A 144,179-nucleotide genomic window follows, 5' to 3' on the forward strand; every position below is an offset into this window, starting at 1 on the left:
AAAATTCTTCAAGGCATATATGTAGTACAGTCAAACCCCGTTATAATGAACCTTGAAGGGACCGAAATTTTGGTTCACTATAACCGGGAGTTCGCTATATCCGTACTGCGAACAATTGTATCTCATTTTTCCGAACTGCTCCCTTTTATTACACGTTAAAATACATGATCAATTAAAAGAAATACAAAAATGATTAAAAAAACAATACGTAGTAACAAAAAATGTTTTAACTTTTATTTTTTATTACTCTTCGTCTTGCCAACAAAAAATTAAGGTATGGCCTTTAGGGATTTAGGGATGGGAAATTGGGATAACAGAAGCAAACAATAAAAATTGCTTATGGCTTCATTCCACTGAATAGATGGTTTTAAAAAACGGTATATGCATTTCTTGAAGAAATTTCAAAATTACCAAAAAATAAAGAAAAAAAAGCAGTCGAAGACAGAAGAAAGATCATAATAACCAATTTCCTCTCTTATTTTGGTTCACTATATCCACAAAAAATATTATATGTGTATAGCAAGGCACGGGAGCGAACATTCCGTTCACTATATCCGGGAGTTCACTATAAACCATGTTCACTATAGCGGGGTTTGACTGTATATATAGTTTAAAGTCATTGCTTTGCTTTAAGTGTAAGGCAAACTGTGGCTTTTTTATTTTCCTCGGCGACAAAGCTTCGAAAAACCTTAAGTTCTTATTAGCTGTTGTAATCATAGATATATCAGTTTTTTAGCAAGTGGGAAAAAACGTGAATCAACTTTGTTTATTGTAACTTTGAAACTTAAATTTTAAAAAGCATTTTCACAACATTTTGGGACAAAGCCGACTTCTACTTTGTTCTCAAAAGTTGCCAAAAACAAAAGCTTTGAGGAAACGAAAGTTAAAAATTTCACCTAGAATCCAAGATGGAGCTCTTAAAGACAATCAATAAGAATAGAAAACAATAGAAAACATGTATCGAAACTATAATCCCATAATTACTATCATGTAAACATTTGTTTTAACAATGAATGATGATGAAATAGTATTTAAACATAAATTCAATAAAGTGAATTTTATGTCATTTCATCTTTTTCAACAGAAGTTGTTGACAACCAATCACAAAGCAGAATTATTTAAATACTTCAGGTATTTGCCAAAAGTAAGGCTAATGTGACCCAATTACAGTTTCAAGGTTTCAAATTTATGTGCATAATTATTAAAAGGAAGCTGATACTTACAAATAATGGCTCTAAATAGAGATATGATTATGGCTTACAAATTATTAATTGTTTTCTTCGTTAACGATAGGATTATACTAATTAATGGCTAGGGGGGTCATGTAAGAATTTAAATTAGTAAATTTTTATGCGATATATACAGGAGAAAATTGTGTAAGGATTAAATGCATTTTGACTAAAAAGTTGCATTGTTTTTCTAATTACTTTAAAACATAATTCTTAATAAATGCGGTACAAATATTGCAACTCAATGGAAGTTAAACAATGGAAGTTTACAATGAAAGTTAAAAACTATTTTGAATTTTGGTTAAAAATTTTGGATTGGAGTTATATTTTCTTGCCATCTTGATTTTCAGGCTACATGTTTGTTTTTCAACTTTTCTGCTTTTTTTTCTGTTTTTAACACGTTTTTAATGATGAGTTTTGATAACTTTTAAAAAGATAAAAAATAAAGGTGTCGCCTTATTAGAATAGGAAAAATAGTGCTTGGCAAGTTTTAGAATTTATACGGATTATTTTTAAAAAATTTAAAGTAGTGAAATAATATAGTTGACGAATTTCGATAGGTTTAACGTCAATTCCAAGAGGGAGATAAAATTTGTTATCGTTAAAAGTAATTCATGTTGTAATTAGTTTGAAATGTTTTTTGATGAATATCGTACAATAGATAGACATTTTTTACTATCTATATGTGCTATCTGTGACATTAAGTCACAGCCTAATTTCTAAATATCCCGTTTTATTAATCAAAATACTTATTTTTCGGCTTAATTTATAATTTTTGATACAGTTTTTATTGTCTTCATCTTTTTTCTTCTCGCCCCTTAACGCGTTAGCGCAATGAGGACATTTTCCCCAGGAAGCTCCTTGCACATTCCTCAGACACTCCTTTTCTTGGAAAAAAAAGCTGTCGGCGACCTTTGATGTCAACACATGTTTTTAGTTACGGTACGGTCGCCGTTAGTATTTAATTCTGCTAAAATTTAAGGGGTTAGTTAACTCAGTTCAGTTCGCTCCTTAAGCTCGATTTTTTTGGCTTTTTAGGAAGTTTAACTTCCACTTCTAGCTATTTCTTTAAATACCGCCCATTTTCTGGGAGCGGACACATTCGAAATTTAGTTGTCAAAACAAACACTCGAACCCTTAACAGGGATTTTTTAATTTTTACCCCCTCCTCTCCTTGAGAGACGGAGATGTTTTCATGGTTTCTTACACCCCCCCATGGGTGCTCTTGGCGGTCCGGCTCAGCAGTGATTTTTTCCTTCGAAATGGCCTTGTTTTGTTTTCTTCCTTGGTTCTAAAAATAATGGGAACTTTCAGTTCAAAAAAAAATGGGAATCTCGAATCCCATGCATCCTGATGGTTTGGCTAATAATTTGGCTGTCTCCAGTTCCACTCGCCTAATGTGATCAACAACTAACGGAATGCTCCCAAAAATACCTGTAGAAAATGGAATGTTCTTCTGATGCTCGACAACAAAAAAAATAAAGACCATGTTTTTAGTGTAACTCAAGTGTGATTTTTTGTCTACTTGCCTTAATACAGAAGTTCTGTGCAAACGTTGGATTTACGGATAGGTAATATGGTGATGGTGCTCATCCACAGGTATGTTTTTTTCCTTCGTTCCATAGCAAATAATAGAACAATTGACGGGACATCATAAATTAGAACATTCAAAATATTAGTACATCCATAGCGAAAGAATTTGCCTTTTTCATTTTGTAATTTTTTCATCTTAATAGTGTATATGTAATGTAATACTATCTATTTACTTTTCTAATCTGAAATTTCTACTATAAATATTTAAATTAATATGTATATATTTTATTTCATTAAATGTTTTTATTTTGCGCTTTATATTGAATTGATAATCTTCATTTATCACCTAATAAATGCAACTAATTACTTTAAAAAATAAAATATTAAGCAAAAAGGGAAAATTATAATTCAGACTAAAGTTAAAAAGTGGACTTGCTTTTGGTGCTCTTTTTTTTCTTTCTTTAAATTCTGTTGAAGAAAATTAAAATTAACTAATAGAAGTAAACTGATTTAAAGCAGAATTAGAGAGGATTACCAACAAAATAATTCTGTCGAAGAAAATCAAAATTAACTAATAGAAGTAAACTGATTTAAAGCAGAATTAGAGAGGATTACCAATTAAATTAGAGAGGATTACCAACAAAATAATTCTGTCGAAGAAAATTAAAATTAACTAATAGAAGTAAACTGATTTAAAGCAGAATTAGAGAAGATTACCAACAAAATAATTCTGTCGAAGAAAATTAAAATTAACTAATAGAAGTAAACTGATTTAAAGCAGAATTAGAGAGGATTACCAATTAAATTAGAGAGGATTACCAGCAAAATAATTCTGTCGAAGAAAATTAAAATTAACTAATAGAAGTAAACTGATTTAAAGCAGAATTAGAGAGGATTACCAACAAACTAATTCTGTTGAAGAAAATTAAAATTAACTAATAGAAGTAAACTGATTTAAAGCAGAATTTGAGAGGATTACCAACAAAATAATTCTGTCGAAGAAAATTAAAATTAACTAATAGAAGTAAACTGATTTAAAGCAGAATTAGAGAGGATTACCAACAAAATAATTCTATTGAAGAAAATTAAAATTAACTAATAGAAGTAAACTGATTTAAAGCAGAATTAGAGAGGATTACCAACAAAATAATTCTGTCGAAGAAAATTAAAATTAACTAATAGAAGTAAACTGATTTAAAGCAGAATTAGAGAGGATTACCAACAAAATAATTCTGTCGAAGAAAATTAAAATTAACTAATAGAAGTAAACTGATTTAAAGCAGAATTAGAGAGGATTACCAACAAAATAATTCTGTTGAAGAAAATTAAAATTAACTAATGGAAGTAAACTGATTTAAAGCAGAATTAGAGAGGATTACCAACAAAATAATTCTGTCGAAGAAAATTAAAATTAACTAATAGAAGTAAACTGATTTAAAGCAGAATTAGAGAGGATTACCAACAAAATAATTCTGTTGAAGAAAATTAAAATTAACTAATAGAAGTGAACTGATTTAAAGCAGAATTAGAGAGGATTACCAACAAAATAATTCTGTCGAAGAAAATTAAAATTAACTAATAGAAGTAAACTGATTTAAAGCAGAATTAGAGAGGATTACCAACAAAATAATTCTGTCGAAGAAAATTAAAATTAACTAATAGAAGTAAACTGATTTAAAGCAGAATTAGAGAGGATTACCAACAAAATAATTCTGTCGAAGAAAATTGAAATTAACTAATAGAAGTAAACTGATTTAAAGCAGAATTAGAGAGGATTACCAATTAAATTAGAGAGGATTATCATCAAAATAATTAATAATTAATACCATCAAAATAATTAGCAATAATTTGATTTCTTATTCATACATGCTTTCCAAAAGTCATCTAACTTTTCAATCGTATCCGAACAACGATTCGATTTTTTTTTCTTTTTGCACTATAAAATGATTGATTGCTTACGTTTCCATCAAGAGGAAGAATAAACCAAAGGTTTTGCTAGTGAAGTTTAAGAAAAAGTTTAGCTTCACACGATTTCATCAGAAAAAATGCAATTCAGCCCTATCAATTTCTTGGAACAACTTGTGAGGGTGTGGGAGAAATCACTATCCATATTGAAAGGAAATCAAACAGGGTGGTCATTTCTCAAGAAAACATGCATCATTACATCCACACCTCTGAGACATTCCCATGAGAAAACTCAATTCACATTCGCGTACAAGAGGGCTTATGTTGTTTCCTGTAATACTCCCCTTCCTCTCAAAGGTTTTAATTCATTCAACTCATTCTTTTGATTGCTGTAATTTTGCATTTATAGACACTATATAAAAGCATTAAAAAATCTACACTTTCAGATATAGAACTATTAATGATCAGTTTTCTTATCTGCCAGAGGGGAATTAAATTTTCTGTTCCCCTTGAAAGTAAAATTTTTTTGCGTGAATAATGAAATTCGAGTTCACCTTAAAAGGTATTTTACATTAGGCGTGTTCATCTTAAAAGTGGTTTTTAAGTTTTATATCCGTATACAATAAGACGAGGTATCGAAAATTAGTTCACGAGGGTCGACTATATATATAAATATATATATGTATACATATATAAATATATATAAATATATATATATATATATATATATATATATATATATATATATATATATATATATATATATATATATATATATATGTATATATATATATATATATATATATATATATATATATATATAAAGACAGAAAAGACAAAATGGATAAAAGAAAAAGAGAGATCACCAAAGAAAATTAAGCTAAAGAAAATAAGCTTTAAGCACACATAGAACTCATAAAATAAGTTAAAAATATAGAGAAAACAAGAAAAGAAGATATAAAGATTTTTTAAAGGAGAAAAAAAATTATTAAAAAATATTCACAAATTTAAAAACTTAAAATTTTCTTTTAACAATTATTGTATTAATATGTTTTGCTTTGGCTTTATATTTATTTATATTATTTATTAATACAATATTAAAAAGCACAATTTTTTTCCGGATATAATCGTTTGAGCTGGTGACGAGATTATTTTTTTATCTTACAATTTTTTTTTTTTTTTTTGATTTTTGAAAAAAGTTTTTACATTTGTGAATGTCTTTTAAAAACAATTTTAAATTACTTTTTTCTCCTTTCTTTATACCTTTTTTCCTTGTTTTCTCTACATTTTTTACATTATATATATATATATATATATATATATATTAGTTTTCAGCCCTATACTCCTAGAAGTGTATGGACTATTTTATTTTATAGCCGCAGTTGAAGAGCCGACTAAAGAAGTAAATAAATATCGCAATAAGCTTTTTTAAATTTTCGATCCGATTCCAGCTGAGGTTAATTTTTATTTAGATTTGAAAAAGGAGGGATGAGTACTAATATAGTTTTATTCTCACCAAGAGACACAGAATTTTATGCAATATTCAGGCTATTATGTCCAGAAAAATAATCGACCCATTTAAAATTTACTTTTTAACTCAGAAAACTTTCCAAATAAAAATTTTATTTGCAGTGAAGAATTTAAGTTCATTTGTTCTATCTGCGTTATTACGTTGTTTTGAAAATTTGACTGTGTTTTGTTATTTGCTATTTACAAGTAAAAATGAAATAAATTTTTAGCCCTAATTGAACATGCAAAAATCAATTCAATGCAATTACTTTTTGTTCCACTGGTCAACGGACAAAAGAAATGGGTTTTCAGAATATAATATGATTTTTTCTAATAAATATATATAGTGATTGTTAGATTGATTAATATAAGTCCTTAGCGTTTAATGTTGAATTACTTTTGTAACTTTTATTATTACTTTTGTATTTTACTACATTTTTTAGCAAAGGGTGTTCAAAAACACTATTTTCCGTTTGTAATTCATTGTTGGTCCCTAATTCAATATGTCGGTGGTTATATAATATGTTTTAATGTATTGAATATGTTTTAGTGTATTGAATATGTTTTAATATTTTTTAACGTATTGAATATGTTTTAATATGTTTTAATGTATTGAATATGTTTTAATATGTTTTAATGTATTATAGGTTGCTCAATGTTGCTCAAACAGCGCAAAAAAGACTGATAGAACAGAGAGATAGCTCACACAAATGCCCGAAACAGGATTCGAACCCAGGATCTTCTTGGCACAAGGCCAATTCCAGTTAATAATCTCCCACAATACACTACGATGAGGTTCCGCAATTTGAGGAAACCTTTTTGTCATATATTTGAGAGTTCGCGTTTCGTTACAAACTAAGTGATTTCATGTCGAAATGATTTTCAAAATTAACTAAATATTGTTCAAAGATTGCTGAATCGTCAAATGTGAGAATTTTAATGTGGAGAAAACACTCCAGAAAAAAAAAAGATGTAATCTAGCTGATTTAATAAGAATATGAAAATATATCATTCTTGATAAAATAGGTCTAATATTGTTGTCAAAATGATTCATTCAAGTAATCGAAATCTTGATTAAATTCATAGCACGTGCTAATTAACAGTCTGTCAATGCCAGGGAAGGTAAAAAAAATTACTCTCAATATCTTTCCTTAATATTGTTATTAATACTCAATAAATTTTATCTGACGTAGAAAAATAACTGAATCATTCTTTCGTTAACTCGCATTAATATCAATTATGTATATCCAACTACACAAAGTTATTACTTTCTTTGTCGTGCAGAAATGAAGGAATAGTTCTAGATCAAGATAATTGGTGCCAACTATTTCCTCGACAACAAAACTTTTTAAAATAAATAAAACAAAATAAATAAATAAATAAATAAAAATTAAAAAAACTATGGATTACTAAGGATGTCTCTGTAAGTTTGTAAGATGCAAGTATGAATTAGATTTAATTTTCTCTATGTCAACTTATGGAGAATTACATGAACGTTAATTATTGTGTTACGAAAATATAATTTTTCTTCGTGTGAGAAAACCAAAATATTTAGTCCCGTCTGTTCACCATGCAAAAAAATTAATAAATATATAAAAAGTAAAAATAAAAATAAATAAATAAAAAATAAAAATAATAAAATAAAAATAAATAAATAAAAAATAAAAAAAAAAATAAAATAAAAATAAATAAATAAAAAATAAAAAAAATAAAAATTAATAAAAATAAATGAATAAAAAATAAAGAAATAAAAATAAAGAAAGAAATAAAAACTAAGAAGTTTTAAGGATGTCTTGGAGTTAAGAGTCCTAACTTTTCTTTTCCCTTCGCAACAATCATAAGGAAAAACTAATTGTTAGCGCAGAATTATTAAACATATTTTTCATACTTTTTTCATTATTTTGTATTAATTTAGATCAAATTAAGTGGTAATTATTATATTTAGCATTTTAATATTTTATAGTTATGAAATACAGCATTAAGCACCAGTGTCTTTTTCTGCTTAAAATACGACTTCCTAACACGGCTCACTTCTTAACAATAATTTTTCAAATTTGCACTTAGTTGCAGTTATTTAGATATAAAAGAAATAGTTATGTATCATTGAAATTTCTTTAATTTACAAAATCAATTATTGATAAATTTTTGAATATGAATGAAAAAAAAATTCAAACTACATTTTTTGGATTTTTTATTTTAGTACAAGTATAATTCCGATAATCTAACAGATTTTTTCGTAACTATTAAATTGTTTTTTATAATTAAAAATACCAATATATATTTTTGCTGGTAATTAGAGTGTCCGAAAAATACTTGTAAAGGACACATGAAAAAAAAACATGAAAAATAAAATACATGAAAAGGACACAGATGTCCTATCTGCGTCAAAGGGTTAAGGATGTCTTGGAGTTTGTTTTCTCAAAGATCTATGTCCATTTTAGTCAGTCTTAGCTTTGTCTAGTCTTAGTCAGCTGAATATCATATGGAGAAAGTCTTGTCTTGGATGTCTGGACTTATAAATTCTATGTATGGAGAATTATATGAAAGTTCATTTCTCTATCGTACGAAAATAATAGAATTTTTTTTATAAGGGCAGAACTCCGATAATTGGTCCCAATCTCAGCACGAAAAATAAGAAAAAATTAAATTGTTGAGGATGTTAAATTTAGTTAAATTTTGAAGTAATTAATCAAGAGAAAGTCTGGTCTTGGATGTCAGGACTTATTGATTCTACGTATGGAGAATTATATGAAAGTCCAATTCTCTGTCCTACAAAAATAATAGCACTTTTATTGTAAGGGCAAAACTACGATAATTAGTCCCAACCTCTGTACGAAACATAAGAAAAAATTAAATTGTTGAGGTTGCCTTAGAGTTAAATTCTACTTTCTTCATTTTCATATAAACATACATAAGCTTTAATTACTCTAAATTTTAGTCAACCTTAGTCTTGTCTAGTTTTAGTCAGCTTAGATATCATATGGAGAATGTCTTGTCTTCGATGTCTAGACTTTTATATTCTACCTAAGGAGTATTATATGAATGTAAATTTTTTGTCGTTCCAAAATAATTGAATTTTCCTTATAAGAGCAAAACCATGATAGTTGGTCCCCGACTGTTACCTCTGAAACAAAATATTAGAAAAAAAACTTTACATTTGATGCCTCAGAATTAAAATTTACTTTCATCTATTTCGTTTTAAAATATGAAAAATTATATGAGCGTGAATTTCATTGTGGTACAAAAATAATAGAATTTCTCTGGTAATGGCAAGACCATGATAGCTGCTCACGACTTTTCTTTCTGCTATAAAATATTGGGAGAAAAATTATACTATCTTTATGATGTCTTGAAGTCTGTTTCCCATTAGATTTAAGTCAGTTTTTGTCAGCCTCAGTCTTGTCTAGTCTTGATCAGCTAGATACCATATGGAGAAAGTCTTGTCTAGGATGTCTCAACTTTTAGATCCTACCTATGGAGAATTAAATGAAAGTTCATTATTTTGTCGTACAGAAATAATAGAATTTTTTTTGTAAGGGCAAAACCACGATAATAAGTCCCAACCTCTGCACGAAACATAAGAAAAAATTAAATTGCTGAGGATGCCTTGAAGTTAAATTCTACTTTCCACATTTTCATATTAACGTATAGACAATTATACGAACGTTATCTTCTTTGTTGCAGAAAAATAATGGAATTTCTCTTGTATGTACCAAGTGTTTAGAACTGTTCTCTCTGGGACAAAACAGTTGGAACAAAAACGTAAAATTATTTAGGATGTCTTGGAGTTAGATTCTACTTTTCCTATATTAACGTATGGAAAATTATCTGAAAGTTTGCTTACAATTTATTATGGCACTAATTTATCGAATGAAATATTTTTTGTTTTATATATTGAAATTTATTTTATGGAACTTAAATTACAAATTTAAATTTTTCAGGGTTGCTTTTTTAAAGCTAGTACATTGGCTTCTTCTTCCATCAGCAAGACAGCCTAGTACAGACTAGAGCAGTCCCAACTAGTCTCCATCTAGTTCGATCAGACACTAGGTTTCTCTATTCATTAATTCCCATGGTTTTGAGATCTTTTTCCACAAAATCAATCCATCTGGTGTTTAGTCCTTCCTTCTTTCGGTTGCTTCTAAACTTCCCAAAATAAAAGTTCGTTTGCTTGTAAACTTCCCTAAAGTAAATATTCGGTTGCTTGAAAACTTCCCACAAGTAAAAGTTCGGCTGCTTGTAAACTTTCCAAAAGTAAAAGTTCGCATGCTTGTAAACTTTTCTTCTTAAAAGGATCACCATCAAAGTTCTTGACCCAGCCATCTTATTCTATAGGATTTATCAACTGAAATTATGCTTGGTTGATTAAATTTTCTGTATAATTCATAATTGTACTGAGTCTGACAAACACCATTTTCTTTAACAGCTTTTTCTTTCAAATATTGGTAGTTACTTTTCCTCAGTTTTATTTAAAAACCAGCATTCGCTGCCATGAAGTAATACAGATAAAATTAGAGTATTATATAAATTAATTTTAGTTTTAATGGAAATGAGCTTTGATTTCAGTTGGTTTCTCAGTCCAAAATAATACTGATAAAACTCTTTGGGATTTCTGAACTGGTACATTGGTATCGGGAAGGTTTTTAACAACACTTAAACACTTACAAATTAAAATTAAATAGTTAAGTTCCATAAAATACATTTCAGAGAATAAAATGAAACGTTTTCAAAATTATTTACTAGTGTCTTAAAGAATTGACGTTTCTATTAGTTTCTATTCATTAACATAGGTTTTAAGAAAAATAGAATCAGACTCCAATAGAATCTTTTAATATAGACCGGGAAATATAAATTTTCAGTTAGTAGCCAGGGGCCAGTAGACTCTAATGACTTGGTAGCCACTTTTCCCTCAAACTCGGTGACCAATACCGATAGCTCCGATTTATTTAATAGCCAATTTTTATTTCTTACTTATTAAATTTTATTTAACAAAAATGTCCACTAAAAGTATTTTAAAGCAATAAAAAAATAATTCAACAATAAAAATAATATAAAAATATGAGAAAAATTTAGTTAAACATACTGACTTGACTTCACAGTGCTCAATGAGTAATAAAAAAAATTCGAAAAAAATTATTAGAAAAAGTGACAGGTTGTTTACATAATTTAAGTCGCCACTTTTTCTGCTAACTCGGCACGTGGCGAGTAGTTATTTTTAGGTCTATTTTAATTCGTCTTGCAGTTTCCTTACATCTGTCGACTTACATTGGTCTTTCTTACATTGACTTAAATTATAGCTTACAATGGTCGACAGCAACAGAATTAAGTTTTCCTTATCTTTAGAAAATTTCTAAGCTAATGTTCAATTTAATAAGATACTCATTTCCTCTTTTTTTCTGATAGCACCTTTTGAATTTAAAAATAGAGAGCAAATAAACGGAAGTTTTTTTTATTATTTTATCTCAAGTGACTGATTAAATGGCATGATTTTAATAAAAATAAAAACAAATTAAAATCAACAGATAAAGTTTATGTATTTCTGTAATTTATCATATTTTGTATCTTATCGTACAAAAAGTTATTTTAGATACAGACTAAGGGCACAATAAAGTTATACACGTGTGTATGACTAAAACCACTTCTTTTTTGATAAACATTCTCTTATCTTGGTTTTGCTTTATTAAGATAAATAATATAATCTTATCTGTAATTTAAGGCGGAAAAATTGTGGAGTGCTCACAATAGGTCGTTTTCGAAGGAAAATAACGAATTAAGACAAGAGTTTATTTCTTATTGATTAAAGTTTACAACTAAGAAAATCACTGTTCACAAAAAAAAAAAAAAATATTAAAAAAAAAAAAAATTAAAAAAAAAAAAAAAGAAAACTGAAACTCTTAGTAAAACGTTTTCAAACGGAAAAAGACTAAAGACAAGAGTTAATTCATTATTGATTAAATTTTAAAATTTTAATCGAAAACAAAAGAAAAACACAAAAAGGAGACTTTAATTTCAATTCACACAAAAATTTTACCCCCCCCCCCCAAAAAAAAGGAAAAAAATCAGAGAAAAAATTGGAATTCTCACTACAAAGTGTTTTTAAACGAAAAACGACGAATTAAGACAAGTGTTTATTCATCATTGATTAAATTTTACAATTTAAAAACAAAAACAAAAGAAAAACATAAGAATAAAACTTGAATTTTGTATCAAGCGAAAATTCCATCAATAAAGGAAAAAAAGGAAAAAAAGAAAGAACTGGAATTCATACTATAAAGTATTTTCAAACAAAAAAAAGACTAAGAAGAAGAGTTTATTTATTTTAGCTAAATTTTACAAAAGAAAAGCAGGAAAAGAAAACTTAAACTTCAATTTAAAGACCAAAAAAAGGAGAAAAGAATAGGACAACTGTCAGAGAGGTACATTGATTTAATTTTAGAATTTAAAAAGAAAACAGAAGAAAAACATAAAAAGGAAACTTTAACTTCAATTTAAACAAAAATTCAATCACAAAAAAAAAAAAAAAAAAAAAAAAAAAAACTGAAATTACCACAATAAAGTGTTTTTAAACGAAAAACGACTAATTAAGGCAAGATTGATTCATTATTAATTAAATTTTACAATTTAAAAAGAAAACAAAAGAAAAACATGAAATTTTTCTTTAACTTCGATTCAAACAAAAATTCAATCACTGAAGGTAAAAAAAAAAAAAAAAAAAAAAACTCGAAATTATACTATGAAGTTTTTTAAACGAAAAAAGACTAAAGACAAGAGTTTATTTATTCTTTGTCAAATTTTACAATTTAAAAAGAAAATAATAAAAAAATATAAAAAGGAAACTTTAACTCCACTTTAATCACTTAAAAAAAGAAAGAAAAACTGGAATTTTCACTATAAAGTTCTTAGCACTTCGCTGTAGAACAGTTTAATGAGAACCGATACCGTGCACTCTCGGTCCCTACGCAGGCTGATCAAAGTGGTCCACCACCAGCTTACTGACCGTAGCCAGTGATGCTTGACTTCGGTGTTCTACTGGCAACCGTGTCTTTATGATCAGTCCTCTGTGGGACAATTATAAAGGAGTTTTACGAAATAGTGTATACTTTTTCATTGCATTTTCCACTTTTTGTTTTATGGGGTTAATCCATGTGAACAGTTAACGGCTAAATTTTCATATCGAATTTGGATTAGCAAATTATTTTTGAAAATATCTAGAAAATTACTTGGCATATAATTTTGGCCTATTATTTTTAAAATCATAACAAATATTTCGTATCTTCCTACTTTCATTTTAAAAGCAATTATTATATAATATTTCGTATTTAAACTCTATTTCTCAGTGATATAAAATCCCTTATTTACGTTAGTGTTTATTTTCCGAATTTATTCTGCGACATTCACAATCTATCGACTATCTTCTTTCACTATAGCTTCCTAAAATAGAAAGTTTTCGCTTTTCAATCAATAGCTTTTCCACCGCAAAGCTCAATTCAGGAATTTAAAATAAGTGTAAGTATTCATTATTGAAAAGCTTTTAAAGGAAGCATTTCATGTAAGAAGGATTCTTGAAAGTATTTGCTACGTTTATTTTATTTAAAGAAGAATTCCGTGTAAGGATTCTTAAAATAATTTGCTGTGTTTACTCAAGAAGAATTTCATATAAGGATTCTTGAAATTATTTGCTGTTTACTTTATTAAAAGAAGAATTTCATGTGCGGATTTTTGAAATAATTTGTTGTCTTTACTTTATTAAAAGAAGATTTTCATGTGCGGATTTTTGAAATAATTTGTTGTCTTTACTTTATTAAAAGAAGAATTTCGTGTAAGGATTCTTGAAATAATTTGTTATCTTTACTTCATTAAAAGACGAATTCCGTGTAAGGATTCTTGAAATAATTTGCCTTGTTTACCTTATTAAACAAAAAATTTCTTGTAAGGGTTCGTGACATAATTTTCTGTATTTACTTTACAAAAGAAGAATTTCATTTAAGGATTCTTTGAAATAATTTACTATGTTTACTTTATTGAAAGAAGAATTTCATGTAAGGATTCTTGAAATAATTTGCTGTGTTTACTTTATAAAAGAATAATTTAATGTAAGGATTTTGAAATAATTTGCTACGCTTACTTTATTTAAAAGAAGAATTTCGGGTAAGGATTCTTGAAATAATTTGCTATGTTTGCTTTATTAAATTCATTTGCAAAAAGAAGGAACTCCGCTGCCATTGTGTCAGAGAATTTCGTGTAAGGATTCTTGAAATAATTTGCCGTGTTTACCTTATTAAACAAAAAATTTCATATAAGGATTCTTGAAATAATTTTCTGTATTTACTTTACAAAAGAAGAATTTCATGTAAGGATTTTTTGAAATAATTTATTATGTTTACTTTATTGAAAGAAGAATTTCATGTAAGGATTCTTGAAATAATTTGCTGTGTTTACTTTATAAAAGAATAATTTCATGTAAGGATTTTTGAAATAATTTGCTATGTTTACTTTATTAAAAGAAGAATTTCAGGTAAGGATTCTTGAAATAATTTGCTATGTTTGCTTCATTAAATTCATTTGCAAAAGAAAGAACTCCGCTGCTATTGTGTCAAAAAAAGACTGCATTATCTAGTCACATCACGAGATAAAGTCTGAACTATCCCCTTTATTCTCGAATGACTGAAGCTATAGCATGACCTCAAGTTTAGAATGGTATATAAGTATAGTAAAGTGGCTATTCGTTACTTGATAATATCCTTTTTATGCCACCTGGTGTAGTATTCCTGTCTCGAAAATGGTGCGAAACAAGAAGAAAGATGATGAAAATCATTGATTCAATAGGGAACTCATGGAATAGGCAATAACAAGATTCTAAAACTCGAACGATTTCTCAACTTAAGTTACGTTTATGAGATAATATGTGAAAAGACTTGGTATTCTCGGAATTTTTATTATTAGATTTCTACTTAAATTTGCAAGTAATATTTTATATTTGGATTAATAAGATTTTTACGAATTTCATAAATTCTAAGAATTCCTGTGCCATAAATCGATTCAAGAAAATTAGTATCATGGCAAAAATGAAGTGAAAACAGGTCACCCACTGTGAGGAGGTAAGCGGTAAGTTATAAACATACGAGAGTCAGATTCCCATACTTTTGCATTAGCATGCGCACATCACCTCTGCGCATCCTAACGCAAAAGTATGGTCATCCGTATGCCTCTTTCTCTCCGCTTGCCTGCTCAGTGTGTAGCCTGCCTAAGGATTGCCATGTTTTGAGCTCTAACTTAGTTTTTTATAACTTCAATCAAAATTAAATGGATTATCAAATTGAATGGTGAAAAGCACAAGTCCTATTGCAAACAGCACAAGTACAATGACAATATAGGATGACGTGCTTTCAAGCTTAGACGTAACATACAGAAGAGTCCTGGGCTTAAAAATAAACAAAAATTCTTACTACGAATTCATAAAAGTCGGGAAAAACAATTCGAATTGCAAGATATTCATTTTTTTTAACATCATTTTAAAGAATGTAATTTTAAATTGTGAAATACAAAATTTGAACAAAATCGGTCGAATTGTTCATATACGACATTTTTAAAAATTGATAACTTAGAAACTATTTGACCGATTGCACTCAAATTTTGCATTTAGTCATTTAAAATTACGTAATTTAAAATTTTGCATTTAGTCAAAATGAAGAAAAATTTTATATATCTTACAACTATCAAGTAAAATAAAAAATTGAATTATCCTTGTATAAACGAATTTTATAATTGTGAGCAAACATTTTTCAATTCGCTTAAAAAATTCACGAGATATGGTGACATTCGCGTACGGCTGCCTCCCACTTTTTGAGGGTCAAAAAATATATGTTATTTAGAGAAAACAAATTTTTGTGACTGATTTTGTAACTTAAAATATTGTCTGCGCTAATTAATTAGCGTATATGAGGCCAGGCTCTCGAACCATTAAGATTAAGACCTAGTGCGGGAAAATCCGATTATTGGATCAAAAGTAATTCAGGCTGTTACAATTCTTATTTTGCGCACTGTATAACAAATATACGAATTATTTAAAATTTGATTTCTCAGGAACTCTTCGATCCTCAAACTTGTCCTGTATTTTGGCATATAAAACTACATTCTTTAAAATGATCTAAAAATTTTTATATCTTACATTTATTAATTCAAAACAACAAAGAGTTATTAAAAATTATTTATTGTATGGAATTATCTTTGGATAAACGAATTTTATAATTGCGTGCAAACATTTTTGCATTCCCTTAAAATTTAAAGAGATATATTCGCAAAACGAATAATTAGCCTTAAGGAGTCCTAACTTTGGACAGCTCTACTGACCAAATTATTAAGACCAGATTGCTATTCACTATATTTTCTAGGTTCGCCGATAAGATAGGTATGTTCATCCAGAGAACGTAGGGTTTTGTGTCTCATTTCGGAACTTAAAGACGCCCGGTGGCTGAGCGGTAACGCTTTGCACTGTCGTGCCACAGGTCCCTGGTTCGATCCTCGGGCCGGGCAAGGTTGACTCAGCCTTTCATCCCTTCAGTGGGTCGATAAATGAGTACCAAGCAGGCTTGGGAACTAAACACTGGAGGTTCCGCGTTCGGCTGACCACCTGACCGGAACATCTGCTCCTGCACCCCAGAGCCCAAGGTCAAGAAAACTGAGATGGGCACAGTAGGCCTTGGCCCTTAAGCGCTGTCGCGCCGCTGAGTTTAGTTCGTAACTTAAAATCCTTTAAGATTGAGCCCTAATACGGGAAGATCAGATCAGTAGATCAAAAGTTATTCATGGTTGTCGTCCCCCCCCCTCTTTTTTGCTCACTTTTCTGTTAACATTGCCCCCACAATCTCTTTGTATGGGCAATGTTAACAGAAAATAATTTTAAAATACTATTTTTATGGTATAAAGTTGTACCAAAAGTTGAGAAGAATTAATTATTAGAATCTGGGTTTCATTAGGGTTAATATGCATTAATTGTAAAAAAAAAAAAAAAAAAAACCGCTTACATTAACTGTTATAAGCTAATATTTCAGTGAGAGAAGAACAGAAATCTTTCTGATCTGTATATTCCATAATTCTTTTAGAAATTCTATCTCCTTCTGATTTTTTTTCAAAATCACGGGCTTTGGGAGAACAAAAAACCCAAACTTGGATCCAGATATCCAAAAATGAGCCTGAGCTTATTTTTAGAGGAAACTCATTCATTTGTAAAGCATTCGACAAATATTATACAGTGGAACAGAATTCATTCATTACTTAAACATACAGTAATTTATTCATTATTTATATGAAATTTCATATATGTTTCTGCTCTTTTATAGATTTATCTAAAATCTACGGATGCGTAATACTTTTTCACAATAGCAATATAAATCTTATGTGAACAGCCCTCGCAATAATTTTGAAAAGTTTTACAAACATTAATGAAAGGTTTTATATAGTAGAGCAGACATATCTATGTTTATAGGGATTATTAAAACGTTTATTGAAATATTTTCGTTCATTTCTATTGTTGCAATTTTAATATGGTTAATTTTTACTTTAAAAAACATTTTTCTTTCAATTATAAATTATAAAACTTGTTTGATTATTAAATACTTTAATAAAATCAAGAAACATATAAGTAAAAATAATAAGGTAACACAAAATTTCATGGTAAAAAAAGTTCGTTTTTAACGCTAACAAAATCCATAATTCGTAATCTTAACATTACGGATTTAATTAACGTATAAATAAAAATTTTCCTCAAAATTTTATTTAAGTTCATCAATTTTTCAAATTTTACTTAATAACCTTTTAATACTTTTAATTAATTTACAAGAAATTTCTTTTAAAAGTAATTAACAAAAATAAATTAGCTTAAATTTCCTTTTACCAAAATATTTGCTTGTTTTCTTCCTTTTTAAGAGTATATAACTTTTAACTAGCACTTTAATGGAAGAATACTATTAGTTTGTTGCTCTAACTATTTTACGTCTACTTATAAATCATGCATGAAACAACTATAAAGCCTGTCTGGCCTATTGTAAACTTGACATTATAGCTTGTAGACACGAAACATTTACTTTCAACTTTAAGTTCACGTGTTTTTTTTCCTTTTTAATAAATTATTTTATTCTTTTACCTTAAAATATCTTATTTCTGTTGAAACTTTATTTATTTTTGCATTTTTCACTTTACTATAAAAGATATGAGTGACAACTAATTTGATTTTTTGTTCATAATTAAAATTTTGTCGGTGAACTTTTAAATCTTGACAAAATTCGAAATGCGTGTTTACGAAAATCGACGTAGCAATGAACTCTGTTTTTCAATCGCGTATTTTTTTAAACGTGTATTTTTTAAAACGTGTAAACGTGCATAACTAATAAATCCAAATATAAATTCGTATTATGATAACGTCCATTTGCATAAATCACTTTGTAAATTTTATAATATTAGTCTTTTTTAAAAAGACTTTAAAAGCTAAGAGTTGTTTTTACTAGGTTGCTACAGGCATTGTAAATTTAGTTGTAAATTCACATTATAGGAATTTAGAGTTTTAAAGCTCACTTTATTGCTTAAAGTTCTGAATGCGAAGACATTGCCTGAAAAGTTACATCTTTAATATATCTAGCCGCCCCCAGTGGAGAGGCTAACTGGGGGGGGGGGCATTTGTTCCCTGGTGTAGCCGTAGAGCGGAATCAAATACATGAAAAATGATTAAAAATAAATTCCGCTTTTCTCTTTCAAATAGCCCCAATTTAGTATAGGGGAGCCTCGATGACTCAGAGGATAGAGGGTTCGCCTTCCGATGAGTTAAACCGGGTTCGAATCCCAGCGATGGCTGTTCGATATGAATCCTCTTCCGTCTTGCACCGACCACAGCGCTGACGTGAAATATACTCTGTTACTGTTAGGGTTGTTACCAAAGATAATCGTTTTTAAAATTACTCAGTAGATGATACTACCTTCTTTTAATATTGCTTTCATGATTCGGTAAGTGGGAATAATCATTTTAAGAAACAACGATATGTGGGAATAATCATTTTGAAAAACAATCTTGAAATGAAAGATTACTTTTGAGGATTTTTGGATTTTTAAAAGGTGAGTACTTCTTTTTATGTTGTTCAGTCTGCTATCGACTTTGATTAATGAAGTTAATTAGTAAATAAAATGATTTAGTGAAGCTTTCCAAGTCCTTTTTTTCAAGGTGAGAATTATTTGAAAAGTGTTTCCAGATTTCACCACGTGGAGGTAGTTAGCATTAAAATCCTTCTTCATTTATTTATTTGTTTACGAATCCTAACAAATCATTATACATTATGACATAATTAGCATAATTACAATAATAATTCAATGCAAAAAAGGGTATTGCGAATCCTAACAAATCATAAACATAATTACATAATTATAATTACAAAAATAATGGCATACAAGAAGGATATTGCAAATCCTTACAAATCATAATACATTATTACATAATTAGCATAGTTACATAAATAAGGGAATACAAAAAAAAAAAAAAAGGATAGTTTTCATTGAAACTTAGAAAAGTTGTTCACTAAGTCATAAGAAAATTTTTGACAATCCCAGTGGACTGATCGTTAAGACACGGTTCCCAGAACATCACCGTAGTCAAGCATCACTGGCTGCGGTCAGTGTGCGGGAGGGAGACCACTTGGATCAGTCTGCGTAGGGACCGAGGGTGTGCGGTGTGGGTCCTCGTTAAACTGTTCTACCGTAAAGTGCTCGACTTCGCGTGCAGGTCGTTGGGCTACCGAAGCAGGGGTGCCATCCCCTTGACTGAGGATCAAAATTGTGATGGCTTGTCTTCGGATCATCCTCAGGGATGTTTTCTAGACCGTCACCAATAGCCCATTGTGCAGCTCTAGTGCGACGTAAATTAACTACAACAACAACAAAATCTTAATAATTTGGACGTTTAATTTGACACTTTATAATTTTTAAATATTTGATAATCCTTTAAAATTCTTGTTTTTCTGTCACTGGAAATAATAAATAAATTATTTAATAAACTAAGGAAACATTATAATTAAGGCAATTGTAACATGACCTTTGTAATAATAAAAAAAGGATGGAATGTGTATATTAAAATAGACGAACCGATTAGTTACAGAATCGGGAAGGGGCCGAAATGGAGGGTCAGAAATGTTATGAACCAAAATAGTATATATAGTATAAAATTATAGCTTTGCATTAAGTGCAAGACATTTAAACTATGGCTTTCTTATTTTTCCTTTCAATGGAGCTTCTAAAAACTCCCTAATGTAAAATAAAGTTTTCTTTTCAAAAAAAAAAATTTTTTTTTTTTCCTTCTTCTTGTGTTCATCAAAAAAAAAAAAAAAAAAGAAAGAAAAAAAATTTATAATAATAGTTCCAACCAGTATGACAACTATGTATAAGATTAATGCACCGACAATGGTGCAACGTATTTTCAGAACAGCTGATAAAGAAAACATTTAATGCAATATGACATTACAAACTAGAGACTATGACATCTAAAAATGATTTTTTACTTGACATTTTTTTAGTAAAATAAAAAAAATAATAACAATTTGTGTCGAAAGGGCGGTTTAGGACCGGCTTGATGAGTGAGCAAACGATTCTTTTTTCATATAACCTCTTTAATGCGTTTTAAGGGTTCATCCCCATTAAATGTTAGAAAAAGCAAACATTTCGGATCTTTTTATAAGATTTACGATCAGTAAATTTACTCGACCTTTCAGAGGAACGGTGTTGCGTAAATATCACAAGTTCTGGTTATTGTTTTAATGGGATGTACTTACAGATGTCACATGTCGAGGAATTTGTATCTTGTTTGGGTGGTTCAAAAATTTGACCTAAGATGTGTAAAATTTTTAAAAAAATATCATTTATATAATTTTCTTGGAAAACACGTAAGGTCAAAATATTGGACTTAAAACCTACCCAATTTGTATAAAAAAATAAATTAATTAAAAAACTATGAAATAAATTAAAAAAAATATTTATTTATGGAGGAAAAACCCTGTAGGAAACACCTACCACCACTTATTTTATTTATTTTTTTTATTTTATTTTATTTATTTACTAATTTTATTTCAATCTATTTCATATATTATTGTATTCTTTTTAATGACATTTTGTTATGCTCTTAATTATATTGGTTCTTATATCTATGAATTTTTGTTCAGAAATAATCAAGTTTCGTTGTTATATGCTTAATTATTTGCCCCAAAAAATATAAAACGAGTTTAATGAAGCTCGCCAACTTTACTCATGATATGATTTTTTAATGTTTTCAAAATGACCCAAAAATTGAATTTTTTTTCTTGTTTTCTGTTACATAAGATTTTTTTGGGCAGATCTTAGAGACTTTTGTATCTCTGATATCAAGCCTAAAATCAGTTTTTCCCCCCAAGCACCAGTCTCTCTCTCTTTTTTTTTTTTTTTTTGGATTGACATTTTTAGTCTATTTTTTTGTCGAAATATACAAGTCCAAAAGCATTATATTAACAGTTTCCAGAAATTAACAAAAGTAGTTTCTAAGAAATCGAAAAAGAAAAGAAAAGAAAGAAGCAGCAAAAAATTGACCGTGAAAGTTTAATGCATTTCAAATATTTCAGCGTAAAAAAAAAAAAAAAAAAAAAAAAAAAATTGCCCTGCGCTCAGTTACAATTTAAATTCTGAAGTCTGAAACAATTCAACAAGTTTAAAAATTAGAGCAAAATTTTTATTCTGGTCTTGATTTATTTGGTCATTGATTTTAGTCTCTTTAATTCCTGCTTTCTCTAGTAAAGTTGGTAAAGGTTTAAATGCATTTATGCCTAATGCACTAATGTATTTATTGTCACAAAAACGATGAAATTTCTTTTCTCTCGTTGGCAACGAAAAGCTGAGCAAACTGAGCTATAAGTTGGATAAAAATGAAGTTTCTAATAAGCACACGTTTCATATAGACAAACTGTTCCATTTTTATTTTTAATTATGTTTATTAATTTACGCAGATGAATTCTGCTGATCAAATAGACTTTCATTTTTAACAGATTTCATCTACGATCTACGAAAATGGCTAAAATAATTAATAAAGGTGCAATTTGATTAACACTTTATTGTTGTTGTTGCTAAGAGTCATCTTTCATCGCCATTTTGGATTTAGATAAAAAAATTTATTTTTGTTTTCTCTTTGTTTTTTGTTCTTAGCAAACTTTTGATGTTAGTCTATTATTACACTATATATTTAAAAAAAGGTGGAAAAAAGGGCTTTTCTTTTTTGTTAGGAAAAATCCCGTTGGATAGCGTTTAGAACTTTTATGAATGCTTCTCAAAAAATTAAATAAATCGATAAACTAATCGTTTTGTAGTTTTGGGATTGATAATTTAATACTTAACATTTGGATGTGTTTAGTTTTTTCGAAATTTATTTTTATTTTTAAGTGTCAAAAGCCGATTTGGATGATGAAGCGAATGATTCTTTTAACAGTATTTTTCGAAGCACTTTCGTCAAGGAAAATAAAAAAGTCAAGCTTCTGCTTGACTTTTTTATTTTCCCTTAAAAGGTCACTTTACATTTGAGGAGAATCTTTAATTCAAAACACTCTATATATACCATGTAGTAGTGAAGAATTATTTGTGCATTAGAACAATTTACTTAAACACTTTAAAAGTCATAAAACTTTTTTAAAAATTGCCTATTTGGCGAGATTTTTCCACATGAAAATTATCAAAATCGAAGAATAATTCTCAATTTCTGCAAATTTTTATGAGCCCAGATATCGAGAACTACAGCAACTACGGATTCTCCTCAGTTTCAGAAAATATTTTCTCTGTGGTATGAAGGATAATGAATAATTATTTTAATAAATTAAAATTAATTGAATTTAGTCTACCACAAAACGCAAGTAGTTTAAACAGAAACATTTGGGGTCATAGAGACGAATGCTTAAATTCTAAAGGTCTAATAATTTTTTTTTTTTGAATTTAAAGAAATTTTGTATTAGTTCACTACTACTGAAAATTATATATATATATCACAAACGATTTCATTTTCATTGGACTGTGGTTTCTTTTCATATTGACGTTTTGCGCCATTTTAGCGTAGATAAGATAAATTTAACCTAACAGTCATGAATTACTTAACCTAACAGTCATGAATAACTTGTCCTATGAGTCATGAACAACTCTCTCTGGCTCAGGTGACAGAACGTTTGCATTCCAATGAGATGAACCGGGTTCGAATCCCAGTGATGGTTGATCTATGCGAATTCCGCACCCGGCTCTCACCAAGCACTGTGCTGACGTAAAATATCCTCAGTGGTATTTTACAGATCATGGGCTAGAGTCCCCTTGTCGTTAGGCTAACCAGGGGGAGGATTTCATGGGTTTCCTCTCCGTGTAACGCAAATGAGAGTTAGTTCCATCAAAGTACACCGCGAAGATATATTTTTCCCAATATTTGATCCAGGAGTTCCCTTGTCTTCTGAATTAGGTTCAAAATTACAAGACTACTGAGTTGAACATTAGTAGTAGTAAACCCGAAATTGGGTCCGTTGTTCAACGGCGGTTATAAAATAAAATAAAATAACTTAAGCTAACTGTTATGAATAAGATTTAATGTAAATTTCTCAAAAATATAGATATTTTTCAAAAATCAGAAACGACAAATGTATAGTATTACGTTACCATTTTGATTTCTGATTTGTATTAGTACAATTTTTTCTGAAATACCGAGTGCTATTTTCTCGGCGACGACTTGGTATTGTGCTTGTTTCGAAAGAAACTGCCGTGTAGAATAAATAATTCTATTTTCATTTATGAAAATTAATTATTAATAATTAGGAGGGTATTGAACTTTTCTCTCTCTCCCCCTCCCCCCCACATCCTTTTGACTGTCGAGTTCAAAATCAAAGGAAAGACCTCATGACCCTGGTAGTAGAAACCCTCTAGCACATAAAGAGTATAACATCACCAGCAAAAAAAAAAGAAGAGAAAAAGGCCAAAAAAAAAAAAAAAAAAGAAAAAAAAAAAAGAGCTTCCATCAAGTGAAGAAAAAATTGCTAGCAGAAAAAACCGAAAACAAGTAAAAATTGAGGATTTAAAAAAAAACAAAAAAAAAAAACTTTTTCACTTTTTTTATGAAAAATAAAGAATTGTCTCCCATTCGTTTAAATTTGATACCATAAAAAGACAATTACTTAGTGTTCATTTTTCTGGGTTATTGTTTAATTTGTCTTTGAAGTATCTAAGATGGTATGGTAACGAAATTACATTTTAAAGAAACTGTAAATGGCACAAATCAGAACATTAATTACAATTCCGTTAATTTTGTTTTCCTTCACATAAAAATATTTTATTTTAATTTTATCGTCTGCAAGTTAAATCTTTCTTTCTGATTTTTTTAAATTGGATTTTGTATGAGCTTCTGTTTTTTCTCCTTTCGGGTAAAGCTAAAAAATAATTGGATAAAATTAAAATTAAATTTAAACAGTATAAAGTTTTTATATACAACTTTATTAAAAATTGTACAAAGATATGTTAAATTTTTGTACAATGTACAATAAATTTGTACAATGCATGTTAAATTTTTAATCTTGGCATCTTGATTTACACGTGAAAATGATTTTGATTGATGGATATCTTGAAAAATGATTCAATAACTCGATTGATTGATCAATCGTTTTTGTGACTGAATGAATTTGTTATTAAATGATAGAAAATATATTATTTAGGAGTATGGGTTTGTTCCGAAGTTACTTCACAGCTGCAAGATTTAGAATATTTGTTTTTGGTGCTGCCATCATGTGGCTAATATTAAAGGCTTGAAATGAAAGATTTTTTCTATCGAATTATTGAAGAAATGAATTTTTAATTCACCTTGATACAAAAATCAAATAAAGCTTGCAATAGAGTAGTTAAAAAAATACAATTCAACACAGATATTGTGTTTTTGTTTTTAGAATAGAAAAAAAAGCTGCACTGGATAAAAACTTTTTCTAATTGTTGTTTAGTTAAGAAAATATTTGCGATCTTAATACCTTAAACATGGAGATGATCTTTATGCATCATTATTCACTATAACGACTTGAGGATTTCATTTTCAAATAAATCAAACTATATTATTTTAAAGTATGTGTCTGTTCCGAATTTACAGCGCTGACCTACTAGCCTCAGTTTATTTATTTTCTTTATTTTTTTTTCTTGGGGGGGGGGGGGGTTCTATGCTGTAGCTAATACCACAGGTTTAAAATGAGCTTTATTTTATCTCTAATTACTATGGAAATTTTTTTTGATTCCCATTAATAAGGAAATTTAAAGACAATGGTCAAAAAGTACAATTAAACTGATTTAATGTGTTTGGTTGTTTCCTAAACAAAATATGTGGTAGATCAGAAGATCAATAACTTTAATTGGCCAATTGTTACTTCATTTATAAAGTAAGTGTGATAATTTTAATGCATCAACCATGAAATGATGATTTCAATGTGGTTATGATGATTGAATGACTTCGTTTTCCCGAAGGAATCAAAATATTTCATTTTGGACTCAGTGTATCAGTTTCTGGTGCTGCCATCATGTGGCTAATATCAAAGGCTTAAACTGAGCAATATTTTTTAATCTAATGCTGTTTTTCTTTTTCTTTTTTTCCTTTTTTGTAGAAATATCTAAATTTTAATTTAGATCTAGAAAGTTTAAAAACAACTTTTTTCTGCCCTTTCATGATAAGGGTTTAAAACTTATTTTTAAAATTATAGAGATGAAAGCATTTTTAAACAAAAATGACAGGTAATAGGAGCACCATCTAGTTTCCATATTTAAAACTAATATTAAGCTTCATTTGTATTTCTCTGCTCCGTTTCTCAGTGATTAGAATGATGTAACCCATACCTGCCAACTCTTCCGGATTTTCCGGAAGATTTTGTTTTCATATTTAAAGTGGTAGTAAATATATACTATTTTTTCTCTTACAAACTTAATTTTTAAATGATTTTGATCACCACTATTCTTACAAAAATTAAGCACATATATTAATATGCGTTACTATCATGGTTGTCAACTTAAGTTTGCTTATATAAAACGTATTTGTTTGCTTAAAATTGAAGTTTCAATTCCATTTTAATACCACTGGGAAGAATGATAATGGAAGGGATTAAAAGTTGGCAGGTATGATGTAACCGAAATAAAATGTTAGTTGTAGTTTCTCTGCATTGTATTCATTATCATGCAACAATAATTAAATAGTTCCAGGCATACAGAAAATATGATTTTTATTTTTATTATTTTAATTTTGTGATTTTATTTTATGATTTTAGAAAAAGTAGGCAAAATTTTGAAAATTAAAAATTATTGACAATAAATTTTTTAAAAAATTTTTTTAAATAATTTTTTTGCTTTAAGATTTGAGGAAAGTCAATACAAGTTCTAAAAATAATCAAACGCTGTTTCTCCTACACTAATATTCTAATAAAGTGATCCCTTTACTTTCTAATTTTTCAAAAAGGTTTTGTTCTATCAAATACTAATCATCAATATATCATACTATATATTTGTTACGTGCAAATATATATATATATATATATATATATATATATATATATAATATATATATATATATATATATATATATATATATATATATATATATATATATATATATATATATATATATATATATATATATATATATATATATATATATATATATATATATATATATATATATATATATATATATATATATATATATATATATATATATATATATATATATATATATATATATATATATATATATATATATATACATATATATATATATATATATATATATATATATATATATATATATATATATATATATATATATATATATATATATATATATATATATATATATATATATATATATATATATATATATATATATATACATATATATATGTATGGTAGAGGCCTCTCAAGCGTTTATATTTTTGTCTAAAACTGATGATGTATGTACCTCTTGAATAATATAAATGTAAGAAATATAAAAATATCTAAATCTTAGAATCTTTGTAAATTTGAGAGCTTTGCTAATGCAAGTATTTTTAGAAACCAGGTATTTTTGTGACATGTCAAAATGACATGGTGCCATAAGCTCTGAATTTTAGCCATAAATTTTTTTCTCAAATGGCAATAGTATGTTTAATTTTACCGAGATTAATGTAGCTAAATTTATTTAATGTTACGTGGTACACTTTAACAATTATTTTCATTATCTGTTACCGCGAAACTTATTTATTTAGGACCTATGTATTTTATTAGAGTATCAATTCTTTAATTGCAGATAAACATTCAGCATTTAAGCCGTAACTTGAAAGAAAAAAATGTTAGTTGTACGTCGAATTTTATAGAGAAAAATATGAATAAATTGTTACCTTAACAAACACAATGAAATTAATTATAAATTCATATTTTATGCAAGTATCAATATTTGAAATTATGCCATACATTTTGCATTTGAGCGGTTATTTTTTTTCCTCCTAAAATTGCAGTAGAATTTACGGGTATTAGAAGAATCTTATAGGTCGTTTTAATGAGGGAAATATTAATAAATTTTTAAGGAATTAAGAAAAAATTTCAAAATTAATTTTACACATTTTCCCCTTGATTCCTACATTTTCAATTCTTAGAAATTTTATACGAGCTTCAAACTTTATAATAGGTCTATAAGCTTTGTATTTAAGCTGCAATTTATTTCCATACTAATAGTAGATTGTTGAGTTTTTTTGAGGGAGAAGTCTTAATATTTGTAATGCAAAGGGCACTTGAAAACTTAACTTTGAAAATTTGAATCGTTAAATTTTCTCGAACATGTATTTTTTTTTCAATTACAAATTATTTATTTTTTTTACAAGAATAGCAATCTTTATAATGAAATACTCTTTTGCCATTTAACTTATTTTTTTCTTCAAAATTTGTAGCATAATGTCTAGTTTTTAGAAAAATGTATATTTCAGACAGATTTATGTGACATGACGAAATGTCACGGTACTATAATCTCTGAATTTTAGCAATTTTTTTTTCTCACTATTGGCAATAGTATGTAGCTAAATTTTTTAATGTTATGAGGTACATTTTAAAAATCATTTTCTCAAATTGGTATCACAAAACTTATGTGTTTAGGATCTACATATTTTTGAAGTGTCAATCTTTAGATATTTCACACGAGTTCACACTTTAAAATGAAGCTTATACTTTTGCCATATAGGGTAAACTAACTAGTGAAGGAACACTTAAGCTTCACTTGCCTTTTAAAAAATCATATTAATTTCAAAATTCGTAATTTTAGTGAAATGGCAGTGTCAACATATTTGTTACTAATTGCAAATTATGTAAAAAAAATTGTAGAGAACTTACATAATATTGTTTTAAAGTTTTGGAGGTTCAAATAACAAGTAGTAAGAAGATCAAGTGAAGGAACAGCTCTTACCAATGAATGAACACCCAGTAAAGGAACACTTAACTTTGGTTATTTTTTAATGCTCTTTATGAATTTATAAGTCATACAAATATTTAAAAACAAACCTATTCGTGAAATTATAACATATAAATACTTGGAAAATGTTAACTTTTTTTTGTAATCATGAATTGAAAATTAAAGTGTCAACATATTAACACATACTGTTCATTCACTGGGAAATCTATGCCCAGTAAAGGAACATGCCTGCTCCCTCACTGGTTAGAAGTTGTTTTTCGTATTTTTAACATACTTTTGATGCGGAACATCACTAAAGGTACAAGAAAATTAAAGTTTATCTTTTGTTTTCATTAACTTAGAAAAAAACCTAGTGAATGAACACTTGTTCCTTCACTGGTTTTTCATCGTTTGGTGATCCAGTGAATAAACACCCCCTTATCTCTGTACTTTATTATGCTATGATGCTTTAAAAAATAAAACGTAACTTCAATAACTACATTTTGAATTCTCTTTTTCACAGTTTGAAAAATAAAACTATTGCATGCAATTAATTCCACTTCAAACATATAAATACAAACACTCACCTTATAATTTTTTCAAAGAAACAAGGTGTTGCAGAGATAATAACAAATTCAAAAAATTTTCCAGAGAAGTCTACCAGGTAATCCGATAACGAGTCTACCAGTCTTGACCAGGTAATCCAAAACATTGGTAGATGACTTCCTATTGTTTGGTAGTAACCTATTGTTACCAATCAATCTAAAGAAAATCTTTCAAATTCTTATTTTTAATCAATATATATTAAATGTTCCTTCACTGGGTAGTGTTCCTTCACTGGTTGGTTTACCCTAACTGCTATTTTTTTTAAAAAAAATTGCAGTATGTCTAGCAGTATTTAGAAGAATGATTATGTAGTGAGTAGTTTAAGCTTTATTGAGGAAAATATAGCTAAATTTTTAACGTTTTCAAGACACTTTAAAAATTGATTTCTCAAATTAGTGCACTGAGAAGTATAATCTTAGATCATAAATATATTTTGTAAGCGTCAATCCAAAATCTAAATGAAAAGGAGCAAAAAGTTTACCTTTATATTTAAATTTTTAGAATTGTAATTACTGAAAAATTTCGAACTATTAAAGAGCATTGATCTAATATAATTATTTAAAGTTTAAAGTTGAATAAATTTAATTAAATAATTGGAAGTTGAGAATTTTTTTTATTGGGGTTAATTGAGAAGAAATGTATTAAAAAAGCTTGAATGAAATGAATGAAAATCTAATGAAAGTCGAATGTCTAATAATCTAATGAAAGTCTAATGTCTAATGAAAAATCTAATGAAAGTCTAATGTCTAATGAAAATATAATGAAAGTCTATTGTCTAATGAAAATCTTATGAAAGTTTAATGCAATTAATAAGAAGGCAAGAACAACACGTTCTATTGGTTTTATTTTTATGTTTATTAATAAGCATCATGCCTAATAAACATAAAAAAATTTATCGATTACATTTCATACAGATAATTAGCAGAAGACATCAAGACAATTAAAAGTCATTTGTCACACAATCTAAATCATCTCAAAGGATATTGTCGAAAAATATTTAAATATTGTTTTTAACATAAATAAAGACTTATTTAAATACAACTTTGTTTAAACAATTGTATTAATTGTTCAGAGGCTTAAATTTGGCACAAATTTGAGCCCATAAGAGATAAAACTTTAGAGAAGGGGAACACAGTTCCAATAATAAATGAATACAATTATCACAATACGAAAAAAATATGCATTTATTAGAAAGCATCAAGGAATTAAAATGAATTAAGTTAAGTAACCCAAATATGGGCAGTGCATCTAATATGATCACTACTGTAAAGTATGTTTAATTGCTTGTTTTGAATGTAGATGGCAGTAAATACGCTTTAAGCAATGCAAATAAGCTGAAGTAGTAACATGAGTCTTCCGTTTTTGCAATTAAATACTACGTAGCAAAGCAACAAAAATATTTTGTTGGTAGTAAACTTTGTTCTTCGAAATTTAAAATATAAGTATGTCTTTTTTACTAAAAAAGCTCTTGTCTTGACCATTAAACATTATTGGGAGAACTAAGGTGAATTCTTTATCTTCTAAATAGTCTTGTCACGAATTTTGAATTTGTAACCATGTACAACTATTTTCAATAAAGTAAAAATGGTCATCGGACCTGTTATGGGCACTAAAAGGATTCCTAATTTGGTTACTGTGAGAAACCTGTTGCCTTATTGAAACCAGCTGCCATATTGAAATTAGCTGCCATATTGAAACTAGCTGACTGATTTGAAACCACTACCCGTTTAAACCACTTCCCAAGTTGAAAATAGCTGCCATATCGAAATCAGCTGCCATGTTCAAACTAGTTGCCGTGTCGAAACCAGCTGCCAAGTCTAAGCCTATGACATAAGTAATAACTGTTGAAGAATAAACTGTTCAAACTAGCTTCCGTGTCGAAACCAGCTGCTAAATCTAAACCCAATGACATATGTAATAGCTGTTGAAGTACAAACTGTTCAAACTAGCTGCCGTGTCGAAACCAGCTGCCAAGTGTAAACTCAATGACATAAGTAATAACTGTTGAAGTACAAACTGTTCAAACTAGCTGCCGTGTCGAAACCAGCTGCCAAGTCTAAACCCATGACATAAGTAATAGCTGTTAAAGTTCAAAAATGTTCAAACTAGCTGCCGTGTCGAAACCAGCTGCCAAGTCTAAACCTAATGACATAAGTAATAACTGTTGAAGTACACACTGCTCAAACTAGCTGCCGTGTCGAAACCAGCTGCCAAGTCTAAACCCAATGACATAAGTAATAACTGTTGCAGTTCTAAAGAGTCTTGTTTTTGTGCTATTGTGTTCAGTTTTTTCTAGAAAAACACTAAGACATGGTTGTGTGCAATGTGTGCTGCGTTTGGGTGAAGGAAGAGTGTTTTGGCCTTAGAAGAAAAAAAAAATTCTATATTTTGTAGGTCAATGATGTCAAGATTCAGAATAAGGACTAAAGATTTTCTTTGGCAAGAAAAATACATTAAACAATTTTCAACTTTTTGTCTTCTACAAAAAATAGAATAATGAAAAAAAAAATACATAGGGGCCCATATTTGGGTCGCTTTCCTTTTATTAAGTTTTCTAATACTCAGATTTAAAATTAAAATTTTTTTTTTATTACATCAACTTTTGTTAAAAAGTAATAAAAACAGCACTAGTTCAAAAAAGTAATAAATAAAACTAAAAAGCCTTTTAATAAAGAATAAAAAGTTATCTGTACACAAGTTACTTTCTATTCTATTTCACCAATAATAGATTCTATCAAAGTTATTTTAGCAAATTCATCACAGACATTTAAGTACATTTCAAAGTTTAAAGAAAAATTCACTTTAGTCGAAATTAAAATTGGGCATTCTGAACCAAAAATATGCAAAATATATTATATAAGATGCTTTATAATCATCACTTTTAATATATTTCTATAGAATTCTTGTTAAAAACGGAGTTATTAGAACTTATACCTTACTGCATCGATGAGCCACTTGTAGATGCGTGCCACGGTGTGCCATGGCACAGTGGCACGTGAAATTGGAAGCAAAAGAAGCAATAATTTCACCTCCAAGATTTTAGTCGAAACTGGTAGCAACACTGCGACTCAATTTTATAAATAATTTTTTACCAAGCCTGCAAAATTTGTCTCTGTTTTACACGATTGGGCTGTACGAATTTGGCTTATACGATTTCGCTGTAGAATATTATTGTAGGTCTGGATCGACCAATAATCGTGACCTATTTTTTCTATCATGGACATAATAAAATCAAACTATTTCTTAAAGAATTTGCCGAAAAAATAACCAAATTCAAAATTTATATATTAATTTTAAATGATTAATTATTATTTAGATTAAATAATTCCTAACTGGAGCATCTGCTCCTGATCCCCAGAGCCCAAGGTCAAGAAAACTGAGACAGGCACAGTAGGCCTTTTCCCTCTATGGGCTGTCGCTCCACTGAATTTAGTAGTAGTAGTTCAGTTTAGTTGATTAAATAATTCAAGTTTTACTATTCTTATTTATATTCACGCTGACTGAGCATTTAAAAATGTTTATTGAAAATATTTCTGAAGTTTACATTTTTATTTAATTTATATTACTTTTTTTAAATTTCTACTATTCAGACTTACATAAATAAAATGTGCTATAAGCGTATAAAAGTTGTAAAGGGCATGTATATATTTTCTTCCGACAATAGCTCTCTTCCAAAAAATGTTGGTTACCCGTAACTTACGGCAAACCAGCAGTTAATTTGCAATATCAGAAAGCACCGTTAGTGGATATAACCGTGTGGGTTGAGAAAGATGTTATATATTTTCGTTGTTAATTAATTTTGAATATAAATAATTTTAAATTAGATTTTAAAAGAAATTCTTTTACCATTTTTTTCACTAACTTCTTCGAGCTTTCTATTTAAAATTTGCTGCCATTCAAATGCCAGTCTTTTAGTTTCATCCTATTAATAAGTGGTTTTGATGATTATTATCTTAAGTTTACTGAGATTGAAATGGTTGATAATTCCTCAGATACTGATAGCTTTTTTATTCTTTTGATATTTAAATGTAGATTTGCGACCCCTAAAGTGTAGATTTGAATGACTTCATTTTTGACAAGAATTGAAAAAAAAAAAAAACTTTTTTAAGGGGGGTGAATATGGAACATCTTTTATATTACACTTTACTTTTTTGAGACTAAAATCTTAAAATGAGACGGTTTTACAAAATATTAGCAAAAGTTATTAATGGGTGATACACAAAATTAATTTACAATTAATCTGTTGAATTCACAATAAAAATTTCGTATATCGCTGTTGCTGATTACTAAATATTCATTTTGCTGATTATGATATAAAAATTTTATATATTTAAAATTTATTAAATAAATTAATAATAAATTATTTTCATTTCAAATAATTTGATACGATTTGATAATTAAGCTTCATTAAATTGTTTTAAAATGAAGCATATAGACGCTCAATAACTAATTTTGCACACTTTAAAAGTTTGCGAATCACTGCTGCATCTTAATTTTTTAATCTGAGACTAATATTTTATTTATTGAAGTATATATCTCAATTTCTAAATTTATGAAAAGTATATTATGCACTGTTAGAAATTTCTTGGAAAAAACCAAGTTACTTATTTGCTATTTTACCATATTCAATCACTACAGTCAAATAACCATAAAAAGATGTTATTGAAACTATTATGAGTAAGAAAAATTGTTTACTGACCGTTTTCCCCTTATACAGTTAAACAACGAGAATTTTAATAGTGCTCACTAAGTCCACAATGTGAAGCCACTTGCTTCTTTGCAGTTGGGTGCTCACTGTAGCCGAGAGGGCTAATCTGTCACTTTCATGACGAACTGTACAGCGTTCGCATCACAGCTTTGACATTTCTTCAACAAATGAAGAGTTTCCAGTGTCCTGCTCTCCCCAATTGGTGACCCTGAACTATTAGAAAAGTAAACTCGCATTCACGCATAGATGCTTGGCACAAAAGAATATAATATTTCCTAATTCTTACGATAGATGGCACCATCACAAACACTTCTTAAGCCACATTCATTTGGCAAAACACAACTCAACCACATTTGAACTCCATGCTCATTACCTAACGAAAAGCCTAACATAACCTCACTCTTAAGCCTAACATAACCTCACTCCTAAGCCTAGTTACATTTCATTTTTATGGTTTTTTAACTATACCAGTTGTTAAAAGTTTCAAAACCTAAAAGAAATGTTCCTAACTGTAAACTTTAAGGTTAATTGGATGGTCAGACTGTTGTCTGTAATTTCACCATAATTTCAGAATGAAAATTCTAACAGTGTACCAATTTAGATGATTAATTTTAACGTACTAGGTATTATACCAATTAACTGCATTATTTACTGATTAATTTTAATATACAGATTACACCATTAAATGTAAACTTATATAAATTAGTTTTGATTTGTTTTAGCAAGTGAAGCATTAAATATTTTTCTTAACTTAATAAGTCTCGAGTTTTCAGACAACAATATATATATTTTTATGAAACACCAAGACATATTTCAGGGAATCTAAACAAAATTTAAATACATTGTAAACTTTAGGAAAATGTGTTAAATTGAGCTATAATTAACTAATCAACACATTCAATATCACAAGATCAATTTTAAAAATATTTAGGTAAAAGTATTAATAACAACAATGGGGCATACATAACATGCTTGTCAATTACATCAAATTAATAAAAAGATATCAAAACAAAAAATCAAAATCGAATACACTATATATGCCAAGCTTAAGTAATATCAGGAATATGAATGATAAAAATACAAATGTTTCTTTGATTGGATCAAGTTCTTGTTCTGTAGCAGGAGGGGGGTTTCGATTTGGAGTAATTGGAGCACATTCCGGAATTTCAAATTCACTTCTTGGATATTCTTCCAAACTGTCATTTAACTGAAATAAATTAAAAAGTAACTATTGTAATATATTTTAATGATGTGATAAATATATTTTAGTGCTTTTAATATTAAAAACAAATAAATTAATAGCAAGTATTATAAAAAAAGGAAATCGTTTGACTCTAACAAATTTGTTTTGTATATTTTAAGTAAGTATAACGCATCATTAAATATTTATTTTTTAAATTAAGTAATATTTCTTTCGATGAAATATTATTTAATTTATAAAATAAATATATAATGATGAAATATTAACAAGTCGAAGTAATCACAAATGATTATTTATAGTGAGCTAAATAAAAAAATTTTTGGTATAATAAAAATACAATTCTGAATTGTTAGAAAAAATTCCGAAAATTTTAAATTCACTCCATGGACATTTTTCCATACTGTCATTTAACAAAAATAAATTAAAAAGAAACTATTGTAATGTATTTCAAAGAGGTAATAAATATTTATTTTATAATAGTTATAATATTAAAAACAAATAAATTTATTGTTCTTGAAAATATGAAACTGATAACTAACAAAGTAATTGTGCACATTTTAAAAATGTATAAAGTATCATTATATTTTATTTTTTCTAAATTTAAGAAACATTTAGTTGTTGAAACGTTAACAAGATCAAAACAATCACAAATGATTATTTATATTCTGCCAATTTAAATAATTTTTGGTATAACAAGAATACAATTTTAAGTTGTAGGAGAAAATTCCGAAATTTTTAAATTCCCTCCTTAGATATTGTCCACTGTCATTTAACTAAAATAAATTAAAAAGTACCTATCGTAATGTATTTTAAAGAGGTGATAATAATTTATTCTGTAATACATAGTTTTAATATTAAAAAAATGAATTAATAGTAAGTTCTTAAAACAATGAAACGGATAATTAACAAAGTAATTTTGTACATTTTAAAAAAATATAAAGCATCATTGTATTTTATCTTTTCAAAATTTACGTAATATTTCATTTGTTGAAACGTTAAAAAGATTGAAACAATCAAAAATGATTATTTACATTATACCAATTAAGATGATTTTTGGTATAATCAAAATACGATTCTGAGTTGTTGGAGAAAATTCCGGGATTTTCAAATTCACTCCTTAGATATTCTTCCACACTGTCATTTAACTAAAATGAATTAAAACATTACCTTTAAAACAAATATTAAAGAGGTGAATATATATTTTGTAATAATTTTATGATACTGAAAATAAATGAATTTAAACTAAAAATATTTGCATGGCTACTTCATAAAAACTGGAGCTAATAGAATCAAATAAAATAAACTTGTTAAAAAGATAGAAATAATCATTACGTTTTATTTTATAAATTTAAGTAGTATTTAAATTTTTGAAGAATTAAAAAGTTCGAAAAACATAACAATCATAAAAGATCAAGCGCATTATCCAAATTAATCTGATTAATAGTATTATACTAATTTAGATGATTAGTTGTATTATAAGAATTAAGATGATTAGTTGTATTATAAGAATTAAGATGATTATTTACATTATGCTGATGAAGATTATTTGTCATAAAAAAGTGCAATTTTGAGTAGTTGGAACCCATTCCGGAATTTTAAATTCACTCCATGTTTAAAAAATAAATAAAAAATAAAAAAGTTCGAAACAATAACAAACAATCATGAAAGATCATGTGCACTTTACAAATTAAGATGAGTAACAGTATTATACCAATTTAAATGATAAGTTGTATCATAAGAATAAAGATGATTATATATCATGCTATTGATGATAATTAGTAGTATTATACCACTAGTATTATACCATATATGTAATAGGCTAGTTGAAAACTTTTGGCATTCTCCAAGTGTTGCTGTGATTTTGCTGTTCGACAAGTTAAATGGAAAAGTCTACAGTATTCCCTTATTTTACAGTATTCCCTTATTACAATCAGCCCATATGCTTTTAGACTAATTAGAAAACTCTCGAAGATTTACTCAATTTGCATAGACTTAATGCAATGAGCTTAATATTATGCCAGTGTTTTGAACACAGAAGTATAGTGCATTGGAATAATTGAGCAAAAACTAATTAGACAAGTAAATATAGTTAGAAAATTAGGCTGATTATGCATATTTTTAATTAGCCTAAAAGCCTTTCTTTAATTAGCCTATTAGCCTCTGTGTAATTGCAAATTTCCAAATAAAGCTAACTGTGTAAGAAATGACATGCCTTATTATTGCTCTAAAGTATCTGGATTTATTACGAGACTAAAATGTGTAAGGCTGATTGGTTAGAAAATATTAGAATAATGAATAATGCCAATGCTTTGAATATAAAAGTATAGGGAATCAGAATAATTGAGTAAAGCTAATTATAGAAAATTAAATAGTTAGAAAATTAGAGTGATTACATCTATTTTCTAATTAGCCTAAAAGTATTGAAATTTTGAAATTGAATTTACTTATATTGTATTATACAATTGAAATTTATCAAAAATAAATCGATCTAACTGAGCAAGAAATGGCATACTTTATTATTGGCTTAAAGTATCTGGGCTCATTACGAGCCTAAACTGTGCTAGGTTGACTGGTTAGAAAATACTGGAAACTTTTCCAATTAGTTTATCTTATTGAAATGAGGTGTTAATTTGACATAAATAAAATAATAAATTTGTACCTGAAGGTGAGGATGTTTATCAAGTTTCCTTGGAGAAGGGGTTCTGGAACTTCTTCTTCTCTTCACCATTTTTGATGATTTATCTAGTACCGAAAATGTAGTTCCAATTTAAAAAGGTAAAAAAAAAAAGCTTTATAACTAATTATATTGAAAAAGTATCGATACTATCAATTCTATTGAAACTATCTATTTTCGACCTTTTTTAAAAATTTTAATTATTATGTTTCAAATTTTAAAAATTTTGATCACTTTTTCATATATATATATATATATATATATATATATATATATATATATATATATATATATATATTATGTATATGTATATACATATATATATAAATATATATATATATATATATATATATATATATATATATATATATATATATATATGTATATATATATAATGTATATATATAGATATATATCAAAAATATAGAGGAGAAAACAAGGGAGAAGTTATAAAGATTTTTTTAAAGGACAAGAGAAAATTATTAAAAAATGAAAATGTTCTTAAAAATATTTACAAATTCAATTATGATTAAATATTTTTAAATATTTAAATTATATTATTTCTTTAAATATTTTAAAAAACATATTTAAAACTTTTTAAAAAAAATCTTAAAATTCCGGAAAACAAACAAATGAAAAGATATAATCCCTTCATTAACTCACACGATCCTCACATATATTATAAGTACTCCTTTTGCAGATATAATCGTGTGAGCTGATGAAGAAATTTTATCTTTTCATTTTTTTTGTTCTCATTTGTTTGTTTTTCGGCTTTTTAATCTATATTTTTTAATTTTCTTAGAAAATATTTAATAAAGATAATTTATTTTTACAATTTTTCTTTTTCCTTTATATATATATATATATATATATATATATATATATATATATATATATATATATATATATATATATATATATATATATATATATATATATATATATATATATATATATATATATATATATATATATATATATATATATATATATATATATATATATATATATATATATATATATATATATATATATATAGCACAATCGTGTATATATATCGTACAAGTATGATCGTGTGAGCTGATGAAGAGATTATATCTTTTCTTAATTTTTTTTTTTTTTTTTTTTTTTTAAGGTATTAAGAATTATGTTTTTTTTAAATACTTTTAAAAAATTATTGTTAATAATTTTCTTCTCTTGTCATTATTTTTTATTTTTTTCCATATTCTCTGAATTTTTAGAATATATTTCAGAATATATTTCTGAATTTCTCTGAATATATATATATATATATATATATATATATATATATATATATATATATATATATATGAGCAATTCTACAAATAAACGCCAGTTAGGCGGCCAAAAAATAATAAAAAAATTTTTGGGAGGCACACTATTTCTACATGAATTTTCTTCTTCCTTACACCCTAAAAAGGCGAGAAAAAATCGTGAACATGAAATTTTTTCTTTGTGACATACTTTAAATGTGACATACTCTTTCTGACATACTCAGATAAATCTGAGCCGTTTATTCAGATAAAACGATTTTTACATAAATATAATATTATTATAATGTCTCTCTAATATGTATTTATAGAGATTTCATACTATAAGATTATATTTTAGTATAAAAAACAAAACTAAAAAAATTTAATCAAAGTTCGTAAATTGAAAAAATCGGGAAAAATTCAAAATTGGTATTTTGTCATTTAAAGTATGTCACAAAGAAAAAATTTCATTTTTAATATTTTTTCTTGCTTTTTCAGGGTGTAAAAAAGAAGAAAATTCATGTAGAAATAGAGTGCCCCCCCCCCAAAAAAAAAAAATTATTTTTGTTGTTTGCCTAATTTGCGTTGATTTCTAGAATTGCTCATATCGTCGCTTTTATCGCCGTAAAACTCAAAAAAATCGAAAAATGAGATATTTGAGTCATTTTGTGTAAAAAAAATCACCCTTTTAGAGAAAAAAAGTATTATCTTCATAGTTCAATAAAATTAATTTAGAGAGCAGATAAATCGTTATCGCATTGGCGTGATTAGCATTAGATAGAAATTGCTCTCCTGAAAAATTTGCTTTTTTGAGTTACCACGGTTTAGTTTCAAAGCGACGATATGAGAAATTCTACAAATAAACGCCAATTTTTATACTAAAATATAATCTTATACTATGAAATCTCTATAAATACATTTTAGAAAAACATTATAATAATATTATATTTATGTAAAAATCGTTTTATCTGAATAAACGGCTCAGATTTATCTGAGTATGTCAGAAAGAGTATGTCACATTTAAAGTATGTCACAAAGAAAAAATTTCATGTTCACGATTTTTTCTCGCCTTTTTAGGGTGTAAGGAAGAAGAAAATTCATGTAGAAATAGTGTGCCCTCCAAATTTTTTTTAATTTTTTTTTGGCCGCCTAACTGGCGTTTATTTGTAGAATTGCTCATATATGTATATATATATATATGTAATATAGTATTAATTTAAAACAAAAATGTCAGAAAGATGTTTGCTCTGAATAAAGTACGTTAAAAATTATTTAGCAAATATGAACCAGAATAAATGGAATATTTGAAAGTTTTCATAAAAGAATCGTACCTGATTTCAAAATTTTTATTTTCCCAGCAATATTTCCCCCCAAAATTTTTATTTTCCCAGCAAACTATATTTTTTTCAAAAGCCTTAATTTTACTCCTCAAATTTTTAAATTCAACTATAGTCTGAAAAAATATTGTCTACTTGAGATTTTCACAAAAAAAAAGTCATTATTTTTTAAGAAAATATCGGCAAAATATTCATTTGATTATCAAAATAAATATTTAAGTCATTAATTTCTAGCACAAAATTGTGCAAAAACATTTTAATCTTATCATACTAGATATTTTAGAATATCCCCTCACGAATTTTGAGCCATATGTTGCGCTCAGAAAATACTTTACAAATCCTGTAGAGAACTACAGTAAAAATTCTAAAAGTTTTATTTTGCAAAAGAACAATCGTGTTAAAAAGTAAACAATTACAAAAGAACAATAGTGAAAAAAAGTAATCAAGTACAAAAAAACAATAGTGGAAAAAGTAAACAATTACAATAGCATTTAGTACTTAATTTTAAAATACTTTTTACAAAAATAGCATTTTTTCAGATTTTCAGAAAAAGTATTAATAAATAAGAACGAAATAATATATATAAAATAATAAACGTGGTAAGAAAGCTGAATTTCAGTAATTTTTCACAACCCGGAAGTGAAACCAGTAACTATAAAATAATAAATATTAATGAACGAAGTATTTATTTGTTAAAAATTATAAATTTGATTTATATTTAATTAATTAAACGTATTTTAATTAATATCAATACAACTTATAATAATTTTATATACCAGGATCTCAAACCAAGATTTAGTTTTTAAAGTTACCATAAATTTCCAATTAAATAAAATTATTATTATTATAAGTACTATTTAGAGAGAGATTATTATAAAATAGCGACTAAGACGCATTCATATAGCCAAAAATGTAATTGCTATTTCCTGTTACTAAAAATATTATACTTTTTCCCGAATCTTCCGCATCGGGAAATTTGAAAGAAGGAGAAAAATTCAATCGATCAGGATACGGGGAGATTGAATCTTTTCTTACAAATTTGAAATACACTAAATAAATCTTAACAAAACGTATAAAGATTAAAGATTATTAAATAACATTACCTTGAAATTGAATAGAAAATCAAATTTCCGTTTTAAAAAGCAGGATCAATTCACATTAAAGGATGCTGTATTTCTCTTTACACAGCCAACATCAGAAATGGCTTACTGAGTGGATGTTGTGCGCATGGGGTTGCATTGGATAAAACCTAATTTCAAAAAGGGGAGTTTGTTCTATCATACCTCTTTTATTAATTTAAACGGTCGCAGAATATATATTAAACAAATTTTTCATGCTCTTTTTATTATTTTACGTTAATTTAGGACAAAGTAAGATTAAAAAAAAATATTTAGCATTTCCATAATTTATGATTATGAAATACAACGAGAAATACCGGTGAGCGGCGTTAAAGGTAAAATCTTTCAAACGCGGCTCACTTACAAACAATAATTTCTCAAATTGAGCTCATTTGCAATTATTTAAATCTAAGAAACATTTATTCAACATTGATTTTTTTTTAAATGTACAAAATCAATTATAGATGAACTTTTGAATATGAATGAAAAAAAAAATTCAAAATTCTTTTTCAATGTTTTTTATAATTAAAAAATACTAAAATACCATTACGAAATTACTGAAAAAATTTAACTTAAAATTATTTGTTTGTTGAAATATTATTATTTTTTCTAGATTTTCGAAATGTCTTCTTGTATCATTAATTAATATTGATCATTAATTAATATTGAGATTCCATCTATTTACTAAAACTGTATTTCACTAACTCATTGACATCCAATGTTAATAATATTTCTCACAGAATCTTTGTTCAGCGTAGTGATGTATCATTAATTAATATTGAGATTCCATCTATTTACTAAAACTGTATTTCACTAACTCATTGACATCCAATGCTAATAATATTTCTCACAGACTTTTTGCTTAGCGTAGTGATGTATCATTAATTAATATTGAGATTCCATCTATTTACTAAAACTATATTTCACTAACTCATTGACATCCAATGTTAATAATATTTCTCACAGAATCTTTGTTCAGCGTAGTGATGTATCATTAATTAATATTGAGATTCCATCTATTTACTAAAACTGTATTTCACTAACTCATTGACATCGAATGTTAATAATATTTCGCACAGACTTTTTGCTTAGCGTAGTGATGTATCATTGATTAATATTGAGATTCCATCTATTTACTAAAACTGTATTTCACTAACTCATTGACATCCAACGTTAATAATATTTCTCACAGACTTTTTGCTTAGCGTAGTGACGTATCATTAATTAATATTGAGATTCTATCTATTTACTAAATCTGTATTTCACTAACTCATTGACATCCAATGCTAATAATATTTCTTACAAATTTTTGCTTAGCGCAGTGATGTATCATTAATTAATATTGAGATTCCATCTATTTACTAAAACTGTATTTCATTAACTCATTGACATCCAATGTTAATAATATTTCTTACAGACTTTTAGCTTAGCGCAGTGATGTATCATTAATTAATATTGAGATTCCATCTATTTACTAAAACTGTATTTCACTAACTCATTGACATCGAATGTTAATAATATTTCGCACAGACTTTTTGCTTTGCGTAGTGATGTATTATTAATTAATATTGAGATTCCATCTATTTACTAAAACTGTATTTCACTAACTCATTGACATCGAATGTTAATAATATTTCTTACAGACTTTTAGCTTAGCGCAGTGATGTATCATTAATTAACATTGAGATTCCATCTATTTACTAAAAATGTATTTCACTAACTCATTGACATCCAATGTTAATAATATTTCTCACAGACTTTTAGCTTAGCGCAGTGATGTATCATTAATTAATATTGAGGTTCCATCTATTTACTAAAAATGTATTCCACTAACTCATTGACATCCAATGTTAATAATATTTCTCACAGACTTTTTGCTCAGCGTAGTGATGTATCATTAACTAATATTGAGATTCCATTCAAACACTATAACGTTAACATAATTCTTCATTATTGTTATAAAATATAATTTTCTGCTTTGAACCAGAGATTATCGTACTTCACATCCAAGTTGCATTTTTTTCAAAAAACATAACTAATATTAATGCTAATTATACCATATTTATCTGGATAATTAATAAAAAAGTCTTAAGAAGCTTTTTGTTTTATTTGAGAAAATTGAAATAGTTCTTAAGATTTATTTCGGAATGCCTTCTTTCACTTACCAAAACGATATATAGTTAATACATTAACTTCCATTCGCATTTTTTTGTAACTATACAAATACTTTTACTAATACTAAATATAATGGGTGTTGAACTGGGCAATTACGAAAACAATCTTATATGAAGCTTTTTAATTCAATTGAAAAATGTGAAATTATCTAAGATTCATGAATGTAACGTAAAATGTCTTTTCAGTAACTGAAATGATATTTAATTACTTAATTTACATCAAAATAGTACTTTTTTTTTAATGATTATACCCATAAAATATGCAGAACTATTTTTTTACTGTAAAATATGCAGAAAAAGTGTTTGTTCAAATGATTTGCTTTGTTCAGAAAATGTTAAAATGCTTCTAAATCTCGGAATTTCAAATGTAACGTTCGATTAATCACAACAACTGTATTTGATGAACTCCAAATTTTTCAAAACTATATAAATACTAATATTTGGTACTAAAGGGTTGAATTTTTTTTTAGAAGCATATTGGAACAACAAAATGTTGTTTTTGCAATATGACGGATTTTTGATTTTTAATTCATTTTTGCAAACTCTCATTATGGCTGTTTTAAATGCAATGATTTTTGTAAAAAAAACTTTTGTCTTAATTTTTTAAAATTTAAATTTGTTCTGTATTCGCTTAGCTCGTTAAGCTCTTCGCTATACAGAATTATTAACTTAAGAAAAATTTATAAATTTAAGTTTGAAAGACATATCTAAAAGAAAAGCTGAAGACTTTTATATCCTTTTTTCGTGAATTTCAAGGTATTGTTGTTGAATTAAATTTGTGTATTAAATATCTGACTTTATTCTACATATTAACTCATTTGTGTAGTCCAACATATTTGTGAATTAAATTATATGCTTACTCTTACTTATTTTTGTGTTAAATTAAATGCGTTGAATTAAATGTGTATTCTGATCTTTTTTCTATTAAATTGTAGAAGGGTAATTTTACTTATTAGTTTTTTTTTAAATATCTGCTCTTGTTTGTATATTAAATTTTCGCACTTCGAGTATTAAATAATTTCTCTTATTTGGATGCTATAATATTTGTTATATTAAATAATTTCTCTCATTTGTGTGCTAAATATCTGCTCTTATTTGTGTACTGTAACCTCTTTGAGTATTAAACATCTGCTTTTAATTATGTATTAAATAATTTGTTTACTGTAATTCATTTGTATTTTAAATTTCTACTTTTAATTGTGAGTTAAACTATTTGCATACTTATTTGTGTATAAAATGTCGTTTCTGATTGTTACTACTTTTTTAAAAGGTAGTAGTTGAACACCGATGGGCACCTGTGAATTTAAGAAAGGAAGTTTGTCACAAATATCCGTGCTTGAGCCTCATTTACACGTCACACTGCAGAGAGCAATAACCAACGGGATTCGAACCTGCAAGCATTGGCTTCACAGGCAGGCACGCTGACCGCTCGGCCACCTGACCGGCAAGCTGCTGTTCTTATTTGTTCATTAAACTATTTGAATACTCATTTGTGTATTATATATCTGCTCTTATTTGTACATTAAACTACTTGAATACTTATAGTGTACTACATATCTGTTCTTAACTTATTTGTGTACTATATATCTGCTCTTAACTTATTTGTGTACTATATATCTGCTCTTAACTTATTTGTGTACTATATATCTGCTCTTAACTTATTTGTGTACTATACATCTGCTCTTGTTTGTGCATTAAACTATTTGAATACTTATTTGTGTACTAATTATTTTCTCTGCATTGAAAGAATGATATTTAATTAAACTAATTTTAAAAAATAACCACTGACCATTCATCACATAAATTATTCATCTATCTAGCCTTTGTTATTTTGTATAAAATTAATGTTTGCAGGAAAAAAAAATATGTGAAAAAAAAACTGGTTATGATAAAATATTCATTTTACATATTTTGCATTAAACTATTTGAATACTTATTTGTGTATTAAGTATTTTTTTCTGGATTGAAATAATGATATTTAATTAAACTAATTTAGAAAAATAACAACTGACCATTCATCACATAAATTATTCATCTATCTAGCCTTTGTTATTTTGTGTAAAATTAATGTTTGCAGGAAAATAAAATATGTGAAAAAAAAACTGGTTATGATAAAATATTTATTTTATATATTTTGCATTAAACTATTTGAATACTTATTTGTGTATTAAGTATTTTTTCTGGATTGAAAGAATGATATTTAATTAAACTAATTTAGAAAAATAACCACTGACCATTCATTACATAAATTATTCATCTATCTAGCCTTTGTTATTTTGTGTAAAATTAATGCTTGCAGGAAGAAAAAAAATGTGTAAAAAAACAAACAAATTGGTTATGATAAATTATTTATTTTACATATTTTACAGCTTGTCTTTACAGTTTTTGTACTGAATCATAGTTTCAAACAGTATTTTACTTTCTATCTACATTCGACAATTTACAGATGACAAATTTGATTGTAGAAATAAAAATGGCACCAAATTTGATTTGGATTGTTTCATCGACGATTATTCTTCAAAATAAGGATAAAAACGATGAAATAATACCTATATAGAAATAAATGTTCCATGATTACAAAACATAAATAGAAAATACATTTATATAATTGGCACCTATGTAATAAAAACAATGGAATATAATTGAAAATAGAACGTAATTAAGGTTATAGTGAAAGTTAAATACGCATAATTAGCATTAACACGTAATTAAATACCCGTTAAAAATAATTATACGGCAATTATGCAGTTTGCTGATTAATGAAGGTTTTGAGAGAAACCAATACCGAATTTTTTAATAAATCCCATTATAGTTGCGAAGCCTAATTAAATAATGTACTTACCAACAATATAATTTCGATTATGGATCAATTATTTAAAATACATCTTACCTTTTGATTTCATATTAACTCAGCTATATAATATGTATAAGAAATAATACTTACTTGATATCCTTAACAAAACTGATTCTTTGACTGATTTATGTATGATCAGACCTCGACTAATCATAATGTTTATATGCGTGATTAGAGTTTGACTATTTATACATATGATGAAACTTCGAGTGATACTGTTGATTATACGCATGATTAGACTTCGATTAATATTACCGTTAATAAATATGATTGCGGTTTATATGCGGGATTTGACTTAATTGATTTGACTTTGATTAAATAATATTAAACTTCGAGCATATAATAATATTATTTGATTTGTGTTATTTGTGCTGATAAGTGTTATTTTTCAAGGAACAGACAAGTGTATATGGATGTATGTAAAACTATACGCTCTTCATCAACTTGAACAATCAGACAGAAAAAAAATTAATTAAAAATAACATTTTGAAAAAAAAACCTATGGCTTTCGGAAGAAAAAAACTATTTGAAATCCCTACATCTGAATTAGGTAAGATCTAGTACTTGTACAGTCTCTGTCAAAATTACTAAACGCACTATAAGATTCTACGTAAAATCTTAATTATCAGGTGATACTGTAGCGACTAGTATCAACCACCATCAACAGATGGCGATACCAAGGAATGACGTCAAACCCCTTGGTATCGCCATCTGTTGATGGTGGCTGATACTAGTCGCTACAATACTATACAACTTTATTGTTTTTACGCGACTGAAACCGGTTTGCACTTGTTTACGTTCGCGTATCAATTGGTTAATATTGGTTCACATACGTTAAAAATAAATACAAATATGAAGTATATAAAAAATCTCCCGAATAAAAACCCATTACATGTATGTTTAAATATAAAAGTATTGCATATAAACTCGTGCAAAACATGTAATTATTAAAAAACTACAGTGCTTTTAATAATTTGGTCTAATTATTATAATACACTAATATAATACCTGATATAATAAATATTCTATATTTATATAATATGTCGTCTAATTTATACAATCGTCGAATTTATATCATATATCGTCTAATTTAACCAATGGGATACACAAACGTAAGCAAGTGCAAACCTGTTTTAGTCGCGTAAAAACAATAAAGCTGTATAGTATCTCCTGATAGTTAGGATTTTACATAGAAGCTTATAGTGCGCCTAATAATTTAGCCATGTATAGATGCAACAAAAAATTTCTTCCTAGAGACATTGTTACTAGAATTTATTATTACTCTTACCTTTATTATTATTTTTTTAAATTTTAAAACATAACGGAATTATGGTTTATTTAATCTAAAGAGTAATAAGTTAAACAATCAAAGCTCATAATTTCAGAGAAATATTTGATAAATTTTGTACATTACTTACATGTGTTTCATTTTCTCTATTCTTTACCAGCCATGATAGCCACCATGATATCCATGATGGTGACTTATTGGATGCCCTACGTGAGTGCTGTGATAAAGCTTGATGTATTTAATGACAGGTACAGGGGGTGGTATATGCTTTACAACTTTAACAACGTGGACGGGTTTTATAATCTTGATAATTTTTGGCTCTTCATAATGTCCTCCATAATAACCACTTGCGGCCACAGAAGCAATCAACAGCAGAGAAATTAATCCAAAAGCCTAAAAAAAATTTTTACAAAAATAAAATTAAAGTGATAAATCAAAAACTAAAAAGTGAATAATTTTGATTACTTTTCCTTTTGTTTTTATATCTTATTTGTATTTATGGCCCAGTAATATAAATTCATTAATGCTTGACCGCAAATATTGCAATAAGTAAAATGCGCAAAGTGGTAGTACTTGAAAATTTTAGCCTAGTGGATATTTTTTCTGTTGCCATTCATACCATTTTAAAATTGAAATGACATTATAATCAGATACAAAATAAATATTTCTATAGTTAAACCCCGTTATAGTGCACTGTCTGCGGATCTAGCAATAAGTTCACTATAAATGGGGCTTTACTATATCCGAATTCGTTAAAAACTATTACTTAGCATACGATAACAGTATTGATCGAAAAAGTGATTATGATAGTACGCATTTGTTTTTATATTATTAACCAATTAAATAAATAATACATCAAATATTACAATAAAAAAAATTATAAATTAAATTTTACATTCTATAGAGGAAATTAGTATTTCTTGATTGACTACAATTTGATTTTAGGAAGAGTTTACCAATTTTTTTTATCAATAATTAGTTACGAATCATATTTTCTAGACATAATTTCTCTCAATGAAAATGCCAATTAAATATTTTTTAATGTCAATTTCACTTCCGAGGTAAGAGATGTTTTAACTTTTCTTTTATTTCTTTAACATAGATGGATGAATGGGTTACTTAACAACTTGTCCACCCTAGTTTAAAAGCGAAGATCGTGCATGAGTAAGATTTGTCACAATGTTACGAAATGCCATCATTTGCAATCGCAACTCCTGCAAATTTAAAATTGGAGAATTGAAAAAGAACTGTAGAAATGAAATAAAATTTCACTATAAGCGAACTTATAATTTTTAATCTGTCCTCAATAAGCATACAAATAACATTAGTTAAATGGAAATTTGGAAAGGGCCACTAAAAAAGTTCGTTACAACCAAGTGTTCCCTATATCCCAGGTTCATTATAGTGGGGTTCGGCTGTATTAATAGTATATTGAGATGGACAGAAGTGTAGTAAAAAATTTTCGTGTAACGGAACACCAAAAATGGTAGCAACTACTTTCATGCAACGTTTTCCACTAAGTGTTCCACTGCACCAAAGCCCAAGTATAGTTCCTGGTGCTGTAAAACACTTAGAATGTTCTTTTACACCATCGTAAAGTCACCATGTTTGTTACTTGGTAAGCTCAAAATTTCTAATTACAATAATATACGATACACATAAGAATCGGTAAAATTATTTTTACGAGACAATATTAAATAAGAACCAGTAATTTACGATACATACATGCACTAATTCTTAAAATAAAATTAGTTTGTAAATCAAACATACGAGAGGCCGAGAGAATATTATGAAGAATTCAAACTAGCCTTAAAAGAGCGGGAGCGGATTTAAAGAATACATTATACAATTATTTGATACATTTTACAGATAAGTTAAAATATAAATATCCTTATTACGCAACTGGAAACATACAAGCATATTTTTAACAGCAAACTTTAGTTTCTGCAGGACAAGCAAACACTCGCCAACTCGTTATCGATTGTAAGCACCGGCGAAATCAAAACCCGCCAACCCTGGAGTTTTCCGAAGCTATAATATTTAACGTTTGGTGCGAATGCGAGTGATCTTGGTGTAAACATTTTGTATTTTCGGTGTTTAGGACTTATATTCACCCTTTAAATAGTATATGAAAGCTTGATTTGGTGTTAACTTGAATAAAATTTTAGGGTTGTTCATTATAAAATTTGTAGAGAAAAATTTTATTACACCATGGTTTTTACACTGTGAAGAATTAATTCTAAATTTCTGCAACTTCTTATTTCAAAAAAAATCTCTAATCTTAAATGGGTTAAGGAGATAGAATTTTCTCTTTCTTCAAGAAAAAAATTTAGTTATTAGAATCAGATGAGAAAAAACTTAATATGTTTCAAGAAATTATACTTATTTAATCAAATTTATTGTACACAAGCTATTTAAAACAGGCACCGACGGAAATATAGCAGTTTCAAGTTAAAAGCTAATTATTTTGAATAAACAAATATACTAAATTTAGAAAGCCTATCAAGCCTATCACTTTCAAGTTTTTATCGATTTGGAGGGGTCTGGCAGAGTGCTATAGCCCACCAAACGCTGTGCAAAGTGTGGAGGTAGTGGGTTCAAATTCCGCTGCTGTCCTGACACAAGCCTTCAAATGTATGTAATTCCAATAAATAAAAAAGAAATCGATTAGGATTTTTAAATTTGGAATATTCCACAAAATAGTGACTTTTGTAGGGTAAAAACCTTCCAAAAATGTACTTCTAAATTAAGATTTTGTCCCTGAAATTATAATATTTCATATTTTTTTAGTAAAGAAAAAATATCCAGTTAAAATCTATAGGTATATGGAAAATATTATGATACTTAAATAGAAAGGAATAAAAATTTACTTGACTGATTTGATAATCGTACCGGCACCGATTTTTAAAACGTAGTTTCGAACTTAATTAATTTTAAATTTTGGTATAAAGTTGTAGATTCTAATAAGAATTTGTTTGATTTAAATAATTCTCTTTGATCTTTAAATAATTAATACGGTTTGAGGTTCTCTATTTTAGATGTGAAACTTTTAAAAAATGAAATAAAAACTGATTTTATTACACCCCGAAAAATAACAATGCTTCCCTAAATTAAAAAAAATGATAAAATAAACCGAAAATTACATGAATGTATGTATATAAAATAATAATCTAGTTGAACTAACAATACAACTGCTTTTCAGATCACAGATTCAGATTTAAAAGTGAAAAAACAATAAAATCAGTCAACAGGAATATTTTGGTGTGATTTAGAACCATTCAAGCATTTCTCAAATTCTTCTTTTGAAAACAGTCGAAGTAAAACTCTTATTTGTTTTTACTTTTTGTTTTTGGGAGTAAAATTTCAGCAAACGAAAGAGACATTTGTTTTGAATGATTTGAAGGTACAAAGTGCATTCATACAAAACTTTTATCAGTATGTGCTATTTTTTAAATTAGTATTGAAATATATTCAAGAACTTTCCAATGTAATAAATTCATTTTCTGGTAAGTATATATATTCAAAACATATATACATATATTCAAATATTTTTACCCATTTAATTTTAGATTAATGCTAAATAAAATTATTTACATATTAATTTTGAAGTTTTTATTAAAAAAAATGAAAATTCCAGTTTTCATGGGATTTAGAAAATTAATTCTCCGATAGTAAAGAGTACCTACATCTCTAATGACGCAGGAAAATATTTTGTAATTTTTTATAATTTTTATAAGTTAATAAGAAAACTTTTATTTTCTTTGATATATGAATTAAAAATCGCAGTTTCTGCCATTATTTAAAACACGAGTCTTAGGAAGTTAAAATATAAAAATATTGTGTTGGAGAAATTGAAGCTTTAACACAATATAAATCTTTATCAATTTAGAAATAAAATAATAAAAATTGCATTTTCTGCCATTATTTAAAGCTCGAGTCTCGGGAAGTGAAGGAAAAAAATATTTGTATCGATCGGAGAAATTAAAGCCAAAACACTTTATCAGCTCAGAAATAAAATATTTAAAATTAAAAATCAGATTTTCTGCCATTAATTAAAGCTTGAGTCTCGGGAAGTGAAAGAAAGAAAAATATTTGTGTCGGAGAAATTGAAGCCGAAACACTTTATCAATCTTTATCAGCTCAGAAATAAAATATTTAAAATTAAAAATCGAATTTTCTGCCATTAATTAAAGCTCGAGTCTCGGGAAGTGAAAGAAAAAATATTTGCATGATCGGAAAACTAAAGCCGAAACACTTTATCAATCTTTATCAGCTTAAAAAAAAATTCAAAATTAAAATCAGATTTTCTGCCATTATTTAAAGCTCGAGTCTCGGGAAGTGAAGGAAAAAAATATTTGTATTTGAGAAATTAAAGCCGAAACACTTTATCAGTCCTTATCAGCTTAGAAGTAAGATATTCAAAATTAAAATCAAATTTTCTGTCATTATTTAAAGCTCGAGTCTCGGGAAGTGAAGGAAAAAAAAATATTTGTATCAGAGAAATTAAAGCCGAAACACTTTATCAGTCTTTATCAGCTTAGAAATAAAATATTCAAAATTAAAAATCGGATATTCTGCCATTATTTAAAGCTCGAGTCTCGGGAAGTGAAGGAAAAAAATATTACATCGGAGAAATAGAAGCTGTAACACAATATTTCACTTAACATAGACAAAATTAAGAATCACAGTTTCTGCCATTATTTAAAGCTCGAGTCTCGAGAAGTTAAAATGAAGAAATATTGTATCGGAGAAATAGAAGCCATAACACAATATTTCATTTAACATAGTCAAAATTAAAAACCACAATTTCTGCCATTATTTAAATCTCGATTCTCGAGAAGTTAAAAGAAGAAAAAAAATTTATTGTGCCGGAGAAATTGTAGCCGAAACACAATATCAATTTTCAACTACTCACAAAGGTAAAAAATGTACTCACCAAAACTTTCATGGTGGCAATAAATGAATGACTGGTTAGTTTGAGAAGAACAGCTAAGATTTTTTGATTTGAATGACAAGTAATGACCAAGCGGGTTTTATATAGGAAAAAATGACCTCGCTCTCCAAAAGAAGACGAAATCGAAAGTGGGTGTTACCAGTTTTCTCCCTCCCTAAATCACCATATTGTTGAGAAAGGTATACTACACGGAAGTCCAATTCTTCCGGTGCATGCCGACGCGTTGACGAAATACCAGCTCTACCTTCGGGGAACCATTTTGTTATTAGAGATCTTAAAATTTTTTTCTTATTTGCCCTACTTTTATCATTTACACCGCCATTTAGATTGTAAGAATATGGTCCGGGGTTTAGAAAATGAAATTTCAGGTCAAACACACACACAACAAAGAAGCCTGCTGGCTGATCATATTAAATCACGTAGAAAAATAAAAAAAACAAATTTAATTGACGACATCATCAAAAATGTTTTGATCGATATCTACATTAATGAGAATTTTCTCAGGGGTTCAGCGTTGCTTGTTGAAACATGGACCTATTGTAAATTGTATCATTTAGCTGAAGGGTTTGTTGGGAAATAGGTTTGTTAAAAAACGCTCACGTGCTTGTAACATTAACAATGAAAACTGCTGAGAGTTAAACACGTGGATATTACTTTCTGAACGCATTGATTAAAACGAATGTTTTAATTAAAATATTTATTGGGTGTTTGTAGATTAGTTCAAAAAGTTAATAACAAAATACATAATCTCTTCTTAACACGTTCACGCCGGGGTGACCCACCGGTGGGTCATGCTAGATTGTCTCATCGGACGGAGCACAGGAATAAAAATTGGCAACAAATAAATTTCATTTTTTAGTTTTCTTCCGGGAATAATAAAAATCCATAACTACCAAATGTTTTTAACGGATGCAATTTTTATATTGAATTGCTTCTTCGCCGTGATAAATTTCCTTACAGTGAATTGTTATTGTTGAGAATAGATTAACTCCTTCCGAATATTATCTAATATTGAAATAGTTCTTCTACCAGTATTTTCTCTTTTCCGTCCATCTTTCAGGCGCAACACCCGGCGTGAACGTGTTAAATAATGTGTTTTAGGTCGATGAATGGAACCAAAATTTGTATTTTTAAATGAATTTTTATACTATATTACATTTTATGCTTATGAACTTTTAAATTATGTTATACAGTATAAATTTATTTAATACAAAATTATACATTATTTATTTGCATATTTTAAAATACATTATTTATTTATGCATTTTATATCATACTATACATTATTTACATATACATTTTCATGCTATATTATAGATTGTGCATTTATGTAATTTCAAATTACATTAATTAAAGATAAAATTATTTTTATGCTACATTACATTATCTACTTATGAATTTTTAAATTATGTTATACAGTATCAATCTATTTGATATTAAATTATGCGTTATCTATTTATGCATTTTAAACTAGATTATACTATACATTATGTACAGATTCATTTTTTACGCTACATTATACATCATGCATTTATGCAATTTTAAATAATATTAATTGAAGATTAAATTAATATTTATTCTCTACATTGCATTATTTACTTATCAATTTTTAAATTATGTTATACAGTACGAATTTATTTGACATTAAATTATACATTATCAATTTACGCATTTTAAAAAATATAGTCAATTTTTTCATTTTAAATTATACTATACATTATCTACATATACTTATTTTATGCTATATTATACAATGTGCATTTATGTATTTTTGAATTACATTAGTTAAACATTAAATTAATTTTTATGCTACATTACATTATCCATTTAAAGATTTTTTAATTGCATTACACATTATCTATTTATTTGATTTTAAATTATATAATACGCATTTTAAAATACTTTGTTAATAAAGTTACTTGATGCATTGTGCTTATACGCATTTTTAAGTTACCTTAACTTTATTTATTTGAGAATTTTTAAAATAAATTATAAGACATACATTCAGACATTTATTCAATTTTAAAATAAATTAGGCATGATGAATTTTTTAAATTGATTAAAAAATTACACATTTAAAAAAGCATAACAATTCTAGGCGTTTTATTTCATCATAGTTTTCCGAAATCAGTGTTTGAACAAATATCCTAAATAACTTTCGGTCTAAAGATCGGATTTCTTGCAGACTTAATGATTCTAGGGCTTAACCTTAAATGTGCAATTCAATAGTGCAGACAGTATTTCAAGTTGCGAAATATGGCGTATAACCATACTATCTCTGAATAAACATAAATTCTTTGACGCTTTTGATTTATTGACTATCAAAACATGGGATGCACCCGCAATCTCGAATATATGGTCACAGTAGTATGGCCTGAAGCTTCGAATCCTTAATATTTAGTTCACTTTTCAAGTTTTATACCTCATCTATCCTTGCTGATTTCGCACAATGGAGCAACATTGCTTTTGAGTTGTCAATAATGTAATCTATGCTTTATTAATTTTTGAACTACAGACAGTGAGCATATAGAATAAGAATCGTGTCACCCTATAATAATATTTTTAAATAAATCTATGACATAAAAAAACAAATATATGACATATTCACTACAATTTTCATATAGTTAATTTATTTTTTATAACATCAAATCATATTTATTAAAACGTAAAATTGTGGCGGCTGAACTTTTTTTTAATGTATCTTAAATTTGTCAGGGAAAATTCCGATATTTTCCAAAACTCTTGTTTCTATCACTGTTATTTGTGTATATCTGAAATTATTCACCTGCTTTTTTATTTGTTTCCTAATTAATTTTAACATATATTTTGCTATATATTTATCCTTTCATGCTATGCTTCATTAATTTCCTAACTTATCCATTTTGTAACTTTTTATTCATAATTTTGTAACAAGTTTAGCTTATTCGATTCTGTAACTCAACAATTGGTATATTTATTTTAAAATTTTTTAATTAAATTTTTGCACTTCTAAATAGGATATGGAAAAAATACTATGAAAATTATTAAATTTATTGTCACTCTAAAATGAGGCCTTTTTTTTCCTTAGTACAAAAACACATTCACTAACTTAAAGTAACGTAATTTAACACGATTCATCTATTTTAATAAGAACGATTCATAGAAAAGCAGGATAAAAAAAAAATGAGATGTGTATTTTAATTTATATTCTGCCTCAAAAATGAGACACAGAAAACGTTTTTGTTGTTATTTTTGAAGTATTCATTGGTCTTTAAAATTTCAAAAGAATTTTTAAGTTGTTCGAATCATATAATAGTCTCATTTGTGATAACTTAATTTTTTGTTTTTGTTTATTTATTGTTGTTTACACAATAGCTTTTATTGTTTGTAATTTGCTTTATAAGTTCAAACATTTATTATTAGATTGTTATGCATTCTTTGTGTCTGAAAACTGTTTGACCTACTTTATTTTATCTGTCCCTTGCAGAATGGTAATAATTGTTTCTTATTTGGTAATAAAAATCTTACTTTTGCTGTGATAACTGATCGTAAAAGTTTTGTTTTATTATTATAACATTGATGAATTGTTTTAGATAAAAGTGTAAGTTCTCAGCCTTTCAACCTAACTACTTTAAAACTACTTTCTTTATTTAAAGTAAATTGTTAAATATAAAAATTGTTAAGATTCTTTTATTTGACTCAATATCTTGTCATATATAAAATCTTTGCTGAATTAGGAATAAATAAACAAATGGACTTTAAATTGTTATATAGTTATGATATGAGAATGTCAAAGTTGATGCTTACTGTTTAAATTATACAAACATTATATTTTTATTTTACAAATCATAAAAAATTTTCTTCAATCAAAATTTTATTTACCTCATAAATTTGCTTTAACTGCTACACAATTGTAACCCTTGGCGGCCAAAGCTGTGGAATTGGCTAATACGTATAAAGGAATTTATCGTTTGGGACATATAAAAAAATGTCAAAGCTAAGTACGGTTGCTTGGACGTAAATATTATTAGCACGAAAACTGCAAATGGGAATCATTACACAAATTTAATCATAGATATCAGTGTCAAAAAAGTAAAAAAGAATAAATTCAGGCATAAAACTGACACCAACAAACTCCACATCATTATACACATACAAAAAGAAAATGCTTAAAACTCATAAATTGTGCAGTTATTTAAATTTAAGGATTTAAAACTAAACAATAAGGTACAACGTCCTGTTGCAATATTAAAAATTGCGTCCACATGCTTGGTAAAGACACCATAAATTATATGAAATAAATTTATAAAAATAATTCGAAAGCTATATCCTACTCACAGAAGAGAAAAAAAAATCAGATATAAAACAAACTAAATCTTTTCTGAAACATGATAAGAATTATAAAACAAGTTTAAGACTGAAAAGGAAGCAAAAAACTAAGAAATAAATATGTGTTTCAGAAAGTCTGATAATAAGGAGACTGATAATACACAAACACTTACACCGAAGAGCCATTACATTATGACCACCCTCCATCTATAACAATGGGCTCGCCCAGGTTTTCATGGTTTCTCGACCAGGAACAATGTTTTCATGGGGCACATTAGGACCCATAATCCTCATAGAACAATCCCTGACGTCTGTAAGCTACTTGAACATAGTTGCAGACCAGGTTCACCCATTCATGGCAACAATTTTTCCTGCGGGGGATGGTGTTTACCAACTGGATAATGCACCATGTCATAAGGGTCAAATCGTCGAAGAAAATTCCAGTGACTTTCAAGTCATGTCTAGGCCCAAATTCACCTGACCTTAATCCAATAGAGCATTTGTGGTCCTACTTGGAAAACCAAATTCGTACTGCCACGCTACTCCCTCGCAATGTGAGGGAATTGCAGGACCAGTTGGTGAGCGCTAGGTACCAGATACCTCAGACTACCTATCAGCACCTTGTGGAATCAATGCCACGGCGGGTGCTAGCAGTTTTGAGGGCTAAAGGTGGTCCTACATGTTATTAGCAGGGTGGTCATAATGTAATGGCTCTTCGGTTTATAAAAGAGTTAAATTTATTCGCATCTCATGTGTTCACTCATGCGTTTTTTAAATCGTATGTTGCAAGTTAAACATGTGCGAATTAGTATTCGAAGATTTTCACGAGAAAATGTGAGACCAGACTTTGCGAATGCAACATTGGTGAATTTTAAAATACGGTGCCAAAGAGGTGCCCGGGAGTCGACAATGCGGAAAATCGCGGGTCGTGTCTAAGAGGGGGGGGGGGTGGAGGGCGTCCGAGCTATACCTACTAGTGCCATCTTCTACCCTGGAAGTTTTTGTTTTTTTTTTAAAAAAAAAAAATTGTTTTGCTAGTTATATGATGATTTTAAGATATTTGGGTTTAAAATTACATGGCTACTGAGTTGAGCATTAGTAGTCGTAAACCCAAAAAAATTGGATCGGCTGTTCAACGACGTACTCCGTTCATAACACTGTATCGATTAAGGTAGTTCATTTTCTATTTTGCTCATTGCCACTTTTTTCATAATAACATTTTAAAATTAAAGCGAACATTAAAATACATGAGGTAAAAGTGGAGTAATTTATTTCTACTATAAGTTGGAGAAAAACGTCCAACATTCGTGGGGAGTCTATTTTAAAGATAAACTGAAAAAACGTCCAGCTAGGTCAAAGACTTCGTTCATGTGTATTAACAAAGTTCTCGTTTTATTCCTTCATCTTTCTTTCGAAAGAAGAACTCGAAACCTTGACTAACTACTGATGCGTGGTTTTTCCTCAGAACAATTTGTTATTATTTCATGGAGAGCACCCCACTACTAGAGGAAAACAATTTTAAAAAAGAGAAACTTTTTCACGATCAACTTCCGCTACTATGATCTGGATGTTTCCCTTGCGAAAGTGAAAGGGAAAGCAATAACCTAAAAACCTTTTGCGTACGACAACTGAATAAAGTAGTTGCCGTAAATCAAGATTACGAATCAAGCAAGGTTAACGGTCAGAAAACGTATTAGAAGTTGATTTCGTTTTGTAAAGTTGTGTTTTTAATGACAGTTCTTTATCGCAGAGCGAAGTGTGATTTACAGGAATTGAAGTATGATTTACTTAGTGGTTCTTAAATGATGTGCCGTGGTACCCTATAGGGCTCCGTAGAAGACTTATAAGGGTTAGAATTCTTCAGTTAGAATTTTCGAAAGTTAGAATTTTTTTCACCAAGAATAATATTCAAAACCAGTAATTAAATTTATATTCAATTAGTAGTCCACTATTTATTTAATATTTAAGTTATTTTGATGAAATTATTTAATTGAAACTCTCTTAAAAATAAGAAATTTCAAAACAATGTTTTCTGCAAAAATAATATAATAAATGAGTTATGAGTTGATATTCATTTATAAACAATTCCATTAGTATTTCAAATCGAATAAAAATAACCAAATTCAACAATGAAGTAGTACGTTGTTAGAAAAATCTGTGAACCATTCTCAACGTAATTTGCACTAATTTGCGACGAATTAATCTAAATTAATTTGCGACAAACTTTTCGACCTTAAATGTACCAACTAATTTGGGATGGAGGGAGTATTATTTATAAAATTAATCATAAAACTCCACTGCTCCGTCTTACACAGAAAAACTGTTCTAAATACATTTTGGACCATTAAAATTTTTTATTAACAATGAAACTTAAGTTTATACTTTGTATTATTTACTAACCCTCATACACTCGAGATTTTTTCTACGGCTAAAACCACGAACGCAACCAAGCAGTTTAAAGTTTACAAGTTAAAACTCATAACCATAATCTTATCATTGTTCCAGGTCTATTTCCTCTTCATCTTGAGTTACTAAGTCATGATGCATTTTTATCATGAGTTAGAGAGAAAAAAAAACGAAAAATTAAACTTATAAAATCGTTTAGAGGATGCAATATATTCTTTGGTTAATGTGCTGCTATTGCAGAACCTACAAATTTAATTAACGATTGCAGCGTCATGATGCATTTTTATCATGAGTTAGAGAGAAAAAGAAACGAAAAATTAAACTTATTAAATCCCTTAGAGGATGCAATATATTCTTTGGTTAATGTGCTGCTATTGCAGAACCTACAAATTTAATTAACGATTGCAGCGTCATGATTCATTTTTATCATGAGTTAGAGAAAAAAACAAAAAATTAAACTTATAAAATCGTTTAGAGGATGCAGGATATTCTTTGGTTAATGTTGCAGAGCCTACAAATTTAATTAACGATTGCAGCGTCATGATGGATTTTTATCATGAGTTAGAGAGAAAAAGAAACGAAAAATTAAATTTATAAAATCGTTTAGAGGATGCAGCATATTCTTTGGTTAATGTGCTGCTATTGCAGAGCCTACAAGGCACCAATTGTTTGTTTAATGCAAAAGAATTAGTATGTAGATAATTTAAAATTCATTAGATAAAATTCCATCACTTGTAAAAAAGTGAGCAAGGGGTCTGATTTTAGCATCTACTTTGAGCATTTCTGCTTCAAAAATTTTGTCATAATTTGCTGCATCACATTTGAGTGTATTCTTATAGAATTGGGTATTTTGGATCATAAGCGTCTCAGTTAAAGTTTTTAATTTGAAATCATTGTGTATGACTTTGTTTTTTTTTTATATGAAATATTGTAGTCAACTCATTCTTCTGAGTAATTTATTTTGAAATATACTTAGTTTTTTAGTTTGTGTCTTATTCAAGGATGGGGAAGCATAAGTAATTATTGATCTAATGTATGTTAAGTATATGTATCGTTTATATTTTCAGGTAACATTTTTGAGCAGGGACCCAGTAAGTATTTTAGTTTGTTTTAGATCCCAGAGGCTTTTGCAATACTTTTTTCAATATGATCATTCCAATTTAAGTTTTATTGATAGAGAGTCTAAGATATGTGGCTTTTTAGACTAAAGGATTTCGTTATTGAAAAGACTTACGTGCTATTAATATTAAGGCCTCTGGTTTTTTTGATAATAAGTAAGTCTGATTTTTGAGCATTAATTTTAACCTTCCAGTTCAAACGCCAAGTTTCATAGTTATTAATTTTAGTTTGTGATTTATAAATGGCATTAAATATTCATCTTGATTTGACTATAACACCCGTATCATCAGTGAAGAATGGTGTCAGGCTGTTACAGTCATCTTTGCCTTTGGGAAAGTCATGTGTATTGAAAAAGTGAAGTACTGGGCCTAGAATACTGCCTATGGGCAGTCAAACTCATTGCTTACATACTTACCATATAATACCAGGCGACCACTGACATAGTGGTCTTCTAGAAAATAACGCAAGACGTAAGGAGACGTTAAGACGTAAACATTTTAGCATTTAGAGTGGAAGGTTACTTATAAATGACAGTGGTGAAAGATGGGCACCGTTCATGTGCAAAGGGTTAAATTATTTTTTAAACTCCACAGATTAGATTTGGAAAGCAAAATTGTTCTATGAGCATAAAGATCTTATGATCTACATATAACTAATAAAACAAAATTTTTTTTCTTCTTTTTTGTGTAAATGACAGGCAAAATGTTTTTCTTCCGAATAGGGGCACTCTTTCCAAAAAAAGTTGATTTAATGTATTAATCCTAAAACGCTGTTAATAAAATCTTACCAATTACCATCTTATTATAACACCAAAGTAGGTAATATTTATGGAACAAATCATAAATATATGGAACGGAATTCATTAGTTCTGGCTCTGATGTATGATGCAACGAATATTCCAATTTATTTTATAGGTAGTTAATAACTTATTACTTTTCCAGAAAGTTCAAGCTTTTTTTTATGCTTACAGTTTTCCATAAAAGCGATGAAGCTGCTTTAAATTGTAGAGTTTACAACCAATTATATATTATTTGACACCAAATAAGTTGATTCATTATTAAATTTATCGATGTTAACTCTTTTCGCGAAATACAATTTATATGGATCAAAGTTAAATTGACTCGAATTGAATATCAAATGTTTTTATTAAACTTGTTAACTGTCATTCAAGTTTTATTTTACAGTGATTTCCTTTCAAAAAAAGCGTTTCAATTTCATATAAAGGATTTGACATGTAAGGTTGAAACTACTAATAAATTTTAGTTAATTTAGGACACGTTTTTAATACCTCCTAGCATAGTAATAAGACAAATTGCAAAACTCAAAATTATATTTTATTTAGTAAAAATCCTGACCAAGTCATAATTGTTAACCTTTCTTTCTTTTCATACCTACTTAAAATGACTTTAAAAGGATATTAAAGGAAGGTTGAAACACTTAATTTTATCAATTTAATAGCTCTGTATATAGGGCAAAAATTAGGAAATTTTGCCATTGACCAGAGGGCAGTTTTAGCATTTTTATCCCTTTATCACAGAACTACTATAAAAATTATTTTTTCAAACTTTTTTCGTTATTTTGCATTAGTTTAGGTCAAAATAAAGGGGAAAAAATATTATATTTAGCATTTTAATAATTTATGGTTATAAAATACAGCATGGAACACTGGTGTGTTTTTCTACGTAAAAATCTTCCAAACACGAATCACTTTCGTGCAATAATATTTCAAATTTGCACTTATTTACAGTTATTTAGATCCAGGAGAATCAGTGAATCTAAGAGAAACATCATTGGAATTTCTTTAACTTACGAAATGAATTATTGATAAATTTCCAAATATGAATAAAAAAAAAATTCGAACTTCTTTTTTCGGATTTTATATTTTAGTACAAATGTAATTCCCATAACTTAACATATTTCTTTAGTAATTATTACACACTTACACTGTTTTTAATAATTAAAAAATACCAAAATATATTTTTGCTTGTAATTAGAGCGTCGGAAGAAAATGTATATAAAAGAGACCGGTGTCCCATGTGCATTAAAGGGTTAACAGTGATCACTTTTTCAAGAATTGAAATATTTGAAAAATTCAAAAAAAAAAAAAAAAGAAAAAAAACAGTTCCAAAAGGGATCCAAACTTTCAACTACTCTCTTGACTAAACTATTGGGACCATATTTTCCAGATTGCGACTTTTCTCTTAATTTTGAGGGTTAAGAATCCGAATCCATCGTAAAAACGGTATGCTAAGTCAAAGATTGTTGTTGCTGTTAATTTACGTCGCACTAGAGCTGTACAATGGGCTATTGGCGACGGTCTGGGAACCATCCCGGAGGATGATCCGAAGACACGCCATCGCAATTTTGATCCTCCGCGGAGGGAATGGCACCCCCGCTTCGGTAGCCCGACGACCAGCACGAAGTCGAACACTTTACGGTAGCACAGTTTAACGAGGACCAATACCGCACACCCTCGGTTCCTACGCAAACTGATCCAAGTGGTCACCCACCCGCACACTGACCGCAGCCAGTGATGCTTGACTTCGGTGATCTGCTGGGAACCGTGTCTTAACGACCAGTCCACTGCGGGACGCTAAGTCAAAGAAAGTACGCTTTTGTGTCTGATTTTGTAACTTAAAATATTGTCTCTATTAATTAAGTAGCATATTATTAACACTTGTAAGATTGAGTCTTAGTATGTGAAAATCCGATCATTAGATCAACAGTTATTCAGAGTATTCCATTTTTCTCGCGTGTTGTGCATTGTTTATATAGAAGAAATAAAGTAGTTATTTATCTCATTTCAAATTTAACTATTCTTGATTACTAAAATTACATCCATCGATGAATTATAAATCATTCTTCCGATGTTTCGTGTTTTTTTGAAGGCTTTTTTTTTGGTGGAAATGAATTACTTAAAACATCTATACTTTTTTTAATTTTGCTGCCATGTGAAAAAAATTCCAATTTCGGGCAACATTGTTTAAAAATGTGTTTAGATATAATAAATGAATATTCGTCTTATTTTATATTTAACTATTCTTGATTACTAAAATTACTTCCATCGATGAATTATAAATCATTCTTCCGATGTTTTATGTTTTTTGAAATTTTTTTTTTTTGTGAAAATGAATTGCTTAAAACATCCATACTTTTTTTAATTTTGCTGCCATGTGAAAAAAATTCCAATTTCGGGCAACATTGTTTAAAAATTTGTTTAGATATAATAAATGAATATTCATCTAATTTTATATTTAACTATTCTTGATTGCTAAAATTACTTCCATCGATGAATTATAAATCATTCTTCCGATGTTTGATGTTTTTTGAAAATTTTTTGTTGTTGGTGGAAATGAATTGCTTAAAACATCTATACTTTTTTTAATTTTGCTGCCATGTGAAAAAAAATTCCAATTTCGGGCAACATTGTTTAAAAATTTGTTTAGATATAATAAATGAATATTCATCTAATTTTATATTTAACTATTCTTGATTACTAAATTACTTCCATCGATGAATTATAAATCATTCTTCCGATGTTTTATGTTTTTTGAAAATTTTTTTGTTGTTGGTGGAAATGAATTAATTAAAACATCTATACTTTTCTTAATTTTGCTGCCATCAAAAAAAATTTCAGTTTAGGACAACCTTGTTTAAAAAGGTTTTTAGATATAATAAATGTATATCCATCCAATTTTATATTTAATTATTCTTGATTACTAAAATTACTTCTATCGATGAATTCTAGATCATTCATCCGAAGCTTTGTGTTTTTGAAAGTTTTTTTTTTGTGGAAATGAATAACATAAAACATCTATACTTTTCTTAATTTTGCTGCCATGTAAAAAAAATTTCAGTTTAGGACATCCTTGTTCAAAAAGGTTTTTAGATATAATAAATGAATATTCATCTAATTTTATATTTAACTATTCTTGATTACTAAATTACTTCCATCGATGAATTATAAATCATTCTTCCGATGTTTTATGTTTTTTGAAAATTTTTTTGTTGTTGGTGGAAATGAATTAATTAAAACATCTATACTTTTCTTAATTTTGCTGCCATCAAAAAAAATTTCAGTTTAGGACAACCTTGTTTAAAAAGGTTTTTAGATATAATAAATGTATATCCATCCAATTTTATATTTAATTATTCTTGATTACTAAAATTACTTCTATCGATGAATTCTAGATCATTCATCCGAAGCTTTGTGTTTTTGAAAGTTTTTTTTTTGTGGAAATGAATAACATAAAACATCTATACTTTTCTTAATTTTGCTGCCATGTGAAAAAAATTCCAGTTTAGGACAACATTGTTTAAAAATGTGTTTAGATATAATAAATGAATATTCATCTACTTTTATATTTAACTATTCTTGATTACTAAATTACTTCCATCGATGAATTATAAATCATTCCTCCGATGTTTTATGTTTTTTGAAATATTTTTTGTTGGTGGAAATGAATTAATTAAAACATCTATACTTTTCTTAATTTTGCTGCCATGTAAAAAAAAATTCCAGTTTAGCACAACCTTGTTTAAAAATATTTTTTTAATAATAAATTATCTCAAAGCATTAATATTTTATCGACTTCTCACGAGTAAGGAACAAAAAATTCAAAATTAAGATTTTTGTATTTTCGGAATTTTTGTATGATAATATATATGCATATTGTAATTTTTTTTCATAAACCTATTTTTTTACCAGTTTCCTGAAATTTCATTTTACTACTAATAAAGGAATGGATAGTACAAATGAGGGAGGCCCCTCCCTGGCCAAGTAGTATCACCCGCCAAACGCTGTGCAAAGCGTGAAGGTAACGGGTTCGAATCCCGCTGTTACCCTTGATGTATCTTCATGCTATCCTTCTCTGCATTGTGCTATCTATAATTCTATTATAAGCATAAAAGTTTATGAGCTTAAATTTACCACACTACCCTGCAAATATACGTAATTCTAATAAATCAATAAGGGAAAGAAAATATTTATCAAGTCACTCTTACTGAATTCTATCATAAAACACATACGTTGTTTTTTAATTTGCACGTCAGTGCTATCCCATATTGCCCTAATTTAAATTAAATTAAATAACTTCATTACAATAAAAACTGGACTATTTTGTAAATAAGCTAATCTTTATTTCTTAATTGACATGCCTAACAGAATTCTAATGAAGGTAAGGCACTTATCAATAAGGTACTTAACCCCGTATAAGCAGGTGAGTCAAGAGAATATATAATAGAATCTCCCAAACTCGAGGCAAAATGCATGTAATTATTTATTGTATTAAGAAGAATGATTAATTAGATGACTGGAGTGTCAATGATTGAATCTAGTTTACACTTCTACTGACGTGTTCGGCTGTTGGGAACGATTTTACGAAGTGGTAATTAAAAAGTAATTAATGTAAAAAAAATTTTAAAAATTAAGTTATTTCACCGTGGGTGTCACAGGGGCCTAATTTTTGAGGGGGACGAAGTTAAATTATGCATTCACAATAGTTTTCTAAACTTCTCATGTACGAAGTAAAAAAAAAAATCCTTAATGAGCTATATACCTGCAAAAAGATTGCTTATTTTTTATTTCTTTCTTGGTTCTAACTTTAAGGAGTTTAAATCGATGATAATTCTCGAAAATTTTCGTCATCTGAAATATTGAAGGGGACTTCTAGAGGGTTCTAATTATTGAGGGGTGCATATATCCACCGTAATGTACCCCTCAATCAAAACCTCCTTCAACAATGTCCTTACTTCGTCCTAATCCTCAAAATCAAAACTGTCTTACTTCAAGTTTTTATGCATGTAACATACAGGCAATAAAAGAAATTCTGCAACGTTTAACATAGCCTCGAACAACCATATGACTATGATTTATAATGCATCTCAGTTGACTCAAACATCTTATATATTTCAAAATAAATGCTAAGAATGAAACAATTGCAGGGCTCCCATCTACAACGTCGCTTTTTGCAAGATGTATATAAAGGTAGCGAATTCAAAACTACAGCTTTCAGAGTTTTTGATAATTTTGCCAATATTTTAAAAATCTCACAACAAGTAAGATGGAACAAAATTGCATATGAACTTTTGAATCACATTAAAAAGACTAAGAATCAGACTGTAAAATATAAACTTAGCTTCCCTTTGTGAGCAATATTTTTCTAATGGTTGCAAAATTTGTTTTAAAGTAAGATCATGGGTTCATTCATCACCTCATACATTAGAAAGCCTCCACACCGTTTTGTAGAAGTAGTCTGCGCAGACTATTTGAAAACTGAACCAGTTGCGCGTAGGAACCCAATTTCTATTTTAATAGTAATTAAGAGAAATTTATCACATATATTTGAGAATTGTATCTGTAGTGGTTGACAAGTAAATAAGACTAATCAATTAAATTCATAAATTAAACAAATTTTTAGACATATATTTGCTACCACTTTCTTATTTTTACTAGATTTTCTATTAAATGGCTCTTTCATAAATTGATTTACCTTCATAGTGGTCTCATCGGACTACCCATAAGAAACCGTGTGGAAGCTTTCAGTTATAGGAGGCGTTGTTTCATTACATTTGATTTTAAATTATTTTGCCTACAATTAAGTATAAATACTTCAAAAGATAACATTAAATGCCCCTTTATTCCAAATACATAGAAGGGACATTTTATAATTGTTTGCTGAAATATTATTCCTAACACGCTCCTTCTCTTAGCTTTCGAAGTATAAATTTATTTCACAAAATTCAAAATTGAAACTTTTAAATTTACCGATTACATACAATTTATGCATCATAAAAGAACAATGTTTTTCTAATTGTTCAGTCCTTGTATCATTTATAGCGAAAATAGACGACTGGGTTAAGTCTAAAGTTTGTACAAAAAGTTCATGAGAAAAAAAAGACTTTTTATTAATTTCTTCCGCAATTTAAAAAAAAACACTTCTGGATGAATACGGACCTATTTGATTAATTTTGTGATATGCAAATATAAAACTTATTTGTTCAAAACAAGTTCGAAAAGATCCCTTTAATCGTGACTAGTCTCATTCTTAACAAGTTTTAACAAAAAGAGTTATCTAAAATCAGATAATAAAAGTTAACTTCCGACTGGCCATTAATTCTTTTTTGATATAACATTTATTAAACCTGAAAAAAAAAACAGAATTTAGAAATTCTGAAAGTATTTTTTTTAAATTTTAAAACTGAACTATTTTTTTAAGTTCAAATCTCATTTATTAATTATGACGTAATAAATGTAACATTTAATCACCTGAATTATTACACAAATATGAATCATTTGTTAATTTAAAACAGAGCTGCAAAACCGGACTAAATACACAATACCTAACTCTCCCCAATATTCATAGTGATAGTAAAATAAACAAGTAGACTATGTTATTTTTATTATATTTTGTCTCCATATAAAACCTTCATAACATGTTAATAAAGTCTATTATGCATATCTTTGAATACACTTTAAACAATTGGAATAAGTTTTTGATTAATAACTGGAGAAGCTAAAAATAAATTTAAGCTTAAAAATAATTAAATAGAAACCATCTTTTTTATCATTTATGACAATTGAAATCTTAAAATTGTACTTAATATGGTAAAGCTGATAATCGTTTTCATTGTATCTTAAAGCTATATAATTTGAAAAGAGCTTATGAACCTTACCATGGTTAAGAGCATATAAACCCACTTACGTACCACGATGCTTATATTATGTAATTATCGTGATACTTAAGTAATTAAAACTCAGCGGGGCGACAGCCCAAAGAGGGCCAAGGCCTACTGTGCCCATCTCAGTTTTCTTGACCTTTGGGCTCTGGGGTGCAGGAGCAGATGTTCCGGTTAGGTGGTCAGCCGAACGCGAAACCCCCTGTGTTTAGTTCCCAAACATGCTTGGTACTCATTTATCGACCCACTGAAGGGATGAAAGGCTGAGTCAACCTTGCCCGGCCCGAGGATAGAACCAGGGACCTGAGGCACGACAGCGTGAAGCGCTTCCGCTCAGCCACCGGGCGTCACTTAAGTAATTAAGTAAGCTAATTTGCACAGGAAATACTGCTTTGTTCCAGTTATTTCTTGGTATTCAAAAAGTTTGCAAACTTATACAAAATTTTACAAACATTTGTTTTAAATTCTTTATCATTTTATAAAATTTTTTGCTGAAAGCAGAGAAGTTGGCTTCCATAGATGAATAATTTAAATTTGCACTAGAAATTTGAATTACCGAAAGCAAACTAAAACGAAATCATTTTCTGTCAATAAAGTTACAGTGAGGGTCTTTAATTTATTATCTCTGTGTATATTTTTGTATCAAATAAAATATGGGACTCCATCCATTATCTTAGTAATTTATTTCAGAAGACATTAAGTTTTCAGCATTTACATTACTGTAATTGCACCAGGCTGGGGGTGCAGAATTAATTATAGGTTTGATATCTGTGATTTTGATTCAAATAGAAAAGATTTTTATTATTAATACATTGTGGTTGACAGAACAAACATGTTTTTGAAAAATAAATGTTTATTATATAAATGTTTCCTCCTTAAAAAAAATAACTGTGTCTACTTTAAAGGACTCTTGGCACAAATGGATCATCTTTTTCTAAACTTTGAGAAAAGTAGAAGATTTCATTGAAAAATGAATTCAGTGAAGTGAAACCAAACATTAAAAATTTGGAACTAAAGGAAAAAGGTTCAAATATAATTTACTTCACTATGATAATTCAAAATACGAAATAATGCTTCCTGTTTATGGTTTCGTATTTATTATATGTTTTGCAACACGTAAATACACCTTTTTATCTCTTGTAGTAATTCTGTTTAAAATGCATGCAATAGATCATTGTAAAAATTAGCCATCGAATTTATTTGAGAAACTAATGTCTTAGAATTTATCTAACAAGCTTAATTTATTTACTCACTTAAATAGGGAATTTCCTTTGATATGTTCTGTAAAATAACTCATTACTCATAAGATAATAGTGTTTACATCACGTTTCCAGTTTATTGGTTCCATTTCCTTTATTTTGTATCTCGTTTTATGTTTCTATTAAATTTATCGGAAAGTTTTGTTTCAATGTTATTTGCACACAAGAATATTATTCAACCAAGATAACTTGATTGGTGCAAAGTGAGTTTAAAGCAAAACGGTAGAGTTTATTCCAGCGATTTAAAAGAAGAAGGCATACATAAGCGAAGCGAAAGAGAATCAGGGGAAAGTGATAATAGACAACTTATTTGGCGTATTAACCCCTTGACATACGAAGACGCTTGGGAGACGTTATTTGTTTCTTATGTCAAAATAATAATTTACGTGTCTCAGACGTCTTCAATACAGAGTTGCCAACTTGCTTCGGACAGTATATAAATATTTTAAAGTGGTAGTTTATTCTTGGTTTATTCTTGGTTTTAGTGAGATTCTTGGTTTAATAAATTCAATTTAGTAGATTTTTTCCACCACTATTTCTAAATAATTCGTAATCTTATATAATTCCCCACTTTTTAGTAATTGAGCCATGCTATGCCTTTTAAAAAGCAAGCAAAAATAGTCAAAAAGTTAGTTTGTAGTTGTTGACCATTTTTTAAATTATTATGGAGCATCCGGAGAAGTTGACATCTCTAGTACATATCAAATTAGGATAATTAAACAGTTTTTTAACGCAAATATTAAGACGTTGAGCGCCGCGTCAGTCATCGGTGGCTGACACTGAAATTACATTTAGGCTGCGTCTGCCACAGCTTGCTGATACTGACCTTTCACATAGGACGCGAAAAACAGTTGGCTGACAGCGTTTAACATGATATAGAACTATAAAATTTACACTCTTTTATGGAATTGCAGAAAATGTATTCAAAATTTACTTCATTATTGTGATTCTTGGTTTAATACATTCAATTTAAGTAGATTTTTATCCACCACTATTTCTACATAATTCGTAGGCTTATATAATTCACCACTTTTGTTAGATATGTCATGATAAACCTTCTAAAAAATAGCAAAATCTGTCGAATATTTGCAAATTTAGTTTGTAGTTATTTACCGTGGCTACAAGGGCAAGTCACACAAAATTAGCGTGGTGCTCAACGTGTTAAACTGCTTTTTACAATTAAAAAAATGCCAAAATATATATTTACCTGTAATTAGAGAATCAGATAAATATATATAGATATAAAATGTACACCCGTGCCTCTCTTAAAGGGATAAGAAAAGTGTTTTGTAAAATATTAAATCTTTATTATCAATTACTTTCTGTAAGAAAACAGTTATTAAAAAATATAATCATGCATTCGAATTCCTTCACTAACAAGCATATATTATTATAAAAACTCGAAACTAAAAAAAATTAAACAGTTCAAAATTCCAGTATGACGCTATCTTTTCTAACCTGTTCTAATTTGAACCCTTCTTCAAAAAGAGGTTCACGATGTGATACGGAAGTAGTGAAATGCTACAATTTTTCAAGATTTCAGGTTTTTCTAAGATAATTTTAATTTGTGTTTCCCAAAGAAGTTATTGTTTGGGTGGGACGTTCTTCAATTCTTGACAAGTAAATCAGGTCAAAACAGAAGTATAAGTCAATTATAAGAAGATGAGAGTGCACTGAATTTATTTCCTTATGACATTTGACAAATTAAACAATGGTTCTGATTTTGAAAATCTTTCAACGTGTTTTTCAACGCTGAATATTTAAATCCTGAATATATTGTAGGGTTTCTCAGTCTTTTATTCAACCCACTTTAGACAATCACGGATGATACGGCCATAATTCTTAAGTGTAAGTGTAGGATTATTTAAATAGGCTTTTCGAAAGATTCACAATTTAGATTAAGGTTAATTACTCCTGAGTTTTTCTCACTCTTTTTTAATTTATTCTCGCAATATTTTTAAAATCGGAGATTCTTCAAGCAGGTTTTTTAGAAGAAATTATTGCTTGAAAATAAAAGTATATAAAATATTTGAAACCTGAATGTATTGTAGGGTTTCTCAGTCTTGTTCAACCCACTTTAGACAATCACACATACACGGAATTCATTAAGCCGGATATTTTAGAAGAAGTTAATACTTGAAAGCAAATTCAAATGAAGAGCTTAGTAGATGAAGCATGGAAGTGAAGCATGGATTTTCAGGTGCATTTATTAATACTTCAGACAATCACACGTGATTAGACAATCACAGATACACGAAATTCATTAAGTAGGATTTTTTAGAAGAAATTATTACTTGAAAGCAAAATAAAACAAAGAGCTTAATAGATAGCACGGAAGTGATATTTTCAGGTGCATTTATTAATACTTCAGACAATCACACATAATTAGACAATGACAGATACACGAAATTCATTAAGCAAGGTTTTTTTAGCAGAAATTATTGCTTGAAAGCAAAATCAAATGAAGAGCTTAGCAAATGAAGCACGGAAGTGATATTTTCAGGTGTATTCATTAATATCTTGACAATCACACATAATTAGACAATCATACGTACACAAAATTCATTAAGCAAGATTTTTTTAGAAGAAATTATTGCTTGAAAGCAAAATCAAATGAAGAGCTCAGTAGATGAAGCATGGAAGTGATATTTTCTGGTGCATTTATTAATCAGGGAAAATATCGATATGAATCTAGGATATATTTAATATTACAGAGTTGTTTTTGCTCTCACTTTAATTTAAACATAATTAATGCTCATTAGTTTTAAGTAAAATTGAATGATTTTTATTTCAAATTAGGTAGTGGTAAATAAAACAAGGTAACGAATTTTTACCCCTCTTCTAATAAGACTATAATAAAATACAGTAAACCGTGGCGAGTCTACCCATCCAGGGGCGAGTCTACCCATTTTAGTTTTATTTAATTTTCACTATTTTAAATTGCAAATAAAAAATTTTTTACCGACGGAGGACTTAGTTCAGACTCTAAGGAAGATGGCGCTGTAGTAGTTTGATCCGTTTTTATTTATTTGGTGTCTTTTTAACCGACCTGTTCAAACGTCTTTTGAGAGATTTGTATTGAAAATCAGCAAACTTTTAGTTGGTGCTCCGTAAGTATATTATTATTATTACTATTTTCACTTTGGTTAAGTGATGAACTTATCTAAGACTAAGATTACATTAATTTTATATGAAAAAAAAGAAAAAAAAAAAAGAATGTAAGTTTTGCTGTTGTAAACAAAAAGCCAGAATTCGCGGGGCGAGTCTACCCATTCGTATTTAGTTTTAATAAAGCATAATAATATAATTTAGAACTTTGTTTATATTAAAATTAAGTCATTTTAAATGAATTTGAGTATATTATTTTAATTCTGCATTGATAAATTTATCATTAATAAGAAAATTTATAGGTTAAATATAAATGTAAATATAAAATATGTTTATGTTACCTATTTTTTCAATTTTTATATTACAAATTTAACTTTTTTTATTTAATGCAAGTTAAATAAATTATTATTTATTATTACAGATGGTTCGAAATTATATTCGCAAAACAAATGGATTTAAATGTTACAAAAAAATGCCACCTGAGATGGAAAAAGCTATCCAAAGGATAAAAGCCAAACAAATAACAATTCAAGATGCCGTAGCCGAATTGAAAATAACGAGAAAAACTCTTTCAAAATATTGTCATCGGGAACCAGAAGAGTTATTTTATAATGTTAATGATTATAAAAACACAACTGTGATCAAAATGTGATAATCGATCAAATACTCAATTTGTGTTATTTTATGAATAAAAAAATGAAATATATAATAAAGTTATGAATTTTACTTCATAAATATCCTATATAGTAACTAAAATAACTATTTAATAGTAAAATTTGATTATTTACAATGTTAGCATTCATTTTAGTAGAATGGGTAGACTTGCTCCATACGAGAGATTTGTCAGCAGTTCTATAAAAATATACAGTAACAGCGTAACTGTTAATATTTTCTAAAATCGATTTCACAGCTTTAAAGAGGGATAAATAGCGATTCCGAAACATCTATTAAAAGGCTTTTTTCTTCAATATTTATAAAAGTTTGACCACTTGAAAGTTGACAAACTGAAAAAATGGGTAGACTCGCCCCGGTTTACGGTAATAGTTCCCTTTACTACTTTTTTCTTCGTACTCTGATTAACGCTACTCTGAAAATATCATCTTGTTCATACACTCGGCTCATCACTTATTCAAGGATGCCACAGGCTACCAAAAATGCAGAAGGTGAGAAATTAATTAATAGCAAAAACCTATTAACACGTTGACTGCCACACGCGTTTACAGTGAAATCTCCTTCAGGCCTCGAGTACCGTTGTACGAATGGTACTCTGGTGAGTACTCCCACCGATATATTAATAATGTGAGTGTCTAATGATCACAAGAATAATATCTCGCTCCATTTGTTTCCATGGTATCATATCTGTTTGTTTATGTCTGTTTATTTTGATATAAAGGGGGAGGTCAATTCTTATATACTAATTAAATTGTTTACTAATATTTTTTTAACATATTGAGCAGTTTTGTCCCATTAAATTTCGAACGTTTATCCTCATTTTAAGTGATACATTAGCTAATTTAGACGTATTCTTTTTCAAATTCTTTTTAAAAAGAAGTTGTTTTTCTCTAAGATGATGTAAAGATTTTAAGACATTTCATAGTAAATATTATTGAAATAAAAGTGTCATTAATGGGCTAAAGTTTGGAATATTAAATGCCCCAATGCAAAAGGTTTTTTTTAAAACTTTTTTAAATTATTCAAAAATATTTAATATAAGATATTGTTAAAATAAAAGTGACTTTAATGGGTTAAATTTCGGATTCTTAAGTGCTCCAATGCAAAAAAATTTTTTAAAAATTATTATGAAATATTTAATACAAAATATTGTTGAAATAAAAGTGACATTAATGGGTTAAAAATTGGATTCTTAAATGCACCAATGTAAAAAGACTTTTGTGAAATTTTTCCGATAATTTAAAATATTTAATACAAAATATTGTTAAAATAAAAGTGACATTAATGGGTTAAAGTTAGAATTCTTAAGTGCACCAATTCAAAATATTTTTCTGAAATGTTTTAAAATATTTTGAAATATTTAATATAAAATATTGTTAAAATATAAGTGACATTAATGGGGTAAACTTCGAATTTTTAAGAGCACCAATGCAAAAGACATTGTATTTTTATTACTTATAAAGCTTTTATTACACACTTATAGGAAATTATGTTCGTAATAGTTCCCGGCCACCATTTTTACATATAAATACAGAAATATTACATTTAATAATATAAAAATGTTTAATCAAATGAAAACAAAACGTATTTTAGAGAAATGTAATTTATTTTTCAAAAAAATGTATACATATATACAACAACAAAGTTGACAAAAACACCAGAATCAAAAGTAAATAACAAATACAAATCAATAAGAATATACAGGGTGTTCCATAAATAGCACTTTTATTTACGTATTTTAATATTCTTTGTCAAAATTGAAATTAAAAAATTTACTCTTAATGAGTCGCAAATTAAGCAAAGAAAATGCTATTTTATCACCTTCTAACGAACACTACTAAGGAAGTTGGGATTAAAAGCATCAAAACCTCTTTGATAGACGGGAAAGGTGTAAAAAAGTTGAAGATCTTAATTATACACACTTTTAATTTCCTCCGACGATTAAACTAGTTTTAAAGTTTTAAGTTCTCATTAGCTATACATCAGAATTTTTTTACTCTTTTAATTTTTTTAAAATCAATTTGTGACCCATATTGTGCATATATTTTAGGCAAGATTTAAAAAAATATATGTTAAAGGTGGTGATTGCACAACACTCTCTGTATGACTACCACCAGCAGCACTAAAAAACTTAACTTTCTAATTAGTGTTGTTAGTTTGTAAACATTTTGTATGATGATTTGTAACATGCATACAATCATAAATACAAAGTACAACAATTGAATTCGGTTTGTGTTAAATTATAGCAATAGAATTTAAACAGTATAATTAAAAATAATGTATAAGTACATAAATGTAACGTCTAGAATAAACAAATAAGATAGTTAGAATAATCATCAATAATTCTCAAATACATCACAAGATAGCGAGTGAGCAATACAATAATTTCATTCACAATATGCTGCTGCTTTATTGAGTTTATAGAAAGTATACAAACTCATTAATGCTCATTTAATCAAAATTCGTTAAGTTAAAATACACATATTACAAACAAAAACAGCACTCTAAACTCATGACTGTACAGTAATAGCAAAATTTTGTTACAATATATATTTTATTTACAATACATTTTTCACGTATTACATAAAATAAATGTCTAGATTCTATGCATTGACAATAAATTCTTGACGCGCAGTTTAAGATATTTAAATTTGCTCAAAAATTTATATAATTTGAAACAATACTTCAAGTAATAAAATATTTAATACGTGGCTATATAGGGGTGTACAAATACTATTGCCAGTACACCAATAAAAAAAACTGTTCATCGTAGAAACATTGCTTATATTTTTGCATAAAGTTTCCCTGGCAGTCAAAGAGTTAAAATGAAACTTATTGATAAAAATAAAATAAATCGAATAAAAGTAAGATGGATATACTATAATAATAAAATAATAATATAAATTATCAATAGCTATATTCAACGTAAGATAAATTTACAATAATTATAAAAAAAAATACTTAGCTGTCAATCTTTATGCTTTTCGTGAAAGATTTATCATTACAATTATCATTTACATTATTATGTAAATCAGTTTAAATTTGTCTAATGCAAAATAACATTTCCCCCGTGATAATCAGTTTTCTTCGATACATGCATTAATTATTACTATATTTTGGCTATCACACTCATTTAAAAATTCCATATATTAATGCGTAATTTTAACTTAGAACTAGACAATCAAATCTTTAACAAAAGGTGTAAAAATTGGCAGCGATTAAAATATGATAAATTTACAATAATCATAATGATAATAAGAAGAAAAAATTACAACAATCATCATAATCGATGAATTTATAGTAATTGCAACAAAAACAAGATGAAATTGCACTGATCAAAATAATAATTAGATAAAGATAAAATAATCATAATATTAATAAGATAAAGTTATAATAATTATCGTTAAAATACGTAAGTATATGAATAGTAAACTCATAAAAATTCATATTTGCTTATGTTTTAAGCACTAAAGATAAAAGTATATGTAGAAGTAAGTGTTGTTAGCAGTTATTTACTTTTGATCATAATTATGGTACATAAATTACACGTAATTGATAAATCTAATTATTGCGAACAGCACTTTAAATAAATCAGACAATTTATCAAAAGTGCTTAATAATGATAACCAAATGATTTTGAATAGTGTCCAATTCCATGAAGATCAAGACCATGGTCATCGTAATGGTGTCCCAAGTCAGCAACCACATGTTTTACAATAGGAACTTTCTTCACTACTTCGATGTGCTTCACAACTGGAACATGCTTAACGACTGGGACGTGCTTAATAACTGGCACGTGCTTAACAATTTGGACGTGCTTAACAACTGGCACTTTCTTTACAATTGTAGCATGCTCTACGACAGGGTAAATCACTTGGTGATGGTGACCTGGTGATAGATGGTGACCTGATGATAGATGGTGACTGTCAAGAAGGAGGTGACTATGATCATCTAAACCATGATATTCGTGATATCCCTTAATTACACCACCAGATGTAACGACAGCCAAAGCGGCAACAGTAAGTGCTAAAATCTATAAGAAAAATGCCACAAAATTATTTATTTTAAAAATTCAAAATTTGAAAGTCAGACATAAATGACAACTATTTAATTTAAATTTTATTTTAAATTTTTCATACATTTACACTGATTTATCAACATTGGCATTGAACAAAAAAAATAACATAGATGGTTTCAAGTCCGATGCTGAACTAGATTACTCAACTATTATCATTCTATCAATTACTGTATTATGGTTGTTAATAGAAATTTATTCAGTTATTTATACTAGTTTATTTTGGGGCGAAATGAATTCTTACTTGTCACTGAAGATTATAATCATTGATATATAATCTGTATACGGGTAAATGAACAACTTCAACCAATGGAAAATGTGAAATTTGACAGAAGCTATATATTTCATTTTTAAACATTTATTTGGCTGGTGTGGATTACATAGCAGTATGATACTACGCAGAATCACAAATCGTTCGATTACAAAAGAAATCTCATCATTTTAAAGAAAAAAATTTAATTTTTTGTGTGGAAATTTTACTCTCCTTCAATCATTAACATATGTAAAAATAAAAGCTCTTAATCTGCCTAAATGAATGTATTGAAAGCAATTTGTTTCCTTTTACAATCTACTTTAACGTGTTTCGATTTGTTTATTTATTTTGTGCCTCAGTGTAGTGATCTTTAATTCATGCTTCCCAGTATAACGCCGAAGTCAAGCACAACTGGCTGAGGTCAATAAACGGGGTGGGTGACCACTTTGATCAGCAAGTGTAGAGATTGAAGATGCGCGGTACTGGTCTAAACATATGCGGTTATATATATTTAATTGTTAGCTTTATTATTATCAAACATTAGTTATATCAGAATTGGTTTACTATACGTTTAATGCAGGCTTCGAAATAAATTATAATGAAAGCTTCTGCCTCCACAATTATTTGTTTATTTTGAAAAAAGGAGACCTATTATAAAAAAAATATATCAAATTTTTATGGGGTTTAAATCGCTTTTTACCTCATTAAACAATAAAACAAACACCGCCAACGGGGGGACATGAACCACCAATCTTTCCGTAACTCCGTACGCGCTAGCTGATTGCGCCACGGAGGATTCACACCTCGTTTAAAATCTAAATCAATGTATATATAATTGTTAGCTATGTTATTATCAATTATTATTTATATCAGGTTAGATTTACTACATTTTAAGCCGGCATCGAAATAAATTATAATAAAAGTTTCTGAATCCATAACAAACAAAAATGAACGCCTTTTTTTAGAAAAAAAAAGGAAGTAAATTTTCATAGGGTTTAAATCGCTATTCACCTCATTGAACAACAAAACAATCACCGCCCCCTGGTGGGCTCGAACCACCAACCTTTCGGTTAACAGCCGAACGCGCTAGCCAATTGCGCCATGGAGGCTACACTCTTCGCATAAAATCTGCATGAATGTTTTTTTAATTCTTAGCTTTATTATTATGAATTATTACTTAAACCAGGTTTGGTTTACAAAATTTAGTCTGTTTTCGAAATAAATTATAATATTGGCTTCTGCCTCCGCAATAATTAGTTTATTTTGAAAAACTAAGCCATTTTTTTCGAAAAAAAGATTGCAAACTTTCATGTGGTTTAAATCGCTGTTTACATCATTGAACAACAAAACAATCACCGCCCCCTGGTGGGCTCGAACCACCAACCTTTCGGATAACAGCCGAACGCGCAAGCCAATTGCGCAACGGAGGCTACACTCTTCGCATGAAATCTGCATGAATGTTTTTTTTAATTCTTAGCTTTATTATTATGAATTATTACTTATGCCAGGTTTGGTTTACAAAATTTCAGTCTGTCTTCGAAATAAATTATAATATTGGCTTCTGCCTCCGCAATAATTAGTTTATTATGAAAAACTAAGCCATTCTTTCGAAAAAATGATAGCACAGTTCCATGTGGTTTAAATCGTTATTTACATCATTGAACAACAAAACAATCACCGCCCTCGGGTGGGCTCGAACCACCAACCTTTCGGTTAACAGCCGAACGCGCTAGCCAATTGCGCCACGGAGGCTACACTCTTCGCATAAAATCTGCAGGAATGTTTTTTTAATTCTTAGATTTATTATTATGAATTATTACTTAAACCAGGTTTGGTTTACAAAATTTCAGTCTGTTTTCGAAATAAATTATAATATTGGCTTCTGCCTTCTCAATAATTAGTTCATTTTGAAAAACTAAGCCATTTTTTCGAAAAAATGATAGCAAAGTTTCATGTGGATTAAATCGCTATTTACATCATTGAATAACAAACCAATCAACGCCCCCGGGTGGGCTCGAACCACCAACCTTTCGGTTAACATCCGAACGCGCTAGCCAATTGCGCCACGGAGGCTACACTCTTCGTATAAAATCTGCATGAATGTTTTTTTAATTCTAAGCTTTATTATTATGAATTATTACTTAAACCAGGTTTGGTTTACAAAATTTCAGCCTGTTTTCGAAATAAATTATAATATTGGCTTCTTCCTCCGCAATAATTAGTTTATTTTGAAAAACTAAGCCATTTTTTCGAAAAAATGATAACAAAGTTTCATGTGGTTTAAATCGCTATTTACATCATTGAACAACAAAACAGTCACCGCCCCCGGGTGGGCTCGAACCACCAACCTTTCGGTTAACAGCCGAACGCGCTAGCCAATTGCGCCACGGAGGCTACATTCTTCGCATAAAATCTGCATGAATGTTTTTTTAATTCTTAGCTTTATTGATATGAATTATTACTTAAACCAGGTTTGGTTTACAAAATTTCAGTCTGTCTTCGAAATAAATTATAATATTGGCTTCTGCCTCCGCAATTATTAGTTTATTTTGAAAAACGAAGCCATTTTTCGAAAAAATGATAGCAAAGTTTCATGTGGTTTAAATCGCTATTTACATCATTGAACAACAAAACAATCACCGCCCCCGGGTGGGATCGAACCACCAACCTTTCGGTTAACAGCCGAACGCGCTAGCCAATTGCGCCACGGAGGCTACATTCTTCGCATAATATCTGCATGAATGTTTTTTCAATTCTTAGCTTTATTATTATGAATGATTACTTATGCCAGGTTTGGTTTACAAAATTTCTGTCTGTCTTCGAAATAAATTATAATATTGGCTTCTGCCTTCTCAATAATTAGTTTATTTTGAAAAACTAAGTCATTTTTTCGAAAAAATGATAGCAAAGTTTCATGTGGTTTAAATCGTTATTTACATCATTGAACAACAAAACAATCACCGCCCCCGGGTGGGCTCGAACCACCAACCTTTCGGTTAACAGCCGAACGCGCTAGCCAATTGCGCCACGGAGGCTACATTCTTCGCATAAAATCTGCATGAATGTCTTTTTAATTCCTAGCTTTATTATTATGAATGATTACTTATGCCAGGTTTGGTTTACAAAATTTCAGTCTGTCTTCGAATTAAATTATAATATTGGCTTCTGCCTTCTCAATACTTAGTTTATTTTGAAAAACTAAGCCATTTTTTCGAAAAAATGATTGCAAAGTTTCATGTGGTTTAAATCGCTATTTACATCATTGAACAACAAAACAATCAACGCCCCCGGGTGGGCTCGAACCACCAACCTTTCGGTTAACAGCCGAACGCGCTAGCCAATTGCGCCACGGAGGCTACATTCTTCGCATAAATCTGCATGAATGTTTTTTCAATTCTTAGCTTTATTATTATGAATGATTACTTATGCCAGGTTTGGTTTACAAAATTTCAGTCTGTCTTCGAAATAAATTATAATATTGGCTTCTTCCTTCTCAATAATTAGTTTATTTTGAAAAACTAAGCCATTTTTTCGATAAAATGATAGCAAAGTTTCATGTGGTTTAAATCGCTATTTACATCATTGAATAACAGAGCAATCAACGCCCCCGGGTGGGCTCGAACCATCAACCTTTCGGTTAACAGCCGAACGCGCTAGCCAATTGCGCCACGGAGGCTACACTCTTTGCATAAAATCTACATGAATGTTTTTTTAATTCTTAGCTTTATTGATATGAATTATTACTTAAACCAGGTTTGGTTTACAAAATTTCAGTCTGTCTTCGAAATAAATTATAATATTGGCTTCTGCCTCCGCAATTATTAGTTTATTTTGAAAAACGAAGCCATTTTTCGAAAAAATGATAGCAAAGTTTCATGTGGTTTAAATCGCTATTTACATCATTGAACAACAAAACAATCACCGCCCCCGGGTGGGATCGAACCACCAACCTTTCGGTTAACAGCCGAACTCGCTAGCCAGTTGCGCCACGGAGGCTACATTCTTCGCATAAAATCTGCATGAATGTTTTTTCAATTCTTAGCTTTATTATTATGAATGATTACTTATGCCAGGTTTGGTTTACAAAATTTCAGCCTGTTTTCGAAATAAATTATAATATTGGCTTCTTCCTCCGCAATAATTAGTTTATTTTGAAAAACTAAGCCATTTTTTCGAAAAAATGATAGCAAAGTTTCATGTGGATTAAATCGCTATTTACATCATTGAATAACAAACCAATCAACGCTGCCGGGTGGGCTCGAACCACCAACCTTTCGGTTAACATCCGAACGCGCTAGCCAATTGCGCCACGGAGGCTACACTCTTCGTATAAAATCTGCATGAATGTTTTTTTAATTCTAAGCTTTATTATTATGAATTATTACTTAAACCAGGTTTGGTTTACAAAATTTCAGCCTGTTTTCGAAATAAATTATAATATTGGCTTCTTCCTCCGCAATAATTAGTTTATTTTGAAAAACTAAGCCATTTTTTCGAAAAAATGATAACAAAGTTTCATGTGGTTTAAATCGCTATTTACATCATTGAACAACAAAACAATCACCGCCCCCGGGTGGGCTCGAACCACCAACCTTTCGGTTAACAGCCGAACGCGCTAGCCAATTGCGCCACGTAGGCTACATTCTTCGCATAAATCTGCATGAATGTTTTTTAATTCTTAGCTTTATTGATATGAATTATTACTTAAACCAGGTTTGGTTTACAAAATTTCAGTCTGTCTTCGAAATAAATTATAATATTGGCTTCTGCCTCCGCAATTATTAGTTTATTTTGAAAAACTAAGCCATTTTTCGAAAAAATGATAGCAAAGTTTCATGTGGTTTAAATCGCTATTTACATCATTGAACAACAAAACAATCACCGCCCCCGGGTGGGATCGAACCACCAACCTTTCGGTTAACAGCCGAACGCGCTAGCCAATTCCGCCACGGAGGCTACATTCTTCGCATAAAATCTGCATGAATGTCTTTTTAATTCCTAGCTTTATTATTATGAATGATTACTTATGCCAGGTTTTGGTTTACAAAATTTCAGTCTGTCTTCGAAATAAATTATAATATTGGCTTCTGCCTCCGCAATAATTAGTTTATTTTGAAAAACTAAGCCATTTTTTTGAAAAAATGATAGCAAAGTTTCATGTGGTTTAAATCGCTATTTACATCATTGAACAACAAAAGAATCACCGCCCCCGGGTGGGCTCGAACCACCAACCTTTCGGTTAACACCCGAACGCGCTACCCAATCGCGCCACGGAGGCTACGTTCTTCGCATAAAATCTGCATGAATGTCTTTTTAATTCCTAGCTTTATTATTATGAATGATTACTTATGCCAGGTTTGGTTTACAAAATTTCAGTCTGTCTTCGAAATAAATTATAATATTGGCTTCTGCCTTCTCAATACTTAGTTTATTTTGAAAAACTAAGCCATTTTTTCGAAAAAATGATTGCAAAGTTTCATGTGGTTTAAATCGCTATTTACATCATTGAACAACAAAACAATCAACGCCCCCGGGGGGGCTCGAACCACCATCCTTTCGGTTAACAGCCGAACGCGCTAGCCAATTGCGCCACGGAGGCTACACTCCTCGCATAAAATCTGCATGAATGTCTTTTAATTCTTAGCTTTATTATTATGAATTATTACTTTAACCAGGTTTGGTTTACAAAATTTCAGTCTGTCTTCGAAATAAATTATAATAGTGGCTTCTTTCTCCGCAATAATTAGTTTATTTTGAAAAACTAAGCCATTTTTTCGAAAAAATGATAACAAAGTTTCATGTGGTTTAAATCGCTATTTACATCATTGAACAACAAAACAATCACCGCCCCCGGGAGGGCTCGAACCACCAACCTTTCGGTTAACAGCCGAACGCGCTAGCCAATTGCGCCACGGAGGCTACATTCTTCGCATAAAATCTGCATGAATGTCTTTTTAATTCCTAGCTTTATTATTATGAATGATTACTTATGCCAGGTTTGGTTTACAAAATTTCAGTCTGTCTTCGAAATAAATTATAATATTGGCTTCTGCCTTCTCAATACTTAGTTTATTTTGAAAAACTAAGCCATTTTTTCGAAAAAATGATAGCAAAGTTTCATGTGGTTTAAATCGCTATTTACATCATTGAACAACAAAACAATCATCGCCCCCGGGAGGGTTCGAACCACCAACCTTTCGGTTAACAGCCGAACGCGGTAGCCAATTGCGCCACGGAGGCTACACTCCTCGCATAAAATCTGCATGAATGTCTTTTAATTCTTAGCTTTATTATTATGAATTATTACTTTAACCAGGTTTGGTTTACAAAATTTCAGTCTGTCTTCGAAATAAAATATAATATTGGCTTCTTCCTCCGCAATAATTAGTTTATTTTGAAAAACTAAGCCATTTTTTCGAAAAAATGATAACAAAGTTTCATGTGGTTTAAATCGCTATTTACATCATTGAACAACAAAACAATCACCGCCCCCGGCTGGGCTCGAACCACCAACCTTTCGGTTAACAGCCGAACGCGCTAGCCAATTGCGCCACGGAGGCTACATTCTTCGCATAAAATTTGCATGAATGTCTTTTTAATTCCTAGCTTTATTATTATGAATGATTACTTATGCCAGGTTTGGTTTACAAAATTTCAGTCTGTCTTCGAAATAAATTATAATATTGGCTTCTGCCTCCGCAATAATTAGTTTATTTTGAAAAACTAAGCCATTTTTTTGAAAAAATGATAGCAAAGTTTCATGTGGTTTAAATCGCTATTTACATCATTGAACAACAAAAGAATCACCGCCCCCGGGTGGGCTCGAACCACCAACCTTTCGGTTAACAGCCGAACGCGCTAGCCAATTGCGCCACGGAGGCTACATTCTTCGCATAAAATCTGCATGAATGTTTTTTTAGTTCTTAGCTTTATTATTATGAATTATTACTTAAACCAGGTTTGGTTAACAAAATTTCAGTCTGTCTTCGAATTAAATTATAATAATGGCTTCTGCCTTCTCAATACTTAGTTTATTTTGAAAAACTAAGCCATTTTTTCGAAAAAATGATTGCAAAGTTTCATGTGGTTTAAATCGCTATTTACATCATTGAACAACAAAACAATCAACGCCCCCGGGTGGGCTCGAACCACCAACCTTTCGGTTAACAGCCGAACGCGCTAGCCAATTGCGCCACGGAGGCTACATTCTTCGCATAAATCTGCATGAAAGTTTTTTTAATTCTTAGCTTTATTATTATGAATGATTACTTATGCCAGGTTTGGTTTACAAAATTTCAGTCTGTCTTCGAAATAAATTATAATATTGGCTTCTGCCTTCTCAATAATTAGTTTATTTTGAAAAACTAAGCCATTTTTTCGAAAAAATGATAGCAAAGTTCCATGTGGTTTATATCGCTATTTACATCATTGAATAACAAAGCAATCAACGCCCCCGGGTGGGCTCGAACCACCAACCTTTCGGTTAACAGCCGAACGCGTTAGCCAATTGCGCCACGGAGGCTACACTCTTTGCATAAAATCTGCATGAATGTTTTTTTAATTCTTAGCTTTATTGATATGAATTATTACTTAAACCAGGTTTGGTTTACAAAATTTCAGTCTGTCTTCGAAATAAATTATAATATTGGCTTCTGCCTCCGCAATTATTAGTTTATTTTGAAAAACTAAGCCATTTTTCGAAAAAATGATAGCAAAGTTTCACGTGGTTTAAATCGCTATTTACATCATTGAACAACAAAACAATCACCGCCCCCGGGTGGGATCGAACCACCAACCTTTCGGTTAACAGCCGAACGCGCTAGCCAATTGCGCCACGGAGGCTACATTCTTCGCATAAAATCTGCATGAATGTTTTTTCAATTCTCAGCTTTATTATTATGAATGATTACTTATGCCAGGTTTGGTTTACAAAATTTCAGTCTGTCTTCGAAATAAATTATAATATTGGCTTCTTCCTCCACAATAATTAGTTTATTTTGAAAAACTAAGCCATTTTTTTGAAAAAATGATAGCAAAGTTTCATGTGGTTTAAATCGCTATTTACTTCATTGAACAACAAAAGAATCACCGCCCCCGGGTGGGCTCGAACCACCAACCTTTCGGTTAACAGCCGAACGCGCTAGCCAATTGCGCCACGGAGGCTACATTCTTCGCTTAAAATCTGCATGAATGTTTTTTTAGTTCTTAGCTTTATTATTATGAATTATTACTTAAACCAGGTTTGGTTAACAAAATTTCAGTCTGTCTTCGAATTAAATTATAATAATGGCTTCTGCTTTCTCAATACTTAGTTTATTTTGAAAAACTAAGCCATTTTTTCGAAAAAATGATTGCAAAGTTTCATGTGGTTTAAATCGCTATTTACATCATTGAACAACAAAACAATCAACGCCCCCGGGTGGGCTCGAACCACCAGCCTTTCGGTTAACAGCCGAACGCGCTAGCCAATTGCGCCACGGAGGCTACATTCTTCGCATAAATCTGCATGAATGTTTTTTTAATTCTTAGCTTTATTATTATGAATGATTACTTATGCCAGGTTTGGTTTACAAAATTTCAGTCTGTCTTCGAAATAAATTATAATATTGGCTTCTGCCTTCTCAATAATTAGTTTATTTTGAAAAACTAAGCCATTTTTTCGAAAAAATGATAGCAAAGTTTCATGTGGTTTAAATCGCTATTTACATCATTGAATAACAAAGCAATCAACGCCCCCGGGTGGGCTCGAACCACCTCCCTTTCGGTTAACAGCCGAACGCGCTAGCCAATTGCGCCACGGAGGCTACACTCTTTGCATAAAATCTGCATGAATGTTTTTTTAATTCTTAGCTTTATTGATATGAATTATTACTTAAACCAGGTTTGGTTTACAAAATTTCAGTCTGTCTTCGAAATAAATTATAATATTGGCTTCTGCCTCCGCAATTATTAGTTTATTTTGAAAAACTAAGCCATTTTTCGAAAAAATGATAGCAAAGTTTCACGTGGTTTAAATCGCTATTTACATCATTGAACAACAAAACAATCACCGCCCCCGGGTGGGATCGAACCACCAACCTTTCGGTTAACAGCCGAACGCGCTAGCCAATTGCGCCACGGAGGCTACATTCTTCGCATAAAATCTGCATGAATGTTTTTTCAATTCTTAGCTTTATTATTATGAATGATTACTTATGCCAGGTTTGGTTTACAAAATTTCAGTCTGTCTTCGAAATAAATTATAATATTGGCTTCTTCCTCCACAATAATTAGTTTATTTTGAAAAACTAAGCCATTTTTTCGAAAAAATGATAACAAAGTTTCATGTGGTTTAAATCGCTATTTACATCATTGAACAACAAAACAATCACCGCCCCCGGGTGGGCTCGAACCACCAACCTTTCGGTTAACAGCCGAACGCGCTAGGCAATTGCGCCACGAGGCTACATTCTTCGCATAAAATCTGCATGAATGTCTTTTTAATTCCTAGCTTCATTATTATGAATGATTACTTATGCCAGGTTTGGTTTACAAAATTTCAGTCTGTCTTCGAAATAAATTATAATATTGGCTTCTGCCTCCGCAATAATTAGTTTATTTTGAAAAACTAAGCCATTTTTTTGAAAAAATGATAGCAAAGTTTCATGTGGTTTAAATCGCTATTTACATCATTGAACAACAAAAGAATCACCGCCCCCGGGTGGGCTCGAACCACCAACCTTTCGGTTAACAGCCGAACGCGCTAGCCAATTGCGCCACGGAGGCTACATTCTTCGCCTAAAATCTGCATGAATGTCTTTTTAATTCCTAGCTTTATTATTATGAATGATTACTTATGCCAGGTTTGGTTTACAAAATTTCAGTCTGTCTTCGAAATAAATTATAATATTGGCTTCTGCCTTCTCAATACTTAGTTTATTTTGAAAAACTAAGCCATTTTTTCGAAAAAATGATTGCAAAGTTTCATGTGGTTTAAATCGCTATTTACATCATTGAACAACAAAACAATCAACACCCCCGGGTGGGTTCGAACCACCAACCTTTCGGTTAACAGCCGAACGCGCTAGCCAATTGCGCCACGGAGGCTACACTCATCGCATAAAATCTGCATGAATGTCTTTTAATTCTTAGCTTTATTATTATGAATTATTACTTTAACCAGGTTTGGTTTACAAAATTTCAGTCTGTCTTCGAAATAAATTATAATATTGGCTTCTTCCTCCGCAATAATTAGTTTATTTTGAAAAACTAAGCCATTTTTTCGAAAAAATGATAACAAAGTTTCATGTGGTTTAAATCGCTATTTACATCATTGAACAACAAAACAATCACCGCCCCCGGGTGGGCTCGAACCACCAACCTTTCGGTTAACAGCCGAACGCGCTAGCCAATTGCGCCACGGAGGTTACATTCTTCACATAAAATCTGCATGAATGTCTTTTTAATTCCTAGCTTTATTATTATGAATGATTACTTATGCCAGGTTTGGTTTACAAAATTTCAGTCTGTCTTCGAAATAAATTATAATATTGGCTTCTGCCTTCTCAATACTTAGTTTATTTTGAAAAACTAAGCCATTTTTTCGAAAAAATGATTGCAAAGTTTCATGTGGTTTAAATCGCTATTTACATCATTGAACAACAAAACAATCAACGCCCCCGGGTGGGCTCGAACCACCAACCTTTCGGTTAACAGCCGAACGCGCTAGCCAATTGCGCCACGGAGGCTACACTCCTCGCATAAAATCTGCATGAATGTCTTTTAATTCTTAGCTTTATTGATATGAATTATTACTTAAACCAGGTTTGGTTTACAAAATTTCAGTCTGTCTTCGAAATAAATTATAATATTGGCTTCTGCCTCTGCAATTATTAGTTTATTTTGAAAAACTAAGCCATTTTTCGAAAAAATGATAGCAAAGTTTCACGTGGTTTAAATCGCTATTTACATCATTGAACAACAAAACAATCACCGCCCCCGGGTGGGATCGAACCACCAACCTTTCGGTTAACAGCCGAACGCGCTAGCCAATTGCGCCACGGAGGCTACATTCTTCGCATAAAATCTGCATGAATGTTTTTTCAATTCTTAGCTTTATTATTATGAATGATTACTTATGCCAGGTTTGGTTTACAAAATTTCAGTCTGTCTTCGAAATAAATTATAATATTGGCTTCTTCCTCCACAATAATTAGTTTATTTTGAAAAACTAAGCCATTTTTTTGAAAAAATGATAGCAAAGTTTCATGTGGTTTAAATCGCTATTTACATCATTGAACAACAAAAGAATCACCGCCCCCGGGTGGGCTCGAACCACCAACCTTTCGGTTAACAGCCGAACGCGCTAGCCAATTGCGCCACGGAGGCTACATTCTTCGCTTAAAATCTGCATGAATGTTTTTTTAGTTCTTAGCTTTATTATTATGAATTATTACTTAAACCAGGTTTGGTTAACAAAATTTCAGTCTGTCTTCGAATTAAATTATAATAATGGCTTCTGCCTTCTCAATACTTAGTTTATTTTGAAAAACTAAGCCATTTTTTCGAAAAAATGATTGCAAAGTTTCATGTGGTTTAAATCGCTATTTACATCATTGAACAACAAAACAATCAACGCCCCCGGGTGGGCTCGAACCACCAGCCTTTCGGTTAACAGCCGAACGCGCTAGCCAATTGCGCCACGGAGGCTACATTCTTCGCATAAATCTGCATGAATGTTTTTTTAATTCTTAGCTTTATTATTATGAATGATTACTTATGCCAGGTTTGGTTTACAAAATTTCAGTCTGTCTTCGAAATAAATTATAATATTGGCTTCTGCCTTCTCAATAATTAGTTTATTTTGAAAAACTAAGCCATTTTTTCGAAAAAATGATAGCAAAGTTTCATGTGGTTTAAATCGCTATTTACATCATTGAATAACAAAGCAATCAACGCCCCCGGGTGGGCTCGAACCACCTCCCTTTCGGTTAACAGCCGAACGCGCTAGCCAATTGCGCCACGGAGGCTACACTCTTTGCATAAAATCTGCATGAATGTTTTTTTAATTCTTAGCTTTATTGATATGAATTATTACTTAAACCAGGTTTGGTTTACAAAATTTCAGTCTGTCTTCGAAATAAATTATAATATTGGCTTCTGCCTCCGCAATTATTAGTTTATTTTGAAAAACTAAGCCATTTTTCGAAAAAATGATAGCAAAGTTTCACGTGGTTTAAATCGCTATTTACATCATTGAACAACAAAACAATCACCGCCCCCGGGTGGGATCGAACCACCAACCTTTCGGTTAACAGCCGAACGCGCTAGCCAATTGCGCCACGGAGGCTACATTCTTCGCATAAAATCTGCATGAATGTTTTTTCAATTCTTAGCTTTATTATTATGAATGATTACTTATGCCAGGTTTGGTTTACAAAATTTCAGTCTGTCTTCGAAATAAATTATAATATTGGCTTCTTCCTCCACAATAATTAGTTTATTTTGAAAAACTAAGCCATTTTTTCGAAAAAATGATAACAAAGTTTCATGTGGTTTAAATCGCTATTTACATCATTGAACAACAAAACAATCACCGCCCCCGGGTGGGCTCGAACCACCAACCTTTCGGTTAACAGCCGAACGCGCTAGGCAATTGCGCCACGAGGCTACATTCTTCGCATAAAATCTGCATGAATGTCTTTTTAATTCCTAGCTTTATTATTATGAATGATTACTTATGCCAGGTTTGGTTTACAAAATTTCAGTCTGTCTTCGAAATAAATTATAATATTGGATTCTGCCTTCTCAATACTTAGTTTATTTTGAAAAACTAAGCCATTTTTTCGAAAAAATGATTGCAAAGTTTCATGTGGTTTAAATCACTATTTACATCATTGAACAACAAAACAATCAACGCCCCCGGGTGGGCTCGAACCACCATCCTTTCGGTTAACAGCCGAACGCGCTAGAAAATTGCGCCACGGAGGCTACACTCCTCGCATAAAATCTGCATGAATGTCTTTTAATTCTTAGCTTTATTATTATGAATTATTACTTTAACCAGGTTTGGTTTACAAAATTTCAGTCAGTCTTCGAAATAAATTATAATATTGGCTTCTTTCTCCGCAATAATTAGTATATTTTGAAAAACTATGCCATTTTTTCGAAAAATTGATAACAAAGTTTCATGTGGTTTAAATCGCTATTTACATCATTGAACAACAAAACAATCACCGCCCCCGGGTGGGCTCGAACCACCAACCTTTCGGTTAACAGCCGAACGCGCTAGCCAATTGCGCCACGGAGGCTACATTCTTCGCATAAAATCTGCATGAATGTCTTTTTAATTCCTAGCTTTATTATTATGAATGATTACTTATGCCAGGTTTGGTTTACAAAATTTCAGTCTGTCTTCGAAATAAATTATAATATTGGCTTCTGCCTCCGCAATAATTAGTTTATTTTGAAAAACTAAGCCATTTTTTTGAAAAAATGATAGCAAAGTTTCATGTGGTTTAAATCGCTATTTACATCATTGAACAACAAAAGAATCACCGCCCCCGGGTGGGCTCGAACCACCAACCTTTCGGTTAACAGCCGAACGCGCTAGCCAATTGCGCCACGGAGGCTACATTCTTCGCCTAAAATCTGCATGAATGTCTTTTTAATTCCTAGCTTTATTATTATGAATGATTACTTATGCCAGGTTTGGTTTACAAAATTTCAGTCTGTCTTCGAAATAAATTATAATATTGGCTTCTGCCTTCTCAATACTTAGTTTATTTTGAAAAACTAAGCCATTTTTTCGAAAAAATGATTGCAAAGTTTCATGTGGTTTAAATCGCTATTTACATCATTGAACAACAAAACAATCAACACCCCCGGGTGGGTTCGAACCACCAACCTTTCGGTTAACAGCCGAACGCGCTAGCCAATTGCGCCACGGAGGCTACACTCATCGCATAAAATCTGCATGAATGTCTTTTAATTCTTAGCTTTATTATTATGAATTATTACTTTAACCAGGTTTGGTTTACAAAATTTCAGTCTGTCTTCGAAATAAATTATAATATTGGCTTCTTCCTCCGCAATAATTAGTTTATTTTGAAAAACTAAGCCATTTTTTCGAAAAAATGATAACAAAGTTTCATGTGGTTTAAATCGCTATTTACATCATTGAACAACAAAACAATCACCGCCCCCGGGTGGGCTCGAACCACCAACCTTTCGGTTAACAGCCGAACGCGCTAGCCAATTGCGCCACGGACGTTACATTCTTCACATAAAATCTGCATGAATGTCTTTTTAATTCCTAGCTTTATTATTATGAATGATTACTTATGCCAGGTTTGGTTTACAAAATTTCAGTCTGTCTTCGAAATAAATTATAATATTGGCTTCTGCCTTCTCAATACTTAGTTTATTTTGAAAAACTAAGCCATTTTTTCGAAAAAATGATTGCAAAGTTTCATGTGGTTTAAATCGCTATTTACATCATTGAACAACAAAACAATCAACGCCCCCGGGTGGGCTCGAACCACCAACCTTTCGGTTAACAGCCGAACGCGCTAGCCAATTGCGCCACGGAGGCTACACTCCTCGCATAAAATCTGCATGAATGTCTTTTAATTCTTAGCTTTATTATTATGAATTATTACTTTAACCAGGTTTGGTTTACAAAATTTCAGTCTGTCTTCGAAATAAATTATAATATTGGCTTCTTTCTCCGCAATAATTAGTTTATTTTGAAAAACTAAGCCATTTTTTCGAAAAAATGATAACAAAGTTTCATGTGGTTTAAATCGCTATTTACATCATTGAACAACAAAACAATCACCGCCCCCGGGTGGGCTCGAACCACCAACCTTTCGGTTAACAGCCGAACGCGCTAGCCAATTGCGCCACGGAGGCTACATTCTTCGAATAAAATCTGCATGAATGTCTTTTGAATTCCTAGCTTTATTATTATGAATGATTACTTATGCCAGGTTTGGTTTACAAAATTTCAGTCTGTCTTCGAAATAAATTATAATATTGGCTTCTGCCTCCGCAATAATTAGTTTATTTTAAAAAACTAAGCCATTTTTTTGAAAAAATGATAGCAAAGTTTCATGTGGTTTAAATCGCTATTTTTATCATTGAACAACAAAAGAATCACCGCCCCCGGGTGGGCTCGAACCACCAACCTTTCGGTTAACAGCCGAACGCGCTAGCCAATTGCGCCACGGAGGCTACATTCTTCGCATAAAATCTGCATGAATGTCTTTTTAATTCCTAGCTTTATTATTATGAATGATTACTTATGCCAGGTTTGGTTTACAAAATTTCAGTCTGTCTTCGAAATAAATTATAATATTGGCTTCTGCCTTCTCAATACTTAGTTTATTTTGAAAAACTAAGCCATTTTTTCGAAAAAATGATTGCAAAGTTTCATGTGGTTTAAATCGCTATTTACATCATTGAACAACAAAACAATCACCGCCCCCGGGTGGGCTCGAACCACCAACCTTTCGGTTAACAGCCGAACGCGCTAGCCAATTGCGCCACGGAGGCTACATTCTTCGCATAAAATCTGCATGAATGTCTTTTTAATTCCTAGCTTTATTATTATGAATGATTACTTATGCCAGGTTTGGTTTACAAAATTTCAGTCTGTCTTCGAAATAAATTATAATATTGGCTTCTGCCTCCGCAATAATTAGTTTATTTTGAAAAACTAAGCCATTTTTTTGAAAAAATGATAGCAAAGTTTCATGTGGTTTAAATCGCTATTTACATCATTGAACAACAAAACAATCAACACCCCCGGGTGGGTTCGAACCACCAACCTTTCGGTTAACAGCCGAACGCGCTAGCCAATTGCGCCACGGAGGCTACACTCATCGCATAAAATCTGCATGAATGTCTTTTAATTCTTAGCTTTATTATTATGAATTATTACTTTAACCAGGTTTGGTTTACAAAATTTCAGTCTGTCTTCGAAATAAATTATAATATTGGCTTCTTCCTCCGCAATAATTAGTTTATTTTGAAAAACTAAGCCATTTTTTCGAAAAAATGATAAAGTTTCATGTGGTTTAAATCGCTATTTACATCATTGAACAACAAAACAATCACCGCCCCCGGGTGGGCTCGAACCACCAACCTTTCGGTTAACAGCCGAACGCGCTAGCCAATTGCGCCACGGAGGCTACATTCCTCGCATAAAATCTGCATGAATGTCTTTTTAATTCCTAGCTTTATTATTATGAATGATTACTTATGCCAGGTTTGGTTTACAAAATTTCAGTCTGTCTTCGAAATAAATTATAATATTGGCTTCTGCCTCCGCAATAATTAGTTTATTTTGAAAAACTAAGCCATTTTTTTGAAAAAATGATAGCAAAGTTTCATGTGGTTTAAATCGCTATTTACATCATTGAACAACAAAAGAATCACCGCCCCCGGGTGGGCTCGAACCACCAACCTTTCGGTTAACAGCCGAACGCGCTAGCCAATTGCGCCACGGAGGTTACATTCTTCACATAAAATCTGCATGAATGTCTTTTTAATTCCTAGCTTTATTATTATGAATGATTACTTATGCCAGGTTTGGTTTACAAAATTTCAGTCTGTCTTCGAAATAAATTATAATATTGGCTTCTGCCTTCTCAATACTTAGTTTATTTTGAAAAACTAAGCCATTTTTTCGAAAAAATGATTGCAAAGTTTCATGTGGTTTAAATCGCTATTTACATCATTGAACAACAAAACAATCAACGCCCCCGGGTGGGCTCGAACCACCAACCTTTCGGTTAACAGCCGAACGCGCTAGCCAATTGCGCCACGGAGGCTACACTCCTCGCATAAAATCTGCATGAATGTCTTTTAATTCTTAGCTTTATTATTATGAATTATTACTTTAACCAGGTTTGGTTTACAAAATTTCAGTCTGTCTTCGAAATAAATTATAATATTGGCTTCTTTCTCCGCAATAATTAGTTTATTTTGAAAAACTAAGCCATTTTTTCGAAAAAATGATAACAAAGTTTCATGTGGTTTAAATCGCTATTTACATCATTGAACAACAAAACAATCACCGCCCCCGGGTGGGTTCGAACCACCAACCTTTCGGTTAACAGCCGAACGCGCTAGCCAATTGCGCCACGGAGGCTACATTCTTCGAATAAAATCTGCATGAATGTCTTTTGAATTCCTAGCTTTATTATTATGAATGATTACTTATGCCAGGTGTGGTTTACAAAATTTCAGTCTGTCTTCGAAATAAATTATAATATTGGCTTCTGCCTCCGCAATAATTAGTTTATTTTGAAAAACTAAGCCATTTTTTTGAAAAAATGATAGCAAAGTTTCATGTGGTTTAAATCGCTATTTTTATCATTGAACAACAAAAGAATCACCGCCCCCGGGTGGGCTCGAACCACCAACCTTTCGGTTAACAGCCGAACGCGCTAGCCAATTGCGCCACGGAGGCTACATTCTTCGCATAAAATCTGCATGAATGTCTTTTTAATTCCTAGCTTTATTATTATGAATGATTACTTATGCCAGGTTTGGTTTACAAAATTTCAGTCTGTCTTCGAAATAAATTATAATATTGGCTTCTGCCTTCTCAATACTTAGTTTATTTTGAAAAACTAAGCCATTTTTTCGAAAAAATGATTGCAAAGTTTCATGTGGTTTAAATCGCTATTTACATCATTGAACAACAAAACAATCACCGCCCCCGGGTGGGCTCGAACCACCAACCTTTCGGTTAACAGCCGAACGCGCTAGCCAATTGCGCCACGGAGGCTACATTATTCGCATAAAATCTGCATGAATGTTTTTTTAATTCTTAGCTTTATTATTATGAATTATTACTTAAACCATGTTTGGTTTACAAAATTTCAGTCTGTCTTCGAAATAAATTATAATATTGGCTTCTGCCTTCTCAATAATTAGTTTATTATGAAAAACTAAGCCATTTTTTCGAAAAAATGATAGCAAAGTTTCATGTGGTTTAAATCGCTATTTACATCATTGAATAACAAAACAATCACCGCCCCCGGGTGGGCTCGAACCACCAACCTTTCGGTTAACAGCCGAACGCGCTAGCCAATTGCGCCACGGAGGCTTCGCTACTCGCGTAAAATCTACGTGAATGCTTTTTTAATTGTTAGCTTTATTATTATCAATTATTACTTAAATCAGAAAAGCGTATTTCTTTTTTTTTCATTTAATTGTTGTCTATGTCTTTTAATTCATTAATATCATATTAGCTAAAAGGTTAGTTTAATTTCGTTTGATTAATTCTAAAATATAAGTTTTTAAATAAATAACAAATGTAAGTAAATCTTACTTATAACTGTCAGAAAGCCGGTTTTTTTTTTAAAAATTTTTTTTTGGAATTTTAGATTATTCTGTTACAGTTAAGAAATTTTAACTTGCTTAATTTTTTTATTAATATATTTTTAAAGATATGAAGTTGGTAGAAATTATTTCCTTAAATATATTATTACTTCAAACTTATTGAAAATTTGTATATTTTTTTATAATTTCTTTTTTATATTTTTATAATATTTTATATTTTTTCTTTTAGTTGAAATTGATTAAATGTTAAACAAAGATTTTTTTTTTCTCTTTTACTGGAATTTTTTTTCACGGCGAATTACAATATATTCATACTAAGTTCTGAATTTTAAAAAAGCTGTTTTGTAATATGCAATTCTGCTAAATATTTAAATTTAATTTTTTTGGAAAGTGATTTCTTAAATTTAACCTAATTGAAAATTTGCAAAGTTTTTTTCGATAAAATTGTCTAAACTTTAAACAAGGAATTTTTTTCTCTTTGACTTGAATTTATTTAAAAATGTCTAATTACAATTTATTTTAATAATGGTGTGAATTTTACCAAATTTATTTTTGAATATATAACTTTGCCAAATGTTTAAATATATTTTTTTCTCAAAATGTTCCCTTTTATGCCTAATAATTTCTTTCTTACAGAAGACATGTTCAAAATTTTATTAAGATCGGTTCTTAGTTTTTGAGAAATCTCGCTACTTGAAAGGGCAGGGCTCAGGTTCTTCCGATAGATGGTTTTTCCGCTTCGAGTTCATGAATATGTTTTTATAAATTACTAATTTATAAATTATAAATTTATTTTAACAACTAATTTGAAAAATACTGATTTTCAAAAACTACTTTCAAACATACTAATTACACAAATATCCTGCAAGAATTATTATGGTTTAAAGTCTAAGATGTTAATAACTTTATCAAAAAACAATCTATTATCGTTGAACCATAATATTGATCTTGATCCACAATACTGCAACCGTAATAAGAGGAACACAGTATTATAATATAACCTTATTTTGTAATAAGAGGACCATAGTATAACCGGAGTATCGTTTAATTAAATTTTAATTAAAGCACAATAATATGGTTTAATTTAGAACCCTTTTAATTCACCAATGCTTGGCTGGATATGAGGTAAATATTTGAAAAAATATAAAGAAAAATGGCATTTGCAGGGCATCAAGTGGTTCCTCAAAATTGTTTTGGTGGTAGCTAACTTATCTGAACAGTGAAAATTTACCTGACTCAGCTACCACTTAAATGCTATAAGCTTTCAACGCATCCATAACATATCTTTATATTGGTGTTTGAGTTATCGAATTATTTTAAATTTTATAACCGTCGTTGAACAGTCAATCTAATTTTTGAGTTTGCAACTTCCAACGCTCAAATTTATGGCCTTATAATTTTGAACCAAATCCAGAAGACAAGAGAACCTCTTGATCAAGTATTGGGAGAAATTTGATGGAACTAACCAGCACTTGCGTTACATGGAGAGGAAAACCACGAAATTCTCTCACGATTAGCCTGAGGGCAAGGGATTCTAACACATGATCCGTCTACCACTGATGATATTTTACGTCAGGACTGTGGTCGGTGCAAGCCGTGAGCGGAATTCGTTTCGATCAGTCATCGCTGGGATTCGAATCCGGGTTATCTAATTGGGAGGCAAGCGGTCGTAATCAAGAATGATTCATGTTAACTTTTTAAAAGCATGAAATACATTTTACCACTATAATAATTTTGAGGGATCACATCGCGCCCTGCATTTATATGTAGTGGATAATTCTGCCTATTACCTATCATTTCAGCTTTAAAGAAGCAGTACGCTTTTAATGCAATTATAAATATAAATATTAATACATGATGATAGATAGAATTATCTTGTTTTTGAAAAATAAATCCTAATAATGAAGCAGTTGCGCTACCATCTCTTTCTTTTTTGAAAATGAAACCGTCGTTTTAAAAAGACGTAAAACACAAATGCATAGCTACGAACTTTTACGCCTTTTACGTAGAATTTTATTGTTATACTTAAAATGGAAGTAAAATTTACAATTTCTTTTTATTTCTTGAACTTATAAATTTAGTTTAAAATGATTTTCAACACCGCTGCTTACAAATAAATTAAACATTGGGTAAGTCTAGGATAGATAGTCATCGTTGATTCAAATCGAAAAAAAAGTACTAAGAATAGAGATACAAAAAATGTTTATGCATATTTTAAATTCTCATACATGCATATGTATGAGAATAGAGTATAGGATAGATGGCCATCGTTGTTTCAAATCGTAAAAAAGTACTGAGAATAGAGATACAAAAAATGTTTATGCATATTTTATATTCTCATACATGTGCTCAATATGTTTTGTGCAAAAAATAATGAGCTATTGTAAACAAAACATGAAAAACGTTGTTTGACAATAAATTTACATGTGGCCATCTTTCCTTAATATCAAGGATAGTTGGTCATCCAATTCAGTTAAAGAAAAGTAATCTTAAAATATGAAAAAAATGCTCCTTTCATACAGTTTATCATAAATAACTTACGATCAGTTACAGAATTTTAAAAGAAATATGCCACCGAAAGCAATTTGTCTACACAATCAATATTAAAATAGAATAGAGAATATTTTTTTTTAAAAAAAAACTGCCTGCTCGTTTATTTATTGAATTTGAAGCTGACTTAGCATTAAGTTATTTTTCAATAACTATTATCTGCTCTTTTCGTAAAAATTAAAAAAAAGACAATTCAAATATTTTAAGCAAAAACAATTTGTTCATATCATCACTATGAACAAAAGTAGAACTGTTATTCGAATTGAAAGCAATTTATTTACATGCTCAATATCAAGTTAAAATAAAGACTTTTCAATGTGTAAAAACGTTTTATTCATTTATTCACAATTAAAATGGAATCATGTGCAAATTCAATCGGAAGTAAGACTAATTTTTTTTAACTAAAAATAAAATTGAATTAAACACCTTTAAACGAAAGCAACTCTCTCATACAATGTTAAAAAATTAACTAAATGTGATTCTGAATTAGTTCAATTTCTTAAGAAGCGTTTACTTAAAATATTTCAATCAAGACCAATTTCTTTATGCGATAAACATTAAAGAAAGGAAATAAAACCCTTCAGTCGGCAGCAATTGTATTTTTTTTTATATCATCAGCCTTAGAAAAAGTATTAAATATTTTCAATCGTTCCAAAGCAATTGTATTTTTTCAGACATCTAGCATTAAAAAGAAATCAAATCTTTGAATCATAAGCAATTGAAGTTTTTCATATGATCAACATTAAAATATATAATGAAAACTTTTCGATCGGAAGTTATTGCACTGGTTCCCACGTTCAGCATTAAGAAAATGAATTAAAATCTTTCAATCATAAGCAATTGTGTGTTTTTTATACTATCAACATTAAAAATTGAACCTTTGAATCGTTCAGAAGCAATAGTATTTCTTCAGACTCTGCATTAAACAAGGAATTAAAATCTTTGAATCAGAAGCTATGGAAATTTTTCTTATAATCATCATTAAAAAATGGAATGAAAAATTTTCTGGCGGAAACTATTATATTTGCTATTATGATCAGCATTAAAGAAAGGCATTAAAATCTTTCAATCAAAAGCTATTACGATTTTTCATATTATCAACATTAAAAAGAAGAAATAAATCCTTACAGTCGCCCCCAAGCAATAGTATTTTTTAGAGACTTAGCAATAAGAAAAGAATTAAAACCTTTAAATCAGATGCCATGGAATTTTTTTTATATGATCAGCATTAAATTTCGGAATTAAAATTTTTTTGAATGGAAGCTATTGTATTTGTTCCTAAGATCAGCATTAAAAAAAGGAATTTAAAAATATTTCGATTAAAAGTAATTGTGTTTCTTATATTATCAACATAAAAAAATTTATTAAGTGTTTCCAATCTCTCCAAAGAATAGTATTTGTTCATACACTTAGCACTAAGAAAGGAATTAAAATCTTTGAATCATAAGCTATCGACATTTTTCATATAATCAGCATTAAAAAATGGAATTGAAATCTTTCAAATTGGAAGCATGCATTTGTTCCGACGATCAGCATTAAAAAAAGGAATTAAAACAGGAAAGAATTCGGAAGGAATTGTATTTACTTTACGATTAGCATTTATAAAGGAATTTAAAATCTTTCGATTAGCATTTAATAAAGGAATTTAAAATCTTTCGATTAAAAGCAATTATGTTTTCTTATATTATCAACATACAAAAAGAAAAAAGAAGATCCAATGTCTCCAAAGCAATAGTATTTGTTCATACACTTAGCACTAAAAAAGGAATTAAAACCTTTGAATCATAAGCTATCGACATTTTTCATATAATCAGCATTAAAAAATGGAATTAAAATCTTTTAAATTGGAAGCTTGCATTTGCTCCAACGATCAACATTAAAAAAGGAATTAAAACCTTATATTCGGAAGCAATTGTATTTACTTTACAATCAGCAGTTAATAAAAGAATTAAAATCTTTCAATCGGAAGTCACTTGTTATCATGATCAGTATCAAAACAGAATATAGATTCATTTAATGAAAACTTCTCTCAGCCTATCTGTTCAAAATCAAAATAGAATTTAGTCCTTTCTCAATCAGAAGTAAAACCAATTTTCTTTTAATATTAAAAATGGAATTAAACACCTTTGGGCTTGCATTTGTTCCGACGATCAGCATTAAAAAAAAGGAATTAAAACCTTTTACTCGGGAGGAGTTGTATTTACTTTACGATCAGCATTTAATAAAGGAATAAAAGTTTTTTAATCGGAAGCTATTTGTTAATATGATCCGTATCAAAACCGAATATAGATTTATTCAATGAGTACTTCTCTCAGCTGATTTGTTCAAAATCAAAATGGAATTTAGTCCTTTCTCAGTCAGAAGTGAAATAAATTTTCTTTTAATATTAAAAATGGAATTAAACTCCTATAAGAAAAAACAACTCGTACATAAAATCAATATTAAAAAAAAAGGAATTAAAATACAGAGCTAATTCAATTTGTTGGTTTGATCTTTATTAAAACATAGTAATGGGAAACACTTTGTACTCACCATGGCGTTCATGATGGCTTGAATCAATTGGAATTCTTGCTCAATAGTTTTTCAAGGTATATATAGTAGAAGAAAATAACATGCAATAAGGTTTAGCCCTTGAAACCATATTTATCGGAAGGGTGTCTTTTTAGCCATCGGCACTTAAAAAAATAAAAAATTCTTCTGTTTGCTCTAGTTTAAGACCTCGCTAAGAACACTTAAAAAACAAGTTTAGCTGTAAATTAATAAAGCCTACGGGCATCATCCCTTTTGTCCTACATCCACAAGTATTACACAAATATCTTAAAAACAAAAACCCACCCAGATCATTAGTTGGGGGAAAGGTTTATTGATTTTATTTTTTCTTCATCGATAACAATTTAAGATAAGTGATTAAAAAGTAAGAGTTACGCCTTTCTTCAGTTTTAGAAATGAGTTTCGGAACAAAAAAAAAGAAAATTCTAATTGACAATCACAATTCTTAAGATTGTTATCACTTCCGAACTATATAGAGGAAACATAGGAGACGTTAATCTATCTCACTTTCAAAGCGTTTTCTTTTATTAATTCTTTTGTAGAGAAAAACACACAGGGAATAAAGGTACAAAAGGTCTATGTTCGGGTTTATTGTGATTGAATTTTAATAATAATCAATATGGAATTGATTATTTGTTGAGGAGGAAAATCATTGAAAGGGTTATTATGTTAATATTATCGATTCTTCAGGCATTATCTCACGTTTGTTAGTGAATGAATAGTATGTTATATGAATTCCTTGTAACTTACAGCATTTAAATATTTGTAGTTCACGTAATCAAAGTGAACTACGTTAATTTTTTTTGGGCACAGCAAGTGCTTAAATACAAATTACTAAAATGATTTTTAAAATAAATAGTTTTTTAGTGAAATATTTTTTTAAAAACTTATAATGGTTATACATAAAAAAACTTATAATCTAAAAACGTTGTCATTGGTTTTCGGTTTATTGGTTTCATATTGTTTTTCGAACTAATTTTCAAAAAAATATGTTTCTAAAATATTTACATAATTGAGATTTAAATCTCCAGGTTGCCATTGGTTAGCTGAAAAATCCGTCGTTTTACTCATGTTGCCTTTGAAATTCACCAGTATTATTGAAAAAGTTTCCAGTGTTTTCAAATCATCCTGGAATTTTTAAGACTTATTATAATAAATCCATTTATCTGTAGGCTAAATCGAAAATCTTCGATGATTTTCTCATTCAAACTGAATTTTCTTAGGCTTATTGCAATGCACTATTAATAAGGCTATTTACAATAAGCCTTTACTGATCTGAGCTAGCTTTAAATTGCCTGAAATAAATCCGACAAATTGAGCAACGAATCTTGTATTTTAATTAGCTAAAAGTCAGCGAACTCTCTGCAATAATAAGCCTTAAAAGTGTCAGAGAAATTAAAAAATACTAGAGACTTTCCAAATTAGTTTTGTGCATTGCAAACTGCTTGAATATGTTTTCAAAAATAGCTACTTTTCAATTAGAGTGTAACTAAGTCGCGATTATTCAGGGGATTGTGCTCTCACTTCCAAATGAGGCGACCCAGGTTCGAATCCCAGCGAAGACAAGAGATACGAATTCTCGCTCCGACCACAGCGCCGACGTAAAATGTCCTTAGTGGTAGACAGACCATGGGTTCCAATTACGTTGCTGAAGGAATTACCGATTCGATTTTTGTGTTCTCCACATGTTGGAAATGCGGATTAGTTCCATCAAAAAAGGTACTTCACGAAAGCTAGTTTGTCCCAATGTTTAATCCATAAGAATTAAGTTCCTTTGTCTTCTACATTGGGTTTAAAATTAAAAGGCTACGAAGGATTTTCTTCAAAAGAGAATCATTATCCACTATAAATGTGAGAGCCACTCTGCTCATTCAGTTAATGTATACATATTTTATTCTATCTGGCTCTTTTTAGATTTTGTCTAGTTCAAAATTTTCTTATGTCAAAAATTTTTTAGTTCAAAATTTTCTTAATTACATTTTCTTAATATCTAAGAATGACTAGCAGAATTTTCCATTTAGTGCTACCTTCTAGTAAAAATTCAGAAAACTTGTAAAGTACTTATCTGGAAACAACGCTAAGAAACAGTTTGGAGTCAAAATATCAACTTTGGAAAAAATAATGACTTAATTGCAATTATATTTCCCCAAACTTTTAAATTGTTACTTTGCTGCTCATTGAAAAATTATTCTCCAAATAGCGCTATGGCTATAAATATAATAATAATTTATAAATAGCACTGTGTCACGGCTGTAATAGCTCGTCTATGTGAGTAGAAATTCTTCTTCTATTCAACACATCTCTGAAATATATCAATGCTGGGAAGGGTCCAACAGATAGTTGTACGTGCATATAAGTTTGTAAAATGAAACTAGCTAAATTTATCCATACAATTGAAAATTTTGGTATTAAACATAACTAAATTTTATAATTATATAAATATTATAGATTTAAATTTTAAAAAAAATTAGATTTTATTATCATCATGTTTTCTTTAAAAAATGCAAAACATTTTTAAGCGTACTCTTAATAAATTATTTGAATCCCATAATTTTTTTCAAGATAATATTTTGAATCACTTCACAAAGTGAAATAGTAGGAAGAAATATTTTTTAAATAACCTTCGAATTAATCATATACAGGCATTCTATGTATGCTTAATTCTCTTCTGCTACGTGGTGATCACTAAAATTTAAAGTGCTAAGTTTGAGACCGCTTTAAATATGAAAATAAAATCTTACGAAAAATTAGAAGTTGACAGGTATGGTGTGAATCCGGATTTTTTGGCCGGCAATTAATGAGTTAAATAAACATTTTCAGTTTTAAAATTTTCTCAAACTCTTATATCAAGGCTTTGTTTGTTTTTTATACTAACCTTTTGAGCTAAATTCATTGTTTTAAACTCACATTGCAAGTTATAATATTTTTTTAAACATGCATTTTAATCATTGTCCATTTTCCATTGTAAAAGGTCAAAATGAGCAATATCTATTTTCTTTCCAAACGTGCATTTTAAGCTCTATTTTTTAAACATGCAATTTTATCAATGTTCATTTTTTGATATATCCTATATTCATCTATGCTATATTCATTTTTATAAACAAACAATTTTGAACATATCCATATTTTTTCAAACGCTAATTTTAGGTAATGTCCATTTTTTAAAACATGCAATATCGCAATGTTCCTCATACGCGCATATCAATGTTATATTCATTTTAATTAACATAAAAAAAATTTCGAGCAATATCTAATTTTAAAAACGCTAATTTTAAGTTATTTGCATTTTTTTTAAAAACTCATGTTTAGCAATGTTCATTTTCTCAGATCCACATATCAATGCTGCTTTCATTTTTATAAAAATATAATTTTAAGCTATATTCATTTTTTTCAAGTTACGTATATCCATTTTATGAAGCATGAATTTACAGCAATTTCCCTTTTCTCAGAAGCACATATCAATGCCATATTAATTTTTAAAAACAAACAATATTAAACAAAATTAAGTTTTTTTAAACTCGCATTTAAACTTTTGTTCCTTTCTTTAAAATGCACTTTGAGCAATGTCATTCTTTCAGACGCTCACGCCAATGTTCATTTTTATAAACTAAAACGAATAATTTTGAGTAATATGCAGTTTTTTCAAACTCACATTTTACGTTCTGTTCATATTTTTCAACAGGAATTTTGGGAAATGTTCATTTTATCCTACTCACACATCAATTCATTTTTATAAACAGATATTTTAAGCAATATCTATTGTTTTCAAATAAGCTTTTCAACCTCTTGCTAAATTCCTAAGATCTCATTTTGAGCAAAGTGCAAAGCAAAAAGTTTACTGACAATCTTTTAGACAATTAATTGGTTTTCCTCAAAAACATTCAAGAAAAAAAAGCAGCTTTCAAGGTTATAAATTTATATTATACCCTCCGGTAAACATGATGACCCTAATACAACAACTTTCGCCACAAGTGTCTATAATTTGCTTTTCGCATTTTTTTGTCACAAAAGTTATCTTCTTTATGTGATAGATGCTGTAACAATAACTGTTTCAAGGTAGTTAGAAATTAATGTGTGTGAGCCTGCTAATTCTTTTGACGTCAATACCTATTTTAATTTTAATTATCAAATAAAAGGTAGTAAATCTTTAGATTATCGCTTATTACTTTTAAGGGAGATTAAGGCATACAGAAGCCTGTAAAAAAATAGAAGGATTTTTAAATGAATTTTGCAACGATTGCCACAAACTTAACTTGATATATTTTTTAAATAAACGAAAAACCCTGATTATTTTTTGATCTTACGATTATTCGCACTCTAGGTCTCAATCTGAATGGCTTGAGGGGGTGACCTCAAGCAGGCTAATTAATAAGTGCAGACGATATTTTAAGTTACGATATCAGACACAAAAGCATACTTTCTCTGAATAAACATAAATTTTCTTTTCAACGGATTTGGATTTTTGACCCCCAAAATCTAGGGGGTAGCCGCAATCTGGGAAATATGGTCCCAATAGTTTGGTCAGAAGAGTGGTTCTAACTTTGGACCCCTTAATTTAATTAAAATTTTTTCGAATTTCGAAATATCTCACAAACTTTTTAAGTAAATTGGGAACTTTTCGACTGTTATAAAATTCGTTTATCTAAAGGTAATTCCGTTCAATGAAATTAACTTTAAGTAAATATTTATTATTTTTTATATTTTATTGATAATCGTGGAAAGATTCTTGAGTTGTAAGGTATATAATTTTTTACATCATTTTCAAAAAGTGTACTTTACAAAGCAAAATGCAAAATTTAAGATAAACCGGTTGAATAGTTCCTGAAATACACCAGACCGGTATTTTCAAGAGTGATCAAATTTGAAAAAAATCATACTTTTAAAATTCAATTTCTCAAGAGCTATTCATTCGATTTCGTTTAAATTTTGCATTTTCCATGTAAAATTTTGCACTTTAAAAAGAAGTAAAAAAACTTTATACTTTACAATTCAACTTTTTTCGATTATTGCTAAAGAAAACAATAAAAAATAATAAATACTTACTGTAATTAATTTTTTGCATGGATTTATTTTTGGATAAACGAATTTTATAATTGTGTGCAGAGATTTTTTTATTGGCTTAAAAAGTTCTCGAGATATGGTGAAATACTAAAAAAGTAAAATAACCATTAAGTGTTTCAAACTTTGAACCGCCCTCCCGACCAAACTATTTGGACAATATTTCTCAGATTGCCCCCCCCCTCTATATTCTGGGGGGTCAGAAATCAAAATTCATTGAAAAAAAAAACAATGTTTTTTCAGAGAAAGAATTCTTATTTTGAGATCACCCATACAAACTATTAAGAATGAGTCCAGAAAGTGAAGATCCGATCATTTGATCAAAAGCTATTCAGGGTGGTCGGTTTATTTTTTTGCGCATTGTACATATTTTAATCTTCAATTTATTATACTACAAATACAAGAATTTTAAAAATGAGAACCAATATACATACATATTTTTTAAATTAATCATAATTTCCATAAATTGAAAAAAAATGTAAAAAATTTGATTCCATTTTGATTCTATAAACTACATGAGTATAGTTTTCGTTGCACGTAGGATTTAAGAAAAAAATTCTTTTTTCACTAAAAGGTGGTGTTGTGATTAAAAAAAAAATTAAAAAAAAATGTCCTAAAATAAGTTAAATTTTCGTAGATTACTCAAAACCAGTCAACTCACTTAAAAACATTCTACGTGCAACGAAAACTATATTTATTATGAACATTGGGTCAAAATTTGAAGTAAATTGATTGAAAAGTGTATTAGTTAAAAATATAGCAAGTAAGAGAAACATATAGTTTGGAGTAAATTGCGTTTAAATTATTGTGATCAATAATCCACAAAAATACATAAATTTTTTAAAGTATTGTGATCAATAATCTACATAACTACATAAATTTTTTAATGTATTGTGATCAATAATCCACAAAAACACATAATTTTTTTAATTTATTGTGATTAGTAATCCACATAAATACATATATTTTTTTAAAAATTAGAGTGATCAATAATCCACATAAATACATAAATTTCTTAAAGTATTGTGATCAATAATCCACAAAAATGCATAAATTTTTTAATGTATTGTGATCAATAATCCACAAAAATACATAATTTTTTTAATTTATTGTGATTAGTAATCCACATCAATGCATAATTTTTTGAAAGTATTGTGATCAGTAATCCACATAAATACATATATTTTTTAAAAATTAGAGTGATCAATAATCCTCATAAATACATAAATTTTTTGAATTATTGTGATCAATAATCCACGTAAATACATAAATTGTTTAAAATATTTTGATCAATAACCCACATAAATGCGAAATTTTTTAAAGCATTGTAATCAAAATTTCACATAAATACATAAATGTTTGCAGCTAACTCTAATACAGCTCTAATTCATCTAACAGCTAGCTCTAATACACCTCACCTAACTCTAACATCAATGCCAGGTTCATAAGATGCTGCTTCTCCATCATTTTCAGCCGTATTAAGTACTAGCGTAACCTTTTTACTTGTCGATATATCCTCATATGATGCTTAATATGTTTTTAAATTATCAGAAAAATTCAGAGGTTATCGTCATTTTGAGCATATCCTGTGGTTGTTTTTCTTCCAATATTTATTTCTAATTATTCCAAAATTGTTAATTACCCTTTGCAACCTTCAGAAAACATTATTGCAGATAAAAAAGCTACAATTTCAACTATTTATAGTGAAAGTACCATTAATTCATTTTTCTTACATAATTTAAATGAACTATTTCAAGCTTTTCGTGGGATGTTTTCGTGGTTTACACCATGTAGCACAAATGCGGGTTAGCTCCTTCAAAAAGTCCTCCACGAAAGGAAATTTTTCTCTATACTTGATCCAGGAGTTCCCTTTTGTCTTCTGGATTGGGTTCATAATTACAAGGTTACAGAGTTGAACATTGGTAGTCGTAAACTCAAAATTGGATCGCTGTTCAACGATGATTATAAATAAAATATTTTACGGGATAGAGAGCTTGCTGCCCATTGAAGTTACCCAGGTTCAAATTCCAGCGTTGACTGAGCTATACGAGTTCAGTTCTCAGCTCGCACCGATCATGGTGCTGACATAAAATATCCTCAGTGGTCAACGTATCATGGATTATAATCCCCTTGCTGTTGAGCTAACCGAGAGAGGTTTTCCTCTCCATGTAACAGAAATGTGGGATATTTCCATCAAAAAGTCCTCCACGAAAGCTAATTAGTCCCGATGCTTGATCCCGGTGATCTTTCGTCTTCTGGAATGAGCAAAATTACAAATGAGTTGAAAATAAGTAATCGTAAACTCAGAATTGAGTCGGGTTTTCAACGATGGTTATGAAATATAATAAAATAGATATTTTAATTTCAGTTAAAAAATAAAAGATAGTAAATATTTGCACTTTCACACATTAATTTCAATACATCTCCAGTTTTTTTATTTTTTCATAATTTTTATAAAATGCCTGTACTTTACGATAAAAGTATAAAGTATGGTACTTCAATTCAATATACATGAAGATCTGTTGCTACTAAAACTGATCCATGCATTCTGTATATTTCTTTGACATTCTAGTTTCATTTAACAAATATAAGATAATAAAAGATCACGACCTACCTAATATTTTGTTTACAATTTTTAATAAAAAACATGTAAGATTCGGCATTTCAATGAATCTGTTGCTTATAAAACTAATCTATTCGTATCTGATAAACATAGTTTTATGGAAGTCTTAAGATACAAAAATATCTTCTTAGCACTTTATTCAAAAACAATTAGTGTAGAGCAAAGTTTCGAGCACTGCATCATATTAAGCACAATGCTTTAGATGTTAGCCCAAAAATTCTATAAGTGATGTAACTATTATAAGACAAAATCATGTACTGAAGGTGAGGCAATGCAATTAGAATAACATTTGTTCCAAATTCTGAATAAAATTAACCTGTAAAAAGCCCCAAATGAGTGTGACTTCTAATTTGAGTTACTTTGAATAAGGGAAAGTTTCACAAAAAATTCTGTTGTTTATGTTAAATTATGCAATTAATTGAAGAGCTTAGTGGAAGAACCAGGTAAAGTGACATTTTCAGAGTGGCTATGATCAAGGTAAAAAAAAAAAAAAAAAAAAAAAAAAAAATGGTATCGAACAATTTTATTATAGATTTGTTGCAAGGCCGGGCTAATAATTCCTTGCCCTTGAATGTTAAATCATGTAATTGAATGAAACGTTTAGTGGAAGAACCAGGTAAGTGACATTTTTAGAATGGCTATAATCAGGGTAAGAAGGAAAAAAAAGTGGTATCCGAACAATATTATTATAGATTTATTAGGAGGCGGGGTAAATAATTCTTTGACTTATTTTACATACCATTTCCCAATATGAAATAAAAGGTATGCGAGCATACTCCAAACTGTTGTGGATCAGTTATGCTGAAATTCAAATGAAGGCAAATAAATAAATAAATAAATATTTTTTTTTCATTAAACATACCAATATTGAAGCGACTACTTTATGTTATTTTTGCAGATTAATAAATACCCCTGAAAATGGCACTTACCTGTTTCTTCCACTAAGGTCTCCAAATGTTTTTTTTTTTTTTTTTTTACTAAAACTTTTGTAAAATTTATTACTTTGTACATTTCTTAAGACAATTTAAAAAGCAATAGAAATATTGAACTTAAAAAGCTTCTTTATTTTTGCTTTCTACAATGATCCCAATACCATTTATTTTATGGATGGGAGATTGTTAACTTTAATTTACTGATTGACATCGATAAATATTCTAATTTTATTTCTTAATAAAGGCGCAGAGTAGTCATTGCGAAGGTCTGGAGCTCGATCCTCATTGGCGGCTTTTTGCCTGTCCACCTTAAGCTCGATAAGTATCATCTTGCTCGAGAAGTAAATGAGGCATGTGCGTAATAGTAAAAACGCTACTACAATTATGCCATTGGTCTCGAAATTGTGGATACTTAAATTCTATGACCTCCCTGGCTTTCAGCAGGCTGTTGCCGAAATTCTTTACTTTTGCGGTTATCTGATTATTTCAATTCTTCATACATAATTTTTACCAAAGTAACATTATCATTTTTTTCAGTAAAAAAATTATGAAAAAATAATAATGGGGATTGTAGTCTATTACTTTATAATTAACCGATTACCAACCTTTTCGTAGATGAAGGTTAACATAGTCGATATCTGCTCTATCCACATTGGTGACCCGGACGTGGTGTGAATACGCCCATCTTAAAGGCAACGCGCCCTCTTCGATCTGAACATGCCTTCTCATCACCTCCTACATTAGAAAGCCTCCACGTGGTTTTGTAGAAGTAGTCTGCGCAGACTATTTGAAGAGTGAACCAGTTGTGCGCATGAACCTAATTTCTATTTTAATAGTAATTAAGAGAGATTTATCATATACATTTGAGAATTGAATCTGTAGTGGTTGACATGTAAATAAGACAAACCAATTACACTCATAAATTAAACAAATTTTTAGACATGTATTTGCTACCACTTTCTTAATTTTACTAGATTTCCTATTAAATGGCTCTTTCTCGTAAATTGGTTTATCTTCATAGTGGTCTGATCCGTGTGGAGGCTTTCAGTTATAGGAGGCGTTGGCCTACTTCGATAGATGGTCCACATTGAACAGTTAACTTGCTACATGTGACAGCCACATTATCTACCTCCTCGGGCTACTCAGTCTCGATCACACACAACGTCGGTAAGTCGACTGATAATGGCAACACAGGAGCAGTCACGACATTGAACTTAGTACAGCTCTACGATCAGCAAAAGTACGGTGATCTTGATACAGCTCTCCCGGCTTCTCACAAAACAGCAATTAATCAACTAGTAGCATCCGTTCATCGAATTTCATCACAGACATAATTCAGGTGGGGGAGTACTGTAGTGTATCTACCACTACAAATATATAATTCTGATTCACTAGTTTATAAGACGCGTTAACTCGATCGTATAGTGGGGTACTTTTTCATAGATGAAGGTTGACATTGTCAATTACGACTCTTCCCACAGTGATCAACAAAAAGTTCAATCTTTTGGAATATACAGAAATTTTTTAGCGTAATGAAAATTATAACTTAGCCAGTGTTCGCCCACACGCTTTCTTTATAATCATAAAGAGTTTAAATTGTAAGAAGGAAGGAAATAAGTTGAATTGATATTCATATTTTAATTTTCTATATCGATACAAGAATTCAGTAAAAAATGACATCCATTTTGCGTTTTTCGGTACTTTATTGCATGCTTAAACATTTAAGAATTTGTTTTTCTTCCAAAAATTCATTTCGCTATAGAGAAAATTCGGTAATTTTTAAGTCAGTATAACGGCGCAATTTTTGCATCCATAATTATTGGCATTTTGGCGATGACTTAGGAAACTGTCACAATAGCATATTTCTTGTATTATGCATGTTGGTTAGATCAAGTTTGAAATGTATGTTCTTAGCTTCTTCGTTTAATATTTGCTACAATTACCTCATTATCATTAATCTCCATAAAAATTTTGTTCACCCTTAAAAGTCTTAAAAATCCTCAAAATTCCGGATTTTTTTCTCCGACTCTCAATTTTTTTTTTAATCTCCATTTTCAATTTCAGTTAGAGAATATAGCACGCGTATTTAAAACTTTTTAGGGATTTTTTATTTAAAACAAAATTAAGCTGATACAGTTTTACGCTTTGCATTTTTACAAAGGTAATTTAGTAATTGTAATTAGTAATAGAATAATCTTTGAATATTTTGAACAAAATCTTTTTTCTTTATTTTTCTTTCTACTCTTGCAATGCATTTAATTTCGTATATAATGAATGAGAAAGACTTCCATATAATATGAATATGACAATGGGCAAAATTAAATAAATTCGGTGTTTAATTTTGAACTAAGATTAGCTTTCACCTACGCAGTCTTACATGTTGAAATTACATTTAAATGTGAAAATATTTATAACTATAGCCAAATTATATATTCACTAATAATCATTTACACTTCCGCTCATATAAATATGCCCGCTCATGATAATGTCAAAGAAGAACTTAACTAACAACGAATTATTTTCTTTATTAATATATATATACATGGTGTGCGTAATCACTGTCCTTAAAATATCTGTTAAGAATTTGTTATTGCTTTTTACTAATAAATGAAATTTTAGTATATCATTACAACAAATGTAATTCTAGCTCCATTTTTAGTGATATATTCTCTAAACATGAGAAAACACGATGAATCATTATATTTACTATTTATCCAAAATTTAATTTGTTGTCTAATATAAAGCTTTAAATTTTTTTTCCTACCAAGCCTAAAAAATTATTTACAAAAGGTATAGGTAATGCTGCCATCTAGTGAGTAAGACTGTCAATAATTCAGACCTTCACCATTAATTTGTTATTTAATTATTTATTTCATTCATTCTATATTTGCATAAGCTTTTTACATTTGCTGGAATGCCACGAGTGACTAAAAATGTAAGAAATTATGGATGCTCAATTCAGCTTTAATTATTCTATTATAACTATCACCATAATTTAGTGAATTATTTATATTAACATTATTCGTTAGAGAAGGGTCAATAATTTTTATGTCGTCATAAACGTTTGGATCTTTAATATCAGCATTTTTGAGATGACTTAAAAAATTCTCGGAATAGCACACCTTTTGTACTATGCATGTTTGTTATATCGAGTTTTAAATGCATATTATCTTCTTCATTTATTATTTGCAACAATTATCGCATTATCATTAACCTCTTTAAAACTTTCACTCACTTTTAAAATTCCCAATAGTCCTAAAAATCCCGGTTTTTCCATGACTTATATTTTTATTTTTTTATCTCCATTCTCAATCACAATTAGAAAATATAACTCGCGTATTTTAAATATTTCTAGCGAGTTTTTAATTTAAACAAAATAAACTGATACAGTTTAATGCTTTGCATTTTCAGAAGGATAATTTAGTATAATGTCTTTGAATATTTTGAGTAAAATCCCTTTTTTTTGCCATTTCTTTCTGCTCATACAATACCTTTTATTTTTTTATATAGTAAATGAAGAAGACTCACATAATATGAATAAAGGACAATGGGGAAAAATAAAAATAAAATTCATTGTTTAATTATGAAGTAAGATTAGCTTTCACCCAAACAGTCTTAGATGTTGAAATTATATTTAAATGTGAAAAAATAACTGTAAGCCACTTATACTTCCACTCGTATAAATATACCTGTGCAAGAAGAATGTAACTTGTAACTAATTATTTTCTTTATCAATATATATACATGGTCTTGAGAAATCACTGCCCTTAATATATCTGTGTTAAGAATTTGTTTTTGCTTTTTACAAATAAATAGAATTTTAGTAAATCATTACAACAAATGCAATTCTAACTCCATTTTTATTGATTTATTCCCTAAAACATGAAAAAGCACAATGAATCATTATATTTACAGTATCACAGTTTCAAAAATTATTCACAAATGAAATAGGTAATGCTGCCATCTAGTGAGTTTAACAGTAAATAATTCACTCCCTCGCCATTAACTTAGTTGTTATTTAATTATTTATTACATTTATTTTACATAAAATTCCTTTTACATTTATTTTATATAAGAATTTTTTGGAATTTGGAATTTTTTCTACATTTGCTGGAATGCTACGTGCGACAGAAAGTGTAAGAAGCGATGGATACTCAATTCATCCTTATTTATGTAATTATTTAATCATAACTACTACCATGACTTAGTAAATTATTAATATTAACACAGTAAATTATTTATATTTAAAACAAAAACATTCTTTGGTTTCACTTTTAATAGTAAACTGAAATAAATATGCTGGAAAAAGATGTTTATTTTAATCTCGTTAATTAGAGTTTTGCAATTTATTAATCATTATTTTCTATTTTTTTAATCGCCTGTGGGATTCTTGCATTTGCAATATAATTGCTCCATTAGTATTTAATCTCTTAACTACTAAAATATAAAGAAATATGGCAAAAAAATATTTTGCAGTTCCGATTATCTCTTTTATTGCCATAAGTCATAAGAAGATAAAGAAAATATGAATAATACTGTCAGGGGACTAATAATTTTAGGTACAAATACGTGGACCTCAGGTTTTAACTACGTAAAATAAAATTTCAAATGTTAAATTGCACCTAAAGCAGGAATAAACATTCAAATGCATAATTACATGCAGAATGTTATATTATGTTCTATTTAAATACAATGATGAATAGATTTAATAATTATGTAGAAGAAAAAAATTAAAAATACGAAGTTTTTTTTTACAATGAGATGCAATACTTAATGCAATACCAATGCTTAGCAATGCATTACTGCTTGAAATCTCAGTTTCAAAATTATTTTAATTATACAAGCCATGCAAAATAAATAATTATTGAAAAGAATCTAACATCAACTAGAAAAAAACATTTAATTCTAAGGAGTAAAATTTAAAAATTATGGAAAAAAAAAACACAAAAAGTTAAAGTTATTAAATATATGTGTGTACCTTAATATAAATCAATTAATTAAAATACACATAAAATTGTTTCTAAATCGATATAAAATTCAATACTCATAATACTATGAGATTTCACTAGACTACTATACTGTCATGACTTTTGGCGTTCGTACCAAGGTACGTGGGCAGGCATGTTCTTGACAGTTTAGTAAATATAAACTTAAAAGTTTCATATAGATCACAGAACTACTAAATCAAAAGAAAAAATCTATTTCAGAATAACTAAATTATATAATATTTAAAATTAGTTACTTTTCGAGCACGTGAATTTAGCGTCATTTTTAGAAAATTCCTTTTGTTTATGTGGATTTCTACCCAAATAACTTATATGTTCTATAGTTTGTCTAAGCTAAGAACTCCTCCCGCCACTAAGTCTGAGGCCGTCTGGTGCTATGGAAACAAGAATGGTGCATTTTAGGGAGGGTAGCTTCACTTTAAGACTAACACAATAGACTGAAGAAAGTGATCCCCTTTCTTTCTGAAACAGCACCAAAACAGTGACCCCGCACCCCTATCTGAAATAGTTATACCTCGTTACCATAGCAACCGCCACAGGTTCAGGTGAACGTCTGGGGGAGTTCTTATTTTAGACCAATTATACATCTATTGCGAAATCTAACGAAATCTAGCGAAATCCTAGAAAAAGTAAATATTCCCGAACATTTCAGTAAAGGTAAAACGATAAATTTTCTTATAATATGTTTTTAGAGGCTAAGACGTGAAGGTTCATATATCTGGATCCGGTAATATGGAAGTTAAAGGTGGTTTCTGAAAAGAAATTGATTTTACACAATCATTTATTTTTATTATTTATTACATTCATTTTACATTTGAATAAAACTTCACATTTATCACATATTGGGTCTGCCAGTACTAAAAGCTGGTTTCTGAAATGAATTTTTTTTTCCGTTTACGCATTAATTACTTGCAAAAGGAAAATATAATTTTTGAAAAAGAAATATTTATTTTCCTAACATACAAAAGTAACTGTGATTAATTAACATTACAAAGCAAAACATTAAATACACGATAAACAGATATTCTACATGCTATTATGCTAACATGTTTGATTAATCGGAACATTTTTATTTGAATATTTAGAGTGGTAGTAAGTTTTATAATGTAAAATTTTTTATTATTGATTTAATAAATTTTATTTAGAATGATTTTGTCCGCCACCACATGCAAACGTCTTAAACATATCAAACATGTTGCTTATGCAGAGAAGTTTTAAGTGGGGATAAAATTAAACAAATTAATTTTATCTTATATTATTATTTGGCTATGGCTTTAAATATTCTGGGAAGGCAGTTATGCACAATATTAATCTTTTTTTAAATTATCTTTATTTATCGTTCTTTTTTCTCTTTATTAATCCTTTTCTTTGAATTTTAATTTTATTAGTAATATTTTATTCATTCTTTTTTTCTGCTTTTGATTTAATGCGCAAAAATCAACCTAGGAACCAAATTTTCTGAAAGTTTGACAATTAGGAGGACAAAATTTACAAAGTTATTCATTGCCTGAAATTGTCAGGATAAGCAGATGAGTATATCTGAGCCCAGATTTAAAAAAAAAATTATAATAAGTGGCAGCATTTTTTTTTTTTTTTTTTTTTTACTTATGCATTGCTTAAATCTATCAATCGGTGTAATGAAGTAAATCTGACCCCCTTATGATTTACTAATCAAAAATTGGTTGTGAGACTTTCCTTCCTCAAAATAAAACTAGGAAAATAAGTATTTTCTTTTCTCTTCTTTAACCGATTTGGGTTTAATAGGTGGAGTTGTCTTAAGGGATTTGGGTTTAATAGGTGGAGTTGTCTTAAGGGATTTGGGTTTAACAGGTGGAGTTGTCTTAAGGGATTTGGGTTTAATAGGTGGAGTTGTCTTAAGGGATTTGGGTTTAATAAGTGGAGTTGTCTTAAGGGATTTGGGTTTAATAGGTGGAGTTGTCTTAAGGGATTTGGGTTTAATAGGTGGAGTTGTCTTAAGGGATTTGGGTTTAATAGGTGGAGTTGTCTTAAGGTTCCTGGAATTTATTACTCGTTGTCTTTTCTTCCCCCCGTTTAACTCGTATGTATTAGAAAAAATAAAAACTTGCAAGTTTTCTTTTATTTTCTTTTATTATTTTTTTCTTGCCGTGATAGAAATATGATTTTAAGGGCAAAAATTAACCTTTAGCCCTCCGAATACTTTAAAATGCTGTTTGTGCTAATTTAAACACTAAATCATTTATAATATGTTATACAGTATTTTTAATATAGTTTTCGAAATTTAAAAAAAATATGGTTAATAATTATTAAGGTCCAAATATTTTTAATTAGTGAGCAGTGGCTGTAGATGACTCCTCAGAGGCGACATCGGAGTACAGAGGGTTAAACTGATCATGGTTGTGCTCAGGTACCCTACTAGCTTTAGATACAATTCAGCTTTTTATTTCAAATAAGTAAATATATACTAATTAAACAATTAATTAATAATCAAATAAAGAAAAACTAGTAGAGCAATCATTTCATGAGCAGTTTTTATCCAGTCATAATAGAATGTAAGGAACCATCATGATAATAGATAAGTAATTTAAAGCCTTTAATTTGGCTCTGTAATCATCGAATTATAAATTTTTAATAATTTAGTGGTAGCTAATACGATAAAGTTTTACTTAATATACACATGAATATACTAGCACACCTTTAATAATAACGCTTTCCACATAAAATTTGAAAATTTGGGCTTTACTAACTATTTATTACATAGAGAAAGTGTTACTTCCAGATTTTTGGCTTATTATTGGCTAGTTTTGTTTTTCAGGACCAGCGGGATCTTTATTCACAAGGTAAAAATTTTTTAAATGGACATGAGACTATGCGGAAGTTCCTACTTTTTTTAAATTTTTTTTTTACCTAAAATGGCCATATAACCATTTTGTAAAGGGAATAATTTTCCCCCCAATTAAAATGTACTAAATAAAATTGCAACGTAAGCTTTGCAATTAACTGCACTGTGCTATAGGGCTCTCTCTAATCAAAGAGGTTTTAATGCAAAAACGAAATTTTTGTCACTTAATTCCTTTTCAAGATCAACCCTTTAAATAGTAGGTCATTAAAAATAAAATTTGTTGGTTAAATACGTCGATTTTTACTGCTCATTACCCGGTTGTTTCTTATATTTTATTTCAGAACCGTCATTGATCAGTCTAACCAATTTTTGGGTTTACGACTACTATTGTTCAACTCCGTAGCCTTGTAATTTTGAACCCAATCCAAAAGACAAAGGGAATTCCTGGATCAAGGATTGGGAGAAATTTGCCTTCGTGGAGAACTTTTGGATGGAACTTACCCTCATTTGTGTTACATGGAGAGGAAAACAACGAAAACCTTCCACGCTTAATCTGCCTTCAAGGAGAATCTAACCCGTGACCTGTCTAACACTGAGGATATTTTACGTCAGCACTGTGCCGGATGCAGAATTCGTATCGACTAGCCATTGCTGAGATTCAAACCCGGTTTAGGCGAACGCTGGAAAGGCGAACGCTTTATCCCCTGAGCCATTCCGGATTTATTGTTTCTTATATTTTATTTTATAACCGACATTTTTTTTTTTTTTTGAACAGCCGACCCAATTTTTGGATTTATGACTACTAACGTTCAATTTCGCAGTCTTGTAATTTTGAGCCCAATCCAGAAGACAAGGGAACTCCTGATTGATTGATTCCACATAGTAGTTTTTGGTTGGTGCCCTTTCAAATATAGAAAGTAAAAAGCAACATTTTCGACATATTTAATCTTTTTTAAATATCGAAAATGCGAAAATACTACAAGTAAGAAAAAATTATCCCATGTGTATGAAATAGATGTATTGACAGTACGCCAGTGCCAAAACTGGTTTGCAAAATTTCGATTCGGAATTATTTTGATTAACGTGCACTAAGCCAGTTTAGGCTGATTAAGACACAATAACGGCACCAATTGATGAAAACTGGCGAATAAACAACTCCTGAGTTGTTGAGACATTAAATTTAACAAATTCGACAGCTCATGATAATTTGAAACGTCTAGGTTAATTCTCAAAAACTCGACATATAGGTTCCCCATGTTCTTACGGAACGAAATTTGCGCTGTCGTGTTTGACGTCTGTGAGTTTCTTCTCAAACATCAAGAAAATTATCCATTTTTGAAGCGTATCATCATTGTGGACGAGAAATGGTTTACATGGGTATGGTACAGCATTTGTTCCAGTCTCTACAAAAATTTCAGATGGTGTTACCTTTACTTTAAATTATGAGGTCAGAGCCATGATCTCTCAGGGTAGAGAGCATTTGCCCTCCAATGAGGTGCACCGGGTTCGAATCCCTGCAATGGCTGTTTGATATGAATTCTACCCGCACCCGGCTTGCATCGACCACAGTGCTGACGTAAAATGTCCTCAGTGGTAGATGGATCAGGGGTTAGATTCCCCTTGCCGCCGAGCTAACCGTGAGAGGTTTTCCTCTCCTAGGAATGCAAATGCGGATTAGTTCCAACAAAAAGTCCTCCACGAAAGCAAATTTACTATTCTTCTTTGTTGGGTTCAAAATTACAAGGCTACGGAGTTGTAAGTAGTCGCAAACCTAAAATTGGGTTGGCTGTTCAACGACGGTTATAAAATAAAATGTAAATTTTGCAGGTCAAAGGTTACCTGGATCAGTTTCTTGCCGGTAAAGAACAAAACTTTAATGAGCTGGGAAACATGCTATTGCCAGAAAGATGGCAAAAAGTATTGGACTAGAATGGACAATATACATATAATTTAATAATATTTTTCTCTATAAGAAAATCGTCTTTCATTTTCATTAAGAAGAAAAAAACGAAATTACTTTCCGAACAACCCAATATTTGACATTAGCTGTAAACGTTGACATTTCCAACCTACAAATTTATTCTTGATATTACAATATTTAAGAAGTTGACAATGAAAAGAAATTAAGAGACAAAAATTTTTGACATCTCATTATTTGACATTGGATCATACAATAGACTAATCTCAAGAAAAGCGTCCAGTAGATCATCGAAATCAAGCATCACTGGTAGCATTCAGTGAGTGGGTGCATGACCACTTTGATGAGCCAGGGAAAGAATCGAAGTTGCTCGGTATTGGTCCTTGTTAAACTGATCTACCATGAAGTGCTTGACTTCTAGTCCAGGTCGTCTCTGCTTAAAGAAATCATTGTGAGCTCTAAAAAATATAAAAAACAAATTTTTGAAAAATTTATTTAATTGATTTTTAATTTTTTAATTTCATTTTTAGTGGTTAAAATTCACACTATTATGAATTATGAGATAGTGGGCACAGAGGGGACCGAAGTGGCCACTGCCCTAAGCATCTACCCAAGTGAGATAACCACTTTATCTGCAAGAAAACTTTAAATAACTTTTTATTATGAAATTAATTTTTTAACAAATAAATATTTGACCAAAGTAAAACTGTTTATAAAGAATAAACTATAATTTTTAAAACAAATTTAATAATTAAGTGTCAGATTATCGAAATTCAAAAATTACTTACATTTATGAAAAAAATACGAATACTTTGTTGGAAATAATGATTTTTTACTAAAGAGTTCTCGCTTACTTTTACATTAAAATATTAATTTAGATTCAGATTTTTATTAGCAACTACCTCGTTTTAACTTTTTTTTTCTTCTTTTTCAATTTTTTTAATTTAGTGCTTTTTTTGCTCCCTCCGGTGATTACACTACTTTTTAAGGGGCATCTGATTGAAAAATTATCGGGAAATAGAGAAACGGTTAAAAATAAACACCACAGTGATGAAATAATACGTTAAATTACAATTTGGAAAATAGAATTTATGAAACAATAGCTATCGCATTTGAAAGGAAAGAACAATCGAATCATTTTAAGAAAATAAACGATCGTATAAACATTTAGCAATCTAAAAATGTGTTATTTTTTACCATTTTAATTGATTTGTTAAATTACGACTTCGAAAATAAAATTTATGAAACAATAGCTATCCATTTTGAAATGAAAGAATAATTGAATTGATTTTAAGAAAAGCGATAATTAAGCGTATAAATTTTAGCCTTCCAAAAATGTATTACTTTTAGCATTTTAATACGTAATCCCACTCTTTTTTCCACTGTTTATTTCCTTTCATGACAATAGCTCATTCTGATCTAAGCCCGAAATCTTTTGTTTCTTTTTGTGTCAAAGGCGCATGCGCTAGTACTCGCAGCCAACTTCGAACAAGCTTACAAAGATGGATTAGTAGCAAGTCAATCAGTCAAATAACAGTGATGTTGAGTTTCGCTTGATTCTATACTTTATAACAGGTGCGTGTTTATTTTTCTCTTTAGTTTTCTTATTCAAATATTTTGCTTTGAACAAATCGTATATTTATTATAAATAAATTTTTATAAATTTTTTTATATTTGCTGATTTGAGGTACGAAAAATGACACAAATTATTCTTTTATTTAGAAACATTTTTATTTCGTTCGATTCTATTTTGATTATATTCTATTTGAGTAAAGGCAATGTTTATTTTTTTCTCCTTTTTACGCTTTATAAGAGGTGCATGATTTTTTGTCTTTTTTTTTAATATCCTTCATTATACTTAAATATAGTGCTCCGAGTTTATTGTTCGTTGTAAAGAATTTTATCCCTTATTTATTATTTTTTTAAAAAAAAATTTACTAGTTTGAAGTAAGAAAAATAACAAAAATTTTTTTTATTTTGAAACACTTTTATTCCTTTATATTCTATTCTGAGCATATTTTAATTAAATATAAGCAATAATTATTTTTTCTATTTTCTACGCTTTATAAGAGGTGTATGTGTTTTTTTATTAACTTTAATTATATTCAAATGTAGTGCTCCGAATTTATCTTTGCTTTTTGGAACTTTTATCCCATATTTAGTATAAATTTATTTTATATTCACTAGCTTGAAGTAAGAAAAGTAACACAAATTATTTTTTTATTTTGAGGCATTTTCATTTTGTTTTATTCTATTTTGATTACATTCTATTTTGATTACAATCTATTTAAATAAAGGCAGTGTTTTTTTTTTCTCCCTTTTACTCTTTATAAGAGGTGCAAGTTTTTTTTTAATATCCTTCATTACATTCAAACATTGTGCTCCGAATTTATCGTTCGTCGTAAAGAGCTTTTTTCCTTCATTTTATATAAATTTATTTTATATTTACTAGTTTGAAGTAAGAAAAATCACAAAAATTTCTCTTTATTTTGAAACATTTTTATTATGTTCTATTCTATTTTGAGCATATTGTAACTAAATATACACTGCGTTTATTTTTTTCTTCCTTTCAGTGCATTGTAAGAGGTGCAGGTTTTTTTTTTATTTACCTTTATTGTATCCCAATTTATCGCTTGTTATAAGAATCTTTTATCCCATATTTTATATGAATTTAATTTATATGAATCGATTTTTATGAATTTATTTAATCTACATTTATTTTATATTTAATAGCTCGAAAAAAGAAAAATAACATAAATTTTCTTTTATTTTGAAACAATTTTATTTTGTTTTATTCATTTTCGTTCATTATGATAAGTGCATGTTTTTTTTTTTATCAACTTTTATTATATTCAGATATAGCCCTCCAAATTAATCGTTTGTTGCAATGAACTTTTGTCCCATATTTTATATAAATTTACTTTATATTTACTAGTTTGAAGTGGGAAAAATAACACATTTTTTCTTTTATTTTGAAACTTTTTTATTATGCTCAATACTATTTTGAGTATATTGTAACTAAATACAGGCAGTGTTTATTTTTTCTACTTTCAGCGCATCATAAGAGGTGGATGTTTTTTTTATTAATCTTTATCATATTCCTCTGTAGAGTTCCAAATTTATCGCTTGTTATAAAGAACTTTATCCCAAATTTTATATGAATTTATTTTATATGAATTTACTTTATTTAAATTTATTTTATATGGATTTATTTTATATGAATTTATTTTATGAAAATTTATTTTATACAAATTTATTATATATTTAATAACTTGAAGAGTAAGAAAAATAACACAAATTTTCTTTTATTTTGAAGCATTTTTAATTTTATTTTATTCTTTTTTGATCATATTGTAATTAAATATAGGCATTGTTTATTTTTTTCTTGTTCTTACGCTTTATGAGAGGTGCATGATTTTTTATTATTAACTTTAATTATATTACGAAAAAGTTAAAACGAAACAAAAGGGTTAATACTAAAACTAAAGTGTCATCGACAGGGTAAAAACGAAGACAACAGAGACTCACAGAGCACAAAATAAAAAACGGACCACCCTGAATAACTTTTGATCAAATGATTAATTCTTGTTGGTTTAATGGTTCGAATGGTTGACTTCTAATAGGCTAATTAATAAGTGCAGACGATATTTTGTTGCAGACACGAAATCAGACACAAAAACGTACTTTCTCTCTATATATATGCCTTTTTTCGACGGATTCGGATTTCTGAGCGTATTCTGAAATATATACGGGGTAGCCATAGTCTAGGAAATATGATCCCTACAGTTTGATCAGGAAAGGGGTCTAAATTTTGGACCCCTTAATCGTAAATTTACTTTTGCATATTTTACCATATTTCGAGAACTCTTTAGGCGAACTGAAAAATTTTTGCACGCAATTATAAAATTCGTTTATCCATAGATAAATTCCATGCAAAATATAACTCTTAGCAAATATTTTTTCAATTATTTTATTTGATATTAATCGGAAATTTTAAATTAAATGGTATATAATTTTTACACCATTTTGAAGAATGTAATTTTAAATATCAGAATACAAAATTTGAGCTAAATCTGCTGAATAGAATTCCTGAGAAATCGAATTTTGAAAATGTCGCATTTTTAAAGTTCTATTTTTTAGGAACTATTCGTCCGAATTCGTTCAAATTTTGTATTCTACCATATAAAATTACATTCCTTAAAATGATGTAAAAATTGTATGCCTTTCAATTCATTTGTCTTTTGAATACTACTAAATAAATTAATAAAAAATAATAAATAATTACTAAAAGCTATTTTTGCATGAAATATCTTTGAATAAATGAATTTCATAATTATGTGCAAAAATTTTTCAATTCTCTTAAAAAGTCAAGGTATGGCGAAATATGCAATATATATATATATATATTGCATATTGACTGTATGTTTACATATACAGTCAACCCCGCTATAGTGAAATTTCAAGGGACCGAAATTTCGGTTCACTATAACCGGGGGTTCACTGTATCCTTACTGCAGACAATTTGAACTAATTTTTCCGAACTGCTCCCTTTTATTACACATCATTTAAATAAATGACCAATAAAAAGAATTACAAAAGTGATTAAAAAAACAATATATAGTAACGAAAAATGTACTCTTCGTCTTGCGGACAAAAAATTTAGGGATCGGAAACTGAGACAGAAGAAGCAAACAAGAAAAAATGCTTGTGGCTACATTCCAATAAATAGATGGTTTTATAAATCGGTATTTGTATTTTATGTAAAAATTTCAAAATTACCAAAAAATGAAGAAAAAAAAAATCAGTCAAAGACTGAAAAAAAGTTCACAGAATCCAATTTCGTCTCGTCTTTTGGTTCACTATATCCGGTAGTTCCCTATAAACCATGTTCACTATAACGGGATTTGACTATATATATATATATATATATATATATATATATATATATATATATATATATATATATATATATATATATATATATATATATATATATATATATATATATATATTTGGGGTCAAAACTTTGGACCGACTTCTGACCAGACTATTGGGACCACATTATCCAGATTGTGGTTACCACCTACATTTTGGGGGTCTAAAATCCGAATTCGTCCAAAAAAAGGCATGTTCATTCAGAGAAAGTACGCTTTTGTGTCAGTTTTGTAACTTGAAATATCGTCTGCACTAATTAATTAGCATATTTGATGTCACCCCTTCAAACCATTAAGATTGAGTACTAGAACTCGAAGATCCAATCATTAGATCAAAAGTTTTTCAAGGTTTCCCGTTTTTTATTTCGAGAAACAGTACAAAGGAATGTTTTGATTTCTTTTTAAGGAACTCATACATTTAATCATGTAACTGAAATTCCGATCGCATTAATAAATGATGAGTGATCTTACAAAAAAAGCAGCATATTTCAAATCTTAATCAATGCAGTATAGCCATTTAATCAGACCATAAAAGCAGTATGAAATAATACTTTGAAGAGCTTAAGATAGAATAAATGATTGATATATCAGAACGAAATTATATCGTGACAACATCGCAAAACGGAAGGTTTGCGTGCAATGGAGAAGGTCGTTTTATCATCAAGAAACATTTCTTAGAGAAACACAAATCCTATCACCAACTAGTGTTTTGGCACAGTTCTTAAGTGTACCACTACACCAGGGGAAAGGAAAAATTATTTTAACTCTTATGGTTTTTGTTTTTGGATATAAAACTGTTCCTTTCCATTTTTTGTGCGAAGCCATTTTAATGTTATTAATCTCAAATTTAAATCTTCAATGTTCCTGTTCACTAAGGGGTATTTTTAAAAATGTGGCAGCTTTTTTATGGACAATTCTAAAAATGGAACATAACGTCAGTAATAACTTTTTATTTTCAAAGACGAAATTATGCGTTTGATAATTTGCTTCTATCGTTATTTTAGAAGGGGCGGTTTTTTCTCTTCCCAAAAAGTAAAAAGTGGTTGCCATTAACTACAAAGATTGTGGCTACAAGATCTTTAGTTGACTAAACTCTTAAAAATTTATCTGCGCCCAAGAAGAAAAATTTCAGTTGGTTTAACTCTTTCTGAGGCCGTAGTAATTATACTTACCACCAATTTTTAAAGTCCATGGTGAGCTTTTTTACCACTTTTAATTTAGGTTTCCATTTGTTAATAACTTCAGCTTTCTTGAAGTGCGTTTGAATAAAATTGGTAGCCATTTGTTAGTTTAAGAAAACGTATAAAAGTTATGAAATACAAAATTCTTTTTGAAGTTTGTAGCATTTATAAAACTTGTTTTATAAATAACGAAATCCAAAAACCAATACGTTTCTAATAGGTCATGGTAAAAATACTTACCACCCCCTAAAAATGGCATTAAAATTTAGATAAATTTTTAATAAGCTAAATAAGTTTTTTTTTCTTATATCAATTACTATTCTTATATCAATTTCAATTCCAAAAATACTTTAATTTACCTTTACTATAAATAAATGGTCCATTAAAGGGTTAAAGTATTTCAGTATTGCCAACTTGCTCCGTTTGATGAAATATTATTTTCTAGAGGTAACGAAATTTAAGGTATTTTCAGCTTAACATTTTTCCTTTTTATTCATTTTCCCCCGACTGCACACCATGAATTCAAAGTATCATATGAAATACAGTTTTGTTGCAATTATCGCGAAGTGACTGTTTTAAAAAGTAGGCAAAATTATCTTTAGTCTACAAGTTTAACTATTTTATTAGCCACCAATTTATGAAAACTTTTTCAGAAAACGGAACAGTTGGCATTCCTGCTATTTGTTTATGGACGTAAACTATTTTGTAGCAACCACTGTTTTTTAAGCAACATTGAGCTCAAGTATATCTCTTTGCGTAGAAAGCACGATCAACGGGAGCAGTTGCTAATATGTCGCCTGTCTTAAATTCAATCAAAATTTTTTATGCCAAGAAAGGTTGATATGGGTAAAATCACATATTTTGCCCTTAATATTTTTGGTAGCCACAATTGTGTTATGTGTCCCTGCGATTTTTATAACTGATGAATAAACAAAAACATAGCCAAAATTTTTAAATATTTTTTTTTGAGATTGCGTGTCATTGTTTAACCCTTTCGCGCCGACTGTCACAAATACGCGCCAGCATAAAACCGTATCAATCAGGGTAAAGATAAAACTGGTAACCAAAGTAGTTCTTTAGCAGTTTATTTGCGGGCGGGGTCATAATTGTTTGATTTATTTAATTCACCATTACTTTAGTTCAAAATAAAATTATTTAGTTATACTTTGAACTAACATTGATTATATATATGATTAAACGAGTGTTGCCCAAACTTATGACTTTTGTGTACCCTTTCTAAATTTTTCGTAACGCTGTGTACCACTAATTAATAAATTAATGTCTTTTTTACTATAAAAAAATTGCACCAAAGTTAAAAATCATAACTGGCTGTTGACACTACTAATTATTAACTGTTAACTTTGGAAAAAATACCCAATAGAAAAATACGTAATCGCAAATTTTCATGGCTAGCTTTGTTTCTAAATGAAATTTTTTGAAATTATCGTTTGCTGTAAGATGTTTCGCATTCGAACGCATACCCCCGCTAAACTGTACCCGTACCCTTGAGGGTACGCGTACCACACTTTGGGAAACACTGGATTAAACTAACAATAATTAAAATAACAGCAAAGTAAGTCTGTCAAATTAGCAACGCTTACATTTAAGCTACCGTTTTTTATTTATTTTCATCCTGGTTCTGATTTTGTATGAATGCTTTTGTGAATCACTCGTCCCCAAGGGGTTAATGTTTACCATTAACCTATACAATTTATTAAATTGAAATGAATGATGGTTATTCCTGTCTAGATTTTGTTAGAGGAACTTGAGTATTTGTTTGGAGTAAGTATATTTTAATTTTAATTTTTGGAGTGATGTATTTCGACATAATTAAATAAGAATAAATTAAAGTATCATCAGATTCCTTTCTTTAATTGTGATTTATAGCTTTTATTTCACAAAATTTACAATAAAACCATAATTAAAATAATTGAAACAGTTACAGTCAAGGCTAATAAATAATGCCTTTTTAATTACTATTGCCTTGAACTTTTAAACAATGAAGCTTCTTGAAGCAGTTGAGTGAATTTCAATGAACATGTAATTTACCTGTAATAATAGATCTTATAATCATAATTATAAATCATCCACATTTAATTGCCTTTGTAACTTTAGAAAAACATTTACTAACATTGTTATCTTAAGTTGGTAAAATTACAGAGTTTCCTCCTACTATATTTTTAAAAGATAACGAAAGTGAATAAAAATAATCTTTATTGAAATGAAATTGTTTTTCTTTCTTTAAATTTTATTTTATTATATTTTATTTGACATTCAGATGACTTTAAAGGCACAGCAATATATTTGAGTTTATTATGGTTTTTGAAAATTTACCCTTTAATGGACCCTTTATTTCTAGTAAAAGTAAATTAAAGTATTTTTGGAATTGAAATTGTTTTAAGAACAGTAATTGAAATTTAAAAAAAACTCATTTAGTTTATAAAAATGACATTTTTTTGGTGGTAAATATATTTAACATGACCTATTAGGAACTTACTGACTTTTATTTATCTTCATTTATAAAATAAATTCCTTAAATACTACAAACTTCGAAAGGAATTAAGTATTTTACAACTTTTATACGTTTTTTAAAAGTGACAAATGGTTACCAATTTTATTCAAACTCACTTCAAGAAAGCTGAAGTTATTGAAAAATGGAAACCTAAATTAAAAGTGGTAAAACGTGGTGGTAAGTGTACTTACCACGGCCTTCAAAAAGGTTAATTAATCAAAATGATTTTTATAAAATTAGTTATCTAGGCAAATTTTCTAAACAATTAATAGAAATGATTTTTATGAAATTAGTTATCCAAATTACCTTTGAAACTGTTTATCAAAATGATTTTATGCAATTAATTATCAAAACGAATATCTAAAAATTAATCAAAATGTTTTTTTATGTATTTAGTTATTAAAACAGCTGTATTAAAATATAAATAATTATTTTTTTAAATCAGTTTTCCAAGCAACTTTATTAAAAAATAATCAAAAAAATTAGTTACTAAATTAGTTTTTTTAATTAGTTTTTCAAAAAAATTAGCTTTTTAAAAAAAATTAGCTTTTTTAAAAAAAAAAAAAATTAGTTATTACAACAACTTAACAAAAATGCGCTGTTAACTATGAAAATACAAGTTAGCTCAAAATAATCGTGCTCGTTTCATCTTTGAAAAAAATTATATACGTTCATGATAAATCTCACTGTGGATTGCTCTTCAGACGTAATTTCTACTAAATCACACAACTCAAGTATCACTGGCAGCTATTAGTGAGTGATCACTTTGATCAGCCAGCGTAGGAGCCCATCTTCTCTGCAGAAGATCAAAATTATGATGGCATGGTTTCCCGATCATCCCGAGGGATGTTTCCTAGACAATAGCTGATTGCATAGCTCTAGTACAACTTGAAATGTGCGCAAAAAAACGCACCACCCTGAATAACTTTTGATATAATAAACGGATCTTCACGTTCTAGGTCTTAATCTTATTGGTTTGAGGGGGTGACCTCAAATATGTTAATTAATTAGTACAGACGACGTTTTAAGTTATGGAATCAGACACAAAAACGTACTTTCTCTGAATAAACATATCTTTATTTCGACGGATTCCGATTTTTGACTCACAAACTATAGGGGGTGACCACAATTTGGGAAATATGGTTCCAATAGTTTGGTCAGGAGAGCACTCGTAAGTTTGGAACCCTTAAAGTTAATTTTACTCTTTGCGCATTTCGTTATATCTCGAGAACTTTCCGAGGGGAATGAAAAATGCTTGCACACAATTATAAAAATCGTTTATCCGAAGATAACTCCATTAAAAAAAATTTTAGAAATTATTTATGATTTTTTATTATTTTATTTAATTTTGATCGATAAAATGTTGAATTGTAAGGTTTAAAAATTTTAGCTTCATTTTAACGATCATAATTTTAATGGAAAAATAAAAAATTAGAGCAAAATCAGTCGAATAGTTCCTGAGAAATCGAATTTTAAGTATCTGACTTTTTTGAAATTCAATTTCTCAAGACCTGTTCAACCGATTGTGCTGAAATTTTGATTTTTTGCCATTTAAAATTATATTCCTTGAAATGAGGCAAAAATTTGTGTACCCTACAATACAAGTTTGTCTCGACCATATATAAATACAATATTTAAAAATAATAAATATTTACTAAAAAATATTTTTTGCATGGAATTATCTTTGAATAAACGAATTTTTCAATTGTGTGCAAAAGGTTTTCAATTCGCTTCAAAAGCTTGCGAGGTAAGGCGAAATGCGTAAAAAGTAAAATTAACATTTAGGGGTCCAAACTTTGAACCCCTCTCCTGACCGAACTATCGGGACCATATTTCCCAGATTGCGGCTACCCCCTACATTTTGGGAGTCAAAAATCCAAATCCGGAGATAATAAGATATCCGTAGAAAATAAGATATGTTTATTCAGAGAAGGTACGCTTATGTGTCTGATTTCGTAACTTAAAATGTTGTCAACACTAATTATTTAGCATATTTGAGGTCACTTTTAAACCATTAAAAATGAGTCCTAGAACATGAAGATCCGGTCATTACATCAAAAGTTACTCAGGGTGTTCTGCTTATTTTTGCGCACTGTACATAACTACTGCTACTATGGTTTATGATGATATTTATTTATTTTAAACATTTAATGCATCCACACACCTTCAAATGAGCTGCGATTGATAAATTTTTTCTTCCTTTGTATTTTTATTGCACTTTCAGGGAGGCATGGTATCTTTATTAGTTTATCTTCTTATAATCTAAAGGATAGAAAGATTATCTTTACTTCCCAGAGTTTTAATTCTGTCTGAACTACTATTCGATCCTTTCTTGCCTTTTCGCTATTATCTGTTCCTTTTTTTTATCAATTACAATAACTTACTCCAATTTATAAAAAACTATTTTCTATTGGTAACGAAATTCAAATTATTTTTAGTTTAGTATTTTTCCTTTTAAGTAATTATCCCATCTCAACGTATCAAAAATTAAAAGTAAATGTCATAAAATGCAATTTTGTTGCAGTTGTCTTCGTGGTGACACTTCTAAAGAGTGGGCGTAATTATCCTTATTCTGCAAGTTTTACTACTTAATTCTGTACCAATTTATTAAAACTGTTTGTTATTAAAATATATATATATATATATATATATATATATATATATATAATAAAAAAAACCATTTTCACATTTCAAAAAATTGGTGAGCAAATTGTAATAGTTGGAAAAATTCGAGATTTTTGGAGGGAAAAAAAACATAAATAATTTGCAATGAACTAGGTAGGAAACATTTTTAGAGTGGCATTATTGATTTATAATTATTATTTGCCTTATTTTATTTACCACTAACTTGAAATAAAAATCATGCAAGCATACTCAAAACTAGTGTGGATTAGTTATGTTTAAAGTAAAGGGAAAGCAAAACAATTCTCTTGCATTAACCCTTTAATGGGCTATTTAATTCTACTAAAGGTATATTAAAGTATTTTTGGAATTGAAATTGATATAAGAATAGTAATTGATATAAGAAAAAAAACTCATTTAGTTTATAAAAAAAATCTACATTTTAATGCCATTTTTTTAGTTGTAAGTATATTTTCCATGGCCTATTAGGAGCTTATTGACTTTTATTTTTCGTTATTTATAAAATAAATTTTTTAAATGCTACAAACTTATACTTTTATACGTTTTCTTAAACTAATAATTTAATTCAAACGCACTTCAAGAAAGCTGAAGTTATTAACAAATGGAAACCTAAATTAAATGTGGTAAAATGCTTACTATGGGTTTTTAAAAATTGGTGGTAAATATATTTACCTCGGCCTTCGAAAGGGTTAAACATACCCATATGGAGACCGGTTATTTCGCTTTAAAATGTCAGTTACCTGCTTTATCAACAATGCTCCTTCATTGATACATATCAACGAACTCTGAAAGATAATGAAATAAAATTTTTAACCAGTTCAAAAAATTCTGATTGATAATAATGATATCAAAACACAAAATATTAAAATAATGAGAATTATTTCAAGAGGTCGATAAACGTTCCAAGAAGCTAACCATGCAAGATGTTATTATAATTTTCATAACATTTTCACGTCTCATAACTTTCACGCTAACAAAACTGTTATTTAATAGCAGAGAAATCAGAATAATATTTTAATGTATCTATAAACATCTTCACCCATCCGTGCATTCTTTGAAATTTATTATTGAATTTACCTACTTATTTCATATGCTGCTAATCGAGAAGAGGTTAAATTTAAATAAAATTCCAGATATTTTTTCTTAGCACTCATTAAGTTCGTAATCAGCATAAGATTGCTTTTTTCTGTAGGCTGACTTCATGTAGGTGGTTTGAGATGTCAGATGAACTAATGTGTTAGCTGTATCAACGTGCGTGTGTTTATAGTATCTACGACTAACACATCTTTTCGTGGTTTGACCTTCGAAGTATAAGAAAAAAAGTCGCGGTTTGAAGTTACACCTGTATGCAGGTAATTTCCTGTTTTGTCCCATCTTCCTGCTTTAATCCCACTTGAGCTAACAGGTTGTGTGATTCCAGAATTGGTTGCGCTAATTTAGATGCAAACTGGGTTTTATGTATGTAAACTATGGGAGTTAACAAAGTTTGTCATTTTGGATTTATATTGTTTGAGAATTGGTTGCGGGCTCTTTGAGGTACTTTTTTTAAATGTCAAATATTTGTGCTGGTTGATGTGAAACTGCGTAATTACTTTTTGGATAGTGAATTCCGTAAGTTACAATTTTTGTTTTAATATTTTAGACATAAGAATAATAGATAGATAAAAGATGTATATAAAATATAGATATAAATAAAATATAGAAAAGATATAAATTAAAGATATAAATAAGATATAAATAAGATAAAAATAAGATATAAAGTACATTAGTTATGTATATAGGAAAGATAGATTTCAGATAAAATGATAGATATAAGAATATAGAATGCTTTAATCGCTATTTCCCAATTTTTTTTTCTCGATTATATTTTATGTAAATTTTGTAGTGTATTTTATTAGATGCCCACTGGTTTTATGTATGTAAACTATGGGAGTTAGCAAAATTTGTCATTCTGAATTTATAATATTTGAGAATTGGTTGCTGGATCTTTGAGGTGCTTTTACTAAATGTCAAATATTTGTACTGGTTGATGTGAAACTGCGTAATAACTTTTTGGATAGTGAATTCCGTAAGTTACAATTTTTGTTTTAATATTTTAGACATAAGAATAATAGATAGATAAAAGATGTATATAAAATATAGATATAAATAAAATATAGAAAAGATATAAATTAAAGATATAAATAAGATATAAATAAGATAAAAATAAGATATAAAGTACATTAGTTATGTATATAGGAAAGATAGATTTCAGATAAAATGATAGATATAAGAATATAGAATGCTTTAATCGCTATTTCCCAATTTTTTTTTCTCGATTATATTTTATGTAAATTTTGTAGTGTATTTTATTAGATGCCCACTGGTTTTATGTATGTAAACTATGGGAGTTAGCAAAATTTGTCATTCTGAATTTATAATATTTGAGAATTGGTTGCTGGATCTTTGAGGTGCTTTTACTAAATGTCAAATATTTGTACTGGTTGATGTGAAACTGCGTAATAACTTTTTGGATAGTGAATTCCGTAAGTTACAATTTTTGTTTTAATATTTTAGACATAAGAATAATAGATAGATAAAAGATGTATATAAAATATAGATATAAATAAAATATAGAAAAGATATAAATTAAAGATATAAATAAGATATAAATAAGATAAAAATAAGATATAAAGTACATTAGTTATGTATATAGGAAAGATAGATTTCAGATAAAATGATAGATATAAGAATATAGAATGCTTTAATCGCTATTTCCCAATTTTTTTTTCTCGATTATATTTTATGTAAATTTTGTAGTGTATTTTATTAGATGCCCACTGGTTTTATGTATGTAAACTATGGGAGTTAGCAAAATTTGTCATTCTGAATTTATAATATTTGAGAATTGGTTGCTGGATCTTTGAGGTGCTTTTACTAAATGTCAAATATTTGTACTGGTTGATGTGAAACTGCGTAATAACTTTTTGGATAGTGAATTCCGTAAGTTACAATTTTTGTTTTAATATTTTAGACATAAGAATAATAGATAGATAAAAGATGTATATAAAATATAGATATAAATAAAATATAGAAAAGATATAAATTAAAGATATAAATAAGATATAAATAAGATATAAAGTACATTAGTTATGTATATAGGAAAGATAGATTTCAGATAAAATGATAGATATAAGAATATAGAATGCTTTAATCGCTATTTCCCAATTTTTTTTTCTCGATTATATTTTATGTAAATTTTGTAGTGTATTTTATTAGATGCCCACTGGTTTTATGTATGTAAACTATGGGAGTTAGCAAAATTTGTCATTCTGAATTTATAATATTTGAGAATTGGTTGCTGGATCTTTGAGGTGCTTTTACTAAATGTCAAATATTTGTACTGGTTGATGTGAAACTGCGTAATAACTTTTTGGATAGTGAATTCCGTAAGTTACAATTTTTGTTTTAATATTTTAGACATAAGAATAATAGATAGATAAAAGATGTATATAAAATATAGATATAAATAAAATATAGAAAAGATATAAATTAAAGATATAAATAAGATATAAATAAGATAAAAATAAGATATAAAGTACATTAGTTATGTATATAGGAAAGATAGATTTCAGATAAAATGATAGATATAAGAATATAGAATGCTTTAATCGCTATTTCCCAATTTTTTTTTCTCGATTATATTTTATGTAAATTTTGTAGTGTATTTTATTAGATGCCCACTGGTTTTATGTATGTAAACTATGGGAGTTAGCAAAATTTGTCATTCTGAATTTATAATATTTGAGAATTGGTTGCTGGATCTTTGAGGTGCTTTTTCTAAATGTCAAATATTTGTACTGGTTGATGTGAAACTGCGTAATAACTTTTTGGATAGTGAATTCCGTAAGTTACAATTTTTGTTTTAATATTTTAGACATAAGAATAATAGATAGATAAAAGATGTATATAAAATATAGATATAAATAAAATATAGAAAAGATATAAATTAAAGATATAAATAAGATATAAATAAGATAAAAATAAGATATAAAGTACATTAGTTATGTATATAGGAAAGATAGATTTCAGATAAAATGATAGATATAAGAATATAGAATGCTTTAATCGCTATTTCCCAATTTTTTTTTCTCGATTATATTTTATGTAAATTTTGTAGTGTATTTTATTAGATGCCCACTGGTTTTATGTATGTAAACTATGGGAGTTAGCAAAATTTGTCATTCTGAATTTATAATATTTGAGAATTGGTTGCTGGATCTTTGAGGTGCTTTTACTAAATGTCAAATATTTGTACTGGTTGATGTGAAACTGCGTAATAACTTTTTGGATAGTGAATTCCGTAAGTTACAATTTTTGTTTTAATATTTTAGACATAAGAATAATAGATAGATAAAAGATGTATATAAAATATAGATATAAATAAAATATAGAAAAGATATAAATTAAAGATATAAATAAGATATAAATAAGATAAAAATAAGATATAAAGTACATTAGTTATGTATATAGGAAAGATAGATTTCAGATAAAATGATAGATATAAGAATATAGAATGCTTTAATCGCTATTTCCCAATTTTTTTTTCTCGATTATATTTTATGTAAATTTTGTAGTGTATTTTATTAGATGCCCACTGGTTTTATGTATGTAAACTATGGGAGTTAGCAAAATTTGTCATTCTGAATTTATAATATTTGAGAATTGGTTGCTGGATCTTTGAGGTGCTTTTACTAAATGTCAAATATTTGTACTGGTTGATGTGAAACTGCGTAATAACTTTTTGGATAGTGAATTCCGTAAGTTACAATTTTTGTTTTAATATTTTAGACATAAGAATAATAGATAGATAAAAGATGTATATAAAATATAGATATAAATAAAATATAGAAAAGATATAAATTAAAGATATAAATAAGATATAAATAAGATATAAAGTACATTAGTTATGTATATAGGAAAGATAGATTTCAGATAAAATGATAGATATAAGAATATAGAATGCTTTAATCGCTATTTCCCAATTTTTTATTCTCGATTATATTTTATGTAAATTTTGTAGTGTATTTTATTAGATGCCCACTGGTTTTATGTATGTAAACTATGGGAGTTAGCAAAATTTGTCATTCTGAATTTATAATATTTGAGAATTGGTTGCTGGATCTTTGAGGTGCTTTTACTAAATGTCAAATATTTGTACTGGTTGATGTGAAACTGCGTAATAACTTTTTGGATAGTGAATTCCGTAAGTTACAATTTTTGTTTTAATATTTTAGACATAAGAATAATAGATAGATAAAAGATGTATATAAAATATAGATATAAATAAAATATAGAAAAGATATAAATTAAAGATATAAATAAGATATAAATAAGATATAAAGTACATTAGTTATGTATATAGGAAAGATAGATTTCAGATAAAATGATAGATATAAGAATATAGAATGCTTTAATCGCTATTTCCCAATTTTTTTTTCTCGATTATATTTTATGTAAATTTTGTAGTGTATTTTATTAGATGCCCACTGGTTTTATGTATGTAAACTATGGGAGTTAGCAAAATTTGTCATTCTGAATTTATAATATTTGAGAATTGGTTGCTGGATCTTTGAGGTGCTTCTACTAAATGTCAAATATTTGTACTGGTTGATGTGAAACTGCGTAATAACTTTTTGGATAGTGAATTCCGTAAGTTACAATTTTTGTTTTAATATTTTAGACATAAGAATAATAGATAGATAAAAGATGTATATAAAATATAGATATAAATAAAATATAGAAAAGATATAAATTAAAGATATAAATAAGATATAAATAAGATATAAATAAGATATAAAGTACATTAGTTATGTATATAGGAAAGATAGATTTCAGATAAAATGATAGATATAAGAATATAGAATGCTTTAATCGCTATTTCCCAATTTTTTTTTCTCGATTATATTTTATGTAAATTTTGTAGTGTATTTTATTAGATGCCCACTGGTTTTATGTATGTAAACTATGGGAGTTAGCAAAATTTGTCATTCTGAATTTATAATATTTGAGAATTGGTTGCTGAATCTTTGAGGTGCTTTTACTAAATGTCAAATATTTGTGCTGGTTGATGTGAAACTGCGTAATAACTTGTTGGACAGTGAATTCTGTAAGTTACAATTTTTGTTTTAATTTTTTAGACATAAGAATGATAGATAGATAAAAGATGGATATAAGATATAAATATAATAAGCTATAGAAAAGATATAAAGTATAGATATAAATAAGATGAAGATAAGATATAAATATAAATAAGCTATAGAAAAGATATAAAGTATAGATATAAATAAGATGAAGATAAGATATAAAGTAAATAAGATATAGATATAAGAAAGATAGATTTAAGATTAAATGATAGATATAAGAATATAGAACGTTTTTAAGTGTTATTTCCGAATTTTCTTCTCGATTTCAATTTATATAAATTTCGTAGTGTTTTTTATTAGATTCAAACTGGTTTTATGTATGTAAACTATGGAGGTTAGCAAAATTTGTCATTTTGGATTCATATTATTTGAGAATTATTTGTGGGCTCTTTGAGGTGCTTTTTTTTAAATGTTAAATATTTGTGCTGGTTGATGTAAGACAGCGTAATTATGTTTTGGATTGAGAATTCTGTGAATTACAATTTTTGTTCTTATTTCTTAGACATAAGAATGATGGATACATATAAGAAAGATGTAAGTTTAGATATAAATAAAATATAGATATAAATAAGATATAAATATAATATAGATATAAGAATGATATATTTTAGATACAATGTTAGATATATAGAATGTTTTTAAGTGTTATTTAACAATTTTGTTCTTGATTATATTTTATGTAAATTTTGTAGAGTTATTTATTGGATGCAAACTGTTTTATGCATGTAAACTATCGGAGTTAACAAAACTTTTCATTTTTGGATTTATGTTACTTGAGAATTGGTCAAGAGCTTTTTGAGGTGCTTTATTTAATTGTCAAATATTTGTGCTGGTTGATGTAAAACTGCTTAATAACTTTTTGGATAGTGAATTCTGTGAGTTCCATTCCGTGTTTTTATTTTTTAGTCATACGAATGATAGATAAAAGATAGATGGATGTAAAGTATAGATATGAATGAGATATAGATAAGATATTTATAAGAGATAGATTTAAAAATTATAGATTTATGCAAACTGGTTTTTATGTAAACTATCGGAGTTAATAGGACTTTCCATTCTGGATTTATATTACTTGAGAATTGGTCTCGGACTTTTTGAGAGACTTCTTTCAAATGCCGAATATTTGTTCTGGTTGATGTAAGATAGCGTAATATCTTTTTGGATAGGGAATTCCGTAAATTACAATTTTTGTTTTTGTTTTTTTAAATATATTTAAGTGCTATTTCCCAATTTTCCTCTCTATTAAATTTAATATAAACTTTGTTATTTTTTTTTATTCGATGAAAACTTTGTTTAATGCTTGTAAACTATCGGAATTAACAGAACTAGTCATTTTGGACTTAATTATTTGAGAATTGGTCATCAGGCTCATTGAAATGTTTTTTTTTTTAATATCAAATATTTGTGCTGGTTGAAGTAAGGCTTTATATGTTTAAGCAAAAAAAATTTTTATAGTTTTTTTATTAACTTCAAGATGCAAAACTTGATTAGGATTAGAATTCAAGATTATGATTGCTTCTAGGGTTCAATAGCTTCCAACTTTTACTCTCTGCAAGGAATACTTTTTTATTGCTTGTAAAAGGACAATTTTATTAACTATTATAATGTTTATAAATTTTTTGCTAGTATTTTTTAAAAAAAATTAATAAACAAAAATAAATTAATGTCTTTAACATTTTAAGTGCTCTTTTATTATTTGCTTCAAAAAAGAAATTCTGCTTTGTTTTTCATTAATAAATTAGTAGCCCAGATGCAAATACCCGATGAAGTATTTTATTTTCTATGATGAATTTCTGCGATTTTTTTGTATAATTTATTGGTTTTTGATTTTTCTTTATAGATTTTTAATTTTTCTTACGTTTCAGACTTCCAATTACTGATTATTCTTCTATTAGCATTAATTTATTATATTTATAACTAGTTTTATCGAACCAGATCGAATAAAATAGGGTTTTAGCAAACTTCCAAAAAATGATAAATTAACCCTCCAAAATATAATTTTATTTAATATCCAATAATTTTTATTTTTGGAACTAAGGAATTAAATTTTCAGATTTGAATGAAAATTTAGACAATTTTGTGCATGGAAAATAAAAGAAGGAAAGAAAAAAAAAACCTCAAGAGGCCTCTACCCTTGCCATCTTGGGTTTTAGGTTAAACTTTTGATTTGCGTTTTCTTGTTACTTTTTGTACAAATTTATAATATAGTATTATTATTCGGCAAAATAATGCGTTAAAAAAGTAGAAAATAAAAGAGTCGTTTTACTGGATTCGGAGAAATAGCACTTGATAATTTTTAGATTGATAATCTTTCCTCAAAATTTTTAAGCAGGAAAATGATGCGATTTATGATTTTGTTTTCGTATTTTAAAACCATGCATTTTTCAGTTTTTAGATTTATTAAAATTTTCTTTTATACAGTTTAAACTGATGAAACTGATTTTGGTTAGTCTTTTAGCGTTAATTGCATAAAAAATATGCTCATCAAAATCTTAGATATGGCATCTGGCAAAAACAGTTGATTGCTGAATTGATAAACTTTTTGTTAGAAAAAAATTTATGGAAATTTTAAAAAGCTGCATACTTTGGATATTAAATTGTGATTGGGTGACGGATTTGTAATTTACATGTATCAAAAGATAATGCCAAGTAGAATATTTCGAATTCACCTCCCCGTTTCCACCCTTTCGACAGTTGTGTTCAATTTTGACCTTTCAAATGGACATCTGTGATACGAGTAATTTTGTAGGCGATAAACCGTTTCCAGTCGAACGGTGATAGCAGTCACCACTGTCGCTTGCAAATTACCCACCACTCTAATTGTGATTTTTGTTTTTCATCTTAATGTTTAGTTACCACTTCATTCAGTGATTTCCGGGAATTATAAGGTAAGTTTGAAAAAAACATTTCAAAATGTTAGTGGTTGCGTCCATTTCTTTAACTGTTGAAAGGACTTCAAGTGCAAAAGGTTAATAAAATGTTATTTTTTAAATTTTTTTTTAATTAAAGTTATAAAGATATTATGACAGTGAAATTGGTTTACTACAGGTATTGCAATTTTATTGATAGTAATCAAATGGAAATTATTATTATATTAATGGTCATCATGCTGTTTAAACTGTATTTATGGGAGAAGGGTTAGTATTTATTTTATTTATTTTCTCCAGGTAAGTTAATACTTCTCTTACATAAGTTCAGCTGTAATTTGGATTAAAGGTAAGATATTCTTCTCTGATTACTGTACTAATGAATTTTTTTTTTTAAGGAAAAAGTGAAATATATGGGTATTGTTCGGAAACATTGAACTAAGAAATAATGTGAATTCATAAAAAGAATAAATTTGATACAAAATACCTGTACAAGTTCTTATAATTGTTAAAAGCAAAACGGAGATGGCAACAAGTTTAAATTATTGCTAATAAGTACCACATCAGTTCTTTTAGTTTTGGGCAAAATGAAGTTTTAGTTTGCATCATGTAGTTAATAAGTATTGCGATAAATTTATCTAAGTTTCTAACCATTTATTAATATTTTTATTGCTTTCTTTTTTATTTTTTTACATGAAAACAGTCATAAAAATTACCCAGTTGAGTCTAAAAGGGGAAAAATGGGAGCAAATTGCTTTATTTTTGATTTGAAAATTATATCAAAGCACGCAAAATATTTTAGCTATTTGCAGAAGATTTTTCCCATTGATAGTAAGAATAAACTTTTAGTTTCATCATACCATAGTTTAAGAATTCTTCTTCCTTTCTTTTTTTTTTTTTTTTTTTTTACAAAAGGATAAAAACTGATTTTTCTCATAAGGCGCCGATATTCACAGTTATGGAAACATGCTCTTTTTTCAAAAGGTTAAAATTTTTAACTTAATCAGTTCATTTTTAACATTTATTTTGAAAATTTAAGACGGTTGCGCCCACCTTTCTATATTTTCTTAAATTTGTTTCGAAAAATTGCGAAATATACCGTATTTATTGTAAATATAACTATCTTTACATCTGTAGGTATATATATATATATATATATATATATATATATATATATATATATATATATATATATATATATATATATATATATACCTACCTTAAAATATATTGTAAATATAAGTATCTTTATATCGGGAGTTATATATATATCATATATACCTATCGTAGTATAATTCTATTAATTTTTTCCAACAAAATTTGATCAATACAGATCTGCAATCAACAGATTGTGAAAGGTTATTAAACAGTATATAGCTTCCAGTTTTTAGAATTTTGATAAGTATTTTTAACGTTAAAAGACGTTATTAACGTTAATAGAATTCAATTATTAGAAATTCTAAAAATTATCAAGCGCTATTTCTCCTGATCTAATAAAGAAGGTAGAAAATGCTTTCATTTTCTACCTTTTTAAAAAAGTATTATTGAGCTGTCAAATAATAATACTATAGCATACGTTTGCTAAAAACAAAAAATATTTATAAAAAAAACACACATCACACAAAAATTTAACCTAAATTATAAGATGGCGAGAGTAAAGTCATCAAAATATTGTGACTAACAGCTTAATTTAAATACGTCACTTCTTGTTTCAGTGAATTTTTAAAGTAATTTCAAAACACGTTGAATTTATATATTTTTGTTGCTAAATGTTTAGGCTATTAGAATTTTACACTGTATATTTCTTTAGACTTTTTATATTTTTACAATTCATCGGAAAATTTTATAAATCCCTATTATACCAAAGTTTAATTGTTACCACTGTTACATTGCTATAAATATTAATAAATTGACCCAAAAAAAGCCTTATTTTGCATAAAAAGGGGATGAATAGTTCATACATTTTTTTATACTTCGCTTGCCAAGCGAAATGCGAATAAACATGGTTTTAAGCATGGTTTTAAAATATCTTTTCCGCTTAAAGGTAAAAATATTTTTATTAGCTATTATTACAACCAGCACTTCTAAATGTTATAATAATTAAAGAGGTTTGTTAATAATCTTTAACTAATAACATACATGCCAACTCTTCCGGATTTTCCGGAAGATTTTATTTTCTTATTTAAAGTGGTAGCAATACTCAAGTTATTCCAATTAACTTTTTGAATTATAATGATAATTATAAATGAGTTTGACCACCACTACATATAAATAATTACAATAAATATATCAAAGCATAATAATCTTAGCGCAAGCGAATTTCAACGGGATCAAAATATAAATATATTTTTGAGTCAGATTGTTTTTCGTTTATTGTTTAACAACCACTTTGAAAATCCATTATCAGAAAGAGTAAAAGTTGGCAGGTATGTAATAATACTTCTAAATGATAATTCAAAAAGACACCCAATGGTCGTGGTAGCTCAGGGGGTAGAGCGTTTGCCTTCCAATAGATAGAGATTCTCGATAGAGCTTTCCGGGTTCGAATCCCAGCGATTGGTGCTTGAAATGAGTTCCGCACCTGGCTCGCGCCGACCACAGTGCTGACGTAAAATATTCTCGGTGGTAGACGGATTATAGGTTAGAGTTCTCTAGTCGTCCGGGTAACCACAGGTGGTTTTCGTGGTTTTCCTCCCCATGTAACACAAATGCGGGTAAGTTCCCTCAGAAAGCAAATTTCCCCCAATACTTGGTTCAAGAGTTCTTCTGTCTTCCGGGTTGGGTTTAAAATTACAAGGCTACGGAGTTGAACATTAATAGTCGTAAACTCAAAAAATTGGGTCGGCTGTTCAGCGACAATTATAAATGAGTAACAGTTACAAATGGCAGTTATAAATGACAGTTATAAATGAGTAATAAAATGAGTTTATTAATATTAACTAGGTTTAGACAAAACAATATTTTCTTCAAGATTTTGTCATTCTGTCCTTGTTATTACGGTCCTTTAATTTATGTTTTAATTTTTTCCTTGCTTTAATCAATATAAAAAGTAATTACTTCATCAAATATATTTAATGTTTGGTAACTAATAATTGTTTTATGATAGTCAATTTTGTGTAGATAAATTGTATTAATGCACCCGTTTTCAAATAAAATACCTTATAAAACATATTCCCAACATCGTAAATTATTTGCTACATTTAGGTCCAAAATTGTGTTCCAAATAAGCTGCTACATTTAGGTCCAAGCTTTTGTTCCAAATTAGTTGCTACATTTCAAGTAAGGGGCGTCATAAATAACTACCGATGCAGTTTAGTAGATCAACACCAGTAAAATTATAATACTAATGAATTCATAATTCATTTGCGGGAAGATAGTCTTACATGATTAATGGTGGAAGAGCTCTTACTAAATGTCGTGCGAGCCCTGGATATTTGAAACAAATTCAGTACTGTTTTAAGGAGCGAATATTTGTAAGTAAACGTTGTTAATTGGTAACATAGTATCCTGAAACCTCTAAAAAATGTTCTAACGAAATCATAAAATCATCGGCATCAATAACCAGTACAAAAGTATTCAAATGTAGGAACTAATTTAGAACAGAGGGAGTATTTTTTTTCTTGAACATAACACTTTCTGAAGAATCCCCCAAATGTCTTACCACATATTTCATAAAGATACTTTTTAAATAATTGCAAAATATCGAGTTTTTATAACAATACTAAATACTCCAGAGTAGATTAAACGAAATTGTCCAATGGAAATTTGTTACAATTCTTATGAAGAATCCCCCAAATGTCTCATCATATATTTCATAAATATATTTTTTAAATAATTACAAAATATCGCGTTTTCATAACTATACTAACTGCTCCAGAATGGATTAAGCGAAATTGTCCAATGGAAATTTGTTACAATTCTTATGAAGAATCCCCCAAATGTCTCATCATATATTTCATAAATATATTTTTTAAATAATTACAAAATATCGCGTTTTCATAACAATACTAAATGCTCCAGAGTGGATTAAACGAAGATTGTCCAATGGAAATGTGTTAAAATTCTTACGTAAACATGCGGGTTCTCTTTCGATACAAAAGATATTCCTAACCTTGTTCAAAAGCACTTTCACTGGACGTAGGTCGGTGAATGTAGGCGTTTGTGTATTTGCCTTCCCTTGACTTCCACTCGATCTTGACATTGAAGCTCGATGGCCTCCAATGAAAATCCAAATTATGTCAAAACATTTCATTTTTGAGATCGTGAAATCTGAATGTCATTTATTGACTTTGAACTGGGCTCAAAATGCGCGTTTCAGTAAATAGACATAACTTGAAATGTGCGTTTGAAAAAAAGGATGTAGCGTTCATTA

At 28.8% G+C, this 144,179-nt stretch overlaps 2 protein-coding genes, 4 long non-coding RNA genes and 28 other non-coding genes across 45 annotated transcripts in view; 2 read left to right on the top strand and 32 right to left on the bottom strand.

The window, feature by feature from the left end:
* The first annotated feature begins 2,327 nt into the window (after window positions 1–2,327).
* On the top strand, window positions 2,328–7,377 carry LOC122269011 (uncharacterized). The gene is made up of 2 exons (XR_015430997.1): window positions 2,328–2,828; window positions 6,824–7,377. It is a non-coding gene; the product is annotated as an uncharacterized LOC122269011 (long non-coding RNA).
* A 22,694-nt stretch (window positions 7,378–30,071) lies between these two features.
* Window positions 30,072–41,644, bottom strand: LOC107436648 (uncharacterized). 4 transcript variants are annotated; one of them, XR_015430755.1, is made up of 5 exons: window positions 41,533–41,644; window positions 37,804–37,886; window positions 31,458–35,150; window positions 31,298–31,377; window positions 30,072–31,058 (listed from the first exon to the last, which is right to left on the bottom strand). It is a non-coding gene; the product is annotated as an uncharacterized LOC107436648 (long non-coding RNA). The 4 variants fall into 4 exon arrangements; XR_015430754.1 differs by having other exon boundaries at window positions 30,072–31,377; XR_015430753.1 differs by having other exon boundaries at window positions 31,298–35,150.
* A 4,408-nt stretch (window positions 41,645–46,052) lies between these two features.
* Window positions 46,053–52,949, bottom strand: LOC107436638 (uncharacterized). 2 transcript variants are annotated; one of them, XR_001583124.3, is made up of 3 exons: window positions 52,800–52,949; window positions 47,994–48,256; window positions 46,053–46,270 (listed from the first exon to the last, which is right to left on the bottom strand). It is a non-coding gene; the product is annotated as an uncharacterized LOC107436638 (long non-coding RNA). The 2 variants fall into 2 exon arrangements; XR_015430819.1 differs by lacking the exon at window positions 52,800–52,949 and adding an exon at window positions 49,778–49,879.
* A 22,004-nt stretch (window positions 52,950–74,953) lies between these two features.
* Window positions 74,954–101,371, bottom strand: LOC107436639 (uncharacterized). The gene is made up of 2 exons (XM_016048410.4): window positions 101,110–101,371; window positions 74,954–77,399 (listed from the first exon to the last, which is right to left on the bottom strand). Exons 1-2 carry the CDS (start codon window positions 101,119–101,121, stop codon window positions 76,980–76,982), a joined length of 432 nt encoding a protein of 143 aa, XP_015903896.1. The 5' UTR covers window positions 101,122–101,371; the 3' UTR covers window positions 74,954–76,979.
* TRNAN-GUU (transfer RNA asparagine (anticodon GUU)) lies at window positions 80,015–80,088 on the bottom strand. Its single transcript has one exon. It is a non-coding gene; the product is annotated as a tRNA-Asn (tRNA).
* TRNAN-GUU (transfer RNA asparagine (anticodon GUU)) lies at window positions 80,335–80,408 on the bottom strand. Its single transcript has one exon. It is a non-coding gene; the product is annotated as a tRNA-Asn (tRNA).
* TRNAN-GUU (transfer RNA asparagine (anticodon GUU)) lies at window positions 80,656–80,729 on the bottom strand. Its single transcript has one exon. It is a non-coding gene; the product is annotated as a tRNA-Asn (tRNA).
* TRNAN-GUU (transfer RNA asparagine (anticodon GUU)) lies at window positions 80,977–81,050 on the bottom strand. Its single transcript has one exon. It is a non-coding gene; the product is annotated as a tRNA-Asn (tRNA).
* TRNAN-GUU (transfer RNA asparagine (anticodon GUU)) lies at window positions 84,502–84,575 on the bottom strand. Its single transcript has one exon. It is a non-coding gene; the product is annotated as a tRNA-Asn (tRNA).
* TRNAN-GUU (transfer RNA asparagine (anticodon GUU)) lies at window positions 84,823–84,896 on the bottom strand. The gene has a single exon. It is a non-coding gene; the product is annotated as a tRNA-Asn (tRNA).
* TRNAN-GUU (transfer RNA asparagine (anticodon GUU)) lies at window positions 85,463–85,536 on the bottom strand. The gene has a single exon. It is a non-coding gene; the product is annotated as a tRNA-Asn (tRNA).
* TRNAN-GUU (transfer RNA asparagine (anticodon GUU)) lies at window positions 85,784–85,857 on the bottom strand. Its single transcript has one exon. It is a non-coding gene; the product is annotated as a tRNA-Asn (tRNA).
* On the bottom strand, window positions 86,105–86,178 carry TRNAN-GUU (transfer RNA asparagine (anticodon GUU)). The gene has a single exon. It is a non-coding gene; the product is annotated as a tRNA-Asn (tRNA).
* On the bottom strand, window positions 86,745–86,818 carry TRNAN-GUU (transfer RNA asparagine (anticodon GUU)). Its single transcript has one exon. It is a non-coding gene; the product is annotated as a tRNA-Asn (tRNA).
* On the bottom strand, window positions 87,386–87,459 carry TRNAN-GUU (transfer RNA asparagine (anticodon GUU)). The gene has a single exon. It is a non-coding gene; the product is annotated as a tRNA-Asn (tRNA).
* On the bottom strand, window positions 88,348–88,421 carry TRNAN-GUU (transfer RNA asparagine (anticodon GUU)). Its single transcript has one exon. It is a non-coding gene; the product is annotated as a tRNA-Asn (tRNA).
* Window positions 88,667–88,740, bottom strand: TRNAN-GUU (transfer RNA asparagine (anticodon GUU)). The gene has a single exon. It is a non-coding gene; the product is annotated as a tRNA-Asn (tRNA).
* On the bottom strand, window positions 88,988–89,061 carry TRNAN-GUU (transfer RNA asparagine (anticodon GUU)). The gene has a single exon. It is a non-coding gene; the product is annotated as a tRNA-Asn (tRNA).
* TRNAN-GUU (transfer RNA asparagine (anticodon GUU)) lies at window positions 89,309–89,382 on the bottom strand. Its single transcript has one exon. It is a non-coding gene; the product is annotated as a tRNA-Asn (tRNA).
* On the bottom strand, window positions 89,949–90,022 carry TRNAN-GUU (transfer RNA asparagine (anticodon GUU)). The gene has a single exon. It is a non-coding gene; the product is annotated as a tRNA-Asn (tRNA).
* On the bottom strand, window positions 90,910–90,983 carry TRNAN-GUU (transfer RNA asparagine (anticodon GUU)). The gene has a single exon. It is a non-coding gene; the product is annotated as a tRNA-Asn (tRNA).
* TRNAN-GUU (transfer RNA asparagine (anticodon GUU)) lies at window positions 91,231–91,304 on the bottom strand. Its single transcript has one exon. It is a non-coding gene; the product is annotated as a tRNA-Asn (tRNA).
* TRNAN-GUU (transfer RNA asparagine (anticodon GUU)) lies at window positions 92,193–92,266 on the bottom strand. Its single transcript has one exon. It is a non-coding gene; the product is annotated as a tRNA-Asn (tRNA).
* Window positions 92,513–92,586, bottom strand: TRNAN-GUU (transfer RNA asparagine (anticodon GUU)). The gene has a single exon. It is a non-coding gene; the product is annotated as a tRNA-Asn (tRNA).
* On the bottom strand, window positions 92,834–92,907 carry TRNAN-GUU (transfer RNA asparagine (anticodon GUU)). Its single transcript has one exon. It is a non-coding gene; the product is annotated as a tRNA-Asn (tRNA).
* On the bottom strand, window positions 93,155–93,228 carry TRNAN-GUU (transfer RNA asparagine (anticodon GUU)). Its single transcript has one exon. It is a non-coding gene; the product is annotated as a tRNA-Asn (tRNA).
* TRNAN-GUU (transfer RNA asparagine (anticodon GUU)) lies at window positions 93,793–93,866 on the bottom strand. Its single transcript has one exon. It is a non-coding gene; the product is annotated as a tRNA-Asn (tRNA).
* Window positions 94,435–94,508, bottom strand: TRNAN-GUU (transfer RNA asparagine (anticodon GUU)). The gene has a single exon. It is a non-coding gene; the product is annotated as a tRNA-Asn (tRNA).
* TRNAN-GUU (transfer RNA asparagine (anticodon GUU)) lies at window positions 94,755–94,828 on the bottom strand. Its single transcript has one exon. It is a non-coding gene; the product is annotated as a tRNA-Asn (tRNA).
* On the bottom strand, window positions 95,076–95,149 carry TRNAN-GUU (transfer RNA asparagine (anticodon GUU)). Its single transcript has one exon. It is a non-coding gene; the product is annotated as a tRNA-Asn (tRNA).
* TRNAN-GUU (transfer RNA asparagine (anticodon GUU)) lies at window positions 95,397–95,470 on the bottom strand. The gene has a single exon. It is a non-coding gene; the product is annotated as a tRNA-Asn (tRNA).
* On the bottom strand, window positions 95,718–95,791 carry TRNAN-GUU (transfer RNA asparagine (anticodon GUU)). Its single transcript has one exon. It is a non-coding gene; the product is annotated as a tRNA-Asn (tRNA).
* Window positions 101,372–119,632: 18,261 nt separating the features above from the next.
* The window catches only part of LOC139427205 (uncharacterized), a 57,892-nt gene continuing 33,345 nt past the window's right edge, over window positions 119,633–144,179 (bottom strand). The window contains exons 1-3 of one of the 5 annotated variants that reach the window (XR_015430738.1): window positions 131,833–131,972; window positions 131,496–131,540; window positions 119,633–119,943 (exon numbers count right to left, since the gene is read on the bottom strand). This is a non-coding gene — a long non-coding RNA (uncharacterized LOC139427205). Of the gene's footprint in view, window positions 119,944–131,427; window positions 131,633–131,832; window positions 131,973–144,179 lie in introns of those variants that run through there. The other 4 variants (XR_011638343.2, XR_015430737.1, XR_015430736.1 and 1 more) reach the window with 4 other exon arrangements.
* The window catches only part of LOC107450582 (uncharacterized), a 50,746-nt gene continuing 27,490 nt past the window's right edge, over window positions 120,924–144,179 (top strand). Inside the window, exons 1-2 of one of the 4 annotated variants that reach the window (XM_087155693.1) lie at window positions 120,946–121,060; window positions 131,948–132,366. The gene's annotated coding sequence lies outside the window, so the exon portion shown is untranslated. Of the gene's footprint in view, window positions 121,061–131,947; window positions 132,367–137,765; window positions 137,816–144,179 lie in introns of those variants that run through there. The other 3 variants (XM_087155694.1, XM_021148150.3, XM_071188113.2) reach the window with 3 other exon arrangements.

Source organism: Parasteatoda tepidariorum, chromosome 12, assembly GCF_982258835.1.
Source record: "Parasteatoda tepidariorum strain Cologne lab strain chromosome 12, Ptep-v5.0, whole genome shotgun sequence".
NCBI lineage: Eukaryota > Metazoa > Arthropoda > Arachnida > Araneae > Theridiidae > Parasteatoda > Parasteatoda tepidariorum.